This window comes from Canis aureus, chromosome 6 (genome assembly GCF_053574225.1).
Source record: "Canis aureus isolate CA01 chromosome 6, VMU_Caureus_v.1.0, whole genome shotgun sequence".
In the NCBI taxonomy this organism is placed as follows: domain Eukaryota; kingdom Metazoa; phylum Chordata; class Mammalia; order Carnivora; family Canidae; genus Canis; species Canis aureus.
Window position 1 is genome coordinate 23156233 of NC_135616.1, and position 144179 is coordinate 23300411.

Consider the following 144179-nt stretch of genomic DNA (forward strand, 5'->3'; position numbering starts at 1 on the left):
GTTATCCTATGAAAGAGTCAACAACTTGTCAAGATACTGGTCTTATTAAATAGGCTGTCATAATGGGGCACCTGGGTGGCTCAGTCTGTTGTGTCCAAATCTTGGTTTCGGCTCAGGTCATGATCTTGGGGTCGTGGGATCGAGCCCTGTGTCAGGCTCCATGCTCAGCGGATTCTCCGTGATATTCTCTGCCTCCCTTTCCCTCTGCCTCTAGATCAAAGTGACAAGGACTGATGAGGGTCAGATAACTGGGGGATTGATCCAGATTATCCATAGCTCCTGAAATCTGGCTCAAACTGAAGCTGTACTCCTAGAGATTCTATATTCTGTTGTCTTAGGAAAAAGTTGTTTGAGGGGCACCTGGGTGGCTCAGTGGTTGAGTGTCTGCCTTTGTCTCGGGTCATGATCCCGGGGTCCTGGGATCGAGTCCCACATCAGGCTCCCCACAGGGAGCCTGCTCCTCCCTCTGCCTGTGTCTTTGCCTCTCTCCTTCTTTCATGAATAAATAAATAAAATCTTTAAAAAAAAAGTCATTTGAAATAAACTGAATCCATACTCCAAGGGCTATAACTAAAAAAGGTCACTTAGCAAATATTTATTAAACTCCTGTTAGGAGTGCCAGGTAAAGATGAAAAAAGAAATGGTTCTTGTCTTCAAAGACATCTCACTCTGAGAGGGGCTATTTTTATGTAGGTTTGAATGCCCTTGATTATGAATAGCTTGTCACTTACCTTTGATTGAGGTAATCAGGATTGATTTTAATGAGGTCAAAAACCTTTCTAAAAGAGAAATGAAGTGTCTCAACAAGGGGTTCATTTAAGAAACACAAACTCGGTTTAGCTACCTTGAATGACAGAGGATTTATTTAAGGATTCCCATGTATCTCACAGAACACAAATGGAATGGACACAGCTGGGCCTCACCGGGGACTGGGTCTGGAAAGCCACCTGCAGCTAAAGCAACTACTTTTTCATCTCTCTATTTCTGGGTTGCTTGATTCCCAATATAAGTAAGTTTTCTTCCTTCTCTCTGCAGACCCACTTCTCTGCTCATTTAACCACATGGAAGGAAATTTGGCCTCGATCTCCACCCCAATTTAATTGCCTCAGTCCCCGTGTCTCTTCAGATTTCTGAGAATCTAGTTGGTCTGGTTTGTGTATTGTTGTGCTTTCTCTGAGCAAGGCTCTACCCTTCGTCCAGGGAGCAGTGGCCAGGAAAGCTAGAGGGCGCTCCGTGGAACTCCTCCTTCGAGGAGGTGGGTTCTCTGGCCAAGGACCACCGGCAGAGCTGCTAAGCCCCCTGAAAGGGCTACAAAAGAGAAGTTATTACATTTGTCACATTAAGAATACAAAGTACACTGTCTACAAAAAAGAAAAATGCACAGTAAAGATGGGAAGAATGGGAAGAGCCTGTATAACATTGAAACATGGTATTAGTGACACTGATATAATGCGGCAGTGATCAAACAAGAATTGTTTTCTTTCTACTTGCTAAGGTTAATCATTAGTTAATGAAGAACAAAATCACTAGACAACATTTGTTCTGCTTTGCCCAAATACATTTTTAAATTTGTCTTGTTGAAAATCGATTTTAGGGTTTGCTTTAAATTCAATTTTTTGACTTTGTAAAAACATTGACACAATTCCAGTGTCAATAGATTTCCTGACTATGTAAAATCACACTTAAAGAATCAGTCTCGGACACCAGGGTGGCTCAGTGGTTGAGCATCTGCCTTCTGCTCCGGTCATGATCCTGGGGTCCTGGGATTGAGTCCCAAATAGGGTTCCCTGTGGGGAGCCTGCTTTTCCCTCTGCCTGTGTCTCAGCCTCTCTCTGTGTCTCTCATGAATAAGTAAACAAAATCTTTAAAAAAAATTAAGAGTCAGTCTCACTGCCAGCCCTGTGGGCTTCACCCTACCCCCGCCCCCACATAGATCACCATTTCTATTATCCTGCCATTGACTCTTGTAAAAAAGAAGCAAACACACACATACACTTTTAGTTTCCCTTCTTTCATTCACAAAAGGTAGCCTTTTATATAGTTGTGAACCTTATCTTTTTTCCCACAGGCCACTATTAGCCTGGAAACCAGTACAATCAGAACATAGAATCTATGCTCCCACTTTCGTATGGCTGCAAGTGCTTCAGTGTGTGGGTGATTAGTCAACCTGTTCCCTCTGCTTAGTTTCAATCTTTTGCTCTTCTAAATAACACCTCCACGAATAAACTTGTATACATGTTGTTTCGTATCTGTAGAAATGTGTCTTTAGAATAAATGCCTTGAAAAAGATTTCTGGGGCAAAGGATAAATGCGTTAGTGATTTTTTTGGATATTTCTGAATTCTCCTCCACAGGGGTTGTGACATTTTCCATCCTATGTATGAGAGCACTTGGCTCGCCACAGCCTCACCAATCACGTCGGTGAGACTTCTGGATTTTTGCCAATCTGATAGGTCAGAATTGGTACGTCCAGGTAATTTGCATCTGCATCTCTCTCACTGTGAGTAGAGGCGATCATCTTTCATGGAGGGCACTTTACTTCTTTGGTGATAAAATTTTTAACTCTAAGGCCCTTGGAGACTCACGTGCAGTTGTAAGAAACGATACAGAGAGATGCTGTTCCCTTTCCCAGTCCTGCACGCAGTTATAATGCCATGTCACAGCTACCATACCGACAAGGTCAAGATACAGAAAACAGTTCCTGACCTTCCGTTGTAGGTGACATTTCTCTGAGCCCAGAGAAATGCGGGTAAATGCACTCCATTCACTTCTCCCAATTAATCACCAAACGACGATGAAACCCCACCAGTGGACTGAAAGGTACCATAAAAGAAGCCAACTCCCAGGGGACCTGGGGACTTGATGAGACACAACCCAGGTGTGAGTTCTGGGAATTTCTTTCCTGCTTCCTCAGTATGGCAGCCTGAGTGCTAGAGGTACCTGCAGCCCAGAAATACTGAGAGCAGACCCCCCTGCCCCCCGCACCAAAGCCTGTTGTTCTCTGTAGCCTGAGAGCCTAGAAGAGTGCAAGCCATCAGGCAGAGAGCTTTCCACCATACCAGTCTATTCTCCAGAAGGCACTCCAGAAAAGCCAGGGCCCTCTCCACCCGCAAGCCACAACCCTGTCCCCCACACCCTCCACTTTGACCCTCTCCGCAGTGGAGGGGATGCTCTCCCTCAGAGCCTGTGGATGCAACTCTTTGGGAACTCCCCGCTTCTACCAGACTTGTCTGAGAAACAAGACATTTGTCTTGTCCATTCCTCTATTTTGTTTGTCCATTTGTCCATTCCTTTGTCCATTCCTCTATTTGGGTTTCCAAGTAGGTTATAAAATATTTAGAGGCAAAAGGGTGGCCTCCATGAGAAGCCTTTGGCAAGCATTTCCTTGCTTGACTCTAGCCTACCTGGGGGGGAAGGAACTGGCTTGTTCACTCTCACATTCCCAGCACAGCACAGTGCCTGACATAGCAGGTGCTTAATAAATGCCCGGACATATTGTGGTTGGAGAGACCAGAAACAAGGCTGCCAGAAGTTGCCAGACAGGTTAAAAGACTACATAATTATGCCATGCAAATGACATTTATACAAGGTCAAGGAATAAGAGAATAATGTTGGGGAAATCCGGTTTCCATAGTGACCCTGTTCGGCCTGAACATGAAGACTCCAGGGAAACGAATCACCATCAGGATTTCTTTTTAATTCTAACAACAGTGATGGTGGAAGAGAAGAAAGAAGGAAAAATAGATGAAGAAAGGGAGAAGGGGAGGGATGACTGTGTAAGGGATGACTGCTCGGAAATCAACTAAATACATTTTAAAAATTGCCTCAGATAGAAATTATGTTCCAGCGGTAAAATAACACCTTCTCTCTGGTGTTAAGTCAAACAGGTGTTTCCAGCATCTGCTCTCATTCTTCCATCAACACAGTAGTGTCTTGTGACACTTATTTTATGAGAAGGGTGACTTTCACTTTCCAGGTTTTTTGTTTTTGAATTTAATAAATTATTTTGGCAATGAATTCTTCACTATTCTATTTCTTTTATACACTAATCTGTAATTTTTAAATAGATTTTTCTCTACTTCTGAAACTAATAATACCCTATATGTTAATTAATTGAATTTAAATAAAATTAAATGTAAAAAAATAAAGATTTGTTTCCTATTGGAGAAAGAGTGGTGGGGAGGGGCAGAAGAAGAGGGAGAGGAAGAAGGAATAGCAAGCAGACTCCCTGCTGAGTGTGGCGCCCGATCACTTGGGACTCGATCTTATGACCCTGAGATCATGACCCGAACCAAAATCAAGAGTCAGACACTTAACCAACTGAGCTACCCCGGCAACCCTATATTAATTTTCTAAAGCTTAATAAATCCTTTTAAATTTTAAAAATATGTTGAGTGAAAAGATGGGCCTGGCTCCCTGTTCAGGTAGACGTGTAGGTAGGTGGGATTACATCTTGATGATGGCACTGAATAGTCCTGATTAAGGCACTGATCCCGCTGAACACCGCTTCATAAGTAGGTATGGCATATGTATTAATAGCACAGTAATTTAGAATGCTGTGGACTGTTCAGGGCTAACAGATGGCAAATAGGGTCCCCCTGAGAGAATCATTCATTCCTGAGCACTGTGCAGGATGCTGGGTATACAGAAATGAATGCCACAGGCCACTGCCCTCAAAGAGCTACCAGTCTTTGGGAGAAAAAGAAAATGCTTAAACAAATTTAACAGCATAAGACATGCTTTAATAGTGTAGTACTGGAGGGTAGGAGTGCAAGGGAGGGAGTGGCAAATTTTACTTAGGTTGGCCAGAGACAGCTTCCGGAGGAGTCTCTCTCTCTCTCTCTCTCTCTTTAAGTAAGCTCCAAAACCAATGTGGGGCTTGAACTCACAACCCTGAGCCAAAATCAAGAGTTGGACACCCAACCAACTGGGCCACCCAGGTGCCCCAGGAGCTTGAGTCTTAAGAGATATGAAGGAGATCTGTTAGTGGATGGGGGTAGGAAAGACCAGTTGGAGTAGTTCCCAGGCAGTTGGAGAATGAAAAGTGGTGCAAGAGGGAGGAGATGAGGAGTCCGTCCTGCAGAGGCAAGCAGAAGCCAGATCATTAAGGCCCTGGTGTGAGAAGCAGAAATATTCGGACCTTTTTCCTGTAGGCAATGGGGAGCCACTGAGAGATATAAAGCAAGGTAGTATTTCAAAAGACATTTTGAGTGTGTGTGTTTGTGTGGCAAGATGGAAGAGAGATTCAAAACAGAAGGCATACCTTTGCAGTAAGACGACTAGGAGGATCCAGGCAGTTGTTGCAGAAAACAAAAGACCCTGTAGAGTGGAGAGGGACTTCAGAGATAGAGCTAATGTCGATTGTACAGAGGAGCAAGGGGAAGGTGACTCACAGATTTGGCCTTGAGTTACTGAGTGGGTGGTAAAACAAGAGGAAGACTAGGTTTTTGAAGGTGGATATGATAAATTGCTCTTAGGACGGGCTGAGATGGGTTTTATTTTTTTTTTAAAGATTTTATTTACTTAGAGCACATAAGTAAGCGGACCGGCAGACAAAGGGAGAGGGAGAGAGAGAAGCAGACTCCCCGCTGAGGAGGGAGCCCGACAGAGGGCTCGATCCCAGGACCCTGGGATCATGACCTGGGCCAAAGGCAGATGCTTAACCCACTGAGCCACCCAGGTGCCCCAGGACATGCTGAGTTTTAACTTCTGTGAACAAGCAGGTAGAGATGACCCATAATTGATAATGTGGGTCAGGAGCTAAGAGTTCTAAATTGGACATTTGGCTTGAGATTCTCCTGCATGTACCTCGGAGACCATGAGGTTAAAGCACCGCGAGTATAAGAGATCACTTGCTGTATGTGGCTATTTACATTTATTGAAAATTTAACAAAATAAAAAACCCAGTTCCTTGCTCACACTAGCCGCATGTCAAGTGCTCAACAGCCACATGTGGCTAGCGGCTATCATACTGGATAGCACAGTCACAGAACATTTCCATCATCCTAGAACATTCTACTGCACAATGTTAGTGGTCTGAGAAAGCGAATTACTAATGAGAGGGAGAAAGGAGAAAGAATGGAAAGCAGAGGAAGAGGGGCACCTAGGTGGCTCAATGGTTGTGTGTCTGTCCTCAGGTCGTGATCCCGGGGTCCTGGGATTGGGATCCCTGCGGGGAGCCTGCTTCTCCCTCTGGCTATGTCTGTCTCTCGTGAATAAATAAACAAAATCTTTTAAAAATAAAAAGAAAGCAGAGGAAGAAGGGTCTTCCAAAGAAACTGGGATGGAAATAGGTGAAAATGCCAAGCCCAAACACCAAGGTAGGAGAGAAAGACTAGTCCAGTTCCCCATGGCATTTAACTTTTTCAGGAACGGTACCGAGAGAAGCTACAAGTGACTGAATACCTACCATATGCAAAGTATCCTAATAGGTGCTTCCCTAAAATCACACAACCTCTGAGCAAACGCAGCCTTCCCAATTGCTACATTTCTCCTCATGACTATTACTGCTAAAACTTAATTTTGTGCCTTTGCCAGTTTTACTAATTATTTACAGACATCATCATATATAAGGTCATCACTAATTTCATTTCCTAATAGGACCAAAAAATGCAGTGTCATTAAAGAATATGATCCAAGGTAACTTGCATGAAAGAAAAGCTTATTGCCCTTGAGCTGAAAACTTATGTAATATAAACCAAGTTTTTGCTCAGCGTGTCAGGTGCTGTGCTCATTTTTCTGGGATTAGCTCTTCAGCAATCCTCAAGTAGTTTCTATCATCCTTAACTGAAAGATCAGGAAACTGAAGACCCCAGGGGTTTAAAATTGTGCTAAAATGTCACAGTGAATAATGAGGGAATCTCTGAATTAAAACTCAGGTCAGTCTGATTTCCAGAGTCTTTGCTTATAACCACCGCCTTCCACACAGTCCTATTAAAGGTTAACTGTAGGGTCACCAGGGTGGCTCAGTGGCTAAGTGTCTGCCTTTGGCTTGGGTCATGATCCTGGGGTCCTGGGATTGAGTCCTGCCTCGGGCTCCCCACAGGGAGGCTGGCTCCCTCTGCCTTTGTCTCTGCCTCTTTCTCCATGTCTTTCATGAATAAATTTCTAAAAATCTTTAAAAAATAAATATATAAAAGTTAACTGTATTGTCGACAACAATGTAGACAAGGTCCATTGTAGACAATGATCTCAATTATCCTTCTGAAGCATAGGGTTTATAGCTAAGAAATATTAGATGCCTTGGGAAAAACTTCTCCTACAATGATGCTCTATTGGCCTAAAACTGCATTAGTGAAATATGAAGCCAACATTTGCAAAGGACACAATTGTGCACCTCAGAGGATGGTATGCAGGTTTTTCAGTTGTTTCCATGTGTCTGTTTTACCCACAGAAGAGAGTTCCGTGAATGTAGGTAATGTCTGATACTCCTTGGACGTCCTCCAGAGCATAGATTTCAAGTGATGGGAGTTAGGAGGGTGAAATTAGCAATGGAATTTTGATCCACCAAAATATGTTATAGGAATGTGTTGAGAGAGATAACAAGTTTTATTTTTACAGCCTATGTAATATTTTTCTTTTAATTGTAGTATGATTTTGAGTGATACAGCACTATGTTTTCTGAAGTCACTTAAATTAAGAGCAATACAGTGAATGCTCTTCTCTAGAGAGAAGCACGGCCTTCTCTAAAGAAAACTGGGGTCTAGAGTATCTCCACAACCTTAAATCCACATGTTTAAGACAGGACAAAAAAAAAATCCATATATAAGAACATTAAACTGAGTTGGTATGTTTCATCAGAGGACACATTAATATCATAGGTAGAGACCTGGGCCAGACTATACCAACTCGATTTCACGGCTCTGCATGGTTTAAATGACTACATGGTTATGATTTCATAATTGGCTTTGTGACATACAGTATCAACATCCCAGTAGCTCATACTATGCTCATACTATGCATAAAATTAATAATACTAATAATACTTGGAATTTATTACATAAGTAATTTGACAGAAGTCATGATCTCACATTCCAGGCCCTGTTACAAATCTAGTCGCTAGGTATTATTTGCCTTAAAGATCTTCACTACTACTTGATACCTGGAAAACAAGAAGGGGATTGACTGCAACACACCAGCTTAGTTTACTCAAGTTGTGTAGGCAGAAGAAATATTAAAAACAACTCCTTAAACATTCTCCTTGATACACTAGATTACTAATTGTATTGATGAAAAATATTTAAATGTTATTGTGTCTTCTTGGAGTTAAAGGTATGAGGAGATCACTAAATGTATTGAACTAAAACTGTTGCAAAGACAGATACAGTGGTCCCCTTAGGCCGCTGTTGCCATCCTAGTACAACCATGGTATTCATCAACAGTTCACCTCAAAATCAGGAAAACAAACACAACAAAACCCCAGATAACCCCAAAAAAGTTCCTGAGCGAAAATAATTACAGTAGCACACGGAGTCTTTAGAACATTATATTTCATAAAAGACAATGATAAAAAAGTACAAACATTTCCATGAGAAGCGAAAAAAAAAATGGGAGTACAAGAATTACTAGCATTTATTTCAGTGCATTTATGTAGAAGCCTTTCAGATCTAATAAATAAAATAATCTTAAGTACACTTCCTCTTTCTGATAAACAACACTATGGCCACTTGAGATCTCTCAATTGGCATACTTGCAAATACAAGGCAATAAACCTAGAGCGCTAATATTTGTCTGAAAAGTACACAGAGAAATATAACAGATACAAGCAGAGGCCAAATAAAATGACACAAATCTGCTTTCACTTGTAGGAAGCCTCCAAAAGAAGGACAATCTTGAATTGGTTATTTTTCCATTTTGTTTTAAAATGGATATCAATATTTTGGTTGGAAAAGGAGTCTAAGCAAGTTTTTAATACATAATTATGTATTTGCATAATACTATAAATAAGTTTTCTTATTGAACACCTCTTCACAAAATACAAATTTAAATGTAGATTTAAAAAAATACTCATGTGTACACTTTTCCCTCTCTTTTCTACAAACAGGCCCATTAATCATTACTTCTCTCTCCAGCTGAAAGGCACTATGTAACTTTCCCAGTTAGTGCCTTAGGGACCTCATAATAGCTCCATGTTCACATACATATATTCCTTGACCTTGAAACTAAGAAAGACAATTGATAAGTTATCAGAGGATGTCTTCATAACTTTAGGTTTCAACTTGATTTTATTTGTTCAGAAATAAAATACTTTTTCTGTTGACATACCTCGCATCACACTTGATACAGAGTAGGCAATCAATATATGTTCACTAAGAAATCTACCAAATGTAACAATAAAGAGAAATTTGCATTTGCAATGTATTCGTTAATTTTTATGGAATAGATTTATTTTCATAAAATGAAGATAACTGACCAAAGCTCTCTATCACTCTTAGGAAAACATATAAAAGTCTTTCTTTATAGGCAAAAATCAATTTTAGGTGTGCACTTAAAAAGCAAAACAAAACAAAAAAGGGGAAAAAACAAACTAATGAGATGATTTTCATAGGATGGCATATATTATTCAAAACTAAAGAGAGCAAAATAACATGGCTCACTCATAAAACAAAAATTGCTATTAGACTTAATCCAAGAAAATAAGGCAGATACTAGTAGAACTGAGTTCTTCTGAACCTGTTAAATGTGTATCAAAAAAATGAGGATTCCAAAATGTGGGCAGCTCCACATCAAAAAGCAAAAAATATGTTTTACAAATAAGACTCAGAAACAGCCCTAATTTTCCCCACAGTTAAAATATGTATTAAAAAAATATTTAACTATTATTGGGTTAATTATGCTCCTATGCCCCCACTATCTTGTTAGTGATCACAAATGTTAACATTCCCAACCTCCTTTCCTTTCACCAAATTAAAAAAACTGTATTGGCTGTGAGACCAAAATGAACAGATATACAAATTCTGAACAAATCTCTTACTTTTCAGAAGGTTTGATTTTTTTTGGTGATTTTGAATACCACCAAAAAAAAAGGAAGATAAATATTTGGGAACTACTTCTAGAGAAATAAATATGGAAAATTCTGTTTGGTATCATAAGGGAGATTGATCAGTTTTCTCAAAGTGTAAGAACTTCAATTATTTTATTATTTGGCTTGTGGTCATTTGTATTACCAAAACTGCCATAAAAATTGATACTTCAAAATTAAACTTAAACCTGAGATAAATAACCACATTTCTGTTTTAGATGAATAATCCATGAGGCAAATATGATCCCAACATCCCGCATAGATAGATTTCTATTGTTCTTCATTGTTTTTGAAGATTCACTTTATAGATACATAATTTTTTGTTTTAAATTTGTGAAAATATCAAGGTATTTCCTAGAATCTTTGGTTAATTATAGTTGACAATTTTCAAAGGAAGGATATTGTTTGGTTTTGCCATGAGAACTTCATCTGAATTTAAGATAAAATAATATCCTGGATGTCAGGTAGTGAGACCTGTTCTCAGAGAAGTGTCCTATTACATCAGTGCATTTAAATAACTGATTATATATTTTAATATAATTCTATTAAATTAGTTCAGTGAGGCAATTTTAAGGATACCAGAAATGTAATTTCTTAAAAGTGAAAAAAATATAGTTCTAATAAAACTGGTTGACATTAAAGGTTCCCCTCAAAACTTGAAAGTCTATGAGTCTGAGAATTAAACTTAAAATTTGTTTTTATCTACTAAGCTTTTATCTTCATAAAAATAGAACATTTAATTTCTTCTCTAATAGTATAATTCATTTGTATATTATAGGTACTATTGGGTTTTCCATAGCTCATTCTTTTAAAAAAAATTGTTTTGATTTTTTTAAATGATATTGTTTTTTTGGCTCTTCTGAACTAGAAATAATAAAAGTGCTGTTCACTAGGAATTAAAAAAAAATACAGTGTACAAACACACACAGCTGCTAGAACATTGAGGCATGAAATCCCCGACAATCACACCAAAGATACATGAAAGACAGTTAACATAAAGAGGTCCTTTATATCATGTTACATCCCAACGTTTAAGATTTTCTTGGTAATACTCATGCAATGTGCATAAACAATATGGTTGTGATTTAGCAAAATCTGATGAGATTGCAAGCAAGGAAAAAAACAGGTAATCCTGGTAGGAAGAAAAGCAGTTTACATCCCTTCTTCTTACCCTTTAAGACCCTAAGAAAGCTGTGACTTCTTCCACACAAAAGGCTGAAGGTCTAAAGCTCAAAACTAGTATAACAGTTTACTGTAGTAGTTGGGTGTCAATTATTGACAGTTCCTTCATTTCACACAAGGGTTAACCTTTTTTAGTGACATAGATTTGCATTGTTTTTTTCCATGCAAATAAAAAATTCTATAAAAGTCCAATAAAGGCATAACCAATTACATGCAAAACTGCAACACACCTTCTTTTCCAACAATTTGAACACATTAATTTACATCACATATATACAAAACATGTTTAAACAGAAATAAAGCATTCTCTTGAATTAAATTATATATTTCAGTATAAAAATTTTCTCTTTGTAGGGAGCTCTCTCAACGTCCAGATTTCAGCAATGGCATCGGGTCTCTGCGTGCTTGCCATGGGGGTGTGTCTCAGAGAAGAGGATGGGTGATCGAATCTTATCCCACACTGTAAACAGTGAGGACTGCTGGCTCTTCTTCGCACAGATCGGGGCACTGTGACACATCCATTCACTGACCTCCAGGAAGAGTATGCTCCAAGTTTATGATCCAGCATTGCGGTCGATCTTGCCATGAGAGCTATTTCTTTTAATAGTCTTCAATTGGAGCTAACTCTGGCATGAGGTTTACAGATATATTTGTATACAACCTATCAACCAGTATTTTTGGCGTATATATTAAATTGTTCAACCCATCAATGTACTGACGCTCTTTTGAGTATCTTAGCAATTTATACCTATAGGGTTAGAGAAAAAAGTGAAAAATAACATTAACACATTCAAAAAAGAAAAACTGACAACAAATACGCTCGCTCAAGGTCATTCTTATAATTACAGCATTTAAAACTTTTTCAATTTTTGTCACGCATAATTAAAAATCTTTCTTTTTTATTTATTTTTTATTTTATTATTTTATTTTTTTAATTTTTAAAAAATTTTTTTAAAATTTTTTTTATTTTTAAAAATCTTTCTAAACCATTACTAAATTAGCATTTTTACTAGTCTTAAAAATGCCTCCTGAAAAAATCATTTGTACACTTACAATTTAGACATCCTTAAGAAATAAATGTTTTATGAAATACTACGTTTTATGTTAAGGAAATACTTTTTATATAAATAGTTAATTGGGCTCTTTAACATAACATAAATATATACGTATATCTTTTCAAAACAAGCACAAAAATATTTTACTTCTATAAAGAAAAATAAAATCAACAAAAAAAATTCCCTGCAGGCGATTTTCTGGGGGCTGCAATGTTTTTTTTTTTTTTTTAACAAAACTTTCATACATTAAATAATTTTGAAACCTTGTTATCTGAAGGTGATATTAAACTTACCGTCCTAAAAACTGGACTTCACCTCGATGGTGATGAGGAATAGACTTATATTTTCCCAAGTCTCCCTCTGGTCTTGTTACATTATATCCTGCATAGTGAACTCTATAATACATGAAAATAAAAAAATAAAGTGACATAAAAATTATGTGAGTTCAACTTGAAATGCAAAAAAAAATATGCTATCATTGGAGAGCTGTCCATAATTTCAGAAGGCACTCTTAATGAAGAAAGGCAGAAGCACAAAGTAAGATTTAGGAACCTCAAACATTTTCCAGCCCCCAAAATCCTTCCTCAGAATAGCAAAGTGCAATTTAACTAACAGAAAGGAAACTGACACAAATTCGATGACCAAGCAATTTGTACCTCAACATACCTGTTCCAAAGGTCATCATCTTCTCCTCCCCATCCCCAGAAGGCATTAGGAAAACCATTGATCTTTCTGAATTGCTCCACTGTCAGGCCACTTACACCACCAAAAAATTCTTTATATGGTAGACTAAGAAGCAAGCAGAACACAGATTTCTAAACATGAGATCCGAGCAGTCTGCCATCTGAGATGGAGTTTTCAGTCTCACAGCGCCTTTGCATACTTTCCATATCAACAATTGTGCCGATTCAATCATATTGTGGGAAATGTAAAGTACACCAAGAAAGAAAACATTTTCACAGTCTAGTGAAACATCTACATGTGTGAGGTAAAACACTTGTGATAACTGAAATTTAATATTCAGTATTGTTCCTTTGTAAGACTCACAACCCAGTGTTCAAAAATGCATACGATTTCCACACACCACACTAAACTTGATTAATATATCAATAGTTATCAATGCAATGTTAGATGCTGTTAAGCTAATGAAGTGTTCTAAATTAATTGAACTTAATTATAAATGTGTTATTTATTACATTAACCAGGATAAATAGAAATTGATAAATACAATGCTAGCATTTAATTTTGAAATGACTTGCTGCCTGCTCCTGTAATAATCATACCTGTTTGGCATGATATCATAGTACTCATGAAAATTTACAAATATATTTATTTTTGTAATGTGCTAATATTTGGATAAATGACTTTTTTACTGAGATATAATAGACACAGAACATTGGATTCATTTTAGGTGTACAATATAATGATTTCACACATTATATATTGCAAAAAGATTACCACAATAAATCTAGTTAATATCTGTCACCACACACAGTTAAAAAGTTTTTGTTTTCTTGTGATGAGAGCTTTTAAGATCCATTCTCTTAGCAATTTTCAAATATACAGTAGAGCATCGTTAATTCTAGTCACCATGCTGTACATTACATCCCCAGGACTTATTTATCTGAAACCTCAACTTTGTACCTTTTAACCCACTTCAGCCACCATCCCCCCACCATCACATCTGGCAACCACCAATCTGTGCTCTGTATCTCTAAGTTTGTTTGTTTTTTTTTCTTTTTAGTTTCCACATATAAGTGAGATCATACAGTCTCTCTTTCTGAGAAATGACTACTACATTTTTAAATTTGGATTTTATTCTCCTTACCTTTCCCTAACTCGTATTTGTAACTTTGTCAGACTAAGTTGTTCAGGTAGATATAGACTGGTTTTCTGATTTCAACATAGCATCCCTACACTCAGTCCTGAATAAATCCCTCTGGCCCCAAATGTGCTATTGGGAAGCTGCATGCCAGAGCCCTTACCGAGGTCAGGTCAATGGCGGGGGGGGGGGGGGGGGGGGGCGGGGGGCAGCAGGGAACACACGACCACGCACAGCATCTATATAGCTCATGCTAAGGGAGATCTGGCCAGGACTACAGCAAAGCTGCTTCAGAGGAAGGGAGAGAGCAGATCTCAATTTTTTTGTTGGAGGACTCTCACCCCATTCCCCGTGGGGAAGAAGTGCTGTGTGCTAGCTGAGATCTTGTATGGTCACAGAGGGTAGGAGAAGCAGCTCCTGCACGGAACTCACTGGTATAGAAGAAAGAAATCTTGGCCCACTGTGGGCCAAAGGCACCCAAAGACAGTAACAGCAATACTGATCCCAAAGACAATCACACTGTCCCAGGAGACTGGGAGAGGCTTATGTGTGGGAAGTAAGGATTCTAGTTATAAACCCAGTTGGGAATAAGCATTCATGGCACTGTTGGGTTTCCCATGCTAGTTAGAGTATTCTTCCCCAGGCTAGTGGTTTGGGAGAAAGCAAAGATCAGTAGATAGGTAAATATGGATATGTGTGTGTGTGTGCTTTCATTAACATGTATACATTGGCAAGCATATTAATTCCATTTATTGTTCTGCTTAAGTGAAAACAACCAATTGCACTATATCCAGTATTAGGTAAAATGAAGGCATAACAAATAAACTAAAGAGAAAACAGAAGCTCAACAAAAAATCCAGTAGTACTTATCTCACACTGACCAAGAGGAGAGAGTCACAAATCTGGGGACTGGAGCTTTCTGGTCCTTAGCCGTCAGAGTGTGGGTGCCATTATGACAGGGATGCTCCATCGGGCTTCACCCATGGCCTGAAGTCTACCCACTACCAGCCCTATTCCTTGGTCTGCCGACATTCTCCCTAAGCTGCATTCTAATTTCGACTCCAACTTCCAAGATACTCTACTAACCCTGGGATTAATCTAGGTAGATATGAGCATCATTTACATTAATACTTAATCTTTTCAAGTATGAAAAGTTAATTTAGAATTCTTAGTTTATATGACCCATATGACTTTTTTTTTTTAGTGAAAACCATTTACTTTGAATCTAATTTGACTCTAGTGGCCTAATCAATACCGAGTTTCCAAGATTCTGAACTTGGATTATCTTCCCCAAGCCTGCAGTAACGACTAACTTGGGAGTTCAGACACTGTAATAAGAAGAAAAGGTTTTCTAATAATAATGACCAGAAGAAAAAAAAAAGGGCATTCCTTTCCTGTTCTAGTGCTGATTCACCTGGTCATGTCATTGAGACTCTTTGCCTCCCTCTATTCTGTGGGTCGGGCAGCAGGCAAAACTGTGATGTGGGTAACATCTCCCCTGCTCCAAGCTACTCTCTCTTTTCTCCACATCCATCAGCTGATGAAAGCTGTAATGACTTGCATGCTTCAATGCCAATTTAAGTTACTGTCACAGCTCCGCTGACTGTTTACATTTCAAGGTATGTGCAGTCAGAGAGCAAAAAAAGTCTGCCTCTTACTATTAAAGGCAAGACAAGAACCTATAACCTAGAAACAAGTTCCTTGCCCTGAAACAAATCACTGAAAAAGGGAAAGCAGAAGGGAGCCGCCAGGGCTACGTGCATGCACACAGGGCAGGCCCAGAATGTGCGACCTCCTGCAGCCCTAGGGGTGGACTCTATCACTCCAACGGACAAGAAAACCAGCAGGCAGATATATAAGGGACTCACCAGGTCCTATCACGGGTAAGTGTGCAACCAGAAGTTAAACCCATATTTGCTTGACATAGAACCCAGGTTCTCTTTCCCATCGACCCACATGCAGACCCCTGCGTGAGGAAGTACCTAGATGGTGAGCAAGTGACTACATCCTGGCTCCCTGTGAGGACCAAGCAGGGCTAAAGATGCTCTTAGGCTTTTGAGCCCTTTTAGATCCTGGCACCTTAACAGAGCTACCATTTCAATGATACCATATTGTAAAGCTATTGTCTGATATCAGGAAGACTGCGTATTACTCACATATACATGTATTTATCCAGCTTTGCTGCAAAATGACGTGGCATTTCTCCACAACCGTAATAGTTTCGGTCATTTTCGGGTAGATGATCCACATCATGGAAGATTACGCAGTCCCAGACACTGTCTTTCATGGCCTCTTTGAAGCCCACGTTGAAGAGCATTGCACGGTTAAAAGGTTGTGTGCCAGTCTTCACAGAGGAAAACAGAAATGTAGTCAGGCTTTGTCATCTGACTTTTTTCTAAGATTTTCTAACTTGCTGAATCACAGTCAAATAATAGTAGTAAATACATCCAAATCAACTAGATAAAATAAAAAATACACTTCAGGATCTTCAAATATACTGTTTAGATTTACTTACTACATTCTTTTGTACTTTGGTTACATAAAACAAAACACTGTTATCGAGTGCATTTACAGTGCATTTCTGTCTTACCTCAAATACATCAGAGTATAGATCATTTATGACCAGGAGAAAAATATAAAGCCATTAAAAATAATACAGGTTGTAGTTTTTAGTGAAGCTTTCCATATATGCCAAGACTAAGAGAAGCATGAGATTAACTATGACTGGACAAGGAGTAGGCCTTTGCTTACAGAACAAGGCCAGTGAGAGCGAACTGTACTGTTAATGCTTACGATAAACACACATTTTCAGAGACAAAAACAAGTGGAACTTATTACACAAAACCCAACTTCCTTTATTACAGCCATTTTCCTTTATTACTAAGAAAAAATATATTAAAATGCCTGGGCAACAAACACTTCCCATTTTTATCATTTTTGCTTATGATACAGACCAAGAACACTTTAAGGGACAAGGAAATGGGGACTTGTTATGCAGAACCCAACTTCCTATGGAATAGCCACTTCCCTTTATTTATGAGGAAAATTATATTAAGGTGCAATGGCAATTAAATCGCTTCATTCTGTATCTGAAGGAAATTAAAGCGCAATTACCCACACCTTTGCCATGTTTCTCAAAGCCATTTCCAAACTAGCAACAAAACAGGATGATGACCAAAGCAAATGAGCTACACAACACAGGCAGCACCAGAGGGCTGCCTTCAGAGTGAGAAATGACTAGTCTCTCATCCCGAGCCCTGCACTAACCTGAGGTAACAGAAATCACTTTATATTTTGTAGCTTCTCTCTTCACCAATGAAAAGAAGAATAAAAAAGGAAGGGGATAAAAATTATAGTGTCATTGCTGGCACATCAACATCAGTGTGAACAATCTCCTTTCCTTGAAGGTCTAAAAAAATTGTTTTTTATTAAATGTGGACATAAAACTTAATGGCTTATAATAAAAATAAGTTGTCCTATGTCTAACCCATCTCCATCTTCCAGAAGCAGAGCATTTCACCGCCTCTGGTGGTTTATTCTAGTACTTCTCTCCATATTGCAAGGTAATGAGAGTTGCGATATTTCCTCGCCTCATTAACGACAGACATTGTCTACTGACTTTGTACGATGGCCACTGAGGATTCAGACCACCACACTCACGGCCCCTCCATCCATTTTCCCAATATAGTTAGATCATAACTTTTGGCTAAACCAATAATTTTTATATTATTAGGACTGCATAAATATTTCCTGAGTGCCGAGCGAATCATGACTCTGTTTTCTTTTTCAAACTGGGATTAATAACTATCTTCTGTTTTCTATGTAACTATTATTACTCTGTACAAAAGCCCCAATAGATATGCCTTGTACTTATTAATAACTGATGTAATGCAAACACATCTAGTCATCTATCAATTTGTTTTCCACCCCCTCAAGCCCAACACCAACTGCCACTGCCCTGGATTCTTGCTCCAGTCTGGACTGGTCTGACCTTGTACCTCTCATCCTAGGACTTCTTCGTCCCCCAGGGTCACTCCTCCATTCCCTAATGTCACCCCTTCGCTTCTGGTGTCACCTTTCTGCTCCCGTGGCATCACCCCTCTGTTCCCCAGGATCACCCCTCTGTTCCCTGGTATCACCCCTCCGTTTCCCAGGATCACCCCTCTGTTCCCTGGCATCACCCTTCTGTTCCCCAGGATCACATCTTTGTTCCCTGGTATCTCTCCTCTGTTCCTTGGCACTGCCCCTCTGTTCCCTGGCTCACCCCTTCATTCCCCAGGATTACTCCTTCATTCCCCACATCACCCCTTCCATCCCCGGCATCATCCCTTTGTTCCCTAGCATCATTTAGGACTTGGCATTCTCAATTTGCTGAGGTACATCCTTCAGCAGCTTCCTACGTAAGGGTTCATGGAGGGAAAAAAAAAAAAAAAAAATATATATATATATATATATATAACATACATATTTTTAATAACATATACACATATATATGTGTGTATATATATAAAAATATATATATATGTGTGTATATATATATATATATATATTTCATAATGAATGCTTGAAAACGCCATCAGTCTACCCACATGCCTGACTGACATTTTGGCTGGGTAAAAATTTCTAGGTTTAAAATCACTTTCCCCTAGAATTATAACAGCATGGCACCACAATCCTCTAGCTATCAGCATTACTGAGAAAGTTCATATGACCCTGATGAATAATCACTGCTAATTCTTCCTACAGAAACTTCTTGAGAGCTTCTCTTTTTAAGTTGCATTCATCCAACTTCACAGTGGATCTATCTTTGATTCATGTGTACATGTGAGTCTCTTTAACCCAAAGACATGTCTTTCCTTCTGGGAAATTTTCTTATATTATTTATTTATTTTTCTTATATTATTTCTTTGGTCATTTTCCCCCAACTCCCTCCCCAGTTTTTTTCTGCTCTATTTTTTCAGCACTCTGATTAGCAAGTCTACTGCCAATTGTGAACAGGGAATTCTGAGGGCACTGCACAGATGCCTCATCTCTACTCCGTGACGTCTGGGCTTCCAAGGTGGCTCACTCACAGCCAGCAAGACACTGCTGCCAAGCTGGCTTCCCCTCCACCAGGCTGCTTGCGTCCTCATGACCTGGGAGCTGGCTTCCCGGAGAGGGAGCCATCCAAGAGACCGAGGCACAAGGAGCAATGTCTTCCACGACCTGGCGTCAGAAGTTGCAGGCTGTCACTCTGCAGTTTGGTCACCGATGCAAGTCGGACCTTATTCATTGCGGGAAGAGACCACCCAAGGGCCTGGTTCCACAGAGGCAAAAATCCTTGCAGGCCATGCTGGGAGTGGTTACCCCCGTGACATACTGGTAGCGACTGATCTTAATTTCTTACGTTTTGAATCTATTTTAGGAGTTGCTTTCTTATCTTCCAGCCATTCTATTCAAAGTTTTATTTTGTTATGGCATTTTCTTTTACAATAACATCCTTATTCTGACTACTCTTCCTTTATGATGGCCTACGTTTGCAGATTCATTATCTTTACTCTCTGTGGGTACTGATTATGAGCTGTTGTTCTTTTAAGATTCTCTCTGTTTCTTTCACTGTCTCTATTCCCTATACTCCCTCTTGCTGGGTTGGTTTTGTCTCCTCTTGTGCAAGCTTTCTTCAAAACCTGAGAACCCTTGGCATTCATGTTGGAGTGTGAGGCACTGAAAAGCTAGGCAGAGTCTCCATGTAGGTATGCAAGGACTGTGGCATCCCACTCTTGACTCAAACACACCACACACGCACATACAGGTGCACAAGCAAATCCCTAAACCAAACTAAAATAAAAAACTGAAAGCCTCATTCCTCTCCCTGTGTCCTACATGTTCATAGCCCAGAAAATGGCAACATTCTCATTCAAGACACAAACTTGGGCACTGCCGACAATTCTCCATCGCTCACAATGCACATCCGATTCATCAGTAGTAACATTACTTTTCAACCCAAGGTAGCCCGAACCCCACCACAGCTCACCTCCCCCTCCATCACCACAGCAGTGCAAGCCCACATCTCCTCCTGCCTAGACAGCTGTGAGAGCACCCTAACTGCCCTCCTCTCCACCCTTGCCTCACTGCGCCTACACTCACCACAGTCATCTTTTCAAAGCCTCCGTTAGGTCATGTCATTGCTCAATTCAAAACCCTCTAGTGTCTTCCAGCCTCACATGCAAGAACCTAGGTCTGCACCCTAACCTGTCAGGCCCTCCATTATCTGCTTCTCACACCCTCTCTGACTTCCTCCCTAACATTGCCCCCCCCCCCACCCGCTCCAGGGACACCAACCTCTGCACAAACACACCATGTACCTGTCTGGAATCCACATCCCATCACATGACTCAGGGCTGCCCCAACTTCACCTCCTCCAAGAGGCCTTCCCTGAACACACTATATAAAAAAGCGTATATCTCTCTCTGCCCTGACTTTTAGTCCCCAGCATTCCCTGACATAGCACAAATTACTTATTATTGCCCATCTCTCCTCCACAGAATGAGGGGCCTCACCTTGCCGTGTTCACTGCTGTATCCCTATTGTTGAATGAAGGAAAGGGTTTTGTGGAGGTGATAAAGTGATCAGCTAGCCTCTTCCTTTGGAAATTTCTAAATATTAGATTAGGCATCTTTTTCCTGGGGCTAATCTGTTTCTCTAATACAGACACTACTCATTGCCCTGCCTCAGTTGAAGGGGTTGGGGGGATTCATACCTCACTGCTGGCTTCAAAAAACCAGACAGAGAGAAGCCCTGAGGGTCCCGAGGGTCAGCACCTGAACTTACTTAACCCCTGTGCTCTGAGGCCCCCAGCTGAGCTGGGCCAGCACAGTCTGGACCTCCTCTGATGTGGTTTCTCCAGAGGATAAACTTTTATTTTTTATAAGACACAATGGAGTAATCACCTAGCAACACTAGCAAAGATGAGGAACTGGGAATCTGACTGTTTTGTAGTGAGACTTTTGAACAGTCCTGTTACTTTAGCCCAGTGCTTCAGTCCATCTGTGACATCTTTCAGGTACCGAGACCTGCAGGCGACTGTCCAGCAAACTGACTCAATGCCGATCACGATCGCCTGCAACAAGCACGTGGTTTTGAACATCTTGTGTTCTATAAAGGGAGCTGTTAGTGACCTATCTGCTTCCTGACTCCCAGACATGTGTTGAAATCTCTCAACAATCATCTATCTCTCTGTCCTGGTTTGAAAATTTTTTTTTAAAAACTTTTTTCTTTCACTCTCATTTTAGGAGTTTGAAAAGGGGAAGTGGTAAATATGTGTACAATCTTCTATATTTAACTCAGAGTTCTAAGCTGTTCTTCAAATGCTTAGCACTTCTGGGCACCAGTCCAGCAGAAACATCACTCTTCTATTTCATATGTGGTAAAAATGTTACTACTTCAAAACCACCCACTACTAAATACACAGGCCTGAATTAATATTGATCAAGGCTGAGATTTAGACATAAGAGGTTTATAAAAATATGGATCTTAGTTCCTTTGGAAAAGTTGCTTCATCACGTTCACAAAATAATTCAGTGCTGCTGGCCTCTTAGAAGACTATGCCTTTAAAAACATAAACCCAGAGCCCTCTTCCATAGCTCAGCTGGTAGAGGGAGGACTGTAAAAACCCAGATGCAGACATCTCACCTCGCAACATGCTAAGGGGGCTGACGTTTCAAAAAAGGAAACTAGCAGTTGGTAAAACTGACCTAGAGGTTTTTAACTATGGCTACCATACAAGCTAAAAACTTTTATTTGTTATCAGGTTAAAGAGAATCAATTTTCATAGTATAGGTTGTCAGATTAACAAGCACATGTGCATTATACGCATCATTGCACAGGAACAAATCACCTTAGCAGGGTGATTGCATACAGAGAAGCATAGGTTATAATAAATACCAAGGATTTCCTGGGGGGGAAAAAGAGAGGCAAAAAGCAAAGAGCAGATCTAGAATGAGCCACAAAAGAGGTGGGATAACATATTATATATAATAATCTTAGGAACAAAACTTGAATGTGTTCCACAAACAAAACAAAACAAACCCAGAAACACCTAATAACAGAAGCTAGGTCACTTTCTGTCTACTGATAAGTAAGGAAATACATTTTTAGTCATGTTTAGTGTAAGTAAAGAGTGGGAGTATCATGATAGAATGAGGTTATCAATGACAAAACCAAACTTATCCACATGACAATATATTTGAAACACAAACAAAATGCACCATTTTAGAAATGCTACCTAGAAATCACTTATGAAATCCAGCCAGTGCCCTAGGTGTTTGGGAGGTGGGTGGGAGAGAAAGATGACGAAAGATGATACCTTAAGTATAAAACCAGGTAATGATAGAAGTGGAAAAAGCTGAAAGTATGGTAAATATCCTCCAAGAATTCAAGTAAGACTGAAAGAAATTGTATATATGGAATGCTGAGATATGAAAAACATTTATGGAGAAAAAGTTAGCTGATAATATGAAGAATAATTTGAAAAAATATTTCACTTTAGTAGGTAAGAGATGATGATTAAAAATGACAAGAGCACATTAACTTACAAATGCATTAACAAAATGTGGTGTATATAACATGCCCAATCCCAAATGAGAATTTACCCAAACATAAAACCAGATTCGCCTTAAGCTGAACATATTTAATCCTACCATATCTAAGAGTTTAAGTTTCAGTATACTTAGGTACCATTTTGAAAAATATTCTCACCTAGGGAGTGCCTGTGTGGTTCAGCTGGTTAAGCATCAACTCTTGATTTCAACTCAGATCATGATTTCAGGATCGTGAGATTGAACCTCACTTCGGGTTCTGTGCTGAGCATGGAGCCCACTTGAGCTTCTCTCTCAGCCCCTCTCCCCCTCACACATGCTCTCTCTTAAAAAAAAATTGTTTTTTAAATTTTAAATATTAAAAAAAAAAGAAAAATATTCTTACCTGTTCAATGACATAAAAGGCAAATTCCAACCTCTGCTTCTGGAGCATTGGAATCAGATGCAAGAAAAAAATCGGAAGATGTTCATGGCGATTACGGAAAGGAATGAGAACTGCCACCTTTAAAAACAAAATGGTCACATATGTAAATTAACATAACAGCAAGCCCTGGAGGTAAAGATAAAAACCTATCCTTAAAAATTTCTGAAGGTTTTAAAGTCATACTTTTATGGATTTTCTCACCAACAGTGAGAAAAAACAGATATGGCCCTTGCCTTTGTGTCACTTACGGTCTTTTGAACCTGGGGGGGGGCATAAGTGGGCTCTGAGAGAGCCACTCATTTACTTAGATCTTTATCCTAACACCATGAGAAATCTTGTAAATCTAGTAAAGATTTATTAAGAGTGACAAAATCACATTTGGAGATAGCAAAGACCACTATGGAGAGGAGACTAGAGAAAGCCCAAAATAGATTCAGGGAGCTGAACAGGACATTAACATAATTAGCTAAGACAAGAGGTGATGGTTGCCAGAACTGTGGAGAAGGTGGAGAAGAGGTACATGAATTTTTGAAACATTTAAGAAGTAAATTAACAGGACTAGATTATGGATTGGATATAAGGAGTGAGGGGAAGGGGTGTGTCAAGAGAAACTTCTAGGTTTTAAAGTAGACCATAAATAATAAATTCATGGCTTTTAAACTGAATTTAAGAGATTCCACTTGAGTATATACTATCCTACACATGGCTTATCTGGTCTATAGAGTTATGTTTGAGAAAAATAAGGGATAAAACATAGGAGTTTCATAATTATATTGACATTTTTCCTTTAATCGAAATGCACAAATAAATTTTTGGTACATGTTATATGTATTTCAGTGGTAAGATAATACTGAGTTTAAAATGCAATTGAGAATAAAATTACATTAAAATATTAAGCTTAACAAAAAAAGGTAATGTAAGTAGCAGAAAACAGAGAAATGTGTCCTTTTTAAATAGCCAAAGAAATGTGTTTCTTATATAATCTAAAGAACAAAAGAAGAAACACATAAATGGACATTATAGTTTCTCAGCAAATCAATGTTTCTTTTAATAGGAAAAAAGTATTGGAACTCTGAAAACCAAGACTAAAAAACAGCATGTATATAAAATGTGTTCATATAAAATAAGAATAAATGAATATTATCAATCATCACATATTCAAATTCTCTATTTCCTGGATCTAAACTTTGTCATATAAGCTAAGTTGCCCTACAATTTAGATTTTGCCCTTGAAAAAGATGAAATGTTTCCTAAATATTACTTTTCTTAGCATTTCTGAGCTAGGTTGGGTTTATTATAATTGTAAATTTTCTAATACCAGTTGAAATTGTTTTTTAAGGTTATAAATCCTCAAACCATTGGATTTTCAAAGGACATAACAGTCAAAATATATCTAATTACATTATCTCTGCATCACTCTATATTCTGATTTTAAAATAGAGTCTAAACTGGTTATAACAGAATATTTTGCAGGAACATTGAATCTATGATTTACTGAAATTTCACCTACATCAAATTTTTCCTAGTGAATGAATAAATGCGAATAACTGAAAGGGCATAGGTTTAGGACCTAATCCTATTTGTAAAATCAGGATGTGACATTAGATACAGTCAACAGAAAATAGTAACTCTTATTTGTGTATTTTATGTTACCAGGATCATAAAGGAGAGAAATTTTAAATTATTAAAATGGTCCTTTATTTTTAAAAGCCCATAAAGAATAATTTAGCATAACTGAGTCTACACTAGAAACACCACCACTAATTTTCCCCTAATACTGATGAGATAGCAGAAAGACACAAGGGCTGCTATGATGCTGATATTCTCATGTTTATACTGTTTTCTATTCAGTACACGGTAGGAAAAGAAAAAGGCTCTGGTTTCTCTGCCAGTCCCACTGGGGATCCCATTCCCTTTTGGTTCACCTCTTGAACCTGAGCACCACGAGGCTGCTGGAGCAGAGCTACCACACATCTATGAGGCCCTTCTGTCCCCTCCAGCCTCCTGTACCATGGCACTGCTGGCAAGGGACAGCTTCCACTGATGGGGGACCTGTCCACTGCTGGCGCAGTCACAGAATTCCCAAATCAATACAACTCCAAAGCGGTTAGGGAACCTCAGACTCACTCTTAGGTGGGCAAACTGCTATGAAAAGTAAAAGGAGAGCAAGGAGTCAGATGGCTTTAACAGATCCCTACCACTGGCCTTATCTGAAGTGAACAGCATGATAACTTCTGCAGAAAGAAGTAAGCGTCAAGCTTGCCCTTCCTCATTTTGGCCACAAGTTAGCTGCCTAAGACATAATGTAAAAGAGTTATAAAGCAGATGAGGAGAATTATAAATATTTAAGGAAAGAAGCTATTAAACGGCTGCTGAGTCCATATTAATTAAATACAATTAGGCTGAGTGATGAACATATAAGAATAAACAAAGACAAAGTCATAGCCCCTAACACAGTTATCTGTTCAATGAAGCATTTCAAATACCAAGAGTTGGTGTCTTTTTTCTTAATCTTATATGGAAACAGAATATTAGAAAAAAAATTACCAGTGTCTTGACAAATTCAAAATAAGCTGAACTGTTGTCTTAATAGCAAATAAATGTCCTTATTTTTAATGAGACGGTTATCAAATATTTTGAATATGCCTAAAGCAAAGTTTTTATTAAAATAAAGCTAAATGGTATCTTTAAAATTCATTTGGCAGGTCGCTTCTTGTGGCTGTGGAATGACATTCTCAATAGTTTACAATTTATTGTCTGGAAAACGAAGATCTCAGCGTTCTGTAACAATATATTTCAAAGTTTAATAACCTTTGTTTCAGGCCATTTCTTATGTGTGCCTTAATTTGCCGCTTGAGCCACTCTCCTGTTGATGCATCTCCAGTGGAGACACACAACATCTGGTCATGATCTTCTGCAAAATGACACTTCAACTTCATGAATCTCTCCTCATTGCCTCTTATTCAAGCAAAATTATCCCATTCAGTCTGCACTCACTTTAAACCACTGATCTTACTGAATTTATGCACCTATTTTTCAAGCTTGCTTATTTTCTCTTATACTCACTATGAGGAGATTAGCAAGAGAAGTGTTTACCACATACATTTTCCCCAGGTTTTTGTCCTACTTTCACACTTCAAGCACACCAGCAGTGATGGTGTCCCTGAGTGACCCGGCTTCACATCTGCCCCAAGGGCACAAGAGTCTCTGCCATTGACAAAGGGCACAGCAGAAGCTGCTGTGCTCTCAATCTTCTGCCCTGCTTTCAGGTCCATCTTCCTCATCCCCCCCATTCCCAGTGTCTCTAGGAGCTTCTCAAACAGGAGGCACTTGATTTAAAAAGCAGGTTCTTTGTCCCTTCCCACCAACAGAATCAGAATGAGCATTATGTTTGAGAATTGTCATTTTTACCAAACACCCTGGGTAGTTCTGAACAGGTGGTGAAGACTCGTCTCTGAGTCACCTGGGACGAGAAATGGAACCCATGCCTCTGAGCAGATGTGCACAAAGGCAGCTGCCTGGTTCTTTAAGCCTTTAGGTTTTAGACAAAAGCAGTTTAGCAGTTGTGACATCTGAATGGAAAGGCAATGTCACAGGTGACCACTTTAATTCGGAAGTCTAAAAAAGCATCACCATCTTCCTCTCCCAACCCTCCTGGAAATCAGCTTGCTTCCATAAGACCTCCTACATGGGCTGAATTTCCACTTGGACCTCCAGTGTTCAAAAATACCTGAGAACTGCTGAAACCACTAGATTTAGAAGATCTCAGTTCTAAGTTCTAATTAATTGGCCATCAATGAACTTAGTTGGTATTTTTTTAAAAAAAGAAAAAGAACCTCAAATATTAAGAATCAAGCTGGCAGCACAGGTTTAACATAAATCTAGTAATCTCTTCTCTCCCTCTCACTCAGCTTTGTTCCAAGACTGGAATGGGACATGATTAGATTGTTAACAGGCTGGGGACAGGGAGAGGAGGGGGAGAGTCCTTGATTAGTTAAATATGGCAAGTACACATCATCTCTGAATGATGTCCACACTTCCTCTCACTCTTTAGCTGCAGAGCTCAGAACCAGAAACTGTATTCTGAGAAGGGTTTGCGTAAAGTTGAAATAAGAGCAGCATTACCATACGGTTCCTAAGTAAAATAAGCTTATTTTTAGATCCTTGAATTAGATTGCTCCTAGGAACTCCACTTTCAATATTCTCACCCAGTCATTCACAGGGAGTTTACAGTCTACTAAAATCTCTAAACAGGAATTACTTGTCTGTGTGGTATAGTTTCTCCCAGAAAATGAGAAGGAGAAAAACAAACCAGTGTCTGATATAGGACCAATTAAGAAAGAACAAGAATACTTAATTTTCCCAATCCCAAATTATTCTACCATAGTACACCATGCAGACTCGAGCAGGATGCTGCACCCCACATAAATACGGCTGAGGACCAACCTCCACGCTACTCCATAGCTATTGTGCTTAATTATGCTTTTTTTCTCTCATTAGCATTCAATATATATACTCATCACCCAAGGAAGAAAAATAATTTATTTGCCCCGGACACTTTTTAAAAGTAGAATTGTATAAATTAGGCCCTTTTATATATAAATGTGAGAAAAATCAGTCATGAAATATGAAGATACATTTATTAACTGAATCTGACTAGACATCTGTTAAATAAATGATTTGCCAAAATTTGTAAGTGGAATCCACTGTAAAGCAGCTTTACAACTTGTTTGAGGCAAAAGAACACAAACGTTTATTTAATCATTTGTAAGAAGGCATTTATTTATCTCGTAATCTCAACTCAACGGAACTGGGTTTAGTGCTTACCTCAGACAAGATAACATGCTCTGCGTTAGAGATGTAGATATAAATAACATACTCCTCAAACACAAAGAGTTCATGGCCAGAAAAGTCAGAGGGCTTTTATCTAAATTCTCCTCCTCAGCAGTGATTTTGTGTACAAAAAGACAAATATTTTAGCAAAATACAAATATTGAAAAGAGGAATTGAAAACGTTTCCCAAATTAAGGCTATATCACCATCCTTGAGGATAGCACGTTTGATTTCATCATATGTAATTTTCACTTGAATTATGTAAATGTTACTTCCTACCCAAACATCACCACCTTACAGGAATATGCCCTCACTAGCCAATTTGATAGTACTGTGAGCAACTCTGATTTAAATCATAGTTTTCAATTTATTTTAAGCAGCAGAGGCAGACACATTCCCTTATAGGTTTTCAAACAAAACGTTAAGTAGAACTCTGACACGTCAAAAAGATAAAATGCTTGTGCTCCGTCTTCTGAAATAGAGGTGAAGAACCCAAAGTTTTCCTTTGTGTGTCCCACAGGGAGCTCTGAGCCGCCTCTTTAGGATTCTGAGACTCTGAGGGACCCCAGTGTGACACCCACCTGGAAATCACAGTTCCAGAAGCTGGAGGGGCTATGCCTGCCAGTGACGGTACTCATTAGGGACAGCAGCGGGGTACACAGAAGTCACAGCCTCACTTCCAATGGAACAGGAAAAACAAAATCTGCTTTGCAAGCCAATCTCAAGGGAGGTATTTATTACCAGGATCTCCAAAGGACAACACATGAGCCATATGTTGTAAACAAAAAGGTGTGCTTATAGTCTTCACAAGTAACACTGAGAAATCGTACTGGAACTGTGAATACCTACACATGAGATACAACAATTCTGAGGTCTCAAATTACCAAGAGACAGATATATTCTGCTATATATTCTGAATCAAGCACACTTTTTCTCAAATGCACAATAACAATGTCATCACTTATGAGAAAATCTACCTCACCTTCCATCTGGGCTTACAGTCCTTAGGCCTCCAGTGACCTCCTGGCTCAATATCTAAGTCCTTGGAGAAGAGTTGATGAATTTCATCAAAACTGATTTCACTTACGTTGACGTGGAGGATTCCCCCTGGAAGGTCAAACACGTGAAGAACTGTTTTAATATGAAGCAAGATAGACAACAGTCAGTGGGGTGATAGCATAATTTAGTTGCCAGGACAGTACACAGTGTGTTACTGTTATCACCATGTAATTGTTAGTATCACCCCCTTTCGGTTTTAGTTTGGATGATAAATTCTATGATTGCTTCACTATCGTTGGCAAATCAGCCAAACAGAAACCAAATTGTTTAATTTTTTTGCTCTGCGTAATACAGTGACCATTTTACTATCCTTGGGAAATATTTGCATGTCATTACAAATTGGCTTATCATAATTTTACAACTCATTCAAGTATTTTTAAACTACTTTTAACTTCAAAGTCATTGACACGGGCAGCATGAGCACATAGTACCTAAGAGTTAATTAAGCAGTCAGGTTGGCAGGGAGCCGCCAGGTCCTACCTTCTGTGTACTAGGGACACTTTAACTCCTCTGTGCCTCAGCCTCTTTCTCTGTAAAAGCAGATGGTAATACCTGCCTCCCAGTGTGGCTGCATCCACCAGATAAAATGGTGCGTGTGAAGGATCAAACACAGCGTCAGCCACAGGGGTACACAATATACATTAGCTGTTATTACTGTCCTCTACTTTACTCACATTTCTTGAGAGAATTTGCAAACACAACTCAATACATTTATATTTTTAGCACCCACTCAGTATCCCCTTGTATGCAAACCTGGAAAACTATAGGCTTTTAAGATATTCCTGGCCTACTAGGCACTCGCTCTCTGAATTAACAAGTATATTCCTGGAGGTGTTTTTACTAGTAGCTTTTCTGCTGTATACCACTGAAATAGGAATGACTCTTGGATGGAAAGCCATTCCCATTAATTCAATCAAAAACAGAACTAAGAACTTACCGAACTAAGTTCTGTCTCATTCTTCATCTCATTAAATACGTACCAACAAATGAAGTGTCCCTCTTCAAGTCGTCTGAGCCTCAGTGGCCCTGATGCCACATACAAAATCCTCAGCTCCTCCTGGAGAGAACCCTTTCCCTTCCTCCTGTTGTTCTATATTCTAAGGCTTCACAGCTGCCTCTCTCCCCATCCCTCCCTTCTCCCTAAGGAGGCAGGAATACCAGCAGCTTCCGCTAAGCATGAGGCATGCCAGAGAGAAGTATTTTAAAATACAAATGCCTACATTTCAAAGGGTAAGCTGGGGGGAAAATGTGCAATCTTCTCACATCTGCCAGTTCTCCTGACGATGTTTGTGGTCTTTTATAACCAAACACCCAGCCTTTCCTGTGACAAGATTCACCTAAAGGAAAGAGTGATCTATGGACTCACAGAGAAAGGGCAGGTCACCATGTAAGACTGGTCAGTGTAAGTACAGACTCCACTGACAAAAACAGTATCTACCACCGTAATCAATTAAAATTCACACCAATAAATCTGATGCATTTATGGTATGCATGATTGCTACCGTGACAGCCATTGGGCTAAATTATAGGCAGTTCACAGAAGTCACCGAAGCTGGGATTCTTTATGTGCTGTTACACCGATTTCCTTGCCTATTTTCCAGGTTGACAGGACCTGATCCAGCTGCAATCACCGTTATTGTCAGCGGTTCTCTCCAGTCTCATTTAGTCTGTTATCTCAAACACACATGCACTGGCAAATGAGGAGGCAAGCCTTCCAGCTCTCTTCTCAACAGGCAGGCCACCATCTACTCTCTCTAATGCTCCAGGCCCCCAGAGTTCATCTCCCTTCCAACTGCTGCACCAGGCACATTCCTCAGACTCCCTTAGCAGCTTTCCTATGTGCATATTGCTCCTTCCTCTGAAATCCTCCTCTCTTACAGTCTGGAGGCCAAAGACGACCCAGGGGCAAGACATTGTCATGCCAGGGGGACCAGCAACGTTACTCTTTGGCGGTGTGGGGGTGGAGGGTAGGAGACAGGCTTCCAAGACAGGACTGCCACCACTGGAAACAGTGAGAGTGTGATCAGAGCGAGAAGAGGAAGAAGAAACAATAATTTAGTGGGGTGGGGTGGAGTCTGAGGAGACAAACAACTCTGTTTTTCTGAGCAGCTGCCTACGCATTTCAAAGTATGATCACCGAACTCACACAAGAGCCTCAACATTTAGATCAGGATGTGACTTCAGGATTCCTGCCTTAAGTTCCTGCTTTGTTTTTCCCCACAGCACCTTTTAAAATTATCACTTAGAGTTAGGTCCACAAAAAAGTGACCCCTGCCCCAACCACTCTATACGTGATAGGTGCTGGCTACCCTGCTCTATCCCCTGCTCACTCAACCTGGAACAGAGGACTGCCCTCCCGCCAGCTCACTGTACCTCCTTGCTTCTGGGGTCTGTAAGTAAATCTTGTGACTCCACTTCCTTTGTGTGGTGTACCTTCAGTCAAAAGGACCCCTCGGGTTTGACTTCAAAATGGGAGCTCGAAAGCTGAGGGAGCTACCTGCCAACCCCATGTGGAGGGCTTGTGCTCCCGTATTCAGCAGGTCATAATCTGGGTATTCTTAATTGGATATACCTGCTCTGTTTCTCAACACAATGGGCAAGGAGGATAGCATTGTGGGTGCAGGTTGTATCGCCCTATAATGCCCTGGAGCTACAAACAGCTACTAACTTCCTCTCCCAAACCACTCAGTCTCCCTGGGAAGGAACCAGTGCTTGCTGGCAGTCTGTGGAATTGCCCTGCACCACTGTGGACTGTGGCAGACAGGTATGGCCACAAATCCCCACCCTAAACTGTCGCTGCTGTTGAAGTCAGACTCCCCTGCAAAGACAACACTGGCAGGCCCCAGCCTGAGGTAGGTGTATTTCCCATGAGTCTCTAAGCAAGTCCCTGCTATGTATCAGGTCTGGAGAGAATTGGCAATGCTCATATGTGACAGTCCCAGCACTATGCCATCATGAGCTAAATGGAACACTAGGCCTCTGCCTCCTTTTCCCGGGCAGGGACAGGGGAGGCGGGCTATCAGGTCCTAGGAGCCAAGGAGAGTTCCCATACATTAGTGCCCCAAGGGGAGGCTGGCACTGGGCCTCTGGTGTCAGCACCTGGGACTAGGGTGTTGGGCTTGGAAAGCCAGCCCTGACACATGAACTCTACCAGGGGCACCGTGGTGCTCTGGGTGGGCAAAGACTGCCTAGGCAAGCACCTCTTATGCTGCCACATTCCTTGCTGGGTCGCAAATGACCCAACCCCATGGGATGTCAGGAGTCCCACCCCTGGCATGGTACAGCAAAACCAATTCTTACTAAAAGTAGGGCCCCTGAACACATGGCAGCAGGTCCTCCCAAATTCCCAGGTCGGAAAACTAACAGACACTTGTAGGAACCCTGCTCAAAAGGCGTGGGCTGTCTTGAGCAGTATGGCCTATCAACATGCCTAATCACTGGTGCCACATTCTTGAGACTTGGGATACATCAGCTAATGTTGCACTGGTAGAGGCGAATCCTGACCACTTGGGAGGGTTGGCTGGGATAAACTAGAACAGGAGATGGCAGCATGGGAGTCAGGGAAGAGGCAACCTCCATCCCAGGTGTTCCCTGTTACTATCTGTCCAACCAAGACATCCAGCCACCAGTGTGAAAAGAAACAGACAAGTAACTATACAGGATAGAATTGCCAAGGTTTTCTAGAAAAATCTGCCCATGGGAAGGTGAAGAAGGGTGCTAATTGGCTCAGGTCTTTGGGACTGGTTCCCAGCTGTTGGTTATAGCAATTAAGATGCCTGCCCTGGCTGGAGAGGCCAAAGACCCCAAAATTCACAATTTGTACAAAAAAACAACACAAGGTTTCGAGGGTCTATTTTATTAGAGACACCCTAGAGGAGACTCCAGACTTGTCACCACAGCGACAGCACTCCCAAATGAATTGAGCTACCAAGGCAGGAGATGAAAACAAAAAAGGGAATAGATGCTCAGGAAGAGACCTCCCCCACAAGCTCTGGAGTCTGCAGGGATAAGGAGAAAGCAGCTCTGCTTCTCCTAACCTGGGTTTCTATGGCTTGGCACCAGGCCATTCTATCCATCACAGCTATTACAGCTCAGGTTCACTGTGAGTGGACAAGACTAGATGAAGCATACCTCCTCTTATGTAAAATTGGGAAGGATCAATGGGTATATCATGCTTCCACAGCACCCCCCCCCCCCCCCCCCAGGACCACTTCCAACCCAGAAGGTGCCCTTCAGGCCAGAATCTAAGGAGTTCTTTCTTTAAAGACTGATTTTATTTTTGAGACAAAAAGAATGAGAATGAATGGGGGGAGGGGCTGAGGGAGAGAGAGAAAGGAAGCAGGCTCCCCACTGCAGGGAGCCACCTTGCTGGATCCCACAACCCTAAGATCATGATTTGAGCCAAAACCAAGAGTTGGAGGTTTCACCGCCTGAGCTCCCCCCACCAGGTGCCCCTAAGGAGTTCTTCTTGAAGCTCCCCCCTCAATTATAAGACCATACTGTTACAACTCACAACAAGGTGTATACAGCATAAAAGGCACTAGACCACATCAGTGATGTAGCTAGACCTGAAAAAGATAATTTCCCTGAAGGCCATATCTTGTCTGCCCCAAAAAAGCAAATGGCCCCTCTGCTCCTTCAGCTAGTAGGGCTTCCAGGCCCCTTATCAGTCTCCCTAGAGGGGCGGCTCCTGGACTCAGCTTCCTCCCTCATACAATGACTAACAGGCTCTTCTGTGTGGGCAGCTCTGGAGATCAGGGGTCTCTAATCCAAGACAGCTCCAATACAAGTCTGAAGCCTTTGCTCAGGCTTCGTAGGGTCTCCAAAAGACTGCCAGCCCACCACGAGGGCAAATGCTATCACCACTTAGATTCCTCCAGCCCTGGCAGCAGGATCTGGGGTCCCATATACTCTGACCTCCGAAAGTGGAAACTGCCAAGGACGCTGCCCTATAAACCCAGCAGTTCCCTGGAACTTGTCTCTCCTCTGGGGGCCAATCACCCATATAGCTCTCTAATTATCCACTGGGACACACATAATAGACGGTTCCTCCCATTCAAGCCTTCCAAAAGTCTTAATATTTGTATACAATAGGCAGAAATCAGAGCTCATTTCGGGGGGGTCGCTATAATTGTCAGGCATGTTACCAGGCTCAGTGAAGGCTGTTTCCAAGTTAGTGGCCTACCAAGCTGATTTACTGACCCCATTCCCATTCGACCAGCAGAAGGGCCCCATGCATCCCTATGGCTTGCTGGGCCTCTCTGATGCTCACTGCTTTCATGCAGGACATTTTGCAGTACACTATGTGATACTTGGCAGGAGCCCCTCCCCCCTCCCCCGGGCCCTTTATACTCTTCCATATCTGCCCAGGCACCACCACCACATGGATGAGTATGATCTACACCTTGTCCCAAGGAGAACCACCCCTATGGTCTTGGCCCTCAAGGCCCAACCATCCAGGGGGACCCTCCAACTTATTTTGGCTTCCCTGATTAAGCAGTTCGTGTCCACTGTGGGTCCAGTGCCCTTGGGCCATCACACCCATGTGGCTCTCCATATGTCCACTTCATCACTCAACCTCCAAAGCAACTGCCTCCGTGCCAGGCCCCAAGAGTCCCATCTACGCCTACCAATGAACTTCAATCTCCCTGGAGCTACCCTTACAAAACACTGAACAGACCCCATCCATCACTCTGCCCCATCACGTCAAAAGCAGGCAGAATTTAGCCCCTTTACATCGGGCCGAGGTCTGCTGCTAACCCTCACTGGGACTGGGATAGGTGCTGGCACACAAGGACAACTTATTAAGACAAACACCAACCTGTCAGCCACCCTGCTGAACACACTGGGCTATCACACCAAAGACTAGCCCCGATACAACAACATGATTCTTTAGCACAGACAGTTCTAGATAACCATTCAATTTTAGCTTACCTACTGGCCAGGGAAGGAGCTGTAGGTGCTGGCAAGGGCCCCACCTGCTACATGTATATTAATAGTTCTGGAATGCTTCAGACAAATTTATAAAATATGGCCCTACAGGTACAAATATTCCATAATCTCATCCAAGTGTTTGATCAAATATCTACTTTAGCCTTTTCTGGGGCTTTGGTTTATTTTCTTGGCTGGACCCCAACAAATGGGGGTGGTGGTTAAGGACAGCATTTTAAATTGCTGTTTGTCTATTGGTATCGCTGACTGGCATTTTTGCTTTGTTCAAGTGTTTCATGCTCTGGGTGACCAAAACCCTGCCAGTGGCTTGTAATATCTCCGCTGTCTTGGCAGTGCCTATGATTTTCCCTAAAGATTAATGTCTAGGCATTATGGGGTCAATTGTGATGAGAAAAACAACTATTGTTCTTCTGAAAAAACAACTTTGTTTTTCTGAGTTGCTGCCTAGGCATTTCGAAGTATGATAACCTTGCTCACACCCAGAGTCTGGATACTTAGATAAGGACTTCAGTTTAGGATTTCCGTCATAAATTCCTGCTTTGCTTTTGCCAGGCACATTTTAAAATTACCACTTAGAATGAAGTCCACAAAAAGTTAAATGACCTCTGCCCCAACCACCCTGTAAGTGATAGGTGCTGGCTACCTTGCTCTACCTCCTGCTCACTCAACCTGGAACAGGGCTGCCTTCCCCCAGCTCACTGCGCCCCCTTGCTTCTGGGATCTGTACATAAGTAAATCTTGTGACTCTACTTCCTTTGGGTGGGTATACTGAAACTGCACCCTCAGTCAAAAGGACCCCATGGGTTTCATTTCCCCAAAGTGGGAGGTCGGATGCCAACCCCATGTGGGTGGCTTGTGCCCCCTCATTCAGCAGGTCATAATCTGCATATTCTTAATATGCTAGCTCCCTCTCCTCAACACATGGTATTAGGGAAAAGACCTCATGCACAGAAAGCGAAGGGCATATTACAGAGAACAGGCAAGAAGAGGCACTGAGCAGCTGAACTGCTGGTGATGTGGTTCCCAAACAAACCTCAGGAGAAAAAAATCTCTCAAGGAGAGCCTGTGGTCAGGGAGGACTTTAGGTTCTCCCATCACCACACTCACTAAAGCTACCTTCACCCCCTTTACATACTGGATGTGCCCTCAAGTTTCACTCAAAGAAGTGTTCTGGGGCTTTAAAACCAGGAGAGGATACATCTTTCTTACTTGTAACGAATTAGGCAATCAGGCAGGCTAGCCCCCTTTATTTCATTTGTTGAGATTTCAAGGGCAACAGAAGGACCCACTGAACTCCACAGAGAATCCCCAAGCTTCACTCCATGCCTGTGCTATTCCAATGAGAAAGTGTGCTCTTTCCCCAGTTAGAAATTAAAAGGTCGAAAAATAAATCTATTTGCTGAAATCAATTTATCTAGCAGTGCTATCAGCACACAAATATAAATAACGTAATTATCAAATCTTGATTTTCATTGTTTGGAAGACAGAAGTGGGATTAGAAAGGGAAGAACAGAACTGGGTCCCTGAAAAGAGCAGGGGCTGTCAGTTAGCTAGAGGGCCAAGTGGAGGAATGAGAGTGAACTGTAAGCTATCCATTAGTCTGGCAACAAAGCCTGCATGCCAACCTATTTCTTCTACATCTGAGAAAAACTTGCTTGCATCATTGATTATGTACAACATTTACTATAATTTCTTAATGCTGAATTAGCAAGACATGTGATAATACCACACAGTTTGGAAACCTCAATGGGTCTGGGGTCTGTGAGGTACATGCAGGCCCAGACTACAGGCTCATGGAAGTGTGCCTTGTAACATATCTCATGACATGACTTAGGATATTACTTTTTTTCTTTTTTTTTAAGATTTTATTTATTTATTCATGAGAGACACACAGAGAGGGAGAGACACAGGCAGAGAGAGAAGCAGGCTCCATGCAGGGAGCCCAATGTGGGACTCGATCCCGGGACTCCAGGACTATGCCCTGGGCCGATGGCAGGCACTAAACCACTGAGCCATCCAGGGATCCCCCCTTCTATTAAAATATAATTCTTGGGGATCCCTGGGTGGTTCAGCGGTTTAGCGCCTGCCTTTGGCCCAGGACGTGATCCTGGAGTCCCGGGATCGAGTCCCATGTCAGGCTCCTGGCATGGAGCCTGCTTCTCCCTCTGCCCATGTCTCTGCCCACCCCCCTCTCTCTCTACGTCTATCATGAATAAATAAATAAAATCTTTTTTTTAAATAAAATCTTTAAAAAAATAAAAATGTATAATTCTTAAAAGAATAGTCAGTACGTATGAATTACCTACGTTTACATTTTTTTCTTACATTTCAAGTAAGATTATCTCTAGCCAGAGAGTTGTTTTCCCTATAAATCAACAGCTTTCCATGACTACTGCACTTGGTTTAGGGCCTATGATCTATTTCTTGGTACCTAAAGCCTAATTCTAGATATCCTGGCTTTTTATCACCACTTTACCCTTAGGGTTTCAAATGTGCACAGCCTAACGATCTGATGACAGTGTTGAGAAAGACCTGAATTTCCTGAAGAAATATCCTATCGGGTGAATTTCACTCCAAAGTCAAAAAATGATTTTTATGATAAGAGAGCACATACTCTCCCTTACCCTCTGGGCTGCTGCCTGAGCACAGCTCAAGGCTTATTGGTTATATCAGTCATCTTGTCCCCTGTTACCCACTGCCCGCCTTGGAACCAACCCTAGAAACTGCCTATTCCCAATGGGGAATTACTTAGGCTTCTCAACTTCTGGAATTTTGTGTCTGTTTAAACAATTTCTAATTCAACTACTCCTGAAGTGACCAAATCTAAGATTTTTTTTTTTTTTTAAGATTTTACTTATTTATTTAGAGAGAGCATGCAAGCAGGGAGAGGGCGGGGTGTGGGGGTAGGGGGGATAGATTCTCAAGCAGACTCCTTACTGAGCATAGAGCCTGATGCAGGGCTCAACCTCATGACCCTGAGATCATGACTTGAGCCAAAGCCAAGAGTCGGATGCTTAACAGACTGAACCATCCATGTGCCCAGAATGCCTGGACATTGGGCAAATGAATGAACAAATGAATGAATGGGTAGGAAGGGTGAAGCCAGCCATGTTCAAATTCTGTCTCACCTCTCTTTCTTCTGCTTTTCCTTCCAACCTGTATCCCCACCCCTTGGCTCCATCAGGTGCTAAACTATACCTATAAGACATTTGTGCCAAAGGTGTCCCACATGTAGATGACCCAAAACAATAGCCCCTGGAAAGCCCAAATTCTCATCCCCTAATCCTGCGCATGACATCTTACTTATGGTTTTGTCTCGCTTTACTCTGAATGACTAACTGGAGCATCCAGGTAATAATCTTTGCTTTTTGTCCCCACTTTTCCCTTCTAACCCACCCAATGAGCCTTTAATCCACCCCTGAAAGCCTCACAGCTTTTATCACATTCTTCCAAATGGTTCTCCTCATCCCTAACTATTGAGAAGCTGACAACCTCCTCCAGTGTCATAATTCACAACTATTACTTATTTCTTCAACTCTGACACATGTACTTGTATATGTTTTAGCATCCTGACATAGGGACATACCTCACAATGTGTGCATTTAATGGACTGCTGCTTCCTTGTTCCCAAAAGTCATTATAAAATAATGATGTGTCTTGTAAAGAAAATATGGTATGTCATATACTCCTCCCAGGATTTCTGGAACCATTTCATCACCAAGAAATTTCCATATGCAGCACCTCAGTGTTTTTTCTAGAACACCACCTCACTCCTCATCTTAAATGAACAAGTATTCTTCCTTTCAAACTGTGCTAAGTGCTCACTTTCCTAGGTCCATAGTCTTAGAGTCAGGGATAAAAGAAGGTATTCCACAGACTTACACCTACACTTTACAAAAAAATATTTACTTTCTTTCATAAATTGACCTCCTTTGAAGTTCATGATTGCTAATCATACCACCTTCTAATACCCAACCTTGTTTACTGGCAAGGAGGGACTGTCCCCTCTCCCCTTCCTGTACATCATCCTTATAAGCCCGGATCTGTATTCATTTCCTAAGCTTCACTGTCACCTAGAATGACTAGCAGTGTCAGAGTTGAAAGCCAGTCAGCTCTAGCTTAAAATTTTCTCTGCTAAAAAAAAAAAAAAAAAAAAAAAAAAATCTCTGCTAGATCCTCATTTTTCCCATCTATCTGGTCTTCTAATAAAGCAGCTCACTAAATTTGGTGGTATGGCTAAGAATCATCGGGCATGGCTGTTTAGAATGAAGGTTACTGGCCCCATTCTCAAAGCTCCTATGTCAGGAGACACCCCTGGATTACGTTTGCAGCCACCCAGCTTTATGTGAACACATTCCACCTGCTGGAACTGCCCATCACTGAGTCCTGCCTTCCAGAGGAAGAAGCTAAAACCCACTTTCCCATCCTCTCTAGCAGCTAGGAGCAGTCACGTAACCACATATACCAGCACGAACATTAAAACAGAAAGAATAACATGAGGACATGGGCACTTTACAAAACTACCTTTTCATAAACACAGTGACAGCAGAAGCTTCTAGCTTTAGGGGCACCTCTGGTCTCCAGAGCTGAGCACTGTGGTGGAATCTATGACCTCAGCTGAGTGAAAGCAAGAGATGCTTCACACAGTAGTCTGGGCCTCATTGTGGCGGCTCAGCCCCTAAATCTAACTCTGGCCACCCAGGTTTTCTGAGGACTGCCTGAGAGTGAAACTGTATTTTGGGGTTTGCAACCTGGAAATCTGATGTTCTCTATGGATCTGGAGTTTGGTTTAGAGGCTTACATTTTTAACCAGTATCCGGAGCTGCTTCTGGTGTGAATGATCCCCAGACCACACTTCTAGAAACACTGCTCCATGAGTTTTACCCAATGACGGCACCTTGTAATGGACTGAATGTTCATGTCCTCTAAAATTCATATGTTGAAATCCTAACCCTCAACAGGATAGTATCAGGAGGAGGGGCCTCTGGAAGGTGATTAGGTCATGAGGACAAAGCCTTCATAAGTAGGATTAGGGGCCTTATAAAAGAGATCTCAGAGGGATCCTTCACCCCTTCCACCATGTGAGGACATAGTGAGAGGATGGCCATTTGTGAACCAAGAATTAGGCCCTCACCGGACCCTGAATCTGCTAGTACTTTGATCCTAACATTTTTAGTCTCCGAGACTGTAAAATAAATACTTCTTGTTTAAGCCATTCAGTCTATGGTATTTTTGTTTTAGCAGCCCAAAAGGGCTTAGGACTAAGCCACACCTATTCACTCACACATACTCTTACTTCCCCTCTCTTCCTGACCCGACACACCTGATCAATAACTGTCCATGCTTGAATCCTCTGTCCAATAAATACCACTAAAGAAAATCACATAAGCACATACACTAATCTCATCGTAAGGGATAGTACCTAACACACTATCTTGAAAAAAGTAAGCTCTCAACAAAAACAAGTGTCATAATATTTGTGCATTTTAACCCTCTAGGGTTGGTGTGTGGAGGGCTCTCTTGGCTAACCAGTTAGTCACCTTTAATTTATGATTAGTTGACTCTACTTTTCATTCCCTGCAACAACTTTTTAAATATTTACCTCTACCTTTCATGCTGCTCAGTGCTTCCTGGTAAACCTCTCATATGTATGTGGCCTCTCATTTTATTAGGAACACAGAAGCAACAGGCATGAACCCCTTCACTTTCTCCACCTCATCTCCAAATGAACTGTTCTCCCTCAGGGGAGAAGCGGTTCCTATTTTCCAAGGCTAATTCTTTGACCTGAGTGTATTTCTGTTCCCTGTAAGTTTCTCCAGAATCTGGCTCCCTAATACTTCCCATCTCTTGTCTCTCTGTGATGCCTAAAACTTGCTCAGGCCCGCATTTCCCCAAATAGTTCTTCCCTCACCCTCACCTCTTCCAGATACTTTACCCCCTTCTGCTTCCCTTTTCTACTAATTTTTTTTTAACCAACTAGTTTTCATACACCTCGGAGTCATTTCTCCTGACAGTCTATTTTGCCTCTTACCCTACCTCTCTACTGAGACTGTGCTTGCTGTGGCCCTGCTTTCTTCATGCATGTCACAAGACAGAACAGTCTCTCCTTGAAACTCTGTACTCGTTGGCCTCTGGGAGCACATTCTCGGACTCTTCCATGCCCCTGACTGTTTCCCTTCTTTTACTGATGACCCCCCAGCCCCGCAAGTGCCAGTGTTCTCCAGGGACCCAATCTCGGTATTCCTGTCTCTCTGCCTCTATTTCCAGCCTATATCTCTCTGATGAAATTCAGACCCCACATTAACTCTCTTGAGCTTTAAATAAAATGGTCCCAACTCTAACTTCCTCATTAACTTCCCCATTCTCCAAATGTGATGTTTATCCTGCATTACATGTCTCAGTTAACAGACACCAAGCCAGAAACCTGCTCATGAACCCTGATCCCTCAGTTGGTCACCTCATCTGGCCAATGACATCCCTTGGCGCTTCTCTTTGGTGCCCCATCTTCTCTCTCCAATGCCCTGGCCTTGTAATTTGCTCTTGTCATTCCTCTTGGCCCCTTCAGAAAGCTTCTCACTGGTCTTCCAGATTCTAATATTTTCCCATTCTCAGCCATTTTTCAACTTGACATCACAATAATCTTTCTGAATACCATCTTAGTCACATTATTCATCTGCTGAAAGCAGTGGTATTTTGTTTTATCCTTTTTTTGCCCCTGACCTTTTGAAAGCTGTGCACTCTCACCCTAAGATATGCACACAGGCCATAAATCAACCCTTGGCATGTATGTCCAGGGGCTCTGCTCCCTCTAAGGTCTCACTCATGGATGCCCAGGGATTTGTGGACCCAGATGCCCTCAAGGCCCCTCACCTCCCCATCCAGACTCACTGTCCACATGCCCTCGCACACACCTGCCCTGGTCACAGCAGACCATCCTCTATTCTCAAAACACAGAACCTTTCATGCTCTGACACTGGTTACCTCAACTACCTACTGAACAACCTTGCAAGACCCAATTACAACATCCCCTCTCACTGACGTCTCCCTTTCCCTTCGAGAATGAACCACTGACTCCTACTAACACACAGTAACCCATTCATAGCAATGAGCACACTGCCTTTCTCTGAGCGTGTTACCTGCTCTGGCTGATAGAATTCAGCTTTGTTTCTCCTCTGCCTGTCCCTGTGAACAACCCAAGGCCACTACATATGCAGTCATGGCTTACTCTAAAATGGCTCCCACCTCTCTTTTGACAATAAATACATGCATAATGGTTTGTCACATTAAGTATTCTTTGAGCATTCTGAAGTGTATTTGCTGATTTTCATCTGAATTATTTAAACTCCTCTCAAAAAATCCTTACAGCTTGTGTTATGTTCCTAAGTCTAACAACTATAGCAATTATCAGGGTCAAACCATAAAGAAAACTATTCCACAAACAGTAAGAACAAAATATATGAAAGTTGCTGCAAATGTATTTTATTTGAATTAAGAGTTAAAAGATAGAAAACTCCAGGTAAGCCTGTCTTCATTTTAATGCAAAGTATATGAATGACATTTTCTAGCTCTACTTCACTCAGAAAAATCAAAACATCCACTCTAAGCACTTATTATTTTCTAGCTCTAGATAAAGTGAAATTTCTTCTTTACTTTGCAGCATGGAGAGTCTCACATAAATTTAAGAAAGCTGCAGGGTGCCTGGGTGGCTCAGCCAGTTGAGCATCTGGCTTTGGCTCAGATCATGATCCCAGGGTCCTGGGATTGAGTTGTGCAGCATTGAACTCTGCTCAGTGAGGAGCCTACTTCTCTCTCCACCCTTCCCCAATGCTTGTGTTGTCTCGCTTTCTCTCTTTCTCAAATAAATAAATAAAATCTTCAAAAAAGGTTTAAGAAGGCTGAAAGTGGATTAGCCCTCTGGAGAATCTACAAATATAAACAGTGACATGGAAGTCACTCATACTGTATAAATAACTCATATTAAAATAGACTTTAGAGTATAATTGAATGTAAAATATTGCTGAAATCCATCAAATCAATTTTATCTAAATTCCAATTGGAAAACTTCCAATGTTATCTTTATGGCAAGCCAGTGTTGCCAGTCCCACCGCTACACTAGAGAAAAATAAAAAGGAAGTTACAGCTAGATAATCAAACACACCAATTTTAAGCCTTAACTTCACTTTTGGTGAATATAGGAAAATTAGGTATCATTCATACTTGGACAGTTTTCATCAAGGTAGGTATTCCTACACAGACCTCCTTTAACTATTATTTAGGGAAGTATTGTATTTAATTATTTTGTATGATATTATAATAAGATTTTACACGTAGGTATTTCAGTATGATGTTCTCTATTATGGATGAGAAATAACCTGTTCATTTAAAAAAAAAAATTAGAGATGCATAGCTAAGTATAAAATCCCTTAACTCCACCCATTGCTCCCAGATTTCTCATTCCCTTAATTATTACAAACTCTGGCTCTATCAAAGCAGTTAGAAGGAAAGGGAATCCTTGCAACACTGTGAAATTGTTACTATACTCCCATATTTTGTAGGTAGGTAAAGTGAGGCTCTGTTTTGCAGAGATCACATGACTAAGTGAAGAGGCTCTACTGGATGGCCCACGCAAGGGTCTCTTGGAAGAAGTCTCATTATGTTGGCTGTATGCATAGGCCCCTTTCTAAGTAGTCATTCGTATGTGGCCAATTTTCTAATTGGATGTGGGGTTGATGCCGGATCCCATGCCAGCAGCCCATGAGGAGGTCTTCTGTGAAAAGGTGGCTCACCAAACCAGTGTGATCTTCTCTTGTGAAGAACACAAGCCTGACGGAACACAAGCAGCACCAGGACATTAGATGAAAAGGCAATGCCTCACAGCCCTGACATAATCTCTCAAGCACTAGGACAGGAGCAATTATAAGTTATGGGAGGAGGAAAACAGGGCTACTAGGAAGGCCTGGCAGGCAAATGCTTTGAAACAGAGTTTAATTAGTACCCATAAAGCAGTAATTAAGAAAATGGCAACTAAACCAAGAACAGAAAGATTTCCTAAAACTATAAATCCTTGAATATGCAAATTATGAAAATGAAACTATTGTAATCAATATTTCAACAGAACATTACTTAGTGGTTTCAGTACTGCAGAGACAAAAACATTCATTTTTAGAAAACCAAGGCTACAATAATAAAGTAATGACAAATATATAGCCACAAAAATCACAGCTTCATTCTCTACCATTAGACAGGAGATAGCAAGATTAGAATCAACTGAGAATTTTTTGTAAATACTCATACCCCCTCTCAGATTAATAAAATCACTTAGAGGATGGGACCAAGAATTATAAAAGATCCCCAGACTCAGTATAGCCAGAATCTGTTCTAGATTAGTGGATCTCCAAGTGTAGTCCAAGAATGACAAGCACCTAGAAACTTGTTAGAAATGAAAATTCTCAGACTCTACTCAAGATCTACTGCGTCTGAACTCTGAAGGTAGAGCACAATAACCTGTATTTTAAAAGACTATCCAAGGGGGTGGGAGGATGGGGTAACTGGGTGATGGGCATTAAGGAAGACACATGATATAATAAACACTGGTTATTATAGAAGACTGGTGAATCACTGACCTCTACTTCTGAAACTAATAATATACTCTATGTTAATTAATTGAATTTAAATTAAAAATATGTAAAATAAATAATTTTTAAAAATTAAAAATAAATGAATAAAAGAATATCCAGCTGATTCTGACTTATCCCAAAATTTGAGAACCATGGCCTTACATGACATTGAAAGATGGCTCATTTTATTATAGATATGCAATATCAACAATTTACCAACAATAAGCTGAAAAAACTCCTACAAATATGATGGGCAAAGGCTAGTTTCCTCAATAAAGAATACCCATGTAGAGAGATAAAAAACACATTTAGAACTGGGTACTTTAGAACCCAGGGATAAACAAGTAATTCAAAAGAATATTTATTTAAAATTTTAATTATATAAAAATCAACATAGAAGCTTATATGTAAATAGTATGCTTAAAATGGGGGGCTACAAAGAAAAAACTGCCAAAATAATAGCCCTATGACTTCTGAATGATTATGGTGGCCTTTTCAATGAGGATGTACTATCTTCATAATTTTGAAAAAAATATGTTTTTAAAATGCATTATCTCGCTTGCTATCTCATATTATGCACAAAACTTAAAGACAAAATGGTAAAACTGTTAGAAGGAAGTAAGACTATTTGTATGGCCTTCGAGTAATAAAGAAAGCTTTCTTAAGACAGAAAAAGAAAAACTTTAAATAATCTGATTGATACACTTGAAAATGTCATAACTTTAAATGTCCATAAAATAAAAGATTCCATGAAGAAAATGAAAAGATAAGCCAGGGACTGTGAAAAGCCATTATACCACATATAGCAGCCAATAGGTCACTGTTGGAATACATGTAAAGAATCTTAATCAATATGAAAATCTAATTAACCAATATGAAATTGATAAAGCACACAACTGAGTCACAGGAGAAAATATTCAAAATTACAAACACATCAAAAGTGACTCGAGGGACATCTGCGTGGCTTAGTCAGTTAACTGTCCTGACTCTTGATTTCAGCTCAGGTCATGATCTCAGGGTCTTGGGTTGAGCTCTGCATGGGCTCCATGTTTGGTGGGGAGTCTGTTAGAGATTCTCTCTCTCCCTCTCCCTTTACTCCTCCCCCTACTCATGTGTGCTCTCTCTCTAAAATAAACAAATAAATATTTTAAAAAAACATTTACTCAAACCCACTAGTAATGAGAACAGTGAAAATTCAAACGAGATATTTTTTTATTTAATATATTAGAAAAGTCCATCCACATCAAAATGATATATTCATGGGATGCCTGGGTGGCTCAGCAGTTGAGCGCCTGCCTTCAGCTCAGGCCATGATCCCTGATACCCAGGGATCAAGTCCTGCATTGGGCTCCCTGCAGGAAGCCTGCTTCTCCCTCTGCCTGTGTCTCTGCCTCTCTCTCCCTCTGCATCTCTCATGAAAAAATAAAATCTTAAAAAAAAAAAAAAATACTGGTCCGGCTGCTTTGGTACAAAAGCAAGCGAGCCTATGTAGCAACTCCAATTCTAGGCTGCACCATATGCAGAGAACTCCGGACTATGCTGCTCCCTATAGCACTACCTCATGATAGCAAAAAAGTGGAAATAACCTAAATTTCCATCAGCAGGGAAACAGGTAAATGAAATGTGGTACATTTATTCAAAGATGTACTCTATGGTAGTTAAGGAAAATAAATGGATCTATGTGTATCAACATGGATAGTTCTTTAAAAATTAAGCAAGCAAATTATAGAAAGAATTGCAATTTTAAGACCATTTATAAAAATTCCTAAAACCTTTGAAATATAATAATTTTCTATCTAACCATCTATTTATGTAAAAAATAATATCTTGTAATAATACATATTAAACTCACAATATAGGTTACTAGTGGGCAAAGGATGAGCTTTTTCTTTAGCTTTTCAATCTCCCTCCCCCTCCAAAACATGCTTTGTCAAAAAAAGAACAATCAAGTAACATGCTACATAACATGAACATTAGCACCCACAGTAATGATCTGAGTGTAGTGTGGTCAAACCATGTAGTTTTTATTACTTTATTATAACCCAAGCAAAGAGTTAAGCCAAAATTAGATGACACTTACGCATATAAGGCAGTTTTTCTGGGCAGGGTAGATATGGTGAATATGTGAAGTTTTCCGGAAGATATGTTGTTGTTTGAACAAGATAATCACTTGAATTATTGCCTTCAGGATAATCTTGGAAAGAGAGAAAAAAGTTACAACCCAAAAATTACTTTGTGCTTTGCTCCTCATATGAAATATGTCACTATCACTGTAAGAAGACCCACAATATGCAATCTGAAGAAGTACTTAAAAGCAATTATCTATAAAGAACCAGAGAAAAGCACATGCAGCTACTGTGGCTACTCTTCCCCTCACCCATCACTGCTACTGGAAAGAACCCCTCAGCATGATTTCCCGAGGGAACTCAGGGACAAGTCTAGAGAGCCGACTGGCCTGATCTGTGCATACAGAGAGAGCAGGCTTATCTGTGGCCATACAAGAACATCTGCTCCCATCCCTCCCCAGAATGAGCAAGATCAAAAGGGAATGTGAAGTACACCAGGGAAGCCTCTCCACTATCAATAGCCAAGGGCATCCTGGTCGACCACATAGCCAGAGCACTATGCTTCTAGTAAGCACTGAGCTGAGGGGTGGGAGCAATGTTTTCTCACCACCCCACACTTAAAAAACTGAGATTTACCCACTCAACTTATTTCCATAACACAGTCCATTTTAAATCTTCAAGTTACTGGTTCTGAATTCATAGGCTGTAGTCCCTGGGGAGCCCTGAAGCTGTGTATTATATTAGGTCCATTATCTTTAGATATTGCAAATTTTACAGCATAGAGGGCACTGGTTAGAGCACCACAGTCAAATGTGGAGTTCAAATCCTTGCTCCTGGGGCAGCCCAGGTGGCTCAGCGGTTTAGCACCGCCTTCAGCCCAGGGCCTGATCCTGGAGACCCAGGATCGAGTCCCACGTCGGACTCCCTGCATGGAGCCTGCTTCTCCCTCTGCCTGTGTCTCTGGCTGCCTCTCTCTCTCTCATGAATAAATAAATAAAATCTTAAAAAAAAAAAAAATCCTTGCTCCAACATGCATGAGCTTTGTGGTACAAGGCAAGACAACAGTTTCTCATCCATGCCTACCTAATGTAGCCATTTTCAGATTTCAGTAAAAGAAATGCACAAATTGCTTAGAACAATCCCTGGCCCATATACATATTCAATGGCTGGAGCTATGAGTGACTGGTTTAGAGCTGTGCACAGGACTTAACCTGGGACATTCAGATCTTTAGGAATTTTGAACCTGGAACCAAAGGGATTATGTTTCAGCCCTTTCTGGAACAAGGTCCTAAGATGCAAGCCTGAGAACCATGACCTGTCAGTTTCCTCTATGGGAAAGGAAGCTAATCTAGGAAAATGAGAGTGATGTGCAGTAAGAGACAAGACCTGGAAACAGCTGATTAAACTAGTGTCTGTCTCCTGGATCGTAAACCATGTACCCACAGGAAATGAAGCTCTCTAGCAGACACTTTAGGAAAATGCAAAGATATTCTTTCAATCTCCAGTAATCTACTCTGATGACAGTTATTCCTGTCTGAACTGGTCTGCATACAAACAGATAAGAGAACAGGCATATGACTTGAAAGAGAGGCCTGTTTGCCAGGAACCAGCAAGCAAAAGGCGAAAGGTAAAAATCACATGCCTGACTAAACTGTAAAAGCTAAACGTTCTCCCTACGGAAAAATGGTAGAAATCTGGCAATTGAACATGAAGTACATGAGAAGAGTCAAAGAACACTAAACACCGACCTCGCATACCTTTTGCCTAACCTAGATATTCATCCTTCATCAAAATGGACTGGACGGCAGATGCCGCCTGGGCTCCAGGATGGCACTTCCAGTGAAGTGAGTCCCCCGCTCCCAGGCACACCTGCTGGAAGGGACCCTACACAGGCTGCCAGGCAGAGGGCAAGACATTCTGGTACCAAGAAGGAGACAGCAGCTGGACGCAAAGGCCCAACTCCAGAGGACTGCATGGAAATTGCAGTTGTGAATTTGACAGGGCATAGGGAAGGCTTTGAGATAAGTGTATTTATTGCCAGGAAACCTCAAGAGGATGAGTAGGGCCGAATGATGTACAACCATCAAGGCCTATTCCAGTAAGTAGGAAAGTGGGAAAGCCCCAGTGACAGAATTCTCCCAGTAGCTCTCTCCAGAGAAGGCCTGGAAAGTGCTTCACAAGGAAAACCCTCCAAGCCAAAGCAGAGGGGCAGTCAGTGGACATCAACTGTTTTGTAATCCCAGGGACACATGAAGAGCATAAAGACCCCGCTAGGGGTCCATATTCTAGATGTCTTCCATTTATATCTGAAAGATTTAAAGATACTGAACATAAAATAAGTGTAAGTCCATTGAAGTTCTGATTCTTTCCTTAAAATGCTTTTTAAAAATATATCTTTTAGGATCGGGTCCCGTGTCAGGCTCCCAGCATGGAGCCTGCTCCTCCCTCTGCCTGTGTCTCTGCCTCTCTCCCTCTCTGTGTCTCTCATGAATAAATAAATAAAATCTTAAAAAAAATATATACATATATCTACATATAGATCAAATTTCAAGTTATTTTCAAAAAAATGTTCTGCATTTATGGGGACTCCTATTATACTAGGCAGCTACTATACCCCATGTATTTGTAGGAGCTAAAAACAGATGACAAATAAGGTTGTCCCTGGCCTTTATGTGTTCTGAAGATTCATTTTCTTATAATCCTGAGGCAGATAAATATTAACATTCTCAAAATCCTCAAGTATTTCTTAATGTCATGTAGTTAACTTTAGATAAGAGTATTTTCTTATTTTGCATAATTTATTACTTCTTGTGATTAATGTTTGGGCCCCTTCTCTTAGTCACATGCTATGATTCCATAAATTTACATCCAACTCACAGAAATTGTAAGCTCTCTAGACATTTCTGCAAAACAAACTGTTAATGGTAGCTCCCCCTGGGGAGTCCAGTGGCAGGAGGAAGCCAGGAGGATTGTTTCACTTTTTATTTTAGTGCTATAATGACTGAGTCTTTCACAAAAGAACCTATGCATCACTTTGATCAGTTTTTAAAGGACTGAATTAAAGAACAAACAAATCAAAAACCTTCAAAGATGTGGAATAGCAGTATATTCACTTCCTTTAAATACAAAGTTTGGAGCTAAATGTGTTATTCTTGGCCAAATCATTAAAAATGATAAGGATCAACTCACTGCCAGACTTACAGAAAAGTCTCTGCACTCCTTAGGTACTGTGTCCAAGGGTACTCATGTCATCCCAATGTATTATGTATAGGTCTACCCACCCACCCCTCCCACTAGTCTGAGTATCTCTCTTTTTTTTTTTAAAATCAAATTGCCTTTGATTTCCAGTATCTAACAAAGTAACTACAACATGGTAAAAACTTACTGTAAATGAACACTTCACAACTGATAATACAGCCAACAATAATTTAAGCTTTTGGAGACTATACCATAATAAACCCACAAAATCATTATTTCCACAAAAGTGCTTAGGTCCATCAAGTATAACCACTGCTTTCAAAAATCAGGAGCAGTTTTAAAAGGTTATGCATGACAGATGCATTTCAGACTGATCTACCACAACTGCTTTAAAATGTAGACATTATTTCATCTAATGAATGGATGGATGAAAACACAATGAGTTCTGCGTCCCCAGCCTTCTTCCTCTTTTCTAGAGCCACACCTGAAGAAAAGAGAAACACAGAATGAAAACTGCTGGACAGGTCCCCTCCTCAGCTCTCACTGGACCTCACACTTATGGGCAAAGAATAGCACCAAATTAGACTCTCAAGGACTTTGTTTTTCCTGCAAAAGGCAGCTTAAAATAGGTACAGACTCAATGAAAATTTTAGTCTGTTTACCCCCGGCTTGTTGTGTCAATCTGGTACGGCTGAGGACTTCAGACCACGCATCCAATCAAATGAGGAAGTGTGCTCGGTTATTTCCAACAAACCTACCAGTTCTAACATTGCATGACCCTTATCATCTGCTTTTGGTAATTATTCACTGATTACATCTTGTTTCCTTAATTTGACTAACTCCACAGCTATAAGGCAAAGCATCATTTGATTATGAGAGTATGTGATTTCTTTGCAAAAATATTACATATAGTATTTACTTACATTGGGTGCTTCATAAAGTCAGGTACAAGGTTAAAAGCCCCTTTTTGAAATCAAAAAATGTACGTAGAAATATCACAATCTATTTGCCATCAAGTGTTAAATTTTAAATGAGCCAATACATGTCAATCAATTCTCTCCTGGAGTTCAATTAGCTTTTACTACACCTTATTGGCCGTTATCTCCTTGTTGGCAGATTATATCTATATAAGTCTGCGCAGAAATAAACAACTGCCTTGTAAGTAACCATATATGCTTCCATCTCTCCCAAAAGCCTAGAGATCCTCATATAAAGGGAGGATGCTTTTCTTAATGCTGTGTCTCCAAGTATCCAGGTAAGTATACTAACCACATGAATTGTTCAATACACGAGAACATGGCAGAGTCACACGGTTGCATACTCAAACTCCATTTTCCCTTTCTCCTTAGGTAACAGAACCCCAATTCCATTCAAAACACCAGTGTATCCAGCTCAAAGACTGTAATTTACAGTGCTTATAATAAAATCCTGGCCAGTGGGATGTAAGCAGAAGTACCACATGAAACTTCTGAGAAGTCTCCTTAAAAGGGTCCCTCTGTTCTTCTTCCCTCTTCCATTCATGGAGTCCCACAACAACCTTAGAAGAATATAGAACTCCATGACAGAGCAGAAGATGTAAGGCATGTGAAGACTTTCTCCACCACAGCCTCAGATACCCAAGTTTCAGACCCTTCTACAGAGGAACATAAAACCTCATGTGCTTAAGCCACTGCAGCCATGTCACTCTTACAACCAAACCCAACTTCTAGCTGATACAATGACTGACTGTTTCTTGAGAACAGCTTTACCACCAGTAAAAGAGCCATGTGAAAAGTTTTCAAAGGTTCATAAAAGTAAGCCAAATCTAATCAAAGTAGGCAGTGGTTGTTCAGTCAGTGTTGAAACCATGAGTTGCTAAGCGGAAAAGAGGATTTCCCTTTTTCTTGTCTTCCAGTTGTGGGGTGTAGATAGTGGGAGGGAGTTTGTTTTCACCAGTAATCAATTCTCCTAATCAAGCTCAGCTGAGTTCCCACATAAAACTTATTCATGCCCCAGGAAAAGAACCCGATTATGCACAGATGTCCAGTACTTTCTTATATGAATATAGTAACCTAAAGATGCTGAGTATTTCTGTTCAGCTGACTGAACTTTTAATGAACACTTTCACAATACTTATTCAACCAGGACAAGTCCTAAAGAAGCTTTTATAACATTTAAACTGCTCCTAACATTGACCTACTATTCAGAAGACCAATGAAAGCAGAAAACCAGTTAATGAGATTTTAACAATACTATTAAAATATGGTACAATGACAGTCTTTCCAAAAGAAATTTCTTCCAAGTTAAAGAGGAAAAAATGTGTTTTGATTTGTGGCATCATAAAACAAATCAGGCAAATGACTAGAATAGATTTTGCAGAATCATACGTGAAATTAAGAATCAATATGACACAGTCTTGAATTTTTAGAAGGGTAAAACTGTTCCTCACCTTAACATACATTTTAAGAAAGAATATCTGTGGCTGACAGATAGGGACTTCCTATTAACAGTGAGTGAGTGAGTGGGTGAGTGAGTGTGTGTGTATCTGTTGTTTAAGGTGGTGTGATGGAGAACTGTTGACACAAATGAAATCTTTAACTGTTTAAAATGAGAATATAGAGGACAGAACAAGTGAACAATCAATTACTTGAAACCTTTAAGTAACATCTAATAACACTTCAGGAGACACTACAGAAACACTGCCACATGGGAGCCTAACCATTCTTCCATAATAGTTAAATCTATTTATATCAATGCTACCTTAATTAAATCACTACATTGGCTTATTTACTTGGTTTTAACTTCATGTAATTCTGATGGACATTCTACTTCCAAATAATATTTTTAAAAGAGAGAGCAGCTACAGATTTCTACTTTTATATAATTTCTCCTTAAGCCCCTTAAAAAGGCCATAAAATTATTAAGAATCTTCTATAATTAAAAACAGTAGGTATTTTCTAAACACAGTAGGAAAAACATTTTAGGAGTTAGAATGGGTATAAAGACAGCAGAATGACTAATGTGGATAAATTATTCTTTTTGTAGGTTAATTTTTCTTAACTATGATAGGTGAATTGAAAAAGCACAAGCTGCTTTTTGTATTTTGTTTATGTTTCCAAGAATTAACTTTCTAAAAAGGAATTAACTTAAGCATCTTTGTACAAATACCCTGTCACCTCTGTGAGAACACCTTTATATATCCTACATATCCTAAAACATGTGACAGCCTCGGCACAAACAATAAAAGAATCTCCCAATACACTCAATCGGAGATACCTTCATTTTTACCAGGAGTTATTTGGAAGCAAAACCAGAGCTTGAGAGATGTGATTTAGCTCTTTTGACTACAAAGGTAAGAAAGAGAAACAAAGCATGATTAAGAAACAAGCAATCTTACCTGTACCATTGAGGGTAGTGTTTTTATTCGTGTATAGTCTGATCATATGTCCTATTGTTTTCACATTTTCTCTCAACATTATTCCTCGAGCTTGTACCATAAAGAGATATGTGTTAGCTACAAAAGAAAAGAGAAGAAATACCATGACTCAGTAAAGCCTTTTTTTTAATTTAATAAAATAATATTCATAATGGAGAACTGCCTAATAAACCCAACTGGCTCAATTAGCATGTCCAAACAGAAAAGAGAAATACAAAAGGACTATTTCTCATTATCAAAAACTTACAAAAACAGGGGTGCCTGGCTGGCTTAGTCAGTAGAGCACACAGCTCTTAATCTTGGGGTTGTAAGTTTGAGCCCCATGTTGGATGCGGATTTCTTAAAAAAAAAATAAAATCTAAAAAAATAAATAAAGAAAGAAAGAAAGAAAGAAACCAAAAGAACTGCTTTTTTAAAATAATAAAAATGAAAGACTCAGGTAGTAATATCCATCAAATAGAATGAGACTAAATGAATACCACAATGAGTTTCTTTAACAATAAATGATTTTCTACTCTATAAATATACTTAGAAATTTCAAAAAGGTATATTATTGCAAATATGCAATCATATAGTATACTTTCTTTAATTCTATAGTAACTCCTTTGAACCAAAAACTCCACAAGGACAATGATTCCTTATCTAATAATAAATATATCATATGGGACGCCTGGGTGGCTCAGCGGTAAAGTGCATCTGTCTTCGGCTCAGGGCGTGATCCTGGAGTAGTGAGATCGAGTCCCACATCAGGCTCCCTGCATGGAGCCTGCCTCTCCCTCTGCCTAGGTCTCTGCCTCTCTCTTTCTGTGTCTCTAATGAATAAATAAATAAAATCTTTTAAAATAAATAAATATATCATAATTCATCATAATATCTAGTATGAATATGAATCTCGCGATGGATCTTGTAAATTCTCAACGTGTTTGGGGAAGCAGGGTTAGAGGGCAGGATGACCTAGAATCAATATCTACTTTGGTAATTTCTCTCCACTGAGTTAATAACTTAGAACTTTTACACTCCCTTTCAGTCACAAACCTACCTACCAGGATTTTAAAAGCAAACAAAATTGAAATCAATGTGCATTTTCAAGTTGGTACATTTAATTATTTGTGGTAAGTGCTTCAAAACTAGGCCCCTAATTTCTTGCTTTGGGAGAAACTAGTAAATTGACAAAGATGACAAAAATCTCTGCCTTTTAAGATGCCAGGACTCCTCAGAGAAGCACAGAAGTAATCGAAAGATCCTTTCTCGGTCCTAATTCTGTGAGCATAATGCATAACTGGACAACTCACTGAATCTCAGTTTCCTCACCTAAAAAAGGTAGTATTGCATTAGATGTTCTCTAAAGCCCTTTGTACTCTCAATTCTCCAAGCACACAGCCAAAAAATCATAAACTCCATTCATTCAAGAGGAGGAGGATCATTTTCATAGCAAAACCAAAAAACTGCTAGGCTCAGTTAATGACTCTTCCAATTTTAAAATAAGCTGCCTCTGAACACTGCAAGGACACTCTCGAAAAATGAATGCCAAATTTAAAAATCTTAAATGCCAACTAATTTTCTGGGCCCTGCTCTACTTCTTTGAAATGGTACAGAGAGATGAGCAAAATGTGTTTACTACTTCCTTCCCTCTTTTTAAAAAAGATTTATTTGAGAGTGTGAGAGAGTATGTGTGTGTGTGTGTGTGTGTGTGTGTGTGAGAGTGAGTGTGTGTGTGTGTGGGGGGAGCAGGAGGGGGCAAAAGGAGAAGGAGAAGAAGACTCCCCACCTAGCAGGGGAGGAATCTGAGATCCCAACCTGAGCTGAAGGCAGACACTTAACTGACTGAGCCACCCAGGCACCCCTCTCCTTTCCTATTTTTTAATGTAATGTTAACCTCCTCAAAACACAAAAGGCAGAGTAAAATAACAAGTTTCCTCTTACCTTCAATCAATAAGAGAGAAAACAACAGAAATACAAGCTTCACACAAGTTTTACCTCAATCATTTTTAAGAGCCTGTCTACATCCTTTCAAGAAAGCAGTCCTATAATTAGATATAACTTGTTTAGGCTTGAATTATTACAGCCGTGCGTTTACAAATATAAGTTTTTATTACATTTCTGCTCTTAAGTGGACTTTAAAAGAAAGAAGAGATGAAGTGAAAAATGAAAACGAAAAGAACAGCCCACCAAATATGTAGGAAAACATTCAATAAGAGCCAACTAACATTAGCAAAAACTGAGACCTAAAATTCAACTGAAATGATGCAGGGGAAACCGTCAAATTGAAAAATAATGCCAACTGGTTTACAACACCTTGGATCATTTAATCCTATAGTTATATATGAAATTTGTTATCCATGATGTAATATCTTGTAACATTTGTTCTGCCCAAACCATAAAAAGGATCTGTCACGGGACAACAGAACTGAGCCCCTGGAAACGATACTGGCACAAGTAAGGATACGCTAGTTAAGAACGAATGTGTGCTACCGCGTGTCCTGGAAATGCAACTTTTTAAAGCTGTATACCTTTTACTTTTAACACACCTACTCATATAAGGAATGTTGTCTGACATCTTGAAGCCCAGTCAGCTTTAAGCAGCAAACCAAAGATCTGCTATAGAAAAGAATCAAAGTCAAATTATCCTAGAAACATCTAAAACAGCAGGTAACAAACTTGTTAAGGAAAAAAAAATGATGACTTACGGCAACTGTGACAAAGGTGGATCATTTACCAAAAGAATGCATTTACTATTCATTAGATGGACGGAGAAAAAAATTAAGGAACAAAAAATTAAGGAACGCAAGACACCAAGCTCTCCAAATGGAAAATCTATTAGTTTATTTTAAATCATTTACAGCTAATTGAGTTACATTCCTTAGGTTAATGGTCCTCATGGGTTTAATCCCTAAAGATCAAAACCCATTAGGGAATGAAGCTGTTTTGTTTAAACAGAGTCGTTGTTAATGGAAAGAATGTGATGTGTCGAAGTATTTCAAGGCATGCTAAACCAGCATGAAAATGGTTCCAACTGTCTGATTTCTAAACACCCTAAACTGTTAACCCTACACTCAAATAACTATATGACTGCTAATTATCATTAATATAAAATGTAACATCTTATTGGCAAACCAGCAAGTTAAGAAGAAATCCTTGTCTGAAGTTTCTATTCCAAGTAGAAGAAAATTGCATTTCAGAAAAAAAATAAGGAAATCTCTCTCGGCTTTGCCCTTTGGTCTTGAGACAACTCAGAAATATACTGAAAACTACTACTGTTTAATTGAGATCAGGCCCTATTCTCTAATTTAATTTTCTATTTGCCTCTGCTTTGTGAGACATACATTTAATTTTCCAATTAGTTCTACCTTGGGGATAAGGGAAGGATACCTTCAACTTAAAAAAAAAACAACAACAAAAACTTAAAACATCAAGAGTTTACAACAGCTTCTAGATATCCTACCCTGGGATTGTGAGGCCCGAGATTTATGAACTTGCCTCATTCCCCACATAAGAAAACTAAGGAATGCATTTGCTAGTACTGTGTCTCCCTATCCCTTTCCACATCCAGTTTTGTTCAGTGAAAAAAGTATTCCAGACAAGGAGAATGTGCCAGTGTGCACTGATCTAGAAAGGTTTCCGGAGCTTCGAAGGCCTCGACACAACATTCCCCTGGCCCAAGACCATGTTCTTGAACTCTATGATACACTGCCGCAGGTCCTCTGACTAAGAATAATCCAATAAAAAGCTGATGTTGAGAGGGACAGTATGTTGATTAGGTACATCGTAAGAGCAGGCCTGGACCTAAGACAAGAAATACAATTTGGGGTGACATTCTTATAATGGGGACTTGAGTGGTGAATTAGTGTAAGGAAAAATTATCCAGAAAAGGGAGAAGAAAGTGAAGTTCAGACATATGGAGAGAGACCACAAATAGGCTCACAAAGATAAAGAAAGGACCCTAAGATGAATCAGTCTGAGCTTGAACACAATCAAGAAGAGGAAATGGTCAACCATATCAAACGTCACAGAGGCTAAGAAAAAAGACAAAAAATAATAGGTTAAAAAAATAAAACACTAATATTTGGTGCATTCTCTTTGCCAGGCATCCTTCAAAGGGTTTTACATATATGAATCTAGTTAATCCTTATAAGCAACCCTATAATGGTGGGTACTAATATTATTCCCATTTTACAAATAAAGAAACTGAAATACAGAGTTAAGTAACTTGCTCAAGGTCACAAAGTTATTAGCTGGTGGTGGAGCCAGAATTCAAGCCCCAGCAGGGTGTCCCCAAGCAGTCTAGCTCTTCACCACCACACTATGTAGCCTCTTAAAAATGCCATTAGTAGGATCACTGTCATCTTTAAAAGAAGAGTTTCTGGAAAGCAATGGAAACAAAAAGCCAATAGGAAAGAGTAAAGTGGATAGTAACAAGTAAAAGCAAGTTTCAGAAAAGAGAAGTGAGGGCAAGGTCAGGGGAAGTTTTGTTTTGTTTTGTTTTTTAAGACAGGAGAAACTTGAGCATGACTGTGGCCTAATGAGAGGGAAGAAAGAGAAAATTTAAATTTAAGGCACTAAAAGAAATAAGAGGAAGGATGGAAAAGAACATTTCCACTGAGGGGACAGTATAAGCAGAGGCTCTGGGGTGCCCAGGTGCATACCCAGGAATAAACAAATGAGTTTGGCGACAATGAAAAATAATTTGTAAGGATCTAAGTGATGGACGGTGTGAAAAAAAACAGAAGAAGGGAGAAGACTCCAGGTCACTGAAAATGAGAAGTAACGTTAACAACAGTGAGAAAATACCAGAAGTACTAAAGTACTAACCAGAAGTAACGTTAGAAAGACAATGGTCTGGAGAGGTGTAAAGGAGAACAGGTCACAACTACGAGGACTTAGCATGGCCAGACAAGTGAGCGACCAGACTACCTGATGGCCACCAACAGGGACTTAGTGGGGGACAAGGTGGAGAAGGAACATTCTGAATTGAGTACAAGCATACCTCATAGACATTGCAGGTTCTGCTGCAGACCACCACAATAAAACAAATATTACAATAAACCAAGTCAAATAAATGTTTTCATTTTCCATATAAAAGTTTACACTACAGTCTTTAAGTGTGCAACAGCATTAAGTTTTAAAACGCAATCTCCATTATCTTTTTTTAAATGATTTTATTTATTTATTCATGAGACACACAGAGAGAGGCAGAGACATAGGCAGAGGAAGAAGCAGGTTCCCTCTGGGAAGCCTGATGTGGGACTTGATCCCTGGACCCCAGGATCATCACCTGAGCCAAAGGCAGCCACTCAACCACTGAGCCACCCAGGCATCCCAAGCAATGTACATATATCATAATTTAAAAATACTTTATTGCCAAAAAATCTTAAGTATCATCTGAGCTTTCAGCGAGTAATAACCTTTTTGCTGACAGAGGGTCTTGCCTCCATGTTGATGGCTGCTGACTGATCAGGGTGGTGATTGCTGATGGTGGAGTAGCTGTGGCAATTTCTCAAAATAAGACAACAATGAAGTCTGCCACATCAAATGATTCTTCCTTCCATAAATGATTTCTTGGTAGCATGCTACACTGTTGATAGCATTTTACCCACAGAACTTCTTTCCAAATTGGAAACCCTCCGCTGTATTATCAACTAAGCTTATGTCACACTTTAAGTCTTTTATTGCCATTTCAACCATCTTTACAGCATCTTCACCTGGAGTAGAAACCATCTCAAGAAACTACTTTCTTTGTTCATCCATAAGAAGCAACTCCTCATCCACTCAAGTTTTACCATGAGATGGCACCAGTTCAGTCACGTCTTCAGGCTCCACTTCTAATTCTAGTTCTTTTGCTATTCCTGTCACATCTGCAGTTATGTCTTTCATGAAGTCTTGAACCCCTCATGTTCTCCATCAGAGCTGGAGTCAACTTCTTCTTAACTCTTGGTAATGCTGGTATTTGGACCTCTTCCCATCATAAATGTTCTTAATGGCATCTAGAATGGTGAATCTTTTCCAGAAGGTTCCCAATTTACCTTGCACAGTTCCATCAGAGAAATTATCATGTAGAGCAGGTAGAGCTTTATGAAATGTATTTCTTAAATAAGACTTGAAAGTCAAAATGATTCTTTGACCCATGAGCCACAGGATGGATATTAACAGATATGAAAATACTAACCTCACCATATGTCTCTATCAGAGCTCTTGAGTGACAAGGTACATTGTCAATGAGCAGTAATCTTTTCTAAGAAACATTTTTTTTTCTAATCAGTAGGTCTCAACAGTGGGCTTAAAATATTCAGTAAACTATGTTGCAAACAAATGTGCCCTCATCCGGGCTTTGTTGTTCCATTTCTAGGGCACAGGCAGAGTAGATTTAGCATAATTCCTCAGGGTCTTAGGATTTGGGGAATGGCAAATGAGCAATGGCTTCAACTTAAAGTCACCAGCTACATTAGCCCCTACCTGACAAGAGTCTACCTATCCTTTGAAGCTTTGAAACCAGGCATTGACCTCTCTTCTCTAGCTATAAAAGTCCTAGATGGCATTCTTCCAACAGAAAACTGTTTTGTCTACATTGGGAATCTGTTGTTTAATGTAGCTGCCTTCATTAATTAACTAGACTTTCTGGATCCTTGCTACAGCTTCTACATCAGCACTTGCTGATTCCACCTTGCTCAGTCATCTTATGGAGATAGCTTCTCTCTTCAAACCTCATGAACCACCTTCTGCTAGCTTCAGACTTTTCTCCTGAAGCTTCCTCACCTCTCTCAGTCTTCAGAAAATTGAAGACATTTAGGACCTTGCTCCTGATTAGGCTTTGGCTTCAGAACGTTGTGGCTGGTTTGATCTTCCAACCAAACCACTAAAACTTTTTCCACTTCAGCAAAAGGTTTGTTTCACTTTCCTATCATTCATGTGTTCACTGGAGTAGCATTTTTAATTTCCTTGAAGAATCATTCCTCTGCATTCACACGTTGGCTAACTGTTTGATGCAAGACACCCAGCCTTCTACCTATCTTGGCTTTCAACATCCCTTCCCCATTAAACATAACTGTTTCTAGCTTTTGATTTAAAGTGAGCAACTACTCCTTTCAGTTAAACACTTAGAGACCACTTTAGGATTATTAATTAGCCTAATTTCGATATTGTTGTGTCTCAAGAAATATAGGGAGGCCCAAGGAGGGGGAGACTGATGGGGAAAGGCCCATCAGCGAAGCAGTCAGAACACACACTTTTATCAATTAAATTTGCTATCTTATATGGGCACAGCTCCTAACACCCAAAACAATGACAACAGTAACATCAAAGAACACAGATGCCTATAGCAAATATAATAATAATGAAAAGGTTTGAAATATTATGACGGTTACCAAATGTGACACAAAGACATGAAGTGAGCAGATACTGTTGGAAAAATGGTGGCAATAGACTTCCCTTGAGGTAAGATTACCACAAACCTTCAATTTATAAAAAAAAAAAAAAAAAAAAAAAAAACTTATTGGCAAAGCATGATAAAGTGAAGCATAATAAAATGAGGTATGCCTGTACTAACTGCCAAAATCATACCAGGATGCAGAGTGTTGGTGGACAGAGACTCCTAAAGCAAAGGGAGAGACACCTGGGTGGCTCAGTCGGTTAAGCATCCAACTCTTGGTTTCAACTCAGGTCATGATCTCAGGGTCATGAGATTCAGCCCCCACACTGGGCAGCGTCACGCTCTGTGGACAGCACAGAGTCCACTTGGAATTCTTTCCCCCTCCCTCCATTCTGTCCCTCCCTGAATGCTCTCTCTCTCAAATAAATAAATAAATAAATAAATAAATAAATAAATAAATAAATAAATAAAATCTTTAAAATATACAGTATTGAGTACCTAAATTGGTCAGGTCCACTGCCATGTATGAATATATTTAAATACACATAATTATATTTCATTTAATTCTTAAACCACCTGTATGTAGTGCAGGTAGAATGGGGCCTTCTAAAAAAATATGTGCACATCCTAATTCCCAGAAGCTGTGAAAATGTTATCTTATTTGGAAAAGGAGTCTTTGCAGATGTAATTAAGGATCTTGAGATGAGCGGATCATCCTGGATTATCTGCATCTAAATCCAATGACAAATGCTCAGATAAGAAAATGGCAAGGGATATTTTACACACACACACACACACACACACACGAGAAAACAATGTAAAGATGGAGGCAGAGAATGGAGTGATGTGACCACAAGCCTAGGAAGGCAAGGAATGCCAACAGGCACTTGAAGCTGGAAGCAGCAAGGAAGGATCCCCCCTCGAGAGCCTCCAGAGGGAGCACAGCCCCTGGCAACACTTGGTTTCAGACTTCTGGCTTCCAGAACTATGAGATAATAAATTTCTGTTGTTTTAAGCCACTCAGTGTGTGATAATGTGTATGGTAGTCCTAGGAAACCAATACATCACCACGTAGTGTGGGATAATTTTTCTCCATTTGAAAGAAAACAAACTCAGAAGTTGCATAGGTAGTATTAGGGATTCAAGGGCAGGTCTGAAAGTTTCTGAGGGGCAGCAATTTGGAAGAAGCAATGGTTCAAAGTCAGAGAGGAAGGGACCAAAAAAAGAGAGAAAAATTTTCAATGTAAAAAGTAATAAGGGAGTAAGAAAGAACAGATAAGCCAGATTTCAACTAGTGCAAGGAGGGTTAGGAAATCAAAAGGGGCACTTAAATAGTTTTAAAATAGTTTCCCATATTATCTACAGAACATATAAGGAAATAACCAATGTGGAAAAAAGCAAAATACCACTTATATATGGCCCTGGACATTAGTACAGATACGTGAATTTCTAGGAACTCACAATAACCTTCTAAGTATCTGTTTCAGATGTTTAAAGGTTTTCTTCTTCCCACATCCAGCCCTTGTTCAAATAATTCCCAGAAATGACTCATCCAAGATGGTAAAGCTAAACATATTATCTCTGGTAATAATGTTGTAAACCCCAATTAGGCCAGACTATATATGAAATATTGTTCATACTTTGCTTAGGACCAAAGTACTGCTTGGGTTAAAAAAAAAAAATTTGCAAATTTCTAGGCTGTGCCAGGCTGTAAAACAAATGATTCACTTTATGTCAAAGCACTATTTAAGCAAAGTATCTTACCTTGGTGACAATAAATCAAAGCCAGGTACGGGCTCAAGGAAATCTGTAGTGCAAATAATTACCAACCTATAATAACCTCCTCCCCATCTCTCAAGTGAGTCATGAGCTGACTAATGAATAAAGAGAATGAAAGAATTCTGCATTCAGAATCCCTTTTTATCAAGGAATAATGAATTCAGTGATTATATACAGTATAGATCTATTTCAGATCTTGGCCAACAGCTACCACTTTGCTGACGTAGACACTAGAAATTAACAAGAAATTATTTAAAACTGGTACTTTTACCACTCCTCTGCAGTTTAGCAGTTTTAAGTTATTTCGGGAGATTATTTGTGTTTGAATACTGATCAAAATTAAATATGTTTAAATAAAATTAGACTTTTCCAACAGTCCTACTAAAGACATTCAAGGGTGGAGACTTGTGCTTGTTCAACAGATATTTTACCGAATGCCTACCATTTGCCAAAGAGTACTAGAAACCAAGGTGTCAGGGGGGTTCCTTTGTAAAAACCAAAATCCTGAGGAAGCATAAAGTGCCTAAAACATCAGAAGTACTCTCAAAACAATCAGATCATCAGTTCAGGCTGGTTTAAACTTAGTTGATAATTCTAAAAATAGACTCTGAACCTGGCAATATGAAAACACAAGATATTGATCTGCACTGTCATTTGTTAGTTGACTGTTACTCACTTAAGATAAACACATGCTTCTGTAAAGCAGGAGAGTAGGTTAAAGAGTTATGCATTATACCCTACACTGTAGAAAGGTAAAATTAAGAGGAAATGAGGGAACTGAGAAAGGAAGAATGCAGGTTATTAAAGAGATTTTTTAAAGCCAATCAGTAAGGAAACTTAATGAAATTACAGACTAAAAGATCAAACCATAAACACAACCAGGAAATATAAAATTGTTGAAAATTAATGATTTCAGAGTATACATAAGGTAAATGTGAAATGAATCTCTCTATTCACTTAAGAATTCTATCATGAGGGAAAAAAGTGGTATTTGAACTATATGTTTTACAATCATCCCCAATTTCCTTGTGTTTTCACAATTACCTTTTGAAATTTTAACGGATTTATTTTATGAAAGGAAAATGACTCTAAAACAAGCATGAGAGAAGGGGACACTGTGGGAAGTGAATTTCAAAGATTTCCAGAGCTAGGGGTGCCTGGGTGGCTCAGTCGATTGAGCAGAGGACTTGGTTTGGGCTCCAGTCATGATCTTATAGCTCCGGGGGCTCTGAGCAGAGTCTACTCAAAACTTACTTTCTCCCTCTGCTCTTGTCCCCTATTCACACATGCATCTGTGTGTGTGTGTGTGTGTGTGTGTGTATTCTCGCTCTCAAAATAAACAAATACAATCTTAAAAAAAGATTTCCGAAGCTAGAGCATATTTTCAAATCAATAAACAAAGCACCTTATAATTCTCTACCTTAGCTCTTGATCCAAATAAAAATAAAGTCCAATTTCTCCTCCTCTGAGTCAAACTGGAAATTGCGTAAGTCATAATTTCCAGGCTATTAACTTAATTATCAGCAACATATATAACATGGTTTCAGTAAAGTCACATTAACACTAACAAGTCTCAAATATCTAAAAATAAAACAAGACATAATATCTCAATCACCATGACAGGTTACAGTAACAAATCTCATATACCTACTTACGTGTAACAATATCACAAAGGGACTATTCTAGCCAAATGCTATATGAAATGTTTTTAAATCATTGACTAACATGCAGGGCTATATGCTTTAATCATTTTTACTGATCTTATTATGTAAATTGCAATGTATCTTTCTAATAATTAGAAACAATGACAAATCTCTGATCAATCTACAATGCAATCACAGTCACTGTAGACTCACAAAGAAACACATGATCCTCGTTGTCTTAAAGGATGTATTTATCCATTCTTTCCATTTCTTTTCTGGAGGAAAAAAATTCTTTACCATGATAGCCATCTCTAGCACCAGTAAAACATGATGCTACAAACAAGTTAATCTGGTTTTTAAAAAGTTTAAAAAGTTTTACTTCTCTCTGAAAGATCAAATGATGTAAGATGATTAATTTAGAAAAATAAACCTAACACTTGATTTTTTTAACCTACCACTTGGAGTATTTGTTAGAAATAAAGTTCCCAGGGTCCAGAATTACCTGGGATGTGTATTAAAAATGAATCAGAATAATGAGAATAATTCTGATTAGATAATAAAACCTAGGAAATAAATTTACTTATGTGAACCACCTTAAGTAAGGCTTAAGCAATTCATATTTGACAACCACTGCTTGTAGTAATTCTTTAAACATAACATTTGTAACAAGTAAAAAAGTAGAACCTTCTTTTACATTAGTTTAACTTATATTAAATAAATCCTCTTTACACAGCTTTCTAATTTATCCACAGTTCATTCAGACATAGCAGAATCTGTGTTTACCTCTTATTAAAATGGTACCACACAATGATTTGGTGGAGCCAAAGCCTTTTGCTAACTCGAGTAATTAATCATGAAAACAAAGATGAAAGCAAAAAAGCCATATTTATTATGCCTCTGGAGAAAAAAAAGTTAATTATAAATTTCAGATATAAAATTACTAAGTATGTTTTCCTAAACATTTTGCTGTGCCACACAGCCAAAAATATAACTGGTGACGAACATCCTTTAAGCTAGCTTTCCTATTTTAACTGAGGAGGGTTTTTGCTGTAGCTTTAAACCAAACTTTGCCAAGTTCTGGTATGACCAAAACCAAGAATGTTCACAAAACGCAACAAATCAAGTTGGCCCAACACAGGATTCACATGCTGTGAATAAAACAAAAAACAAAAAACAAAAAAAAACTGGGGTGTTACCTGAAATTCTCTAGTGAGTCCAAAACATGAAGTAAAAATATCTAGTACCAACTGGAGTAAACTCTGAATTTTGCAAAGGCATGTTAATGGCATTTTCTGAGGAAAACCTACTTTCAACCTTGAATTGGCCTCACCTTCAACCCAAATTACATTACCTGTATAGTATTCTCTTTGTTATTCTTCTGACAAAAGGTAGAAATGGAAAGAAACAGTCTTTTAAATACTAAATTACTATGTCTTCCAGGAATTAAAAAGGAAAAAAAAAAAATAAAAGAAGAAGAAAAACAGATTGAGAGGGAAAAGGCAGGGAGAAAAGATGACAGAGAGACAGGGGCAGGCTGCTCTGATGACAGGGGAAGCTGCAGCCTCAGGCAGGGGTAACAGCAGCCAGCTCTCTCTAAGGCAACCAGGAAAACTGACCAGAAGGAGACTACTGCAAATGCAGAAATCCACGTTCTTGGGAACTCCCAAACGTGACCCAGGGAAAGCAAGCTCTAGACAGATCACCACAATGCACCTCTTCCCACTGTCTCATGGCAGCTCCACACCCACCCCCACATCGACTGATGTGAAGACAAACATGAAACACAGGCTTGAAAGGGAAAGGGAATCACAAAAGGTGGTGTGGGTGGGGGAGACAGGTGGAGGAGCAGGTCTGCCCCTAGGCTGGGTGAGCAAGGGTGCTGCAGAGTTGAACATACCATACCTGAGTTTAAGAGACGATTAGAAGTCCATCCAGTCTCCCAAGCAAAGGACCTTCTCCAGCCTTAACAGGTGCTTATCTGCCCCCGGCTTGATGAGGCACCCATGAGGCACTGATTTCATTGATTATAGCTCAGTTAGAAAGGTCTGAGTTCTTAAAATCTGCCGCTTTGAAACTACCCTCCCTGCTCTCTGACACTATCCAAAAAAAAAAAAAGTGTTCATCTCTCTTCTACGTGGTATTTCTTTAACCTAAAGAAGAGAGAGCTCATACTTCCCCCAAATCATTTTCCAGGGTAACAATGATCAGATCCTTCAACTCCAGCACAGTGAAGAGTCAGATATCCCGGAGTATACATTTCAGCTGTTCCAAAAAACTACTTCAGCTCTCCCAACGACATGTGAGACTTTGGGCAAGTGACAATCTTTGGGAGGCTGTCTTGCCCTCTCTTTCTTTTTTCTTCAAGATTTTATTTATTTATTTGATAGACAGAAGGAGAGAGCCAGAAAGCACAAGTGGGTAGAGGGGCGGAGGGAGAGGGAGAAGCAGGCTCCCCAAACCCAGGACTCCAGGATCGTTACCTGAGCCAAAGGTAGACACCAAATGACTGAGCCACCCAGGTGCCCCTTGCCTTCTCTTTCTTTACAGGAAGGCTGTTTTGTCAGCATGGGGTTTGGGGGTGTGGCAGGGACAACTCTATGAATCTCCAACTGTGGACAAAGCATTGGGCTACATTTGAAGTCTTTCTCCTGGAACTTCCTTGCACAAAGCTTTGGTTCCAGAGACACCATGGCCTCTGTGTCCAAGGTTCCCATGGCCCTGGGCCCTTGATCAGAGAAGCAAATCTAGAGGCTCTGTGGGGGGATGGGCAGCCACAGCTCTGACCACCAGAGCCTATGGCCTATAAACCCAAGTGCCCTGATAAGCTTTGTGGTACATCCTGTGATAAACGGGCTGGCCACAGAATGGGTCAGGAAATTATCCAACCTGTATAACACTGCCTCCAGAGAAAAGTCCATTCTGTTCCCAACTAAAGTCCAACCAACTGGTATTTGGAATACCTACCATACAAAACTTTGATTAGGAGTTTCTCTTTTAAAAGAATCCACAGACATGGCTATTTTTACCTTTAATAAACATTAAAGGGCAGTATGATAAATGCTGCTGTGGAATACATACATCATTTATCTCATTCTGCCACATTGTTTAATAAATCTCAAATTTATTCATGAAAGAATAACGTGAAGAGCAGTATTTAGCATTGTCAGATTTCAATGAGTCCATTTTCCCTCCAATAATACTTCATTTCCCACAAGTCCACAGGATTTAGATTCACTTATACTGAAACAAAATAGCAGAGTTACATATGCTGCTCAAGAATGCAATCTGACTGGTAGCAGCCTCTAAGAATGCCTCCCATTCCCTTGACTATAGACTAACTAGACTGAATGATTCTTTTTTTTAAAGATTTTTTTTTTTTTTTATTCATTTGAGAGAGAAAGAGACACAGAGAGCATGAGCAGGGGGAGAGGCATAGGGAAAGGGGTAAGCAGGCTCCCCGCTGAGCAGGGAGCCTGACACAGGGCTTGATCCCAGGACCTGGACATCATTACCTGAGCCAAAGGCAGATGCTTAACCATCTGAGCCACCCAGGCTCAGATGATTCTTTTCAAAGAAAATATGGCAAGAGTGATGGAGTCATGAGCTGCCCTGTGGAGAGGCCCACATGGCAAGAAGCGAGGGAGGCCTCCAACTAACAACCTGCAAAGAGCTGAGACCCTCAGTCCAACAACCCTCAGGAATTGAATACTGCCCCAATCCACACAGGTGAATTGGAAGGCTCCCCATTAGAACCTTCCACCACAACCCTGATCAACACTCAACACTCTGCAGCCTAGTTGAGAGACCCTGAACTAGAGGCATGCAGCCAAAGCATGTCCAGATTCCTGGCCCATAGCAACTATGAGATAACAATATATTTGCTCTTTAAATCCCTACATTTTGGGGTAATTCACAAAGTTATAGATAACAAATATACTGACCAATCCAATTTTCTCTACTATTCCTAATTCCCAGCCATCTCTCCATATCCTCCCCCAAGGTATCTAGCTAACATATACCATCCCAATGGTATTGATGAGTCAGCTGCTAAGAGATTTGCCATACCAAGAGAAGTGATCTAATCAGAAGCATTCAGCCAGTCAGCAATTCTTTACTAAGCCCCTACTGTGCACCAAGGTAGAAACCAAATCTCTTAATTTAGGAAACAGTTCACTCTATACTAAGATTTGGTCACATAAACTGAACGCCTCACTCTAAACATATAACTCAGATACCTACCTAATCAAGTATGAACTTCCTCCATCTCCTTATTCATCTAATTTTTGCTACTGCAAACGTCTTTATGTCCTCTTCTCCCATCTCCAAATTAATATACCTATATACTTGCTCCCACTCTACCTGCTTTCCCTGATTCCAGTCTTGTTATCTTGAATCCACTCCTACCAGTACCGCCTAAGTATTTCTTTTTTTTTTTTTTTTTTTATTTATGGTAGTCACAGAGAGAGAGAGAGAGAGAGAGAGGCAGAGACATAGGCAGAGGGAGAAGCAGGCTCCATGCACCGGGAGCCCGACGTGGGACTCGATCCCGGGTCTCCAGGATCGCGCCCTGGGCCAAAGGCAGGCGCTAAACCGCTGCGCCACCCAGGGATCCCCGCCTAAGTATTTCTGAAATGAAAATCTGATCATGTCACTCTCCTACTTAAAATTTAAGCTCAATGGCTTGACATTGTCCTCGGACTAACATCCAAGTTGTCGTAGCCAGTTTACAAGGATCACTGACTAGACCCATATTCACCTCTCTGGCTTCAGCCCACACTCCCCTCTGCACTCCATGCTTTAGCCCCTATATTGTTTTCTTTTAACTTTCCGTTTCTCCTTCATCTCTTAGCCTTCAAATGTTCCATTCCTGCATGAAATATGTTTCCCCGAGCCAATCTTTTAATTACCTAACTTAAGCTTCTGGCCTCAGCTTCATCTTAATCTTCTCCATAATGCCTAAACCAGTTTAGTGCCAACTGCACAACCAGGGTCCCCATAGCAAATGAGACTCTACTCTAGAATAGTTATTCTTCAGTTGTGAGGATTTCTCACTGGCAATATGATCTATGAAGACAGGGACCATGTGGATTCTGTTCAATGCTAAACCATAGTGCCTTCTGCAGACAAAACATTTGCTGTATGAAAAAATAAATGAAGTCTTCCTAGATACATATCGTAATCTGTTCCCTTTCTCAAGTCTTCAAACCCTGTCCTCAGTCCTTAAACATTTATATAAGCTCAGGTCTTCCCATCCTGTTTCCCCCTACTTTCCACTAAACAAGCACTTTCATGTGATCTCTGATTTACTACCCAATTTGAGGCTATCTGATCAGTCAAAACAAAAACTGCTCTTGGAGTAGCTGTCACGGACCTCCTACTTACGAAGGAAGTTCTCCTTCCACGTATTAACCCCATTTCAATACTTCTCTCGCTAATCATCATTTTTCATTCATTCATTCATTCATTCATTCATTCATTCATTCATAAAGGCCTCACTTCACTCATATGATCTCCTTTCAATTTCCTGTTCCTATTTCTCCACTTGCCCTAAGCTGTTATATTTCATCCATGGATACCTTCTCTTCAGTTTCCATAAGTTCTCCTTGAGTGGCCATCTAAACTTTCCATGGTGTCAACCTCGATGACTGCCTATTTGAAACTGGGGAATGAAAAGGGTAAACAGAGTCTCATGGGAAACTTTTCACTTGGGCTTCCTCTATATTTTGATTTAATCCCTATCATCCCATGTTTAAGAGTAACTGACTCAGTGAGTCATTTCTGCTTGCAGGAGTTCGGTTTTATCATTCAGGTGTGTTGGGAGAGAAATAGGTAAGTACCATTCACCTACATGCTAAAGACAGCTAAATCTCTCTCCTGTTAGACATTTCTCCTGGGCTCCAGTCCTTATTTCTACCTTCCTACCTATTGACAAGTTCTTCCTGGATATCCCACAGGCATCCTAACTCAATTTCTCTAAAACCAAAATAGCTCCCTCAAAGCACATACCTTTCTAATATTCCCTACAACCAGCCAGCCGGTTGTCTAAGCTAGAATACTAGCATCATCTTAAAGCTTCTCCCTTTCCTTCATGTTACTTTTCACATCCTCGCAACTCTGCTCAAACCCAACTATGACCTTGATCAGGTTCTAATCTTCTGAGTTAGTGAAATAATTTCCTATCTGGTCTCCCTCCAACTGGTTCTGCCCTCTATCACCATGCTCCATGCTAAAAGAAATGCTTTAAAACAAAGGATTGCATCATTCCCCCTTTCAAAACTTCTGATTTTCCCTGCTACTCCCAGTACAAAAATTTGAGCATGGAATGAGTGACCAGCAAAGGAAGGCCCAGAGGAAAGGAACAGTCTACACGATGGCCTGAATAAAAAGAACCCCTGAAAAGAGCCACGAAGGTCAGAGAACTTGGTGAGGAAAAAAACTAAAGGACCTTTGAAACAAAAGCAAACTATAAGAGCTCAAAAAAATACCCCACAACCAGGCTTACCCAGCCAGGGCCAGGTGGCTAAAGGACTATGATAAGAAAGCTGCAGGGCAACCTGCCACCTTATGAACTAGCCAAGAGAAACCCAGGCAAAATATCCAGGGACTCTCAGCAAGGACCTAACTAAGCCACCCCCTCCCATAAAACCTACCCTTACACATATACCCACACACCCTGACCACCCATTAGCTACACCAGTACCACTAGAGCACAAACTGCCTTGAGGCCCAAATAACAAAGCACTTGCCAGGTAATTTCTTAAAGAGCCCATAGGAATCCAGACCAAAGTGCCCCAACCAGATTCCACCTCTACTCAAAGAATAAAACAGCCTATCAGCACATCTAGGAAAGGTCAGAACCTCTAGTGAGTCACACAGTGAAACCCTGCTCCCAATGGAGTTGTACAGTCTTTTCCACAATACTACCCCAATGATCATAGGCACATTGACTTTTTCTTAATCATAGCCAGTTTTGATAAATCTATGTAAGTCAAGACAAGCTTCTCCCTGCCAGGAGTTTTCAGGACCTCAACACGGAAACACTAGGCTGGGCAAGGGAACCCCAAGACTTTTTCTCAACCTGGCTGATATGCCATCCCACACTCTCAATGGTAGACAGCTGGAAATGCTACTATTTTCCATTAAGTCCCTTTGACCATACTGTCCTATTGCTTATTCCAGATAAATCTTACCCGTCCTCAATAGCTCGCTCCAATCACCAGCTCCCGCTGGAAATAAATCCTTAACCAGCCTTCACTAATGCATGCCTTCCAAGGACTGGCTACAGCTCTTTTCTGGTGCTCATTCCATTAGCATGAAGGAAGTAACTGTGTCTTAGTCATCTATTTTCTGTGCCTCAAACAATGTCTAGCTTATCTGAGATACTCCATTTGTGTTTGCTGAATGAACTCATAAGTCAGCTCATCTTGTCCTATGATGCTATAGCAGGGAAATCTCAGTATGTTGTATTGGAAGTTACACTGGAAACTAAATACTAAATGGAATTCCATTCTCAATCCAACCAAGTCAAGATCTTGGTGAAAAACTGCACTCATCTTTTTTGCAATCATGCACAAAAGTAAAATGAGAACAAGAAAGCCATTAGTTAGTTAACTGCTCCTGACTCTACCAGGTGGGCTAGGGAAAAATTTATCTTCCTATGGGAGTGGGTGTCTGCAGACCAGTTTTCCTTGGTACTAAAGTTCATAATATAATCTATTCCTGTGTTTCCTGCATGAATTAGAAATTTCAAGGAAAATGTTTCAAATTATTCTTAAAACAATGAGCTTTGAGTTTGATGGAACTCATTGTAGAGTAACACCCAAATAGTAACACCCAAATAGTCAAATAGTTAAATGTGAGAGAACATTGGAAACTAAAAAGATTATGCTGTCTACAACTGTGTGGTACTACTATCTGCTCAGAGGGGAGGGAAGGAGGGAAGGAGAAACAGGTGAAGAAGGCTAAGGAAGAGGAACTAAAAATGAGAAAAGAACTGCCTGGGGGAAGGTGCATGACAAAACTAGGTCTGTGGATAGAAAATGTAGGAAAAATAAATTTAATGTCTATACAACAGGTTGATGTGGATAGGAATGATACGGACTTTTTAACAGAAGACACTTGAAACATTTATTTAGGATCAATAAAAAGTGCTCTCTTACACCACATAAATTTTAGTCACCAGAAAATTTTGCCCAAAGAAGTAATTCAGGCTAAAATATGAACTATTTCAAGAAGTTTCTCTGTACATTTAATGTAAATTAAAGAACCGAATTAGTTTGGGATATATCTTAGTTAAGAAATCTGCAACAAAACGGGAAGTATATACAAAGCATTTCTGTAGCATACCAACGTACCATGGTTAGCCTGAAAATCAACTTGTATGGATTTTTGCACCGTGAGCTGAACTAGCCATGTTTTTCACAAACTATCATTTTTACTTTAAAGAACTGACAAACTTGGTTATTTAGACTCCTGTATTTGACCTACATTTTCCCCTAAAATGAACAAAGTGAGCCTGACACTAAAAAATAAATAAATAAATAAATAAGCTGACGGTATTTGTCGCCAATGATAAAATTTGAGCTTTCAAGCAAACGTGATTTTTGGAAAACTGCTTCCCAATACTTAAAAGAGAAACAAGGCGACTTTTTTCCTGCTAAATAACACTGGTTTTGGGAAACAGCTACAGTTTAACAAACTGATAGCACTCTATAAGCTTTGGTTTTCATTCTTCCTACTGGCTTTAATCAATTTTTTTTAAGTCATAAATTATAAGACCCACAAAAAACAATAGTTTAAACTGTGTCAACCTAATCGTCTCTAAGAAAACTGCCAAATTTTTATGACCTATCAAGTGATTATTCTATGGTAACCATTAAACTAATCCATAAGTGAGACGGATGTATTAGTATTTCACATCAATTGAATTTTAAGAATCTACAGCTAATCTATCAACCTACCAAGAAAAAAAAAAAAAAAGGATGGCTATCAAGTAACAGGTAGAATTCGGATTTCCTTTGGTTAACTTTTTGAGTAACATAACTTCAACAAAGTCATTCAAAATACCAAGAACGTTAACATTGTTGCCTAAATGCAAAAACCCTTTTTCTCTAAAACCTCTCAAAGTTAAGTGTCTGATTAAACAGTATCACCCAAAGATTTCCAACCTTTAGAGAGCTACATGACTAAGTAAAAACTGCTGTAGAATAAAGAGTTAATTTTTGAGACTGCCAAAATGGCAGAGGACTTTAAGAAAAGCCAGCCAAACATATTGGCTAACTACTCTCAAATCCACTGAGCTACCACTGTCATTTCTACTACAGGCTTCCAGGGGTTTTTATTCAGCCTAAAGAAAAAAACTGCGTCAAAGGAAAATAATATCTCAAAATATTCACACTTCTTCAAACTTTAACCTCAAACTTCTATTTTGGAATACATCAAAGGTTTCAACAATTTTATGTCTTCTCTGGCATCATTCTCTTAGTTTATACATCTGACTTGAATCCAAAAATTTAATCAAGAAAAGTCACACAGAATAAAAATTCTGTTTTAGAAAACAGAACATCTCCAGGGGGTTTGTTTCTTCCTTCTTCCCTGCAATTCATTACAATAATCTATTACCCCACAAGACAATGCTCTGATACCAATTGCCATCTCAAAATTCTGCAGGTGTTTTCACTGTGTAAGAGGCCATACATTTTTGGCTGACCCAGGGAGAAATGGCCCTGGCTCAAAAGACAGTATACTAGAGCCTAAAAAGAAATAATAGGAGATACACACTATCCCTAAATTAACCTTAAACTTATACTTTACATTAAATATGTTAACCATAAATATTTACATATACACCATAAATATTCAACGTTAAATACATAATAATCAGGAAAAACTCAGAAAAAGTTTTGGAAATACGATGCGTTTTAACATTCGTATGAAGTTCTCTTATTTTTGATTCATTAGAATGCCCCACTGGTACCTTTTCAACCGGAGGGGAATAATCAGAATATTCAATAAGCATATTTGGCCCAAAATGTGATTGAAAGGTTAAAAATCAAGCTACAAACTGGCCTAACTGTCACCCTAGTCATTGTTTGATCTCAGAAGTTATCCTAACAGGTAGCAGAGTCTACCTACCCTGGAGAAGCGGGCTAAATAACGGAGCATTGTTTTCATAAGAAAACCCAAGGCCCCCAGATTCCTGAACGGTGGCACAAATGTTCACTGACCTCATTCTAAAAAAGTGACCTAGAACACGACAATACATACGCGTTCTTGAGCTCAACCACATTCCCTGGCGTTGGTTTCTCCATCACGTTTTCTAAACCAGTTACGTTATACCTGAGGACATTTGCTTAAGACGACGATCAAGGCACCGAGCTGAAGCTCAAAGACTCGGCGTCAACTGCATAAAGCGGGGCATGAACACTCAGGACGGCGACCAGGGCATCCGGGGTCACCACGCCTAACTGTGTCGCGTCCATCTAATGCAGTCTTTTAAGTCACTGCAACCTGCACAGACGAAACTCACGTAGCGAAGCGGTGCCCGGAGCAGCTCCTCCGACCCGCCCGTGAATGTCATTTCAAAGGAAACGCTCTCGGCGGCCCCGGGCCCCGCGCTGCCCGCCCGGCTCTGCCTCCCCGCGCTGCGCACCTTCCAAACCCCGCAAGCGACATCCCGCCTTCCCTGCGGCGTGACCGCGGGAGGCGAGGGTGTGTCTCGGTGCTTACCGATGCCCGGGGCCACATAGACGAAGTAGAGGCAGGACGACGAGAGGGAGAAGAAGAAGATGAAGGCGAGCAGGGAGCGGTTGGAGACCCGCATCATCCGCTTGAGCACAGACATCTTCCTCTTCCCGGCCGGCAGCTCGGGCTGCGCTCTCAGGCCGGCCTGGGGGGCACCATCCAGGCCCTCAGCCTGCGCGAACGCGCCAGGAACCCCGAGGCTGCAACCGGGGCCGCGCGGGGAGGACCTAGGGCAGAGGGCCGGGGCGGGAAGGAGGAGGGGGGAGGCGGCGGACGGAATGAATGGGAGGCCGGAGGGCCGGGGGAGGGGAGGCGCGGGAGGGGCGAGGAGGGGGCGGGAGCGAGGCCGGGGGCGCTCGGGGGCCGGGGACGGCAGGGCCTGGGGAGGCCCGGAAGGGCAAGGACGCGCCTTCGGCCCGCCCGGCAGCGGCGGGGGGGGGGGGGAGGGGGCTGCAGGTGCGGGGCGGCGCGGCGCGGCGGGCCGCGGCCGGCCCGGGCTCCCCCGCGTCCTCGGGGCGCAGGACGCGAAGCCCGGCGCTCGGGAGGCCGCGGCGTCTCGTGCCTGCGCGGGGCTAGCGTGGGCGCCGGGGCCGCAGTGGGCGCGCGCGGCGCGCGGGGGCCCGCGGGGGCCCTGGGGGCCGCGGAGCCGAGCGCTGGCGGGCGCGCAGCCTCCTGCTCATGCCGCGCCGGGCCCCGGCGCCCCGCGGAGGGCGCGGGAGCAGAGCGCGGGCGAGGGCGAGGGCGAGGGCGAGGGCGGCGCCCCGACCCCGGCTCCCGCCGCCGCCCGCTGCCCGGCCCGCCGCAGGCGCCGCAGCCGCAGCCACATTACCGCCGCCGGCCCGGGCGGCGCCGCCCCCACTCCGCCCCCGGACGCCGGGCGCCGCGCGCTGCGGGCTGAGCGGGGGAGCCCGAGGGGGAGGGGGAGCCCGGGCGCCGTCGGGGCCGCGCCTGGGTCGCGGGAGGGGGCGGGCCTGGAAGGGCGCGGGAAACCGGGACCGGCGGGCGCGCCCGGAGACCCCGCGGGGCCCCGCGCTCGCCCTGCAAACCGCGCGCGGCGCTGCCTCGGCACCCCACGGAACCCGGAGGCCCCCCCGCTCCCCTCCCAGCGCCCCAAGCACCGCGCCTCCTGATTGGCCGGCGCCGCGCCGAGCAACCTGCCCCCTCCCCTCCCCCCGCGCCGCGACCTGGGCCGCCGCCTGCGTCACCGCCCGGGACCCCGGCTCCCGCGGCTCCCGCGGCTCCCCCGGCGGAGGGTCGGCTGGTGAGCCTCGGCTGCGCGCCCCCCCCGCCCCCGCCAGGGATCGCTAATGAAGGACGAGGTACCTGGAGGGGAAAGGGGACCTCGAGGAGGGGACTTCGGATGGTGTAATTCCCTCCCGAAATACCCGCTCCGGGAACAAGGTTTTTCTTCCGTCCCGGATGAACGGAACCTTCCATCCCGCACTTCTCATAGAGACATGCTGTCAGGTTGTGCAATGGATCGGTGTGTGTCCCTTGTAACAGGACGTGCCTTCCCCTCTGAAGGTGAGCACCGGGGAGTCCTATGGCAGCTCCATCCAAGGGCGGGGGGGGGCACTGCTGTGCAGCCAATTGGCCGTTGAGTACTGCGGCACCAACCAGCACATTGTTTTAATACCCCTCCTAGGCCGTGGTCTCGCCTTTGTTCAAAAACTGCTTCTTCCTGCTAGCAAAATAGTCCAGAGCCTAAGCGGTCTCACAGTTTTCCAACGTGTGTGTGAAGGTGTCTCAATCTTGTAGGAAGTGGCTAGATGCCCCCTACCGCCATTTCTTGCTCAGGATTTCCAGATGCAGTGGTATGGACCCATCACCGCTCGATTGCCGGCAAGTTTGGTACCTTCCTTTTTTTTTTTTTTTTTTTTTTTAATTTTTATTTATTTATGATAGTCACAGAGAGAGAAAGAGAGAGAGGCAGAGACACAGGCAGAGGGAGAAGCAGGCTCCATGCACCGGGAGCCTGATGTGGGATTCGATCCCGGGTCTCCAGGATCGCGCCCTGGGCCAAAGGCAGGCGCCAAACCACTGCGCCACCCAGGGATCCCAAGTTTGGTACCTTCTTAGCAAGATACCCGTGCCTTGGATGGTCCCTTAAATAGTAATATGCTACATGGAGCCCGAAACACCTGAATTTATAACTAAGGCCTTTGATTAACTGCGAGATTCCTGGCAAACTACTATCCTCTGCAAGCCCCCCCTCCTTGGCCCTCAAATGATGGGTGAGATACTACCTTGCAAGGCTGTGGGGTTAAACGGGGTCACTATGTAAAACGCCAAGCGCTCTGTCTGGCACATAAGAGATTCCCTCGTATGTGGGAATGTCAGACAGTTGCCTGAATGGAATTGCCAAGTTCAAATTCATTTTTTTATATATATATATTTTGGTTTTTTGGAATTCTCCGGCTGATTGGATATTTAATGTGAAAGGAAATGACAGTATTCTGTAATATTTTTGATGCTTGAGGGGAATGTGAAATACAAATGGAGCAACATTAAACAGAAATAAAAGTCACTTTTAAAAAAATACCTATGCAAACAAAAGAAATCCATGAATGGTGAGGAGATAAAGAATTTCCTTCTCAGACCCTGCTGACTTTTCATCTCTCTATTCCCACAAGTTCAACGTTGTTGTTTACAAAGCTACCACCACCATGCTGGCTTAGCAATGGCCAGGTCTCAGGCAACCTTGGCGTTGTATAAGGAAAGTTTATTATTAAGCTAAGAGGGAAGTATTAACATCATAGAAATTGATTATTAATCTTATTTTAAGAAATCTGATGTCCACGTATAGATGTGCCTGGCTAGCATAGACGACTGCCACTCATATCTCTCTCAAGTTGACCACCGTACTTGTTAAAGCTCATAGTTGCTAAGAGAGTAAATCTTACAAGGTCACATCTCAAGAAAAAAAAAAATTACAATTATGCATGGTGACAGATGGTAACCAGATTTATTGTGGTCATTATTTTGTAATGTATACAAATATTGAATCATGCTGTATACCTGAAACTAATGTAAGATTTTATGTCAACTCTACCTCAATAAAAAAAAAAAAAAATCAATTATAGAAAAAAAATTCAAATTAAAAAAAAAAATAAAGACTGGTTTGTTCTAAAAAGAAAGACTGGTTGGTTCTCTCCTGGAGTAAAGCAGTGTGTACCAGAAAACCAGCTTGGTTGGTGCACCCAAATAGCACTTTTATCACCAGTCACAGAAGCAGCCAAGCCCCGAGAGCCAGAGAGCCTGGGGTGGAATCCCAATCACTCTCTGATCAAATGACCTCAAAGATTACTTAAGCTACCTGGGCCTCCATTTCCTCATCAACTAAAGATAATCATACTACCTATTAGTGTTGTAAGGATTAAATTAAATGAGTTAATTCCTCTAAAGAACTTAGGGGAGCCTGGTACCTAGTAAGCACAATTCAAATATTTGTTCATTTTTTTAACCTCTCTTTTTTTATTTTTTTTATTTTAAATTAAACTAGCCAACATACAGTGCATCATTAGCTTCAGATTTAGTGCTCAATAATTTTTCAGTTGTGTGTAACACCCAGTGCTTATCACATCATGTGCCCTCCTTAATGCCCATTACCTAGTTATGCCATTCCCCCACTCACCACCCCTCTAGCAACCCTCAGTTTGTTTCCCAATTTAAGAGTTTCTCATGGTTTGTCTCCTTCTCATTTCTTCCCATTCAGTTTTCCCTCCCTTCCCCTATGATCCTGTGTACTGTTTCTTATATTCCACATAAGAGTGAAACCATATGATAATTGTCTTTCTCCGACTGACTTATTTCACTCTTTAATCTCTCTTTTAGATCACACTCTGCCAACAGGAAAGGGTGATGCTGGTCTCCTGTTTAAAAACCGAATTCCCTACAGAGTCAGCCATGAAGTCTCCAGCAGTCTGAAGGATGCCTCAGGAGCTCAGCTCATTTGTAAAGCCAAAATCCATGAAATACTGAGAGGTCCAGAAATGCTAACCAAACCTTTTCAAGTCCAGATTATCAACTGATACTTCCTCAGGAGCCAGGTAAAGTCCACAGCAAAGGAATGACCTTGCAGAAAGTTTAATTTTATAATAACAAAGCTAAGCTCTAGAATATCAAGGAAACTTTAAACTTACAGTAATCACACAAAACTGACAAAACAGTAAGACACAAGTGAATTCCATTTAGCTTCTTTGTTCTATATACATATATATATTTTTTTTATTTATGATAGTCACAGAGAGAGAGAGAGAGAGAGAGGCAGAGACACAGGCAGAGGGAGAAGCAGGCTCCATGCACTGGGAGCCCGATGTGGGATTCGATCCCAGGTCTCCAGTATCGCGCCCTGGGCCAAAGGCAGGCGCCAAACCACTGCGCCACCCATACCACCATGTAGTCCCTTCATTATTTTCTGTCTGAGAGCCCTCGTGCCCTTAAATATTTGGGTATCAGACTAAGTTACATTATAACTAATGGTTTTCTATTGATATTAATCAGAAACATATTACTGAGATTGTGATGACAACAAAAAAAATGTACTTGTTTGATCAGGTGGATGGACATTTTACTTGGTTCATGCTGAGTGAGGATAAACAATATCCATTAAGTGTACTGGGTTTTGCTCGCAACCTCGGTAGCATTCAAGTCAGTAAGGTTTTTTTTTCTATAAATTGGGGGTGGGGAGAAGGAATGAAAGAAAGCACATTGAATCTTACTTTTATGGTTAGTTAGGGTTCAGACCTCCATATTACAATCACTGATTACACATAGTAATTTTATATATTTAAATACAGGGTCTCAGCACCTGAGATTCAGTTAAAGAAAATTGTTGGGTTGATGAATTATGCTTGGACAGTTGAATTATTTTACTTACATAATTGGAATGTAGATTGTATAAGAGTTAGACATTGGGATTATCTGTAAAATGGAGTATATATTCTAAAATATTGTGTCACAAAAACTTTTTTTCTTTGAGCCCAACATGGGGTTTGACCTCACCCCCTGAGCTAATATTAAGAGTCAGATGCTTAACTTACTGAGCCCCCCACGTGACCTTAGAAACTCCCCTTAAGTAAAGCCCATTTCCCACTGATTTCCATGATAAATGTAGTCAGAGTTCTGATGAGAAAAAAAACAAAAAACAAAAAACAATAGTCCCTATATCTTAGGTTATATTAAAGAAACTTTAAAATAAATGTCTTTCATTTGAGAGCAAACAATCCCTTTAAAGCCAGACTTTAATAATTGTATACATATGAAATAATGCAAACTTTATGATAATATTGTATTGTAGTTAAAATTTAAAAAGAAAACCACTGGAGAGATAAGACTCCCTACTTTAGCAGTTGACCTAAATTTCATACTCCTCTCAAATTGCCTTAACCCTTGATTCCTAAATCCAAAATCATTCTTTCCCATGGTAAGAATGCCCTGTAGCATTTTCAAGTATTCAAACCACCTTCCTATCATTTTCACAATATCCCTTTGGCATACATTTAGCAAGTATTATTATGTCACTAGGGATGAGGAAACTACACTGAGTTGGGTACAATATGTGGCCTGAGGTCACATAGTAATTAGGTAGCAGAGCTGGGGTAAGAGAGCTAAAATGTTAGCAGCCTTTCAGTGTCCTTTCCACAACCCACACCAGCTCCTGTCTTCCCAGGGACTATGTGGCCTATCAGAGCAAATGTTTTATTTAGTGTATTTTCCAAATTTTTTCTAGATGTAAATAGGTGCTATCTATCTTTCAAACCACCTTTACTGATTTTGCCTCAGACATCTGTGTCACGAAGTATATCAGTTATACCACGTGTACATGTTAAGGCACATCTGTCTAGTTCAAGCAATTGATAAGTCGTAATGAAAAAGTAATAGATTGTGTTTGCTTTGTCCATTCTTTTTCTCAGCATAATGTTGGTGTCTTCAACAGATTGCTAGTTTTGCCTGAAAGAGATTCTGAGCTGCCAGGCCTTGCCCCTGACTAGCCCCTAGACTGCCTGGGAAAAAGAAACCCGCCCATGCAGATGGAGTTAGAATCTGTTCAGAAAACCAGAGGTTTGGAGGTTGGGAAACAGACGATGAAAAGCAAAGACAGGAAATTGAAAAAGCCGCTAAGTCCAATACAAGGTAGTGAGTGCCTTGTGCCTTCCATGGAAAGGGATGTGACCTAAGTGCCTACCAGGGTAAATGTAGGGGGCTTTCTCTTCCTGCCTGAGGCTTCCATCACCCAGGTCCCATGCACTAGCACCACCCCCCCAGAAGCTGAGGAAAATCAGAGTTTCAGCACACATATAAACCAGATGCATAGGACACACGGGCGTTTTACATACCAGCTGAGCAACCCAGCCCTAGAGAGAGTCCTTAAACACGGCCACTAAACAAACAAAACAGTAGCTACATCCCCAGAGCTGCCTTGAATTCCTAGCAGCAGTTAGTCCTGGGTAACTCTGAGAAATACCTTTCTTACTGATTCACACATCCATGCTAAAAAGAAGGAAAAAAAAGAAAACCACTCCTATTATTTGACACAGTTCAAAAGATTCTGCTTATTGGAATCAAGATAGCCCATCCTCAGTCATTTAATTTTTAAAAAATCATTTCCTGAACATGATTCTGTTTTGATGATATACAGTAGTCATCCAGAACCTCATACAAAAACAAGGCAATAAATAATTATTGAATGAATGAATCAACACACCCTTAACCTTTTGCATAATTACATATATTCCTTTGAGTAGCATAACATGGAACACAAGTTAGTTCACCTTAACTTACCCAGAGCATTTTATCAAAAGAGCCATCTTCATAGGTGTATGAGTCATAAAAGTAGAAGATAAAATGCATAGATAAAAGCTAGTGTACTATTAAAGTGTTCTATCATATCAAGAATCTTATACCTGTGGCAGCCAAAAGCAATAAAAAAAAAAAGAGAGTTTAAAATACAGAATAACCTTTAATGAAGGACATTAGTAGGAAATTTTCTATCCATTTTTTTATATCCTGGTTAACATCATAAGGCTCATAGGTTTTTCTCCATCTATTCTTTTAGTGACTAAATCACCTGGGGTGGGGGTGGGGGGTGGGGAAGGGACTAGTTTTAGAGTTTAAATGGCTAAATGTTGAAGTGAGAAAGAAGATTCAGGTAAATTTGATAAAGGATTTCAGTGCTTCTGTGTCTAAAAAGAGAATTTTGGAATACCAACATCCTGACTTAAACTAAAATTCACAAGTTCATAATCACTGGAAGGATTTAAGTCACTGTAACCAGGGATATAAAGTTTAAATATGTCAGAGTTAACCAAAAGAAATATAGAAGCCAGTCTTTTCAGCCTATAAGTACAAATAATACCAATTCACCATGACCAGTAAGGAATGCTCCAGAAATGTAAGAACCTAGCAACATTAAGCAAATTATTAGCATAATCCAACATATTAGGCCAAAGAAAAAAATTCAGTATCTTATTTTCAAGCAGGTGATTGTACAAATATACTACAATTTCATTACCTATCCTATTATTTGTGAATGAACACTGCTTTTCAATTGATTTAGTTTCAAATAAAACTAGTATAATGCACACATTATAAACTAGTATAAGATACACAAATCTTTGCATTTCTGTTGACTATATGCCTACTAGTCAAAATTCTTGGCTTCATGATATAGGCATGCTGAGATTTCAGAAATAATATAATGGTAGTCAATTCCCCAAAATTGTTTTACCAACTCACACTCCCACCAGTAACGTTTGAGATTTCAAGTTCCTTATGTTTTCGCCAACACTTGGTGTAATCAACCCTATTAATATTAGCATTTCAGGTAGAATATAATAGTGTTGCATTTTGGCTTTAATTTCCACTTTCCTAAGGACTATCAGGATTAAGCAATTTTTGAAATGCATTGGCATACAACATCTCCTCTGGAGGCTAGAAAAGCATTTGATACAATCAAGTAATTTCTGATGTTAAAACTTTTCATAAAATAGGGATAAGAGGATATGTTGTTGTTGTTATTTTAATAGACTCCATGCCCAGTGTAGAGCCCAGTATGGGAGTTGAACTCAGGACCCCAAGATCAAGACCTGAGCTGAGATCAAGAGTTGGAAACAACCAACTGAACCACTCAAATGCCCCTGTTCTTATTTTTTAAAGACCAGGAGGCATCAGTATGATTAATGTAGAATCATCCTTATTCAAATCATGAAAAAGACATGGACAGGCAAGAATTAGGCAATGCACTTGGATGAGAACATGAAGAGGTAAAAATAGTGAAAAGAAAGTGAGAAAAATTATTGCTATTTATAGGTTTGTGACTACCAAAAAAAAGCATTAACTGGAAAACCTGTTAGATCAAATAGGGGAGATCAATAAAGAGCCAATAAAAATAATATAGGCCCACTTACCCAGTTCAGCATGGAGATACATTTTTAGGAATCAGAGCTCTAGCTGAACCTAGTCCTACAGTTCCTAATGGGGAAGTATTTTAAATATTGTACTGAAGCAATTTCTTAATCCTCTCAGCTTTTAGCAAAGTTTAAGATTACTTCAAAATGTCAAAAAAGACTCCTGCCAATCTCTTAATTTCCTTTATTCTCTGCTTCCTCAGGCATTTCCTTGAAAGCATAAGTTACCAGAAAATTTGTCTTCTAATATAACATAGCTTCTGATCCTCCTTGTCCCTTTGTTGTAGGTAAAGCAGTGTGGTACCATAACTTTGGAAATCGTTTATGTCAAAATTATTTACCAGAACTCAAAATGCGGGAGAAGCTAGGCAGAGGAAACCACACACATCATAGAACCACTCATCTCAGGATGAATGGGACATTGCCCACTGGTTATGTTTGGTAGCAGTGTACTCCACTAGTGCCTCATGGGTTGAACATATGATGGCACACAGAGCACACAGAAAAATGCTACAGACTGTATGATTCCAATTATATTGCATTCTGGAAAAGGCCAACTATGAAGACAGTAAAAAGACCAGTTGCTAGGGATTCGGAGGGGGGAGGGGATGAATACGCAGAGCACAGAGGATTTTTAGGGCAGTGAAAATACTCAATATGATGCTATAGTGATACATACATGTCATTATATATTTGTCCAAACTCATAGAATATGCAACACCAAGAGCAAACTTTAACGTAAAAACTATGGACTTTGGGTAATAATGATGTCTCAATTGTAGGTGTATCAATGTAACAAATGTACCACTGGGATGGAAGAGGCTCTGCAGGTTGGGACAGAGGTATATGGGGAAATCTCTGTACCTTCCCTCTAACTTTTCTGTGAACCTCTTCTAAACAATTAAGTAAATAAATAAACAAAGGGATTCCTAGGTGGCTCGGTCAGTTAAGCATCTGACTCTTGGCTTCAGGTCGGGATCCCAGGGTCCTGAGACTAGGCTGCCTCAGGCTACGCACTGCGTGTGGAGCCTGCTTCGAATTCTCTTTTTCCCTCTGCCCCTTCCTTATTGCTCTCTCTCTCTCTCTCTCTCAAAAAATAAAATTTAAAACTTAATTAAGTAAACAAAAAAAAAAAAAACAAAGCTTTTAAAAGAAGGGCTAATTTGAAAAGGAGCACAACTCCTATTGAAAATCAAGTGTTTTATTAAGATAAATTTGCTTCCAGAAAAATGGAGACCAAAAAGGCTTGAGAGATGGAAAGGATAGAGGAATTCAGTATTATGAAGATGTGGATTCTCCCTGTGACCATGAATGTTGGAGAATGACCACATTAGAGAGTTACAATCACTTATCCCCAAAATAGATGGATGGAGACGGGACACTCAACAGTAAATGTGCTTCCAAAGCAAAAGAAAACTCCTTAACTATAATGTAACAATATTAATTATCACTGCCCATTACGTTTCCAGTATTCTTCATCTGACAAGGCATGAAAAATATGGTTATTGCCAAGGTGAGAAAAAAAAGATCCATCTATACTTAAATAAAGGAAGTCTTTCCTTCAGGAAGAGGTAAGGTAAACAGGAAGTATTTCTAGACTAGTTGGCTAAAACATCTGAGGTGGAAAGGGTCAGCACTCATAAACAAGACTTGCCTTCTAAGTGGAAGCATTATTGCTTACACTAAGCATAATGCCCCTTCCCTTACCCTTGGAGCACAGATGTTCCAAAGAAGACTGGACACCTTTGACCACACCATCCTCCTCAGAATTATGGTATACTGGATGGGAAATGATTGCTCAGTCTCTTCCAGGCTCTACTGTGGGTTGGGAGAGCCCGTGTACTAAGGAGAGGACATGAAGTGACTTCAGCTAGAGCTGTTAGCTATACGATCTTCACCCCTGGTCAAACTGAAAAGCATCTGTAGGACTTTTGTTCACACAGATAATTTGCAGCAACTGGCAATTATTACTGAGTTATAGCTGGTTTTGTTTCTGGTCCTGTTGTAAGTTTTCTTAGAATAACTTCAATAAAACATTTCCCTATTTTTGCCATATGATAGAAATAGCTTAACCTGGGCAGCCCCGGTGGCTCAGCGGTTTAGCGCCACCTTCAGCCTGGGGCCTGATCCTGGAGACCCGGGATCGAGTCCCACGTCGAGCTCCCTGCATGGAGCCTGCTTCTTCCTCTGCCTGTATCTCTGCCTCCCTCTCTCTCTCTGTGTGTCTCAAATAAATAAATAAATAAATAATCTTTAAAGAATGGAAAAGATTGTCATTTAAAAAAAAAAGAAATAGCTTAACCTAAAATCCCACTTTATCAAAACAGTAAAATGCCTCTAACGTGAAACTGATAATACAAAACAACAAATAAATTTTGCCCCGCCACATGTGACATACCAGTCACCCCCAAACCCCATATATCTTGGGGTTTTTTTTAAAGATTTTTTTATTTTTATTTTTTCATGAGAGACACAGAGAGAGAGAGAGAGAGAGAAAGGCAGAGACACAGGCAGAGGGAGAAGCAGGCTCCATGTAAGGAGTCCGATGCGGGACTCGATTCCGGGACTCCAGGATCACGCCCTGGGCTGAAGGTGGCGCTAAACTGCTGAGCCACCCAGGGATCCCCCCCATATCTCCTTAAACCGTTATCAGTAGAATAATTTTTCCAATATGAATTGCATTGTGATTAATAACGACACTTAATTTTAAACATCCTTGATTGAGTTCTGGGTCTGCTTGTAAAATAACATTAAAATCTCTTGGGAAAATAAAAAATAAATAAAATAAATAAAATAATATAATATAATAAAATAATAAAATAAATAAAAATAAAATCTCTTGGGAGCCTTTCTTATGTATCAAGAACCATGCTGTACAGTGGAGAGGGAATGCTGATCCGTTGAAATATAAGTCTCATTAAAATATTGAGACTTTTTTCCTATCTTTAGGAAGGATCTTTCTGGCAAGCCCTTCTCAACGCCCACAGAGCAAGGGGCTAAGACAATCAAAGTATACGTGTAGCAGGAGGTAACTTGTTATTAAAGGCGAGGCTGGCAAAAGGCGGTTTCCAGTTTAAACCAACGAAGTAAAAATAGCCCTGCCACCTCTTCTCCCTGAAATCAACTGAAAATAACAAGGAGTACGGATAAAGCTTCCATAATGCAAGAAAATACCTAAAATCGTGAACAGTGATATATGAAGAAAGCCTGGGCATGTTGGCCTTCTGTCAGGGAGAATGGTGTAAGCAAATCCCTACTCGGGCCATGGGGCCAGAGCTCTGAGTGCCCAGTTACCTCTGTGGTGGGACCCCTGAGCAGCAAAACAGTCCCCTCCGCCTCTGCCCCTCTGCCTCTGGAAGGAGAGGTGGTATCCAGACTGCCTCCGGAGCTTCTCTCACCTCGGTGACCTTGTGGCAGGGGCAGTATTCAGGCCCACCACTTCTCTAAGAAGCAGACTATCAGTGTATCATGTGAAAGCAACACCCAGGATGACCTGCACCCCTGAGCTGCCAATTTGTTTAAGTTGAAGGTTGTGAAAGCTAAGTCAAAGGTAAACATCCTGGAAAATTGTATCATATGGAGAGTCACGAAAAACCAGTGCAACTTCTAACTTGGATTAGAATTATGCCACCAGGTGAAGTGGTAAAACAGCTTTCCTAGGTGATGTCATGTAATGTAGCTGCTCCTCAGGTTGGGGGAGGCAGGGGCACTCCCTGGTCCTTACCCCCTCCCAGGCTGGGAACAACTTCATTCCAAACAGAAGTAGCCAAGAATGGGCCCCCATAAACCACAAGAAAAACAAGAGGGAAAAGAACATGACATAAGAAAGGTAGATAACAACCACATACCAGAGAGATTATACTATAAATGAAGTCAATATAGATTTTTTAATTCCAAAGAATTTTTCTTTAAAGATTCTATTTATTTATGAGAAACAGAGAGGGGGGCGGGCAGAGACACAGGCAGAGGGAGAAGCAGGTTCCATGCAGGGAGCCAGACATGGGACTTAATCCTGGGTCTCCAAGATCACACCCTGGGCCGAAGGCGGCGCTAAACCGCTGAGCCACCCAGGCTGCCCTAAATCCAAAGAATTTTTATACACACACATTTATCTGGGATATATATATATATATAGAGAGAGAGAGAGAGAGAGGGAGAGGGATACAAGGGCTCAGGAAAGCAGATGCAAAATATAAGCTGGCAGAGCTCAGGAGAAAAAGAGAAGAAGAATACCATCACAAAAATCATATCCATATGGAGGGCAGAAATAAAAGAATAACAGATATTGCTGAAAACACAGAGATGTGAGATAACACACTTGAAAAAACTGAGCAGAGTGAAATTATAAAGGAAAAACTAGATAGGAAAGATGGGCAACAGAATTCATCACATGCATGCTTGGTACTGCTGAAGAAGAAAATAGGATACATGCAACAGAAAAAATTCAAAAACATAATTGAACAAACCAAAAAGAAAGAATATTTCTATTCATTTTAAATTTTTTTGGCTTTCTTTATTGCAAGTCTTGCATTTTGATTAATCAAGTTTTATTTCATTGCTTTTCCCCCTTTACTGTTTTCTATATTCTATTTCTATTATTTTATTGATTACCTTCAAATTTTCAACATACATATTAAATTTTTTATTATTTTCAGTAATTCTAAAATTATAGGTGTCTCTTTGTCAAGGATCTAGAATAATGTAACTTCTCTCCATACAGCCTACTATAACATGCCATGCCTACCATTTTATTTTCATTGCTTTAAACCCTATCAAATGTCTTCTTAAAATTATTGTTGCTGCTGCCTTTAGGAGTAATACATATATATATCTTCTGAGATGTTTTGCCCATTTCTCTTCTTACCATGGCTTCTTGCATCAGTTGTTTCCTCTAAGACCATGTTCCTTCTTACTGAAGTGTATATCCTTAAGGTCTTATAGTAAGAGTCTGTGATATTAAACTGTTGATCACTGTGTGTATAAATGTGTCTTTATTTTGCCCTCAGTACTAAATGATAGCTAGCTTGGCATAGATTTATAGATTGATGGTGATTCTTCCTTCAGTCTTTGAAGGTTTTGTGTTACCACCTTATGGTATCTATGGTTGCTATTTGATTGATTTTCATTCTTTAGTAGATAATTTTCCCTCCATCACTATTATAATTTTCTCTCTTTGGGGATGTTCTGTGGTTTCATTATTATGTGTTTGAAATATATGTTCTTATTTATACTGTTAGGGATTCAATATGTGATGTCCTTCTTAAGTTCTGAAAATTTTGCAGTAATTAGTTCCCTGAATATTCTACTTCTCTGTTCTCTCCATATTCTCCTACAGGAAGTCTGTTTGGCATATGTTGGATCTTCCCATTCCCCCTGCCTGTCTTTTAATTTGTCTTTCAGTTTGCCATCTCTTCATCTCTGAGTCTGCTTCATTCTGAGTTAGAGCCTCAGCTTATATTCAATTCAGTTATGACATTGCTTTTCTATTCTTCTTTTTGATCTTTTCAATGTGTTTACAATGAAAGGGATGCTTCTGTCTGGTGAGGTCAGTCTACCATCTTATAGGTGGTTAAAGCTTAAGTCAACATGTTCAAAGTGCATGCCATGTCCCAGAAGAAAAATTAATACAAACTAATCAACATTGATCAATATACTAAGTTAACAGCAAAAAAGAAAGAGTCTTCTGGATATTCAACCAAAAAAGGTCAAATCATTACAACAGGGAAAAATTTAACTGGCTCCAGACTTCTCCACAAGAGTGTTGAATTCTACAGTAATTCTCAGAAGTCACCAGGGGAAAGAATGTCATGCCATAATTTTATACCCATAGAAACTGTTGCTTAGAATAAAGGCAACAAATACTTTCAAATGTGGAAGAAGTTAAAAAGTATACTTCCCATGAGCCCCTTCTTGAAAAATCTGCTGTACAGTGAACTTCAGTTAGCAAAGAGCTGAATGAAGAAATGATGGTGGAGGAATATGTGATTATTGAATCAGTAAAGACAACTACAACTAATCAATTCAGCTGCCAAAACAATAGAGCAGAATAGAAATCCAGATTTAAACACAAATGAGGGGGATCCCTGGGTGGCGCAGTGGTTTGGTGCCTGCCTTCGGCCCAGGGCGCGATCCTGGAGACCCGGGATTGAATCCCATGTTGGGCTTCTGGTGCATGGAGCCTGCTTCTCCCTCTGCCTATGTCTCTGCCTCTCTCTCTCTCTCTGTGACTATCATAAATAAATAAAAAAATTAAAAAAAATAAACACAAATGAGTATGGAAATTCTATATATGTATATAAAATATATAGATTATATATACAATTATATATATATGTGTATATATATATATATGCACACACACACACATACAAGTGGCATTTTGGGGGTGCCTGGCTGGCTCAGTCAGTAAAAAATCTTGATTTGTGGATTATAAATTTGAGCCCTACATTGGGTGTAGAGACTACTCAAAAATAAAATCTTTTTTTAAAATGGCATTTCTTTGAAGTCATGGGAAGTAGGCAAATTAGTCATTAAATGGAGAAGGAACAATACTAACATCTGGAAGGAACTAGGTCTACTTAACTTTTTATGCTGAAAATTTCCAGAGTCAAAGTTTGAAGCATAAAAGCATAGAAAGTAAAAACTAAAAATATTAGAGGAAAAGAAGGCAAATCTTTCAGTTGTCTGAGAATGGAGAAGATCTTTCTAACAAAGACATTTTTAAAAACGATTGGGAAGGGTTACTAAACAAATACAACTTTCTTCATTGGAAATGTTCCATAGGCAAAGTTAAAGTCAATGACAATCTGAAAACAAGTGTTTGAAATGTGTGAAAGAGACAAAGAATTAGTTTCCTTAATATATAATAAAAGCACTTACATATCAATAAGAGATGGGAAAAGACAGCTTCCTGGGAAAAAAATAATTTTAAATAAATACAAAGTTGTTAAATGTATGCTCACAATTTTTAAGATGCAAATTATAATGGCAGTGAGATACCCTCTTTCACTTATAGATTTGGTAAAGAATTAACTGTATGGGCAAGATACTATCAGAGGCAGTACAAACTAATACAAACCTCTAAGGGGGCAATTGTCGGCATTTACTAATATTTTAAGTGCCCATGGGCTTTGGTAGAGCAATTGCTATTTTTAAGAAAATTATTCTGCAGTTCTACTTGTATATCCGTGCAAAGATATAAGCACAGGGGTATGTGTGTGCATCAGTGTCAGAAACAGGAGATAACCTAACTGCCTAACCTAAGAGACAGGTATAGCAGTGTACCTGCTGTATTATAGCAGTGTGATTGAATGCTCTGCTTCTAAAGGCCTAAGGTAGATTTCATGTGAATTGATACATCCTGGCATCTAAGCTCCAGAAAAGTGCGTAAATGATGGTCCCATTTACATCTTTAGGATTCTATCAGGTCACACTCAAACTGGATAATCTGAGGAGATTTCAAAGGAGGCTGTTTATAAATTTGGGAGGGTGTGGTAGAGAAACCTCTAGAGATAATGCAAGGCATTATAGCCACAAATAGACCTGAGGAGATGGGATAAAGTTACAGTTATCAGAACGGGATGAGAGGGTAGTTGGGACCACAAACAGGACCCTAGGAAGCCAGGCCAAGCCCACCTCCCCGCCATCACTTAGATCTTCCAACATGAAGCCAGAGGTGAGCAAGTCTGGGGATTAATCCATAATGGAGCTCTGAGCAGGGAAAGAAAGGTAGAGAGTTGATCTGGAGAGGGAAATGGGAGATATAAGAAAAGTGGGAGTATACTTGAACTGATGTACTCAAGAATCGGCATGAGGGGTCTTTGAGAAAGAGAGCCATGGGAATGAGAGTCTTTTGCAGTGTGAGGTGGAAAGAAATGGTATGTCTTCTGCATTCTTTATGTTACTGTTGAAAGTTTTGTAACCTTATGCATGTATTATTCTTTCAATTTAAAAACTAGCTGGTGACAATTTCTTTTAGGGAGAGTACTCTTGTTTAGCAAGCATCTTGGTAGGTCTTGCTGGCTGAAGAAAGAGAGGTCTGGGAGGCAAAGAAGAGAGAAAAAGAAACGGTTAAGAATAACTTGAAGAGGGACCCCTGGGTGGCGCAGCGGTTTAGTGCCTACCTTTGGCCCAGGGCGCGATCCTGGAGACCCGGGATCGAATCCCACATCGGGCTCCCGGTGCATGGAGCCTGCTTCTCCCTCTGCCTGTGTCTCTGCCTCTCTCTCTCTCTCTGTGACTATGATAAATAAATAAAAATTAAAAAAATTAAAAAAAAAAAAAGAATAACTTGAAGAGAGTAAGGGAACCCAGGAATAAATAGAAAATGGGAAGAAGTGAACAACTTTTTTCAAGTAAGCTCTATCCCCAACGTATGCCTCAAACTCAAAACCCTGAAATCAAGAGTGCTTGCTTTGCTGACTCAGCCAGCCAGACGCCCCAAAGAAGTGAAGAAGTTAAGGAGAGCTACAATGGGCACAGAAAATGCTGGATGGCTAAGACCTAAGGAGAAAAAAAGAACCAGAATGACACAGAACTCTAAGAAAAAGCTCTCTAATACCCAGTTTTGTATTATCCCAATCTTTCAGAAAGCCAGCTATATTCACTTGTACTTATGGTGTGTGGTTAGGGCGAGTGGGAGAGATTAAAAGGATAGGACTCTGCTTCCTGTTTGGGCTATTTTAGGACTGAGAATAAAGAAGAATTACAGTTAGCCAGACACATACAAAAAAAAAAAAATGTATTTCATCCTAAACCAGAAATTGGGACAGAATCTGACTTGGGAAAACATAAGCCCCTAGAAAGTCTTCAGCAATATAGGAGAGATGCTGATTTTCAGCATATTTGAGGTCGGAGACCAAGCCGGTTTTAAGAAAAGAGTGAGCCTAAACAGCTAGAGCCCTGAGGATGCCTGGGGAGCTGTGTGATATATATAGAACTCAAGGAGAAGCAAATAAATATATTCAAGGATAATTCTGACTCAGGTATTCCGCAGATGTCTAAGAATTCAGATGAAGAAATATGTAAAGCTCGGAGCTCAAGTACTTTGCATTGGCTTTTTTTTCATATCAAAAGGGTTAAGAGGTTTAAATATTATTCTGGAAATTGATAGCCAGTGTGTTATGATTCAGAAGAGGCTGTTAGACTTTTTCTATCATAATAAATCATGTATTCAGGCCCAGAATTTTTTTTAATTTATTTTTTATTGGTGTTCAATTTGCCAACATATAGAATAACACCCAGTGCTCATCCCATCAAGTGCCCCCCTCAGTCAGGCCCAGAATTTTAATCCGTCATTGTTATCTCTATTTTCAGCAAAAAACAACATTAATGACAACAACAAAAACTGAATATAGAAAACTGGTCTTAAACAAGTTTTGTGGTAAATGATACATCAGATTGTCAAGTACACATAATAATTCATAATAATTCTATAATTAATTACTAATCTGAAGAACCTAGAGGGCTTCAAAATATATAGAAATAATAGAACTGGTTAAGCAAAACCAACATCTTTCATAAAAGAGCATAGGACATCTTTTTCATTTCAAAAAAGTCCTGTATCTATTCTTAGTATAGTTTTGTCATGTCTTTTCCAAATACATGAGCTTTCATAAATAGTCAGGCATTTGGATTTTGCTTTTCTTTCTTTTTTTTTTAAATAAATTGCACTTATTTAAATATGTAGACCCCATAAATGGAAAAATTAACAAACCTATTTTCAAATGGTTTTAGAATATTTACAAAAACTGACAAAATATATGAAAAAAAGCTGGATTTGTTTTTCTGAGACTGATGATGGGTTACAACTTTAGAAGACATAGTATGTAGGGTTTTTTTTCTTCTCCCAACCAATAATATATATTCTTGAATTAACCAGTTGGCTTAGGGATGCAGGCCATAGCCATTCAAGAGTTTGTTGGGTTTTTTTTTCATATTAAGGTTAAGCAACCTTTAATGACCTCCTTTGTACAACACATACAATAATCAACAGGACTGAGTGGCCCAGAGTTTTGGGGACATGAAAAGAGTCACATGTTTAGTAATTAATTTACAATTTGAGAGAGATATAAGAAATGTATAGGGAAATGTACATAGGCATATAAAGTTAAATCTTTATAACTATGACATATTAATATTCTGTTTACCTACCAAAAGAATTTAGCATAGGCTGTCATTTAAAAATCACAGATACAAAAAAAATTAAAAAATAAAAAAATAAAAAAAATAAAAATCACAGATACAACACAATGCCAAATCAGCCAAATAAGAGAAATAAGACAAAAGTCAAGTAATAAATATAGTACTAAATTCTCCATTCATAGATGGTAATATATAGAGTAGAGCTGACCTCAAACTCAGATGTTTTAACTGCCTTATAAAATATTTGTCGCTTAGTATATTTGAATCTGATGTTTTTTCTTAACTCTAACAAATTAATGAGAGTAAGAAAAGTACTTACACAATAGAATACGTTAAAAGATAGTATCTAATACTTAGCTATAAGGCAGAGAAAGTGCAGAGTTTACTTTCAATGTCAAACTGGGGCATTGTTTAACCAGCCTATTCACTATTTCATTATCTGGGGTAACATTGCTTTGTTTGATTTTCATACAGACCTGTGTATGATTTGTACATAAATTAAGATCTTAGACTCTGTAGAGTCACATGTTAACTTGAAGGCAAGTACAGTGGAGCAGCAAGGAATTTCTGTCAGGTAGAAAAGATAGCCCCAAAAGGTGATATTTTTTACTGCCCTCAGTATTAGTCTTATATCTGGGGCTCCTGGGTGTCTCAGTCAGTTAAGCACCTGTCTTCAACTCAAGTCATCATCTCAGGGTCCTGGGATCAAGCCCCAAATCAGGCTCCCAGTTCAGTGGCGGTCTGCTTCTCTGACTCCCTCTGCCCCTCCTCCCTGCTTGTGCTCTCACTCTCTCTCTGTCTTTCAAATAAATAAATAAATTCTTTTTTTAAAAAAGAGGATCAATCTGACATTCCTCTTAACATGTCCAAAAACACCCAGTTCCTTAAAATACTTTTTGAACAGCTCTATTATGTTGCTGATTTGCTCATTAATGAGTTAATAAATCTTTAGCATATGTTCATTCTATATTGGAATGAAAATCATGTTTTTAATTTCTTGAAAGTTATTATTTTTTTAAGATTTATTTGGGACAGAGACGGCATGCAGAGGGGAGGGGCAGAGAGTCTTAAGCAGACTCAGGGCTGAGCGCGGAGGTCCACGGGATGCTTGATCTCACCACCCCAAGACCACGACCTGAGCTGAAACCAAGAGTCAGTCACTAAATGACTGCACCACCCAGACGCCCTGAAAATTATAGTTTGACAGGTAGTTACGATGATTAAATGAGACAAGTCTAGAACATAGTAAATTCTCGATAATTAGATTTCATTAAGTTTCATATCCTAATTCTTCCAACCTTATAAAAAATATAACATTGTAAAATTTTTTTAAATTAAAACAAATATATAACATTGTTCACAGATGAAATACACACATATGTGTATTCATGTATTAGATGTGTATATATACATATATGTACATGTATTATATGTATAAAACTGATGTGTATGTCTTATACACAACACGTTTACTATCAAGAACCTTATGTAACTTCAAAAGAATCTCTATATATTTCCTTATTCCTATGACTGACATTAATGTCTCCTAGAAATGTTAATATTAACAAATAATGACAATATGCTCAAGCCTGTTTTTGGCTTTATCCCTAAGCTAAAAGTATGTAAACAGACCAAATGAGAAACAATAGCAGCATCGTAGAGATAACTCTGAGAATATACTAATTTGGGAAGAAAAGGTTACTGAGTGTTCTGTGAGAACTCTAAAACATTAGCCATGTTGAGATTTCTAAATTGCAAGAGTTGCTTATTGACAAACATCTGACTTGAGTGGACATTTCTTCATGTGCCCTGGTATATATGGGGAAGGTGGATACAAGGAAGAAGGAAACTGCAGAGAAACATAAACAGGCACAAGTTGCCTATATTTTTTCTTTCTTCATAAGAGTGGCTGCACAACATAGTGTCTGGAAAACTGTTTTCCTTCCAAATAAAATTATGAAAGTCAACTTTTTCTAAACTTTTTACTCAGGGACCCAAAATGATTAAACACACCCTTATCGATGAGAAATAATTGATTTATTTTTATATTTCTTTTGTTTTAACATTTAATGCAGCCTTGGTAACCAGAACCTATTTTTCCCACTTTAATAAAATATTCACTCATGTTCCAAGACACTATAGTGTTAGAACATAGTAATATATTTCGCCAGTGCTGGTAATCCAAACAAGGTATCTGGCTTGAAAGATAATCATTTTATTTCTTTCTAATTCATAGATGTTAATCAACTGGCCTCATTAAGAGTTACAGCTTTTACCACAATGAAAAAGGTGGGCACAGAATTTTGTATTCTTCCCTGTTCTAAATGAAGAGGTTAATTTACGAACTAAGTTAAACATGTTCTGCCTATAATTTAGAATGTTTGAAAAGAATAAGCTCAGAAAAGAAATGAATAAAACATTTTTCAGGTGGTAAATTATTTAAATGGCATTAATTAATTTAAGTCTCCTCAGAAGCTTCCTTGACATTGTCATTTAAGGACAAGAGCTCCTAGGCAGTTTCTTATTTTAATATTTTCCACTAATTATGCATGGCTCGTAATAGATTCATCATAAAATTTTGAAAACAGAAATATATTGAGTGGAAGTAGAAGTCTCTAACACAATTTAGAATGCTGGCTCCTATATTCCTTCAGATATATATATAATATATATTATATGTATAATATATTAATTTTATTTTTAATATATTAATTTTAATATAACTATTATATTATAATAATATAGTATAATATATTAATTATAATATATAATATATCATATATGTAACAGTATTCTAGGAGTACTATTACATTGCATATATGATATATATTAAAAAATAAATGAGATCATCTTAAACCTGATCATGCTTTAACCTGACCTTTCACTCAGCAGATTATGGACCTTTATCAATGTCAATTCATATTAGTCTACATTACCCTTTTTGATGGCTATATAGTATTTCTTCACATGAGTTTATCATGAAGTAGTTTAATGCGTTAATTAGCCAATTTCACTTTACATTACTTACACTCCTGTGAAATTTAGTAATTATCCTGCTCCAATGTCCAGCTTACACTACATAGATTCCAAAGGCCCAGCATGGGACTCAAATGTCCATATTTTAAAGAATGTTCAGAAGAGATTCTGATACAGACCAAATTTTGAGAGCCACTGAGTTAATAAGTTTCTTATTGATGTACATTTAGGTCTATATTTTTTGTGCAAAACATTGTAAAAATAGACACCTAAAAAACAAAAGAAATAGAAAGTTAGGAAGAAATAATCTTATTTTTCTCTCCCTTTATTCTTCCCACCTTTCTTTTTCATTTCACTCCAGCTTTGACTGTCCCACTTATTCCATAGAAGGAAAGATAGTAAAATATTGGAGTTTTGAAAAAAATAAAGTTCAAGGAAACTATGACAAGAAAGGAGTTCAATAGAAGATACTGGGAAATATTGGAAGAAGGAAAAACAAAATATGTCAGCAAAGAATGCATTTATTCAATTAATATACTTAATTAGAAATAGCAAAATGTGATGGTAGTGTGGAAGAGAAGCCATTGTCTAGTTTAGGAATAAGCTACTTAAAAAGGATGAGACTAGATTTGTTTTTCTAGATACATCACTATGAAGTAGGAACTCCTATTTTATTTATTTTTTTAAGATTTTATTTATTCATGAGAGACACAGAGAGAGAGGCAAAGACAAAGGCAGAGGGAGAAGCAGGGTCTCCCAGCAAGGAGGTTGATGCAGGACTCGATCTCAGGGCCCCAGGATCACCACCTGAGTCAAAGGTGACTCACCCACGTGCCACCCAGGTGCCCCGGAACTCCTATTTTAAACACATTTTTCATTTCATTAGGGTTTCTACCTAGGTACTTCATTTTCAAAACGGTCGCAAATTTAACTTTCAGCAATAAAGGTGAATGGGACAAGGTCTACATCTTATTATCTCCCTTTACTCTCTAGCTGGATGATCTTTGACAAATCAATTTCTCCTGCATCAGCTTCCTAGCCTATAAAATGTGTGCACTAGATTAATCTACAGAAACCTTCACCTTTAATATTCTTTAATTCCATGAGAGCAGTTTGTTTCATTTTGTAATTAAGCCCATTTCAGAAAAAAGAGCCTTTTCTTTATTCTAACTTAAAAACCCATGGGCATTTAAGTTAGAATAAAGAAATATGTGACAATAAGCATTTACAACCTATAAATATACATCCCACCGGAACCTTTCTCATCAAATGTATATTACATACTATATGTTATTCTGAAATACAGAGAGCCAAAGAGAATTCATTAATTATAGAAGGGTTTGAATACATCAATGTGAATCAATCTGCAAAGACATTAGAAGGAAAATTATGTCTCTAGAATATCAACAATTTAAAACAAGTTCTAGGCAGACAGAAAAATTTAGGGTCAAACTCAAAGACTGCCAACAGCAACTCAGGGACTTTTTAGCTTTAAGAAATAAATGTGTAAATGGAAAGTGTGTTTTTCTTAAAACAGTTACCTTGTCAAGATAAAACCAAATCACACACGTATAAAATGAGGGAAGACTACATAGGCTGAAAGAAACAGCAAGTAAGTGACAAATATTTGAATATCTTTGAACCATAAACTGATGTAAACAAGCAATGCAAAACCTGCTGTGAAGAAGAAGACAAGCAATGCAGTGATCTCAGAATATCAGATGGGAAGTTCCTGCCTTCTCAGCAGCTTAATGTCCTACCACAACTAACCTTGTAGTGGGTTGAATGGTGGCTCCCAAAAGATGTGTCCACCCAGAACCTGTGAATGTGACAGTATTGGTGAAAAAGGGTGTTGGAAATGTAATCTTCATTATTCTAAATCCAATGACAAGTGTGCTTATCACAGAGAAAAAGATGATGTGAAGACAGAGGCAGAGATGGAACATGTCTATCATCCAAGTATTACCAGCAGTTGTCAAGAGGGGACTGCTGGCAATCCCTCCCTCTCCTACTGCTCCTCCCCCAACCTCACACTCTCTAAATAAATAAAGTCATGAAAGTGGATTTAGGCCAACATCACCTAATCTGTAAAAGATTTGGGGACTATGTTATGTGTACATATGTACGGTGTATTCGGAGAACTCTGAGCAGATCAGGATTTTTGGAAACTACAGCTGACCCTTGAACAATAGGGATTTGAACTGCACAGGTCCACTTATACATGGCTTTCTTTTGCTAAGTACTATCAAAATATTTTCTCTTCCCAATAATTTTCTTAATAACATTTCCTTTTCTCTAGCTTACCTTATTGTAAGAATATAGTATATAGTACATATAACATACACAATAAGTATTAATTGATTGTTATGTTATTAGTAAGGCTGTCAGTAAACACTAAGCTATTAGTTGTTAAGTTTTGGGGGAGTCAAAAATTATATGCTGATTTTCAAGTGCACAGGACAGGGGTCATCATCCCTAACCACTGTGTTGTTCACGGGACAATTGCGTGTTTTTATTTTATCTTTTAAAAAGATTTTATTTATTTATTTAGAGAGCATGAGTGGGGGGAGGGGCAGTGGGAGAGGGAGGGAAACAATCTCAAGTAGACTTCTCACTGAGCACAGAGCCCAAATGAGGCTCCGTCTCACAATCCCGAGATCATGACCTGAGGTGAAATCAAGAGCTGGATGCTTAAATGACTGAGCCACCCAAATGCCTCCCCAAATTGTGTAATTTTAAAGGAGTATATTTGTTTCCTAAAGCTGCTGTCACACATTGTCATAAACTAGATGGTCAAAAACCCACCACATACATCCTGTGAATTTCCATTCCATGCAGAATTCCTCATGGTTGGGGTTGCCATATCGAGTTGCACAGGCTATGTATTGTAGGTCATGGGTGAGTGAGGAGGCCAGGGAGGTGAGTAAGGGTTGCAATCCACCAGTGCTCTGCCCTCAAAGCTGTGCACCCTGCTGTGAAAGGATCAAAAGAAGATCCCCAATTGCCTTGGTAATGGAAGGCCTCTTTTTTGTACAAATCAACTACAGGGTCCCAAAGAGATATCTTTTTAAAATTCATGCAAAAATGATGTAACATCAGCAGTAGTTTTAGTGGTTCTTTTTGTCCTCTTGCCCCTGGTACCATGATCTCAGCTCTTCCCCAAGACTGGTATCCACAAATAATTCCCAAATATCAAGAATCTCTTAAGCCTAGGAAGATTACTAAAGTTTGGGGATAGCACAGAGAAAGATAACACACATAACACACAATTTCACTGTCATGTTCAATTTTTCTCTCGTGTTACTATCTTATTTCCAAAATACCAAAATGTTTAATATACAACTCTGCTACTGATGTAAGCCATCCCACAAACCCTCTCTGTGTACCATATTCTGCAGATGAAAATGATAAATATTTTTTCCATCTTTTTTCACTATTTTGTCTCTGAGCCTTTGAACACACATTACCTTGTGCTTAGAATCACCTTCTCCTCTTGTCTACCAGGTAAACTCTTGTTCATCTAGTCATCCTTCAGAACCCATTTCAAAATGAAAAAAAAAATGGTCTTATTAAAAAGTAAAGACTATAGAATATCCCTTCAAATTCACCAGTCATCATCTATCTCACACAGAAGCCTCTGTTCTCCCCTATATCTCCCCCAACTTGATAACTCTTTGAGAGCAGAGCCCTGATTTGTTGTTCCCATGGCATTAGTTCATGCTGAAATGTCTGTTTCCTAAGCATTTTTCTCATAACCAAATACCCTAAGAGGATTATAGTCACTTAAGTTTAAACTCTTGCCATTTTCCAAAATCAGTAACATTAAAAGTCATACAAGTTCTGTTGGCCATCACTTTACCTGATGATGTAGACATAAGCTATAGCATAGAGTCTTTTTATTTACCTTTGGATTTCTGCAATAGTTTGTGATTGCCATTTTTTTGTACCTCTATGTTACATCCTCTTTCTTTTTGCTTTCCTGACATAGTATCTTTCAGGAAAATCACTTTCACTTTCTCCTTCCTAATTCCCTTTGTTATGCTCACATTTGCATTCACTGCCGTATTTTTAAGGGCTTTTGGGTGATGTTATGTTTCATCTGATTTTGATTTCTTTGTCTATTTTTGATTCCTTTCCAATTCCAAATTACGCCACTAAATAGGGAAAGTGTGTTAATGAGCCAATTTCATCTTGACAGGCTCAAAATGCAGTTATTTTCTTGTAGGGCATATTAGATTATGATCAATGAGTCTAAACCTGAAAACACGTGAAAAGAACCTTTTCTTTTATTTCCTCTATGCAGGCTGCAGCACTTTTTTTTATTTATTAACAAAAAGTACATTGTTTCCAACCACTGTTTAGTTCTCCTAGATTCTTTAAAAATTAACATTCTTATCTAAATATAAAATTATAACTCAGATGAAAATGTTATTTAAAAATTTTTAAATTTATTACTGAGCACAGATCTTACGTGCTTTATATACTTCATTATGATAAAGCCATATAATGATGCTATAAGGTACCCACTATAATTATCTTTTGTTACAGATGGATAAACAGAAAATCTCAGAAGCAAAAAGATGAGACCAAAGTTGTCTACTTAAAACATGATGATTCCAGCATAGTGTCCTACTCTGACAGAGTTTGAAGCTCCTGCTTTCCTGTACTTGGGCCACTTTTTCAATCAGAGGCTCCTTCTAATTAATATTTTTAAAAAGCATCTCAAAGTTAGGAGTTTAATTTCTTTTCATAAAGGCAAAACTTCATTGTTGTTTTTCAAATAGGGATCCCAAAATCAAATGCCTGTGGCAACTAGGCAGATAAAATAAATGAGGGAACCAGGTAGGGTATAAAATGAAACAAAAGCAAAATAACCAGTGATAAGCTCAAGTTAGTGTCTTGAGGACTGTTGGCTTGTTTGCCAGATATCTTGTTATCTTCTAAAGAAGCCAGAAATTTAGATTTTCACTTAAAATCTGCCAATTATTAAATGTTAAATCAGGCTTTTTGTTATTCTAACTGGGCAAACTAAATGTGTCTACATGACCTACAAGCTGCTAACTGCTGAATAACTCTAGTATAGGCTGATGTTGGCCCATAAACCACATGTCCAATATGGTAGCCAAAAGCCACATGCAGCTATTTTAATTTTAATAAAAATAAAATAAAATTTAAACTTCAGTTGTTTAGTTGAACTGGCAACATTTCCAGTGTTCAGTAGGAACATGTAGTTTGTGGGTCCTGTAATGGACAGGTCAGAACATTTCCATTATTGTAGAAAGTTCTATTGGATAGCACTGACCTAGAACAAGAAAATCTGGGCTGTTTTTCTGTCATCTGTCATGATTCATGAACTGGTACAAAGCAGGGCTAAAGGTAACTGATCCTCCAGGGCCATTCCTACCATTTCTCATCCACCTGAACAGAGAGAGGCTGCAAAGGCCACTCATCTGGCTGGACATCACTGAGAAAACAAGTCAGATCCAGGACAGACCTGGGGAGTAGGCAAAGTGTGTCCTTAGCCTCTCCTACATCCAGCTCTGGAACTACAAGCCAGGCCACTATCCTCCCCTTTCCACAAAGATCAAAACCTCATATCCTATTTATTCACTCTCAAAAACTTATTTTTAGACTGTTCAACTACAGTAATATGTAAATAATGGATATTACCTAATGTTTCTACCCTTCCCTAGGATATTTACCTTTATAATGTATAAAATTCTAAGAGTGAAATGTCAAGCCTAGAGGAGATAGTAAGGCAGGGTTTCTTATTCTCATAGGATCATCTCCTGGAGCATCTTAAATCCTGCCTTACAGGTAGTTAGCTCATTTCCCTCATGTAATGGCAGGCCCCACTCAGGATCTGGGTCAGTAGTTTCTAAAAGAGCTGCTCATGAGAATCACCTGTGTGGGATTGCCAGTATTAGCAAGTAAAAATACAAAATTCTCAGTTAAATTTCAGTTTCAAGTAAACAATGAATAAGTTCTAGTGGAAGTATGTCCCATATGCCATGCAATTTGGATTGTATCTGAAAATCCTAAACCTGTGGCCTTATTATAAAAATACTATTGAAGTGCCTGGGTAGGTCAGTAGATTGAGTGTTCAACTCTTGATTTCAGCTCAGGTCACTATTTCAGGGTTGTGAGATGGAGCCTTGCATTGTTCTTCATACTCAGTGGGGAGTCTGCTTGAGATTCAATCTCTCTCTCTCCCTTTACCCCTCACCCCTGCCATCTCTATCTCTCTCTCTGTGTCTCTCTCTCTTTCTCTCTCTCTCTCTCTTTCAAATAAATAAATACATCCTTAAAAATATATACTGTTTTTCTGGTTCCAATAATTCTTTCTTTTTTTAGATTTATTTATTTATTTATTTTAGGGAGAGAGGAAAAACGTGAGTGGGGGGGGGAGGGGCAAAGAGAGAGGGAGAGACAGAGAGAAGCAGACTCCCCACTGAGTATGGGCCCAATGCAGGGTCCATCTCCTGACCCTGAGATAGTGACTTGAGCTGAAAATCAAGAGTTGAACATTCAATCAACTAGGCCACCCAGCTGCCCCACTGACTCCATAATTCTAATATTCACTCAAATTTAGGAACCATTGATCATAGTTAATGCACTTGCCTCTGGGTAGTGTTTCATTTTTTAGCCAAATCTCTGTCACCTTTAGAACAATCTTTTTAAATGAAATCACAGTCTCCTACAGCAAATACCAAGTTACACATGACTGTTGCCTTCATTGTGCTATTTGATCCTCATGATAACCCTGTAAAGCAAGAAAGGCAAAGAGTCTCCTCATTCTGTCAGTAAGAAAACTGAGGCTCAGAGACTTAGACTTCCCAGGCTGACCTGCTAGTAAATGGCAAACTAAGAATCCAAACTCATGTCTTCTGAGTTCCAATGACAATGCTCATTCAACTGTTCAGGGCTATAAGTGAAAGAAGATAGGAACAACATAAGACAGAGACAGAGACAAAGAGAATGAAAGAAATTGAGACAGAGAGCTTCTAAGAATTTTTCATCCAAAGTATGGTTAACTAATCAATTACCACTTCATGGACTCACAGCTTTCTTGATCACCAGGTCACTAGGAAACTGAAGGAGCAGACCTGGGACCCAGAGTTCAAAGGATCCCAAGTCTCCAGGTACTTAGGGGTCTGAGAGAGAGTTCAGAAGTGGGTGATGGAACCAAAATAGTCCAGAAATTGGCTTTGAGACTGGTAATGAGAGCGATGACAGAGAATGCCTGAAAGAAAGTTTTATGCTCAAAACTGTTGTTACACTGAGTAATGAGATACTAGTGTACCTGTAATTTACCTCAACCACCGAGTTCATACTCTGGAATTTCTTCACAATAAAATAAATGAGTAGCTCTGCACCTGACCTGATCTCAAGGGCTGCACTGTGGTGAACAGGTTCAGAGACGGGTTAGTGTTGGAGAAGGAGAAGTGGGGAAAAATCACATACATAGGCTCTTAGGTTCCAAGGGAGAGGTGACCACCAGGGCCCAACTGAATGCCAGGGGGTGATGACAGAAGCTGAGCAGCCTCTGAACTCATCTCCTTAAGCTGTTTGCTATTGAGAACAATTCCTTGAAGGTGCCCCAAGTTATCACACATCCACAATTACAGAGAACATTGGCATGCTACCAGAAGAGATTCATTCAATTCTAAGAAATACAGCTAGTAAAGTGAATTTCTGAAGCAAGTAGAGGAGCTATAGCACCATCTGTCCATTTTAGTACATGTCTCATGTTTAATCTTTCCTATGAGCTATTAATATACTGAACGTTATAATATTCCTGAATCCTGACAGTTGATTGAAAGGTACCCACTTCAGACACGAAAGGCTTGATACCATGTTCAATCAGCATATGATGCACAGGAGGAGAGCATATGCTCAACATCATGTTGGAACTCAATTAATATTCTTTTTTTTTTTTAAGATTTTATTTGCTTATTCATGAGAGACACAGAGAGAGGCAGAGAGAGAGGCAAAGACAGGAGAAGCAGGCTCCATGCAAGGAGCCTGATATGGGACTCGATCCCGGGACTCCGGGATCACACCCTGAGCCGAAGGCAGACGCTCAACCGATGAGCCACCCAGGCATCCCTCAATTAATATTCTTATAACTAAACAAGTCATCCTTATTAGATTGTAGCTGGGTGAATGAATTATTATTATAGACATTTGACCCTCTTAGAAAAACCCGGATTTAAAATCATTTTGGAAGTAAGGTTCTCTATTAACCTTTAAAACACTTGAACGGTATCCCTAAATAATATATAATACCATCATATTGCATGGAAAAATGCACTAAATACTTAGATTTGGTATCATCTTTCCTTTTTTACTCTTTCATAGTAGTGAGATTGAGAATACCAATAACTTGAGGCACAATAGCCTAAAGCATTATTTTCCATATTTGTCCAGGAAAAGCAACCTAAAAAATTATTTTCTCCAGGAATTCTTTTAAGTTTATTTATTTATTTTTTTTAGCAATCTCTACACCCAATATGGGGCTCGAACTCACCACCCCAAGATCAAGAGCCTCACACTCCTCCAACTGAGCCAGCCAGGTGCCCCAAGGAACTCTTTTGACTGAGGCTTAAAACATCAGGCTCTTGCATTTAAGAAGACATCCGAGTTGATAAAAATACAGTCCATGAGCTTATGTGTTGGCTGATTTGATATAGAAACAGAAGGGTTACATGGAAATGAAAGGGTTAAAGATGAGATGGCCTCACAAGTTACTTCCAGACTCCTTTCCAGATCCATATTACAGTAGCAAACATACACTTCCCAAAATAAAATATTTAAACTAGAATATGTGTTCTTGCACCTACTTCAGCATAAACTGGAATTGAAACAAAATAGTAAGTGTGTTTTCTCTTTTGAGGAAAATTTCTCACTGATTTTACTCTAGTGTTGTAACAATAAGAATAATGCTGCTGACTGGTCATCAGCTGGGCTCAGGCTTGGCAGTCAAAGTTGCTAGGTAACAAAGAGCATGTGCACGGGCCAGCCAGAGGTCAGACCTCGGGGACAGAAGGAAAAGGAGGGAGCACTTTTAGAAACTCAGCCTGAAAGCCCCCAAATCCGCTGTAAAATAAATAATTCTTGCTTTTCAGTTGGTTCAACTCTTGGAAATTCAGGTGTGCCTAGAGAGCAGATAGGGAAGTACATTCTGCTTCTAGGTCAAGGATCCCGGGAAGGTCCTACAGCAAAATGGTAGACATATGTATTAAGAATTTTCCTCTTTTTCCTAGGCTCAAACAAGTTGGGAGTCTCTTGGGTTTTGTTTTTTTAAGCTTATTTATTTATTTATTCATGAGAGACACAGAGAGGAAGGCAGAGAGAGAAACAGGCTCCCTAAGGGGAGCCTGATGCAGGACTTGATCCCAGAACCCCAGGATCACACCCTGAGTCGAAGGCAGACATTTAACCACTGAGTCACCCAGCATCCTGGGAGTCTCCTATTTTTGACAGTGTCTCCAGGTTTTTAGCCTCACTGCTTCTTTTGAAACAGAATTTTCAAATGTTTCTTAATGTGAGCTAGAATAAAAATGCCTTTTACCCAGTGATGCAGCACACACACAGACACACACACTCACTCACCACTCGAAAATGAAACAAACAGGGGATCTCTGGGTGGCTCAGCGGTTGAGTGTCTGCCTTCAGCCCAGGGCGTGATCCTGGTGTCCCGGGATCAAGTTCCATGTCGGGCTTCCTGCATGGAGCCTGCTTCTCCCTTTGCCTGTGTCTCTGCCTCTCTCTTTCACTGTGTGTGTCTCTCATGAATAAATGAATAAAATCTTTAAAGAAAAATGAAACACTTTACTCTGTATGATGAAGTTAAAAAAAAAAACAAAGCTAATACAAACTGTGATTTGACTATATTTTATTGCAACATTATATTCTATCTGTTCTTTATTAAATTTTTGTAGCAACCCCCCAAAATGATTTTTTCACTCACGCTTTGCAAATGGGAGTTTGAAGTGCTACACAAAGGATTTTCCCCAAAGCGTTTGTCTTACTACAAAGTAATATAAGCAAAGGTAATAGTACCAGCGCTCATTAATATTTAGTATATACCAGGTGCTGCTTTAAGTGATAAGCCTGTGGCAAAGGTACAAATTTTATTTCCATGTTTATGTTTTATATGAGGAAACAGGTGTACAGAGAGACTCAGTGGCTGCTCAAGATCACATAGCCAGCAAGAAACAAAACTTGTATTCAAACCCAGGCTTTTCAGCTCCAAAACTTCACACTTAGACACTACATTATATGCTTTCAACCCCTATCTTCAAAGAAATTAAAATGAAATTCTCCCCTAGTCCAACTCAGTTTAAAGGAGAGGACCCACAGGGCCACCTTACTCCAACTACCTAGCTTCTTCTGGGTACCCTGCAGATGTTTCACCTGTGAGACTAACTCTAGCCCAGGAGATGCTGGGGACGATGCCAACCAGGAAATATTTATCTCGGTCTCCCAAGTCCAGGATGTGGCACAATGAACAAATAAACCGTCTAAGAAATAATATGCCACCCAGAGATAAACACCTTTTTAGCCTGGTAGACACTCTGGCAACACTGTCCTCCCATCTACCTTCTACGTTACAATCAGCATTATCTTTATAAACACAAATGTTAGATTGTTACCTCAACCCTTAGAATCTTTCATGACTCTCACCTTCTACTCAAAAGTCTAAATAAATTATGATAATTATGCCTGGTCACAATCTTGCCCCTACTTACTAGAATCTCACTAGGTGGTTTTCCTATGCGCAAACCTTAATTTCACATTCTTGCTTTTATATATAAGCTCCTTTATCCAGTTAAAATGACCTTGCCCGCCTTGTTTGTCTGGATCTTTACCCTTAAAAATCTAGTTCAACCAGAGAAGAATGTGAAAGCTTCACCTAGGTATATATTAACGTGTAGATCGGTAGACAGAAATAGACTTGAATAGAACAGAAGAGACAACAGTGATCCAGGAACTAAAAAACACGGAGAAATGAGGGAATGTGTTCTGGGGGTTGGGAACGAACACCAGCACTAAAGAGAAGTAGCTGAAAAGCCTGGTGACACGGAATTTAAGAGTGGGTGTTTAGGGAAGAGGTAAAATGACCTGGAAGACACAAAGGAGAGCAAAGGGAGATACTTAGCACTCTCCTTGAGAAGCCTGCAGAGGAAGCGGTGTCCTTGAGGGAAAGATTTCTTTGGGAAAGACACTGTTTTCAGAGGGAATTTAAAGTTTAAAGGAGAAAAAAAAAATCAGCTCAATATCATTTAGCTATTACGAGTGTGATAGCACCAAGTGGTTTAAGTAGCAAACCAGAACCTCTTTCAAAAGGCTTTTTTGATAGATATCCTCTAATGCTATCTTGGGCATGCCACTCTCAAATCTTCTAGGTAAGAGAGTAAATCCATTCAGCCTCTGTGGAGAATAACTTGACATGGTGCTTACATCTTAAGTGTTAACTTGGCAAAGCTATAGCGCCCAGTTATCTGGTCAAACATGCAACTAGATGTTGCAGTGAAGGTATTCTGTAGACATGATTAACATCTACAATCAGTTGACTCAAAGTAGAAGACATTGCCCTTGATAACGTGGGTGGGATTCATTCAATCAGCTGAGATCTGAAGACCAAAAATGGAGGTTTCCCAGAGTAGAAGGAATTCTGCTTCAAGATTGTAACACAAGAATCCTTCCTGGAAAGTGATGTCATCAAGAGGCAATACAGGTCAGTCTTGATTTTAGGCCCCCTCACAAAAAGGGCACCTAGCAACTACCCATAGGCAAGACACCATTGTGAAAATCCCAGAACCCAAGGGTGAGGCTAAAGCACCAACTGTGGACCACAGAGACTGAGAAGGACCACAACAGAAGGGCAAGAGATCCAATTTCACTTTGATCTTAGGGTGCCCCACTCCAGGCCAGCATAGCACTCACTATACCGGGAGGACCCCTCAGTGTATGACTTATCCAGCTGGATAACGAGAGCCCAAGGTGGGCATCTAACTTTCTCAACATTGAAGGACCCTTCCCAGGAGGCCCACTTGGGTCTCATCTCACAGGATCACTGGGGAAATCTGCAGGGCTAGATGACTGGGGGTGAGATAGAGACAGAGGAAGGGGTGGGGCTTCTAGGACTCCAGTTCTCAGATCTTGGAGGACTGCATTCCTGTTTGCAGAGGCCTCTGAATGGAGAACCCAGCCAGCAGCCCTGTCCATCTATGAAAAATGGAGAGATAGAGAAAGGAGGGAGGAGGAGACACACACCTAAACTGTTCTAAACAGGGTTGTAGGCAGGAGTAGAGCAGTGGGAAACAATTTGGGGTCAATAGGGTGGAGGAGGATGAGGAGAGAAGAATCAAGTGTCTCCTGGGTTCAGGAAGAGAAAACACAGCAAGTACCAGAAATGTGACTGAGGTGTCAAAAGAATATGAAAGCTCCTTAAGAAAGGGACCCAAGTCTGTGTTTGTTGACATTATGTGCCCCATGCCTCGCATAGAGCCTGGAACATATTAACTGCTTGTTGGCTGAATTAAAAGCGAATGTATGAACAAATTAGCCATATATATTTTTTTTAATCCTTCCTGAGTTCCCAGGCTGCAAGCCTGCTCTTTGAATTTCAAACTCGAAACTGCAACATCAGCCATTGCCTGAGTCCCCAGCCTGCCAGCCTGCCTTACAGATTTCACACTTACCAGCCCCCATAACTGCATGAGGCAATCCCTGTTTTTAACCTACAGATGTAATCAGTGCAGAAGTGAAATTATGCACGTACAAGTTCCTGCAGTAGTGCAGAAACAACTCAATGTCCTTTACCAAAGTGTTGCTTGAAACATTATGGCACACCCAAAGCTAGAATAATTTGCAGCCTAAACATGAAAGCTCTCTATATTCTTACATTGAATTTTACCTGAGATAATATTAAATGAAAAAATATCAAGACGCAGAATAGGATGTACAGATGCTAGTACTCATATAAAAGGAGGGAGGAAGTTGGGTAGTAACGCAGGCACTCATGCACATACGTTAACTCTGGATAGATATAGAAGGGATTGGTCATTTGGTTTTTCCAATGACTGTTTCTGGTGAATAACACTACCCTTCTGTAACTCAAAAATTTGGTCCCATAGACCATGAAAACAAACCCACTTGAAAGAAAGAGGCATAGCACATAATATTTTGAAAGAAGGGCTGCAGGAACCTGGGTAGCTGTTGGCACAGAATTGCTCACGGGCTTGTGATTTCTCTGCCCTCTAGGCCACTTTGAGAACCACTTTGAGGCCACTTTGAGAACCTGACAGGACAGCCGTGAACCCCTCACCAGCCAGCCTCAGTCATCATCACCACAGGCCTGAAAAAGCCTGGCTTCCCCCTGGCCACAAGCTGGCAGCAGTGGCTCTTTCAGGGGGGAGAGTCCGAACCCGAATGAACCACAGCTCTACTGAGATCTCTTAGAAACGATTCACACATATGAAAACAGAGTGGAGAGTAGATCTTCAGTGACTCATGAAACACTGATACTTTATCACTCGATTTTGGTCAAAGATAGAAAACCAGAAAATAAAATTGAAGACTCACTATTCATTTATATTTGTGGGTGTAGCCTCTGACGCATGAATGAATTAAGTAATAATCATGGTGTTGGATTTTACATTCGGGCACACACAAAATGTACCCAAACAGGACTTTTCTAACCCTACATTCTTATTGCAGGTTGGAGCTGAATAATGAAAAACAGAAAATAAACACTTTTTTAAACTTCCTGATTTTTCGAAATTTAAATATATACTTTAATAATATAACAAACACACATTCCACTGCCACACCGTTACTGTTAGTATTTTTCATATTTGCTTCCAACTAATTTCTTTAAAAAAAAAAGATGTAATTTTTTCTGGTTAGAAAATGATGGCATCCTCATTATTGACAATTTCAAAATATGAGAAGTTTAATGATGTTTCTAAGGTTAATTAAAACAATAAAATTGGCTTAAAAATGTTTGTTGGGCAATAAAAAAAAGCTTTAAGTCAATGCAAATATTCATAACTTGTAAAAGTCTTCTCTAAAAGGGCACCAAAGACAGTTTATTGAATCCTGTTTCGATCCATGTTAAATTCTTTACAAATTATTACATAAGGACCTATTGCAGTAAGGGTTTAAAAGAGGAAGAAGCAATTTATTTTATGCTCATGGTACAATCATTGTGGAACAGTCTTAAGTAGCCAGGAGCAGGTAGGTTTAGTACTTTGTAAACCCAGTGGAAGACACACTCTTTGGTTTTCCAGTCCATGAACTGTCACTGGATTTTCTCTATGTGACCAGTTAATGCTGCTCATCTTCAAGGCTCTTTCCTAGATGTTGTGTCCTCTATAAATGCTCAGCACTGGTTCCTTGCACTCCTCTGGTGTGGTCTCACCTGCGTGCTGATGACCCTTGGCTCAAACTAGCTCCACCTCTGGGCTCCCCACTGAGCTCCGGGCTTCCTGGATCCTCCCTGATTGCATCAAATTCAACAAGTCTAGAAGTGAACTCACCATCATTCCTCCAAAACTCTTCGTTCATCAGGGTTCCCTATCACCTGCTTAGTTAACCAGGAGCCAGTAAGCATCCTATTCTCTTCTCCCTCCTTGCCTTCGGATCCAATGTCTCAAGTCGGTCCAATTTCACCGCCCAGATATTGTCAAATCCTCCTGCCCTACGTCAGGCCTGAACATCATTGTTTCAGCCCCCTCCTAATTATTCTTCCTGTCTCCAGTCTTGCTTTTCTCTGCATTTGTCCACAATGAAACCAGAAGGATGGGCCCAAAATGCACTTCTGGAAAGAAACTATCACGTGGCCTAACACAACTTGGTCTGGAAGAAAGCATGAAGCCAAATAATCCTACTCTATCTCCTAGTGTATATATATGTGTGTTTGTGTGTGTGTGCGCGTGCGCACGTGCGCATGCACATATATATAGTAATTTATGGAGAACTTTGTAATATATACAAAAGTTTTCAAGGCAGTTTTTGACTTACAAATATCTGATATATAAGCATCTCTTACCCAGACGTGGGTGTGTCATTCAGGAGTTCACCTCCGCCAATGTCCTGCTGAAAACAGCCCCCACTTTGCCCTACACCCCTTCATTTCCCCAACCCACCCCCACCCCACCCCCGAATTTTAAATTCTGTGTGAGGAGCACCTCTCCCATGCCAATGGTGCCCCTTAGGGTAAGCAACAGAGCCATGCTGACTGGATATCTCCCCCCTCTTCTCCACTGGACTTTGGTGATTCCATCTTCTCTGCCGCTCATCTACATTCTCATCACCTTTACTTTCCATTTCCTCCCACTGTGGAGGACAACTGCCCCCTTCTTGATCATTCTGGGGACTCTTGTGTGATTCCCCACTACCCTTGGGTCACCAGGTCCCTCTTTAACAGCTCAGAGCTCCCTCTGATGTCACAAGAACCCTAGAAATCTGCTGCAGCTGCTGAAACCCTATAAAGTGGCAGCACCAGAGTGGATCTCTTTCCCATACAGGACAGTGGGAGGGGGTGTGTGAGTTGGACCCACTCAGTGGAACCCAGAATTAACTTCCTCACAGAAATAATGCTGTCACCTCGGTTATGTACTATCATTAATACCACAGTTAAGTACAGAGGTGCTAGATGGGACTCAAGGGTCATTCTGGAAAACTAAACTACCACATAAACCCTATGGCTGTGGGAAAATTTGTCCTGAACTGAGTTAGAAAGAACGTTGGGAATGTAACCAACCAATATATGAGCCAAATAAATAAATCTTAGAATCAGGTTAATGCTTAAAAGGCACTGCACCCAAGAACCATGAAAACTAATCTTCGTGTATTTTCAGATGTTCTCTCTAGGGTCCCAGAGCAATTAGCATGCGTTGTTTGCAAGAGTGGCCACAGTCCTGTAACAGGATGCCGGCTGAGGTCAGATGGCGACTATTATTTGGAGTGGTGTAGACAATGCTACCTATCTGAGGTCATTTTCTAATGTTATTCCTCTTGCCCCTTTGCTCCAGCCTGATTGTATTTCCGGAAAACACCGAAGTCATGTTCCTATTGTCCAGTATCCACCTCCCAAGATCTTTGCTTGGCTCTCCCCATGGCTGCATTTGTCCGCTCCTCAGAGACACCATAACTGAGCACCCAATTTAAAATAGCCTCCCATTCAACCCCTTCACTCTCTTTATTTTTCTCTAAAATACATATTTGCCTGAAATGTATATTTATTTGTTCACTTGCTTATTTTCCTTTTTTTTTTTTTTTCAAGATTTTATTTACTTGAGAGAGAGAATGCATGCATGCAGCACACAGGATGGGGCAGAGGGGGAGAAAGAGGGGAAGAGTCCCAAGTGAACTCCGCACTGAGTGTGGAGCCCCATCTGGGGCTGGAGCCCACGACCTTGAGATCAGGACCCAGAGATCACCACTTGAGCCAAACCAAGAGTCAGACATCCAACTGACTGAGCCACCCCAGGTGCCTCCATTTGCTCATTTGCTTATTTTCTGCTTCTCCAACTAGAACATGAAACTCACAAAGGCGAGGAATTTGTCCCTCATTTTCATGGCTGAATCCCCAAGTGGGTTCCTGATCATTCTGGCACATAGGAGACACACAATTAAGTACATTAATATTTATTCTTTTTTTAAAAAAGATTTTACTTATTTATGTGACAGAATGAGAGAGTACAAGCAAGGAGAGCAGCAGAGGGAGAGGGAGAAAGTCCCTGATGAAGGACTGACCCCGGGATCATGACCTGAGCTTAAGGCAGAGGCTTAACCAACTGAGCTACCATATTAATATTTATTATTAATATTATGTCTTCTCTCTTGGTCAGGTTTGTTAGACTCTAATTGATCTCTTCCAAATACAGTGCATTGCAAAGACTATTGCAGTGGTTAGAACAGATTCCTGAATCTGGCTGGACTTCTGGCCCCAATACTTACTAGCATTATGACCTTGAACAGATTATCTCACCTCTCAAAGTCCCCATTCCTTGTCTTTTAAAACATACTTTTGGGATTGTTCATTTTCTAGACTCCAGAATTGGTTCTTTGATGACCATTGGCTCTAATTGTCTAGCTTCATCTCTTCTGCCACTCCTACTCAAATATCTCATTAACTTTCCACATATTGCTTATTTTAATAAATAAACAGCCAAGTGTTTCCCAGGTGTGGCTGGTAGGTGCTCAGTTAAACAACAAAAGAGCATATTTGTAGGGCTTCACTATTGATGAAGATCCTCTTTGGGATGGGGGCCAGGAACATGTATTCTAAACCATTTCTCCAGATGATTCCCCATGTGACAGAGTTTGAGAACCACCAAGAGTTCCAGGGGTGCTGATAACTTATGGGGGTTTGCTCAGATGTCATATAGATCAGTAATCCCTGTTTCCTTCTCTCCTCACACCATCTGGCCCCATGCAGAGGCTCACTCCAAGCTTTCTCTGAGGGCTATTGACCGTGATTGGTGTTCCTAAAGCCTTTGGGCATTTCTTTCTGACTGTTCCCTTAGTTTAAAGGAAAAGACTGACCTAGCTTGGCTGAGGAGCCCTTTTTACTTCCAACACTGTCTGATGGATAATTTACTTTCCAAATCCTTTCAACAGTGTATACATTAAATCTATTATAATTTTGTCAATTATACCTCAATAAAACTGGAAAAAAATGTTTATCTTTCAGCTCTCTTACTCTTCGCAGTCCATCATGAGGAAAACTTCAGGGGGAAAAAAAAATTTTTTTTAATCTGATATATGAAGAGCACCATGGGTAAGTCCTGATGCCTGTATTAAGATAGTAAAAGTCAGAGCTTAATAAACTCTAGTGCCACAGAAAGGAAGGAAGGAAGGAAGGAAGGAAGGAAGGAAGGAAGGAAGGAAGGAAAGAAAGAAGAAAGAAAGAAAGAAAGAAAGAAAGAAAGAAAGAAAGAAAGAAAGCGAGCTCCTCAATGGCTCAGTTGGTTAAATTCCTGACTTTTGGTTTTAGCTCAGCTCATGACCTCAGGGCTGTGAAATGGAGCCCCACATCAGGCTCCACACTCAGGGTGGAACCTGCCAGAGAATCTCTCTCCCTCTCCCTCCACCCCTCCCTTCCCTCCACTTCTGTCATTCTAAAAAATTTATTTAAAAAGAAGAGAAAAGAAAGAAAAAAAAAAACTTCAAGGGAGTTCCTATCTATCTTAGCTAAAACCTATCCAGGCATCCAGCCCTTGCCCCTTAAGCTTCAGGGAATTAGCTGGGACTTCAGAATTACCTCCACTTACTGTCTGGAGTCTTCTTCCATTTTAGTTCAGATTGCACCTCATCTGGAAGATCTTCTTCGTGGTTTATTGTCTGCAGTTGAGGACTTAGTTAGCGTCAGCTGTGCTATAGATAGTGGTCACGGGGAAGATAGCGATTTGATCACCTATCCACACTGCCATTTGCCCCTAGACAGCAGTCTTCAGAAGTCCCCCTGATGGAATAGTTGCATTGCTAGTGATTCATTCTCATCTCAAAGAGCTAGTTACTGGCCAGAACAGGAAAGAAATGGTCAGGCTCCATTTTCATATGCCTTGAGGCTTTCTAGAAGGAGTGGCTCCATAGGGAAGGCACAATGAGGCCTTGGGTCAGAAGGCATGCGAGGACCTCCCTGGGAAAAGGTTTATATCCTCAATCCTGGGACTCAGATGGAAGAGCTCATGCTTGCAGGAACTGTCTCGGAGCAGCACATGCTAGAAGGCCCTGGGACAGGCAGATTTGAAACTGTTAGTACCTTTAGCCCCAAAAGAAGGGTCTTAGACTCTGTTCACTACTGATACAAACAGCCTTATTTGTAGCATTGTTATTAAAAATAGCCCTTTGGGGGCACCTGGGTGGTTCAGTGGTTGAGCATCTGCCCTTGACTCAGGGTCCTGGGATGGAGTCCTGCACCAGGTTCCCCACAGGAAGCCTGCTTCTCCCTCTGCCTATGTCTCTACCTCTCTCTGTGTGTCTCTCATGAACAAATAAATAGAATCTTTTTTTTTAAATAGTACTTTTGATATCTACTTATATTTTGCTTATAGGTAGGTTCAGATTCTTCAAAGGGTGAGGTTAGTACCTATGATGGCCATGTCATATTACCATAGGCTGCCCCAGAAAGGCCACTGGACTTTCTTTATTTATAGGAACAGTTGAATATGATCAGAAGTGGACATGCCAGGCATTCAGGACCTGAGCTGCCAGGACGTGCCTAACCTTCTAATCCTTTAAAAATAGGAACTGAAAATCCAGTCCCATGTTTACTGATCAAATGTGACATCGGCCCTCAAATTCAAACTGGGATCATATACTCAAATTGCTTCATCTAGCTAATTTTAGTAGCTTACTGATGACCAGAGAAGGTCTCATTATAAAGTGGCATTTGTTAATAGAGCTCCGGGACCCAAATGGGATTTCCCAGGTACCTGACACAGGGTAACCCAATAATGCTGCCTCTTAGTCACAGACCTATTTAATCCAAGATTTTTTCGAATTCATTTACCTAAGAAATTAGAACATTTGTTACAATTAATTTGGCAAGGAAAGACAGCCAGCTGCTCAAGTGAGATCCCAAATTTTGTAACAAATTGAATAAACACTAATTTGTTGATGTGATTATAGAATTAGCAAAATGTTCTGCTCTTCAGCATAAAAAAATTAAGATCTGAGTTATTTCATTATGGCTTATCTCTATTACAAGTTTTTAAAAAAAATGGAGAATCTGTGTTGATAACAAACTCAAATAATCTGTTAAAAATAAAGACCATTGGAAGCTTAAAACTTCTACCTGTAAGTTGTGATCTCTATGTGGCCTTCATTCTTTTTCTGTAATAGAGAGCCCACCTGCTACTTGAAATGGTGCTGATCCCTCCTGGATTCTCAATTGCCTCCCCCCTCCATTATAGGAAATATACCTTTAATAGAGTTGGGTTTAGGGGCGGTGGGTTTTGGGTTTTTTTTTTTTTTAGAGGGCACACGGATGAGCCAGGGGGTGGGCAGGGCAGAGGGATGGAGAGAGAGAGAATCTCATCAAGCTCCATGCCCAGGATGGGACCTGACATGAGGCTCCATCTCATCACCCTGAAATCATGACCTGAGCCAAAATCCATAGTCAGACTCTTTTTTTAAAAAAAAAGATTTTATTTTATTTTATTTACTCATGAGAGATACAGAGCAGAAGAGAGAGGCAGAGACACAGGCAGAGGGAGAAGCAGGCTCCATGCAGGGAGCCAGACGTGGGACTCGATCCTGGATCTCCAGGATCACGCCCTGGGCTGCAGGCGGCGCTAAACCGCTGTGCCACCCAGGCTGCCCCAGAGTCAGACTCTTAACCGACTGAGCCACCTAGGTGCCCCCAGCATACATTTCCATCAAGGCCTTATATTGTATACTCTCTATATGCATTCCACTATTTGCAACAGATTTTCCAGAGTCCAGAAAAACGCAAAAAAAAAAAAAAAAAAAAAAAAAAGAGTTTTTTTATTATTTTCTCATCATTCAACTATAAAGGAGATTAATTTGCAGAAGTGACACCTTTGGCTCAGAAAAATATCAAAGTACAGTTGGGAGAAGGGAAATATGTACTTTCTTGCTGCCCTTATTTCCTTAAAGAGGGAGCAAAGATACTGAAGAAGGTTTCCCAGCCTCTGCTCCTGCCTCTCACTCCCTGCTTGCCTCAAAACAAGGACTGACTTACCTGTTTGGAATTGCAGGGGGCAAATCAGGGGCTCACGTGTGGTTCTTTCTTTGTCTTCCTGAAGGTTCTCCAATTCTTCTTCAGTTCACTGGTGAGCCATGAACTATGAACAGCCAGCAATGAATGCAGCAAGGAGAGCCCTAGACCCGCTGTTGGAGGCAGGCCTGGAAACCAAAAGCTCTGGTCTGCAGTGCCTGGGCTGTGTGGCAGGCTGGGATTCTGTTTCCTGCAGAGATGAGTACCCACACCTCCACTCAGGGCAGTGGATGAGAAAGCTCTAGATTTGGCATCAGACCAGAGTATCGGAAGACCTGCTCCAACTCAACATACCAGTTAATTATTTGGGGATAATTATTTGATGGTGTTCTGTAGCCTCAATTAATTCCTATATCTGTTTTGTTTTTTGTATTTTTTTTCAAATTAACTAGAAAACAAGAAGAATAATTATATTTTATATATATATCCTTCCACTCACCACCACCCCCATTCCAATCACCAAACCATCTACTTTATAGTCCTGAAGACTGGATTAAAAGACTACTGGAATTTATGTCTTTGCGCTTTACCTTAAATAATACTGGCCAAGGCAGGGAGGGGAGATTATTGAAATCCTAAGCATCTATATCCAACACTAGATGTCACTACCCTGATATTTTGAATTGGGTATTCAACTACTATTTTTTCCAATCTGTTTTATGTTCTTCCTCAAAATAATAGTAATAAATGCCAGAGTTACTGTAGATTATCATTAGCCAGATGATTCTTGTGGAGGATGTTTCTCCTTGCCTCTTGCCTAGGCTCTGAGAGCATTAAGTCTGAAGTGTAACAACCTCAGTATGGTCTAGAGCAAAGGTTCTCAATCTTGGTTATATATTAAAATCACCTAAGAGATTTTTTTTTAACATACCCATGCCCGAGTGCCTCCCAAAGATTCAGATTTAAATGCTATAGGGTAGAATTTGAACAGCAACATTCATCTAAAGTTCAGGTGGTTTTAACCTGAAGCCAAAATGGAGATCTCTGACTGCAGGTGACTGGCTTCTAAACTTGAGGATCCATCAGGACCACCAGCGACGCCCTTCTCCAGACCTCTAAATCAGAATTTCTGGTATAGACCCCAAAAATCTGTATTATTCAATGATCTAGCTGAGCCCTGGACCAGCACTGGGGAGTTGCCAGATCTGGTTTCCACATCTCATATTTTTAATGATCTTTTAGACACATTATTACCACACGATCTGCAGGATCTCCAGTTCAACCCAATCGTTTCACACATGGATATTTCTAATGAGCCTGTCTTTTCCCTTTCCATTCCTCTCAAAATCGCTACAAGATTTGCCCCCAAAATGTGACTTCACTTGAAGATATTTTGGCAAAGGATACATTTTGTCAAATCAAAGGTTCCTCTTGAAACATAAAATCACTTTTTAAAAAAATTGCTCCATGCTAAGTACAGAACTTTCGAGCATCCCAACTCTAGTCCATACTTAATCTTCAAAAAATTGGGATCAATCCTCTCCCAGCTATAGCCTGTATTCACCTCTCTGTCCCATCAGCATCTGTAGCTCCTTTCCTAATTCCGCCAGGTGTCGCCTCACCCCTCACTCCATCACTGATCCCCACCCCAGGGATACAAATCAACAATGGTTTGGGACTCAGAACTGGGCTGAAGATTGATAGTCTGCAGATGACTAGACCTAAAAGCTTGGGAGTTTACTGACTTCTCCCCCTAAATCACATAAAAATCTCTTCACCCTCTCCTGCCCATGCTTTATCAACACTATCTGTTGCTCAAGAAATAATTCCAGGTGCCCCATCTGCCACTCTTTGGGGGGCAAATTGAGCTACAGGATTGGGTATGTCTGCTTACAGAAGTGGAAAGGGACATGTTCACGGAAGAAAAAGCTGATGGAGCATGGGAATTAAAACTGGCCATTGCTTCAGAAGGCTGGGTTGCTGATAGCTTAGTTCAGCTCACTGCATAGGACTTGCTCTGTGTTCTTGTGGGGCTCCCACTCTGGTCCAGCGAGAACAGCTTCCGGGTGCTGCTCCAATGTCTCAGTCACCCTAGCTGCCTCTTGATCAGCCTGACGACTCAGAGCATTCCCTTTACTTTTCAAGCCTGCACCCCCATTCCATGCAAACTCCCTGTAGGACATACTGTCTTTTTTTCCCTTGGGTAGTGGCCTCCTCTGCTTCTTCTTCATTTATTTCTTTTAGCCCACAGAAATTTCCCAATTTGCGTGTTCGCTCTATTTTCTGCCCTTTTGTACACCTGTCCCCCCTCATCTCCCTCTACAGAGCCTTCACACTATGTCCTTGAATTAATATTTTCTGATCTGCATTCTCCCCCAAATTTCTTCACTACTTTGCTTCCTCTTGGCAGAGTAATCTGTGCAATAAAACAGATGGAATCTAGTAGTCTCTCTTATGCTGATTTGGATTGTATGATTGAAGCACATTTTATCAATTTCACATCATCTGCTGACAAGACGTAAATTCTGTCAGTAAGTGACTGAGCAGAGCAAACAGTCTGTCCTCTTATAATAAAAACATATTATACAGCATTTCATACCATAGTTCAATTTTGCAAATATAGCATAAATTCTGTATGCACAGGCAAGAAGAGAAGTATATTTTTATCTAAGTAAGTTGATGCTGTTTCCCAAGTAATTTTCAAGGCTTATAAACCTCCAAAATCATCAGCAAGATCGACTACAACAGATTAGTCATGAAGAAATGTCTCCATCACAAATAAAGTTCATTATTAGATCCCACAAGAATTTTATAATTTTATAATTCTATGACATTTTATAATTCAGTGGCACAGAGGACAGTAATATGGAGCCAGTGTTAGATGTAAATTCTTTCTCATGCACCCTGCTGTCATTTCAGCCCGTAACAACTGAAATTGATATCCAGTTGAAATCAGATGGCAAAGTTCTTGAAAAATATAATGATCCCAAACAGTGGTCGCCTTTTAATGAACTTTGAAGAAAAAGGATGAGACATCTTCCATTCATTGTTAGTGCCTGGTACACATAATAATCATTTATCATATAATGTATTGAAGCTTGATGCTTGCCTGAGGGTCATTCCATTCTCCCTGGAACAGTCACAGGAGCCGCTCCTCTTTCTGAAACCAAAACCTAGCTCTTCAAGGGTGTGGAGATACCCATGGAGGAGAAATCCGGGCAATGGGGAGAGTGGGAAGAGCTTGGCAAAGTGGGTACTGGGGAGTCAAGAGAAGAACCAGTTTGGTGGCCTAGGGACAGCACACAGAATAGAGAGGAGAGAGGAGGGAGTGAGAAGGAGAGCTTCTGTGGAGCTTGGAACTGTGGGAAACAGCAGAGTTATTTAAATACTAGTAGTAGTATTTAAATAAATACAATTATATTAAAATTAATTGCAGTTATATTAAAATGCAATATAAATTTCCTGCTTCCAAATTCTCAAGAAATATTTGGTAAAGGACTGAACAAAGTTCAATGTGTGTTTTATTTATATGTGTAATCATTTAGAGACTGGCCTCACAAAGGACCAGGACATTTAGGTCCCACCTGCTGGGCTCTAATATCCAGATGCCAGGAAATGTTTAGGTGATGATCGTCTTTTAATAACAGTAACAACATGGATGAACCTGGTGGAGGTTTTGCTAAGTTAAAAAAGCCAGACTAAGACATATGTTGCATTCTATCACTCATATGTGAAACCTAAAAAAGAAAAGAAAACTCAAATTTGTAGAAACAGAATAAGACAGTGGTTGTCAGAGACTGGGAAGCAGGGGAGATAGGAAGAGGTTTAAAAAGAATACAAGCTTTCAGTTGCAAGATGGATAAAATCTGAGAATCTAATGCAGAACAGGATGACTATAGCTGCTAACACTGCATAGCTTAATTGAAATTTGATGAGAGTAGAACTTAAAGTACTCACCAAAAAATAAATATGCCAGGTGATGGATGTGTTCATTAATTTGATGGGGAGAATCCTCTCACAGCCTAGCTGTGTGTCAAATCATCAAGCTGTATGCTTTAAATATCTGACAGTTGGGGTGCCTGGGTGGCTCCATCAGTTAAGCATCCAAGTCTTGGTTTTGGCTCAGGTCATGATCTCAGGGTCCTAGGGTCGAGCCCCTTGTCAGGTTCTGCATTCAGCAGAGTCTACTTGAGATTCTTTCTCTATATCCCTCCCTTCCCCCTCCAGCCCCTGTTGTCATGTGCTCTCTCTCTAAATAAATAAATAAAATCTAAATAAATAAATAAGGGGCAGCTGGGTGGCTCAGTGATTGAGCATCTGCCCTTGGCTCAGGCCGTGGTCCTGAGGTCCTGGGATTGAGATCCACATCGGGCTCTTCACGGAGAGCCTGCTTCTCCCTATGCCTATGTCTCTGCCCCTCTCTCTTTGTCTCTCATGAATAAATAAATAAAATCCTTAAAAATAAATAAATATATATGATAGTCTTATTTATCAATCATACCTCAATAAAGCTGGGGGGAAATATAATACACAAGAAGAACAATCATACTGAATATGGAGGACCAAAAAAAAAAAAAAAAAAACTAAGGCAACTACAGAAAAATACTTTAAAATTAAAAATAAAAACAATAAGAAAAAAAAAAAACAGTAAAGTTTGCAAGTCATCCAAAGTCATACTTCAATAAAAATGTGATATCAAATAGAGTTTACAAAATAAAAAATAAGGAGGTCAAAAAACAAAAAGAAAAAGACTTGTAATAAAGCTGCTGGTTGATTCTAAGTTCACCCTGAGAGGCCCTGACAGTGAACATGGTGAAATTTGATGTCTAAAGTTAGAAACTTTCATCACAGTTATCATCAGCATAACCAGTCAAAAAGAAAAAGAGACCTCAAATAGCAGGGAGAATAAAATGGAAAAATAAAGTATGATTCTTATATCCAAATGGTGAAATCATTAGAGGAAAATCAAAATAACAGATCAAGACCAGAAAAGAAGGATTCTGTATTGGAAAGGAAATAGTTGCCAAAAGATCAAAATAGACTCAGCATTGCTAATGTTGGACAAAATCCAGTTGCAAACTAGAAAGTTATTGGGAGAAATACAAAAGGTGAAATAAAAGAAGAGAGAATAATGACAATAGTTTCATGACTTGAAATCCTATCATTGGGGCACCTGGGTGGCTCAGTTGGTTCAGCTTCTGTCTGCCTTCAGCTCAGGTCATGATCCCAGAGTCCTGGGATAGAGCCTCGCATCGGGCTCCCTGCTTAGTGGGGAATCTGCTTCTCCTTCTCCCTCTACCCCTTTCCCCAGCTAGTGTGCTGGCACTCTCTCTCTCTCTATTAAATAAGTAAAATCTTTTCAAAAAATTTTAAAAATCCTTTAATTAGTAGATGCCATTTTCCTCACTTGGTATTTTTATTTTGTTAATAATTTAAAACAACCATTTGCTGCAAAAATTTCACCATTTTTCAGATGAAAAACCCAAGGGTGATTTGCCTGATGGCATGTAAGTTAGTAGTGGGGGAGTTAGAATTTGAACATGGATGTGTCTTTTTCTAAACTTTGTTCCTTACTGCTTGCAGTCTATACCATTATTTTAGTGTATTATTGTAGAAATACCCAGGTAAAGTTTATCGTTACAAAAACAGATTCTGAGAGGAAGAAAAAGATTTTCCTTACTGCAGAAATACCAGGCAATGCTGCATTACCTCATGTTGCTAGATGAACCCACGGACCTTCACATCAAATAAACACAAGAGCAAGCCAAATAAACTCCCACCTGATGGTTGCCTGAGATGTGAAGATTACTTTTAAAATGAGCATGGCAATTTCTTCTAAATGAGCTGGGTAAAATTAAAACCAGACTAATCCAGCAATCCTAAAACTCAATGAAGCCCTATATATTAAAAGGGATAGACACTACAAGTGTTTCTTAAATCACATAACCCATCCAAGGATACCATGAAGATATGCTCCCAGTTGCTTTCCTAAGGAAACATTACTAAAACATCTTTTAAATTATTTTTTTAAGTTAACATACATATGCCAAGAAAAAGTATATTTAAGTGTAATCTTTCAGGAAAATAAAACAAACATTATATCCAGGAACACAGAAGCTGGGAGTTCAACAGCCAGCTACTTGGGCCTTGGATTAATTTCTTTAAAAGAAAAAAAAATAGGTGATAGGAGAAATCAAGTAAAAGGTAAAACATTGTGTACACTTCATGAAATTTCACTTGGGGAAAAAAGTGTCTGAGGTTTTAAGAGGTTAACTTAAATAACCTTGAAGCCCATTTTGCCCTAGGACTATCTAGATGTTTTCAGGAGCAGCAGATGCTTATGCTCCATGTATACATCTAAGAGATGAGCAAAAACAAAAATAACCTTGCTCCCAGGACAATGGAGAGCTTCAGCCACAAAGTAGGTCATAGCATCAGGCTATTTCACCTCCCACCCCGTGTGCACTGCCTGTTATAAATGGAGTCAAGTGACACGGGCTTCACTTTCCATTACCCTAAAACATTCCTGTAGTGAGTTGCTTCTGAATGAATCATGTGAACCCCCAAGTCCCCTTTAAGCTTTAGTGAGAAGAAATAAAACCTTTTCATAGAAATATAGGAATTTCCAACATCAGACCAAGATTGATTCTTGTAGCATCGACTTTCATTAGAAATGTAATTGTTGGGTATAAATATTAGCACTGTTCAGACTAGAAGGATATATTTTGTTTTCTTTTGTTTTCCTTTGATTTTTCCCCTAATATTAATAGTGATTTCTCACTTTCACCATAGCCCTTCGGCAATTGGAATGTTATGAAAAACAGAATGCCTTTTCTGGCATTTATTAAAGAGAGAGTCTCATGGCCCCAAAAGCAAGATAACATTGCCCCTTCTCAATCTATCCTCCTCACTGGAGCTAGAGAAACCATCTGATTAAGGAATCTGAGCACATTTCCCCCCTATTTAAATCTTTAACTGATTTTCCTCCTGAGTGATAAAGGTCCCTCATGATCTAATGTCTCACGACACTTGGGCCTATCTGCCAACACATTTCTAAGGCATTCCTCGCCCAGCCCTCTCAAACCACCTGTGGTCTCCACAATTAAGGATACTTCCAGGTCAAAAAGATTAGAATTTGATATGGAGAAGTTGATCAAAAAATATTAGCAAAGTTTTAAAACATTTGATTAGATAGGATTGTAGGTCACTGTGAAACAATACTTGTCCATTTAGCCAAAGTGACAAAGATTTCCAGGCAAATATAGAAAGTTACATAGTTGGGGGGGAAAAAATCCAAACACCTTAGCTCTTTCAATAGAGAAGACTTTGCTTTCCTAAGTAATCAAAGACTTAGTAAAGGCAACAAAGCACAGGAAATTAATTTGATAAAACATAGAATCTTCATTTTCTAGGCAGATTACTTAAAAGGTAAAGAAAAACCTTTCATAATCTCTTATCAGGAGCAGATCAATCATCCAAGAAAGCTTTGTCATGTCAGCAACGAAAGAGAATTAAGTTCCAGTGTTACATAAGTATACTACTGATATTAAAGCTTATTTTTAAAACCCATATAATAACCATTACATTTGAGCCAGCTTAATTATAAAAGGTAACATTTTTTTCCCCTCTCTCTTCCAATTTTCTATGCCCATGGTTTGTTCTTTGTTTTCATGTTTCCCATTCTGAAATAACCAGCTTTCCTTTAAGACAAGAATGCTTTCTTTTCCCTTAACAAAAGTGCATCTCCATACTTCATACCTTTTATTAGCAAAAAACACATTTTATTTATTTGCATACAGAGCTGTTTCCCTTATTATTTCTAGTAGCTTTAATTATATATTTTAATTAGTATTTCTTAAACCTTAGAAATCTTAATTTTGAGCAAAAACTAAGTTAGCTTATTATGAACTCTTTAGGCTAGCATTCTTTATATTGGCAGATTTATGAATACATTTCATAACTTCGAGAAGCGTGTTTCTCCCTGTATTTTTTTTAATGTGACACAAGACACATTTACTGATGGATCCCAGTATCTTTAGTTCCTCTGTAATAAGAAGCCAAAGTGAATAAACTTACATTTAATGATCAATGTTTCTGTATTTTATCTTATTTGGAAATGATCTAGATATTCAATGAATTCCCATCATTTAACTAAGGGTAAAATTTGCTGAAGAGATTTGGGAAACTACTTAAGTAGAAATGTTGTAAGACCATCATTGCTGAAAAGTTCACCCAAGAACTCTTGTACCACTTATATTTATTTAATTCACTTTTTAAAAAAAAAGATTTTATTGCTTTATGAGATAGTGCATGTGCACAGGGGGAGTAGAATAGAGCTGACTTCCTGCTGAGCACAGAGCCACACTTGGGGTTCGATCCCCCAACCCTGAGATCACCATGTGAGTCCAAACCAAGAGTCAGATGCTCAACTGACTGAGCTGCCCAGCCACCCCTAATTTACTTGTTTTAACAGTCATACTTAGATTACTTATGAAAAGTTCGTGAGACATTAAAGCAGTTAGCCATCATTTTAAGTTAATTTTCTTGCTGACAAATTTTGTAACAGAGATTATGACTTTGACTTTTAGTAAATCTAGGTAGAATAAGTGTATTATACTTAATGTTGATAATTCTAAAGACATGCTTGTGTTAATTAAACCAACAAACATAATTTAGCCTTTATTTACTGAAAATTATCCTAGACCATGCAAACTTGAATAACATGTGGGTTAGTTTCTATATTTCTGAGAGTTTTGAAAATACCCAATCCATATAAGCACCTGCCCTTCAAACCAGCCACATGGAGCTCTTTTACAAATTAATTTTGGTAAGGCCATCCTGAGGTAGAAAAATGGCACATATGTAACATACATCCATAGGCATCCGTACATACCTAGCCAGACATAAACAGAGTCCTTAGAGCTTCCATCTTAAAATTTTAGCCATGAGTCAGATACAAGACAAAATTCACTAGTTTATAAGTAAGTGTGTCTCTGGCAGACAAAATAAGTTGACCCACTAAAATGGTTAGAACTTTTAACTAATATTACTGGAGAAGACTTTTAAGCTTCCTATTTGTCCTTGAGAAGTAATCTTATGGAAGGTGTGGACTAAATTTGGGCAAAAAAGACTTTGTAGCAGTTTGTATTTTTAAAAGTCTCCTTCCCTCTACCCCCAATTTTCCCCACCAGTCTCTGGCAAGAAGGTGGGGCAGCTTTTTAGCTACTTTCTGGGGTGTTTACATTTTAAAGATATGATAAGACTTACATCTTCAAGGGAAAGAATGTTAAGTTTTCTCCTAGGAGTCTGGGGATATGTTTGTCTATTATTAGAAGTCTAGGGGGTGGAGGGAAAGGGGGAAAAAAAAGTCTAGGGCAATTACTATTTAAATGTTTTCTTCTTTTTATTAAATGCAGAACAATTGTACTTCCTTATGTCCTGATATTTTAAATATCTGCAAATGTCTGAAGGCAAATAGGAAAGGATCTGAGAGGCTTTTGAGGTGCTTTCAGAATTACGTTTTTGCTTTTCTAAAGTTTCAAGTTGTAAGTAAACAATTGTTGAATTTTAACTCTTTTTTCCTCTTGTATTCTCTTTTATTTTTTTAGATTTTATTTATTTATTTCAGAGAGAGAGAGAGAGAGACAGTGTATGTGTGTGTTTGAGAGAGAGAGAGAGAAAGAGAGCATGAGCGAGCAGGGTGAGAGGCAAAGGGAGAAGCAGATTCCCTGCTGAGCAGGGAGCCTGATGAGGGGCTCAATTCAGGGCTGGATCCCAGGACCTCGGGATGATGATCGGAACAGAGGCAGCCTTTTAACCGACTGAGCCACCCAGGCGTCCCTCCTCTTGTATTCTTACAAGTGCTCTTCTAAGAATTGGGTAGCTGCTTCTGCTATCTTGCTTCGAGATTGACTAGCCTACTCAACCACACTACTTTGAACATACTTTTATCCAGAGAAAGTTTCTTACTAAGGCGGAAATTAAAAGATTTCTATGTTCTGGGACATCAGGGTTTAGTGTAGGATGCCTTTGAAAAGTCTGTATAGAGCATTCAACAAAGGCTTGGATGCTTTCCTGCTTTCTGCGCCTACCATTTGACCTTGGCCCAATGCAGCCCAGAGGGCGAGCCTCTACTAATGTTTCCATTAGCCTCTCACCATCAGCCTCCAGTTGGTCCTTTACCTGGTCATTTGCAGGAAGACCTGGGAGACTTTCTGGCCATCTGTTTCCTTGTGGGGTTTTTTCCCCCCACAAGGAGTCATCTGGCTTGCCTGATAACTACAGCATAATCAGGGCTGGGAAGAACACCCCTTAACTGCCAAACAAGATCCCTCTGAGTGGGGTTGTGAATGGCCGTTAATAATTTTAAGTCCTCTTGAAATTTGGTAAGATCTTTCTGTTGATCTAGTATGTTAGCCACTTTATTACCTAATTTTGTCAGTTCATTCCATGAAATTCTAAAACAGGTTTAAAAATTATACTTTATCTTTGGTTTAAAAAAAGTTTGTCAATTTATAAATATGTTTCATGCTTTGCTTTTATTATATAAGAACATAAGATTACTTAGATGATTTAATAGGAATGTTGAAGAACATGTTAGATCAAATAATTTAAGTGATTTGATTATTGATGGTATGCACGGTGCTAAAATAAAGAATTTCAGCAAGATGGAGGAGAGCCTTTTACAAATAAACTTAACCATGCAGTCATATTTAAAAAAAAAAAAGGTAAGATCTTCTCAAACTGGCATAGAAAGGCTTTATAATTTAAAAGATTTGTTGTTGTCCAGGGGACATGAATTGTTTGCAAGTGGGTGTCCAGGTTACATCTGCAAAAGACATTGCAAAGGAAGGCCCCAGGCTGTCAGAGCCAGATCTGGAAAACAGGAGGAGTTTTAAGAAAGCAAAGCAGCTTTCCCTCCTGCCGCAGGTGGTTTTACTAAATTCTCTTCCTGGCTTCCAGCACTAATAGGAGTAACCTGGGACACCCGGGACCTAGAGATGAGGCCTAGCATCCTCTGTCAATCTTGCAGGGAAAGGAAGGTTAGAACGCGCAGCTGGGGGTTTAAAGGATATTCTGGGGAAGGTGGAGGACTACTGAGATTTAAGTAACGGTGGGGAGATGGGCCAGATTTCAAGAAGGAGAATTTAGGTTGGATGTGGACTTTCAATTTTGTTCTAAGTTTAATTTCTGCTCTTTCCTCTTGTGAAGAGAGTCACTAAGGCTAACTATTATATTCCTTTCTATCCACTTTTCAACTTGATCTTCCCATAGATACCAATAAGATAGTTGTTCAGGATATGAGCTCTCAAAACTTTTTTTCAAATGTAGAAGCTTTTTCAGTTGAAAGGACCCATGATCTGCCCATTGATAACCAGGATCCATGAATCTCTGTAGAGACTCAAATCGATAAGCTTTTTTACAGCTTAACCTTGGATTTAAGGGGGGTTCCCAAAGGAGAATACACAAGATGCAGCCCTTACAAGATCCAAAAAGTTCACTCCCAGAGTTAGCCTCAGAAACAAAGGCCTTCATTGTCACAGGTGGTATGGTTGGTGGTGTAGTGGAAATGGTGTGACCAGGCTCTCACAGGAGTGTAAGATGCCTTCAGCCATAGAGCAGCTATTCTGTGATACCAGGCAGGCACTGTTGGAATGCAACTTTTCCAGCAATAATAAAACAACTATGTCTGAGACAACAACCTATGGATTGGGACCTCTTACGACAAATTTCCCTGACAGCTGGCACAGCCAGACAATGAGAATAATGCTTGTGACTTCGTGTTTCAGAAACTCTATTTGACTGGCTGTGAGATGTACACCATACATGCACCTTCCAGAAGGTGGAAACCAGAGAGAATGTTCTCACTGGTCACAAAGCCAAGTCCCTGGGACATAGAACAAAATGAAAAGAAAATCATATCAGGTTTTTACATAGGGGACCCACATCAAAGTTTGTCTAAACTGACACCAGGGATCCCTGGGTGGCGCAGCGGTTTGGCGCCTGCCTTTGGCCCGGGGCACGATCCTGGAGACCCGGGATCGAATCCCACGTCGGGCTCCCGGTGCATGGAGCCTGCTTCTCCCTCTGCCTGTGTCTCTGCCTCTCTCTCTCTCTCTGTGACTATCATAAATAAATAAAAGTTAAAAAAAAAATTTTAAACTGACACCAGTCTGGTGAGAACCATGAATTTACCAGTCTGTGAGGCCAGCTTGAACAACAGGCTCATAGGACCTATGCCTGTGTTCGACTCCATGGTTTTCCTCCTTATGACAAATGACACAAAAGACAGAGACAAGGGAAAACAATGTCACTCTCTAGGAGGAAAGGGATCAATAGAAAACAAAAGTACTCATAACAAATCTTTACCAGTGTTGCTACACTCAAGGAACTAGTTCCCACAGATATTTTCTCCTGCTAATCTAAATTTAGAAAAAGAAAAGGACCATCACCATTCTCACTTCCTTTGAGAAGTGAGACTTTGCAGGCAGAGACCCAGGAGACCAACCTGGTACAAATTCTTACCTTCAGATGGCCCTCGTCAGTTGTTCCAGAACCTTGTGGCTGCAGTAACTCTGGAGCAAGCCATGTCCAGCTAGGGGACAGCCCCATGTTGAGTGCCAAGACTATAGGGGAAAAAACTTTTCCCTTCTTCCCTTCTAAGTCCGTTGGTTGGTCTAATAGTTGGTGTAAGACAGATTCACAGGAAAAAAAAAATTCATTTTGTAGGTATGGGAGCTTCAAAGATATGAGGCTCAAAGAGGTGACCAAAGCAAGCAGCTTTGACACCTTCTAGATAAAGAAACAATACATTTTTGAAGAATTGACAAGACAAAGAAATTTGAGCTTGGAATAATGAATTAATGGGGAAGTAGTAAGGTTTGTTTATACAGACTTCTCAGCCTTGAATTCCCTCTCTCTGATAATAAGGATACCTTTTACCCTCTTGGCAGAGGGAGAATGCCTTGACATGGGAGATTTATTCCCCACTGTCAGGAAGAACAGAGGAGAGCTCAAGCTCAAGTATCCTTCTTATGTCTTACGTTAGCTGTTTCTCAAGTAACTTTATTTATTTGTTTTTAAAGATTTTATTTATTTACTCATGAGAGACACAGAGACAGAGGCAGAGACACAGGCAGAGAGAGAAAGAAGCTCCCTGCAGGGATCCCAACGCAGAACTAGATCCCAGAACCCTGGGATCACGACCTGAGCCAAAGGCAGACACTCAACCACTGAGCCACCCAGGTGCCCCTCAAGTAACTTTAATTTAAAATAACCAATATGCCAAAGTGGCATATTTTGGGGTGGTATAATCTGCTCCCTTTCATCAGCATGGCTTCAGCTTGGTGTTTATTTAATTAAAAACGTGGTTTTAATTAATGTCAATGCTAAGCAAAGTGCAATGATGTAATACTTTGTTTGAAGCACTAATAATCTCTCTCAAACTGGATTTCCCTAATAATCCCTCCTTGGCATTGTCAATATTTACTTTTTTAAAAATTTTAAATCCCAGTATAATTCCATACATCACCCAGCGCTCATCAGGACAAGTGCACTCCTTAATCCCCGACACCTATTTCACACATCCCCCACCAGCCTCCCCACTGATAACCAGCAGTTTGTTCTTTATAGCTAAGAGTCTGTCTCTTGATTTGTTTCTCTCTCTTTTTTTTTTTCCCCCTTTGGTCATTTTTGTTTGTTTCTTTCTTAAATTCCACATGTGAGTGAAATCATATGGTATTTGTCTTTCTATGACGGACTTATTTCACTTACCAGTATATTCTTTAGCTCCATCCATGTTGTGGCAAATGGCAAGGTTTCATTCTTTTGATGGCTGTGTAGTATTCCATTATATATATATATTCCATTATATATATATATGTATGAATGTATATATATATACACACTTCTTCTTTATTCATTCATCTATTAATATTTTTTAATTTTTATTTATTTATGATAGTCACAGAGAGAGAGAGAGAGGCAGAGACACAGGCAGAGGGAGAAGCAGGCTCCATGCACCGGGAGCCTGATGTGGGATTCGATCCCGGGTCTCCAGGATTGCGCCCTGGGCCAAAGGCAGGCGCCAAACCGCTGCGCCACCCAGGGATCCCTATTCATTCATCTATTGATGGACACTTGAAAATATCTGCATTTTTAATAGAATCCCAATTTGAGAAATTGACACCATTTCGAATGTGACAGAGTAAATCTCTCAGCTCCTACTCTAGGAGAATGTGATAATGGCATTACAGTGACACATTAGGGCCTGTGGAAGTTATTCTTCCCCACAAAGACATGACAAGACTTAGAAACATCAGAAAGAGTTCATAGGCACATGAAGACTGTGACCTTGAACAGTCACTCCTTGAATAGTATAAAAGCAGATAACTAGAATTTTGAAAAGCATATTGGAGACAAGCAAAGACTTCTTGATAAAAATAAGATAAAGATTTAATTTCTAAAGTAAATGTTAGTATTTGCAGTTGTCAAGGCTAAGAAATGTCTGCAAATATAAATCCATAATCTCTTACTTAAAACTGTTGGGTAGTTGTGTTTCAGGATGCAGAATTGTTCAGATTTTACAAAGGAATGAGAACCCAACTAATATAGTACTAGCAGGATAATATTCCTAGCAGGATCCATAGCAATGTGTCATCAAACACATTAAAACTCCTGCCGGGTATTATTACTGATATCACACTAAATGGTAAGGCGTATGCAAAGCCTCTCATGTGCTCACACATGGTTGTACAGTCAAATTAGATCAGGATAGGGTAGTTTTGCTGCCATATGGGCTTCATTTTTAGAGTGTTTTGGACTGGAGTTACAAAGAGTAGATTGTTTACCTCTGTAGTTAAGAGACCAAATACAAGAAAGTGATACACTAGTGTAGCTAAGAGTAGGGAATGATGATGTGGGAAACAGGAAAATATTAGTAGAGTCAAAAAAGAGGAATACAGACCAGAATTGAAAACCAATTGTTTTCTTAGCCACAGTGGCTGAGCATTTTCATGATGTGGAATTGGAAGTTGGTTTCCGAAACAACTGCATTTCTTTAAAATTACTCTGCAAAGGAGGATGAAAATCAAGCCCTCTCCCACACATTTGGGGGCCTGATGTTGATAGACACCCACTTCAGCTCTCTTGCTCTTACAGAGCTGACCCTAAAAATTGCACGTGCATCTGACATGACCCCCAAAATAGAAAAACAAAAGTACCCTTTCATTTTAGAGCATCTCCTGGGCCTTTGTTGAGCTTACAAGTGAGTATAACTAGATGCCTTGATCTTGAATATATTCCAAGGCAGAGTCTGCAAGTAGCAAGTGGAACAAAGGGAAGAAGCTTCCATTGTTTACTCCTTCGTGACTCTAGTCATGAAGCGTGCTCAGTAGTTTGCAGATAGGAAAAGGTGTATAGATTCATACTGGCGAGTCTGTGAGAATCAAGGTTCTTGGAAGCATGGTGTGTGTGTGTGTGTGTGTGTGTGTGTGTGTGTGTGTAAGATATATATTTACTAGTTACCCACTGGAAGGTCTGGAAGGATGGAGAGCTGTATCAGCATCTGACTGGCTCAGAGAGAGACCACAGAGGGGAACAGACTTGAGGTGGCAAAGCCCTCAACTGATGGTTCTGTGGGGCTGAGAATTGCAGAGCATACCTCTACTGTATTGCTCAAATTCCAATTCCTCAGCTCCACCTCATCACTGGTGCCACTGAAGAGGGAATAAGTTGACTTGGGAAATCTGCTGCTGCTTGCCACATCCCACAGTGTGCTCTAGATGGCAAGATGGAAGTTGAGGAGGAGGAGCAGGCAACTTAGAACCAAATCATCAGTCCCTAGAGGGGTCTTCTTAAAAGTGGGGACTTTGAAGATGACCCCTGCAGAAAGGGATGTGAACTAAAGGATTAGTAAAAGATGTCGGGATTTGAGGGGTTCTACAAGGTGGACCACCTTTGATGGATTTACAATCTTCCACTTTTAAATTGGACTACAGCAAAAAGTCAGTGAAGCTCTGAAGGCGTGGAGGGAACAGCCTCCACTCACAGGGGACTGTTGCTTAGGGGCTCCAAGCAGTTACCCACAGGGAAGTGAATGTGCCCACAGCAGAGCTGGAAATAGAAGAGATAGCAAGCAGATGATACTTATGAGTATGAATGAACCAGGGGCACCTGGGTGGCTCAGTCAGTTAAGTGTCCAACTCTTGATTTTGGCTCAGGTCAGGATCTCAGGGTCATGGGATCAAGGACCTCATCAGTCTCTGTGCTCAGTGCAGAGTCAGCTTGTCCCTCTCCCTCTGCTTCACCTCTTCCTCCTCCTCAATCTCTCACTCAAATAAATAAATAAATAAATAAATAAATAAATAAATAAATAAAATCTTTTTTAAAGGGACACCTGGATGGCTCAGTGATTGAGCATCTGCCTTTGGCTTAGGTCATGATCCTGGGGCCCTGGGATCAGTCCCACATCAGCCTCCCTGCAGGGAGCCTGCTTCTCCCTCTGCCTGTGTCTCTGTGTCTCTCATGAATAAATAAAAATAAAATCTTTTAAAAAATCTTTTTTTAAAAAAGATTATGCATGAATCAATTTTCCTCTTTCCCAGTATTCTGTAGTAGTGCTTTGCAAACTGTAATGTGCATATGAATTACCTGGAAATGTTGTGAAAATGTGGGCTGAGATGTAGTAGGCCTGGATGGGGCCTTAGTCTGAATTTCTAATAAGCTCCCAGGTGATGCCAGCAGCTGCTCCTCCAACCACACCGAGGGTACAAGCGGACAGTGACCACTGAAGGGGAAGGCCACCAGCTCTTGGATACAAGTGAGGAACGCAGCATATTTGGATAATGATTGTTATATATTAACATATGGTGAGGGAATGATGGTTCTTCAATCTCAGAAATCCTCTTTTTGTCTTCATAAAAGATAAAATGTCTTCAGATATTATTGTAGATAGCCATCTGGAGTGGGAAGATCCACCTATTTATTTCAAGATATAGTTCCCCAGAATGGACAGAAATCTTTCCAGATTATTGCTGGCAATGCTTGCTGTCATCATATTAACAGAAGCAACAGTGGTGGGACATTACGAGGATATTTGTAATTCCTAATAAAAAAAAAAAAGATAGGAAAGTCAGCACTTTCTGGGATAAGCCAAATGAAGACAAAAGAAAATAAGAAATTTCAAATTGTAGGGGATCATCAAGCATCATTAGTGAAGATTCTCAGCATGGCGCTATTATGCCAAAAGAGCTACAAACTCTTCCTTCAATGTCCAATGGTAATGCCCCTGGAGAGGCAGGGCAAGATGGCGGAAGAGTAGGGTCCCCAAGTCACCGTCCCCACCAAATTACCTAGATAACTTTCAAATCATCCTGAAAACCTACGAATTCGGCTTGAGATTTAAAGAGAGAACAGCCAGAATGCTACAGTGAGAAGAGTTCGTGCTTCTATCAAGGTAGGAAGATGGGGATAATGCCCCTGGTGTATACACACCTTCTCCCAGTTATTCAGTCAAACCCTAATCTAGGCCCTGTAGTGAAGGGATTTTGCAGTTGTCACTAGGATCTACCAGTGACTTTAACATAGGACATTATCTAAGTGGGGCTGACCTACTTGTATGAGCCCTTTAAGTATGGGTCTACAGGTCAGAAATAGAGGAAGGGAGCTATTTGAAATCAGAGAGAGGTGCTCCTGCTTGCCAGGAAGAAAACAAGCAGCGTCACTATGGGCTGTGTTTCCTGGCCAGGAAGTACAGGTGAGCCTCTAGGAGCTAAGAACAGTCCCAGGCCAGGAGAGCTGGGGCCTCTGTCCTATGCCAACAACCTGCATGAGCTTGAAAGTGGCTCCTGAGCATCAGTTGAGAATCACAGCATGGCCTTCACCTTGACAACAGCTTGGAGAAATGATGAGCAGAAAACCCAGCTAGGCCATGCCTGGGCTTCTGACCCCCAGAAACTGAGATAATAAACTGAGTTCTACACCACTGTGTTCTACACCATTAAGTTTGTGATTATGTGTTGCACAGCATTTCTGTGCAGCAGAGAAAACAAATACATGTACTGACCCTTTTGTCTACCAATCCTAATCTGCTATTAGGACGACTGAGTGGGGATGCCTGGGTGGTTCAGCCAGTTAAGCCTGATTTTAGCTCAGGTCATGATCTCAGGGTCCTAAGATTGAGCCCCGTTTTGGTCTCTGAGCTCAGCAGGGAGTCGTCTTGAGATTCCCTCTCCTCCCTCTCCCTCTGCCCCTTCCCCAGCTAGTGTACTCTCGCACTCTCTCCCTCTGTCTCTCTAAAATAAATAAATCTTTTAAAAAAATCTTGAAGACTATTGAGTGAATTCTTCATTTCAGTTATCGTTCTCGTCCATTCTATAATTTGGATTTTTTATCACAATTCCCATTTCTCCGTTCATTTATTAAGACTTTAAGTCTTTGTATGTATTTATATATATGTATAATTGCTTCTAAAGGGTTTACTAAATCTAATGTTTGGGCTATCTCAGGGTCCATTTCTATTACCTGTTTTTTCTTAACTATTGTTCACATTTTGCTGTTTCTTTGCATGTCTGGTAACTTTTTTATTGTCTAGGGGATATTGTTGGCAAAATATTTAATACATTCTGGATTCTGTTATCTCACTCTCTAATATGTTCTATTAGGCTGTTAACTGTCATTAGCCATCTTGAAGCTTTCTTAGGGCAGATCTGTGGAAAGCTTCAAGATATTTACCATGCTCACACAAGATTCAAATACCAAACTCTGTCCACCCAGTAGATTTTGACAAGGCTTGCTTTATGTTTTGTTTTGTTTTGTTTTTTAAAGATTTTTTAAAGTAATTTCTACACCCAATATGGCGCTCAAACTTACAACCCCAAGACTCTACAACTCAGCCAGACAGACTCCCCTGACAAGACTTAGTTTTATGGGGTTTTTAAAAGTCCTTTTATTATTCTTTTTTAACAAACAGGCCCAGGGATAGAGCATTAGGGGAGGAGGGTAAAAGTGAAGAGAAGCCCCAGCCCCACAACCCCTCCACGTAAGGGCTATTTTAAGAGTGATCTAGAATAGGCCTTGCTCTAGGACATGACTCCTAAGGCATGGTCTTGATGAGTGTCCGGAATGTTAATGAGGTCATTCTGCTCTGACTGGAACTGAATTCCAATGTTTGATTTCTTACACCCTTGTTCCAAATTCAACTGTGTACCAGCAACTCCCTGGCAAATCTCCCAAATTCTCAGCCAATGCATGCACAGCCCTGTCTTCAGACAGACTCACAGGGATCCCACAAACATATTTCTGGCCCCACTTTTGCACAGCTTTGTCCTCTTCAGATCCCTGCCCTGCCAATTCCAGCTGCTTCAGTGGCCCCCACTCTCATTTCTGCCTCCTTAACTCAGCAAGACCACTATGGTCTGTTAAGTCTCCATTGTCCTAGGTCACAGACTTGAAACTGTCCCTGAACAGAGACCTCAGTTGCATGGAGGGCTCACCTCTTGACTTTTCCTTATCTTGGGGATCACAGTCTTACACTACCTGTTACCCAGTACCTAGAACTGTTGCTTCATACAATTTTGTCACTTGTTATGGCAAGAGGGTGAATGTGCACCAGCTTTATTCAGGCATGGCTACAAGCAGAAGTCCTCTTTCTTTCTTTTAAACATCACTTTTTTTGTTATGGTTGATCTTGGTTTTGAGAAAGGTTTCGCTTATTTGCCAAACTTCAGAGTCAATGACTCAAAGGCTTATCAAGTGCTTTCAACTTAGAATAGTTTTCCTTATAAAATCAGCATAAACAATCATCAAAGTGTTAATAACATATGAAAGCTTTAAGCGGTTCTGCATTTGAAAGACTGTACATATGCAGTACAAATAACAGAGAGCACTATTGCAGCTTTCTCATTTCTTTAAAATATCATTATAAAATATTTTTCAGACTAATATATGTCACATAGTGACCTTGTCTTTTGATGCAAGCAGATCTAGCAAGCAGATCAGTCAGGGCACTTCAATTTATACCTATTCCTTAATTCTCCTAGAAGCAATGGATGGTAAGAGAGGGAAGGGAAGCTGGTCAGGTAATCAATCATGTGCAGCCCTCAAATTGAGGAGAAAGGAATGTAGAAAAATGGGGCAAGGGGGAAGGTGAAACCCAATGGCAGCCAGCCTGTCAGCCAAATAGACCATTGAGAGCCACAGTAGACAGACAGCAGCCCAGGGCCTTTGATGCTCTAGGAGGGAGAGGGAAGAAAAATGATCCAAAGCTTGGGCTACCCTTCCTAACTCAGGAGTTTAAGTAAATCAAGGGCTAATGATTATTACTGTTGCACAAGGATTTACATGTTAGAAAGAGTTGTATCTTCAACAATATTCTTCTAATGTTCTTTAAAATAGGAGCACCTGGCTGGCTCAGTTGATAGATCATGTGATACTTGATCTCAGGATCATGAGTTCAAGCCCCACATAGAGCTTACATTAAAACACACACACACACACACACACACACACACACACACACAAAGAAAGAAACTTACTACACTAAGAATTGACACCTACATAAAACTATCAAGGCACAGTAATCACAAAACCCAAATATCACTCTGTTTTTAAAGATCTAGACAAAATTCACTGAAATCTACTTACCCACATTTGTGGGAGGTCTAACAGTTTCCAAGCATTCCTGCAAATTCTCCAGGGCCTATCTTCTCATGGCAATTCTGCTCATGGTTGCTGCCCTGGCAGGACTCATGAATCCCAAAGATACTTTCTATGTGCCAGCCTACATGTCAAATTCAGCTTCTTGCCCTTGGTTTACACACACACACACACACACACACACACATAGATACTCGAACAAGGCATTCATGTGTATAACAAAGTTTACTGGCACTTGGGGTCTACAGAGGTATTGACAAATCCTAAAAATTAGACACAACATATTCTTAAAAATCTTTTCACCACCTTGTCACATTGTTCACCTGCTTCATTCTTCTTATATCATTCTCTTTGCAGAAGAGGCATCCTTCCTCAGACAATCCACAGCAACCCAACACCCCTCATTTTATTATTATTTAAAACAATTAAATTCTCCCATGTTCTTTGATGGCATCAAGGGGGAAAGAAATAGTCCCCAAGCCAGGAAATGGAAGAACTGTGTCTTCTGCCTTTGTTTGGATCCTGAAAAAAAAAAATCGTTACAGGCAACAGTCTGTTTAACATTCAGCTACACGCCCCAGTGCTCTGCTTCTGCTCTCTGGATGACCTCATTTCACCTTTTCAGGTTGATTGGACTAATCAGCACCTTCATCAGGGGATGAAATTTTGTTATTCCAGTGATTAGCACCACAGATGTATCTTCATCATTTGCTTGGAGATGGTTTTTCTTTCTTATCTGGCAGACAGTGTATCTGGCACTGGCACCATATTGTCATAGACCTTTTTTTGTAGCTACTGACAGTGTCATGATGTGAAATGAAACTGCAAACTTTTTTTTTTACTTTGAAAAACATTAGTTACTTATGTAATCATTCTCTCTCCCATCTATTTAATGTCTCCATTTCCACTCTCCTTCCCCCTCTCTCTCGACCTTTCTCTTTTGAACTTTACTGGTTCCCTTGTCCCTAGAAAATGTATGAATTTTGACATAAACCCAAGATTGAGTTTAAGAAATTTTGTTTCATAATAAAAAAAAAGAAATTTTGTTTCATAATCAGCTTTTCTAAATGAATGACCAAAAGACATGTGAAAAGATGTTCAATGTCCTTATGCATGAAGGAAATACAATTTAAACCCATGATGAGTTACTACTCCCCATTGATCAGAATGGCTACATTTAAAAACTCTCCACACAAAGTGTTGGTGAAGATGTAGAGGAACCAGACCTCTCATCCACAGCAATATGAAATGGCACAGACACTTCAGAAAGCCCTTTGGCAATTTCTTCAGTAGTTAAATTTATACCTACTATATGATGCAGCCACTCTTCTTAGGCATTTTATCAAGAGAGATGAAAGCATATGTCCATAGAAAGTTCATAGCTATTAGATATTTACAGTATGATAGCCAAAATCTGGAAATGACCTAAATGTCCATCTACAGGTAAATGGATAAACTGTAGTATATCCAAAAACTGGAATACTATTCAGCAGTAAGAAGAAATGAACTATTGATACAGACTACAACATGAATGAATCTCAGTACAATTCTGAGTGAAATAAGCCAGATAAAAAAGAGTACATACTTATGATTCCATTTGTATAAAATTATAGGAAATGAAAACTAATTGCAATGGCAGAAAGCAGATCAGTGGTTGCCTTGGGGTTAGATGGGTTGAGTAGGAACAAGTAGGAGAATTGACAGTAGGGCCTGGGGAAATCTTGGTGGAAGGAGTAAAAGATGTTCATTATCTTGATTATGATGATTGTTTCATGGGTATAGACATATGTCACAGTCAAAGCTTATCAAATTATACACTTTAAACATAAACTTTATATATATATACATATATATATTATGTGTTATGAACAGATATTGGACTCTAAGAGTTCTCAGCAAGTTTAGAAAATAATATTTGTATCTATTGAATTGTGCTCTCATATATGTTCAAGCCCTAACTTCGGTACCTAAGAATGTCAGCTTTGTAGACAGGGTCTTTACAGAGGTAATCAAGTTAAAATAAAGTCATTAAATTGGGTCTTAATCCAGTATGACCAGTGTCTTTATAAGTAGCCACTCTGGAAAACAGTATGGGTATTCCTCAAAAAGTTAAAAATGAAACTATGCTAAGACCCAGCAATTGTACTATTAGGTATTTATCCAAAGGATACAAAAATAGTGATTCAAAGGGACACATGTACCACAATGTTTATAGCAGCAATGTCCACAATAGCCAACATATGGAAAGAGCTCAGATGTCCATCAATTGATGGATGGATAAAAGAATGAGTGGTATATATATATATACACACACACACACAATGGACTATATTACTCAGCCATCAAAAAGAACAGAATCTTGCCACTCACAATGACATGGATGGAATTTGCAACAAAGTGGATGGAACTGGAGTGCTAAGCAAAATCAGTCAGAGAAAAACAAATACTATATGTTTTCATTCATATGTGTAATTTAAGAAACAAAACAGATGAATATAGGGGGAGGGAAGGAAAATAAAATAAGATAAAAACAGGGAGGCAAACCACAAGAGACTCTCAACTCTAGGAAACAAGCTGAGGGTTGATGGAGGGGAGGTGAAAGGGGGACAGGATAACTGTGTGATGGGCATTAAGGAGGGCATATGATGTAATGAGCACTGGGTGTTATAGACAACTGATGAATCACTAAACTCTACCTCTAAAACTAATAATATACTCTATGTTAACTAACTTGAGTTTAAATAAAATCTTAAAAAAAAAAGGAGATATTTGAAGTCAGGTACACGCAAAGGAGAAGGCCATGTGACATGAAGATGGCCATGTATAAACCAAGGAGAAAGGCCAAGAACATATTCTTCCCTTACAGCCCACAGAAAGAATTAATCCTGCGAACATCTTCATTTCATATTACTAGCCTCCAGAACTGTGAGACAACAAATTTTTGTTTGGAGGCACACTATTTGTGATCCTTTATTACAGCAGCCCTAGCAAATGAATACGATATTATTGTGTAGTAGAGAAACAACATTCTCATCTGGAACTTATGACCAGTAATGACATTTTCGAGAAAATCTGTGAGGAAAATATCACTTGGACCACTCAGGGTAGGAAGCTAATTGTGACAAAAAGAATGTATTTGGCTTATGGAGATAAACAACACCTTAACTAAGTTGTAAAAAAAAAAAAAAAAAAAGTATGTCAGGGAACAAAAACTGATTCTCTGGTTCTGTTAGTAGTTTCTCAAGGGGTTGGCACAGAAATAGGCACTGGAAAATAGAGATGAAAGGGCACATCAGCTGATAAAACTCTGACTTAGGAAGAAACATATTTTGTTTTTGAAGATTTATTTATTTATTTTAGAGAAAGAGAGAGAGAGAGTGCAAGCTAGGGGAAGGGACAGTGTGGAGGGGCAAAGAGAGAGAGAGAGAGAATCTGAAGCAGACTGACAGCCAACCGTGGGGCCCACTGTAGGGCTGGATCTCAGGACTCTGACCTGAACCGAAATCAAGAGTCAGACACTTAACCAACTGAACTGCCCAGGCACCCCAGGAAGGAACATATTTTTCAGAAATTTATTTTTAACAATGTGAGTGTGAATATTAGATAATACTAGCTAAGTATTTTTTAAGTGTTTATTTGTTAAGTCAATCTTTTTTAGTAATCTCTCCACTCAATGTGGGACTCAAACTTGTGACCCTGAGATGAAGAGTTTCATGCTCTACCAACTGAGCCAGCCAGGCACCCTTATACTAGTTAAGTTTTAATGTGATTTGTTCTCCTCTGTATTTCATATGACATTATATTATGTTACTGGTTTGTAAGTAGTTTGATGTGCATTGATGTAAAAAAAATCAAATAAATCTAAATTTAAACTAATTAAAAACTATTGATTATCAAGTTAAGTTGCATTGTATTTATAACATTTAAAAGTCGGGATCCCTGGGTGGTGCAGTGGTTTGGCGCCTGCCTTTGGCCCAGGGCGTGATCCTGGAGACCCGGGATCGAATCCCACGTCGGGCTCCCGGTGCATGGAGCCTGCTTCTCTCTCTGCCTAAGTCTCTGCCTCTCTCTCTCTCTCTTTCTCTCTCTGTGTGACTATCATAAATAAATAAAAATTAAAAAAAATAAAAAATAAATAAAAGTCAAAGAAATAAAAATAAAAATTTAAATTCACAAAAAAACTTTTATACCCATTAATTTTGCTCTTAAATATCTAAAATCATTAGCTAAAACAGATAAAATTATTAAAATAAAAAAACTCAACAATGAGAACAGTGAACATCATAACATCATAAATGGAGAGCTTCATGGCAGCTGGCTTTTAAGAAACATGTTCTACTCTATGTTTATTCCACCCTCAGCGGTGGCTGGGAGCTATCTGAATGCTAATCATGGCTCTCTTTGAAACAAGAAATTCAGCCTTATGGCAGTCTCAACACAAGGAAATCTGTCAGGTAGTTCAAAACAATAGCCATTAAATTTATGAGACACTTAATGTAACTTCTCTCCAGGACACTTCTCGAATCTCATTTTCTTTGTATCAGTCAACGACTTTTGTTTGAAAAGTACTACAGAACATTTCAGAGTACCTGCCATTTCCACCCACCCCCCAGCTTCTATCTGTTCTTGAATTATGGCTCCAAAGGGGAATAAATAAAACCCCTTCTCTAAGTCAAGTGGCCATTTAGTCACTCCCCACATTCCTAAGGATATTAAAAAATGAAATAAAGTGAAGTTTTCTCATCTTGCATTTTCTTTGGTCATTCCTTAGCAGCTAGTGTGGTTTTGGCACGGCCTGAGCTTTTGAAGAAATCTGAATGGGATAAAATGTGATGAATCCCAGGACAGAATCATATGTCAATTTCCTCCTACCTGGGTCTGCTATGGATGAACGAATTTTCTACTATTAAAGTAAAACTATTTAGGCTAAAACAATGTTGTTTTTAAAATGTAAAATGAAACAAAACAAAAAACATACCCAAGAAGACTAACACTAAACAAAGATCCGTATTGAATGGTTTTGTTGATCAATGACAGCTGACAGAAGATATTGATTGGATGGAAAGATGAATAACATTTTATATCTGGCCAAAGCAGGGTTTCTCAAACTCACTATGATTGACAGTTGGAGTTGGATGATTCTTTGTAGGAAGGAGTGGGGAGGATGCTGTTCTCTGCACAATAAAATGTTTCGTAGCCTACCTGGCCTCTAACCACTACATGCCTGCAAAACCCCCTTCAGTTGTGACAACTAAAAATGTCACCAGACATTGTCAAATGTCCCCTGGATGCAAAATTACCCTTGATAAAGACCCACTGCGCTCCAGTCTTCTTTGTAGTCAAGTCACCAATACATGCAACAACATAGACATATCTTGAAAATATTATGAGTAAAAAAAGCCTTTGAATGAAAGGGCACATACTGCATGGTTCCATTTATATGACATTCTAGAACAGACAAAAGTAATCTATTGTTGGGGTGGGGGGAGGGAAACACTGGTCGCCTGTAGGGGAGTGGGTACAGGGGTTGATGAGATGAAACATGGGGGGTGATGGTAATATTCTATATCTTGATCAAATTTGGGGTTATAGAGATACATACATTTGTCAAAAATCACCAAATGTACACTTAACATTTGTGCATTTCCTTTTATCTAAGGAAAAATAAAACTAAAAAAAAAAGAACTTATGTATATGAAAGTATTTAGGGGAAAATACTCTTTTTTTAAGATTTATTTATTTATTTGAGAGAAAGGCAGGGGCAGGGCAGAGGAAGAAAGAATTCCCAGCAGGCTCCCCACTGAGAGCTGAGCCTGATGCAGGGCTTGATCTCAGGACCCCGAGATCATGACCTGACCTGAAACCAAGCGTCAGAGTATCAAACGACTGAACAACTGAGGCATCCAGGCACCTCTAGGGGAAGCTACTCTAATGTCTTCAATCTATTCTGAAATGCATCAAAAAAAATAAGATGACTTGATGACTTGATGAACAAGTAGAGGATGGGTAAAGAGAGGTGGGTTAAAGTAAAATGCTTGCAACAGAGTCTAGGTGGTGGTTTTAAATTTTAAATTCATTTAAATTCTTTTAAATTCTTTCAACTTTTCTAAATGCTTAAGGTTTTTTTTTTTTTTTTTTTAATAGTAAGATGATTAGGGGAAAAATCATGGGGCTGGTTGATGTGTCATATCCTAAGCCAGCAGCTTCATAAACATTCGTGCTGATAAAGCCAGGCCTCTGTTTCCTTCCTTTCCTCAGGTCTCCACCAAATGTCACCTTCTCAGAGCTGTCTCTGACCCCTTTCTGTAAAATACTGTACACTCCTTAAGTCCTTAACACTGTCCTCTGCATTATCTTTCTTTACAGTTCATACTGTAACCTGACATACGTTTCCTAATTGTTCATCTCCTTTTGCTAGGACATAGGCTCTGTGTGATTGGATTCATTGTGTTATATACTCCCCAAGTCTAGAATTGATGTCTGGCACATAGTAGCAGCTAAAAATCTGAGAAATCTGAGAAAATGCATTTCTGTCGTCGACTCCACTCA

General features: G+C 39.9%; 1 protein-coding gene and 1 long non-coding RNA gene across 5 annotated transcripts; one reads left to right on the forward strand and one right to left on the reverse strand.

The window, feature by feature from the left end:
• Positions 1-8471: 8471 nt before the first annotated feature.
• On the reverse strand, positions 8472-76265 carry B4GALT6 (beta-1,4-galactosyltransferase 6). 3 transcript variants are annotated; one of them, XM_077900354.1, is made up of 10 exons: positions 76071-76265; positions 74733-74974; positions 53181-53297; positions 46621-46734; positions 28895-29043; positions 23041-23157; positions 16236-16423; positions 12924-13046; positions 12551-12652; positions 8472-11950 (listed from the first exon to the last, which is right to left on the reverse strand). In XM_077900354.1, exons 1-10 carry the CDS (start codon positions 76196-76198, stop codon positions 11803-11805), a joined length of 1428 nt encoding a protein of 475 aa, XP_077756480.1. In that variant the 5' UTR covers positions 76199-76265; the 3' UTR covers positions 8472-11802. The 3 variants fall into 3 exon arrangements, with proteins under 3 accessions (XP_077756480.1, XP_077756482.1, XP_077756483.1); XM_077900356.1 differs by having other exon boundaries at positions 28895-29019; positions 76071-76260; XM_077900357.1 differs by lacking the exons at positions 28895-29043; positions 76071-76265 and having other exon boundaries at positions 74733-74757.
• LOC144315605 (uncharacterized) lies at positions 75921-117549 on the forward strand. Of its 2 annotated transcripts, none has more exons than XR_013381328.1 (4): positions 75921-76271; positions 76393-76598; positions 78582-78796; positions 117064-117549. It is a non-coding gene; the product is annotated as an uncharacterized LOC144315605 (long non-coding RNA). The 2 variants fall into 2 exon arrangements; XR_013381327.1 differs by having other exon boundaries at positions 75922-76271; positions 76393-76589.
• The last annotated feature ends 26630 nt before the right edge of the window (positions 117550-144179 follow it).

Excerpts from the sequence above, each read along its gene's own strand:
- B4GALT6 (XM_077900354.1), bottom strand. The coding sequence starts at position 76,198 with ATGAGAAGTGCGGGATGGAAGGTTCCGTTCATCCGGGACGGAAGAAAA. Across the intron at positions 74,975-76,070 it reads AGGTCCCCTTTCCCCTCCAG|GTCCTCCCCGCGCGGCCCCG; the intron begins GTACCTCGTCCT and ends CCTCTGCCCTAG. Across the intron at positions 13,047-16,235 it reads CTGGATAAATACATGTATAT|TCTACCATATAAAGAATTTT; the intron begins GTGAGTAATACG and ends CTTGCTTCTTAG.